We start from the raw sequence: 144,179 nt of genomic DNA on the forward strand, positions 1-144,179 counted from the left end.
CTACTCACGTATTTCTGCACAATGCAGCACGATTGATAAATCTACGGTAAAAATGGATATTGTGCCAGGGCGTTAGCACAACAAAGCTCTGAATCAAACTCAGAAGAAATGGATCTATCAGCTTAATGGGTTTAAATGTAAATTTCAAACTGACCTCATCCCTAAAGTAGTAGTTGTTGTATACAGGCAATGTCCATTCCTGGTGTTATAGATGGTGAGAGTAGGTGAAGGATTCTGTAAGGATCCATAGGCACCGTTCATCAGATATACACTATACATTATTGCATGCTGAACAACTATTGTATTAGAGTCAAACTGTGCACGTAATCCTAGTATCCATCACCATGATCTTATTATCACAATAAATGATGTCGCAGGAGGAAACAGCAATGTTTGAGCAGCAGCTCCAGACATAAAACTTTGCATAATAACCGTACACATAATGTAGAGATAATAACGTTTTGTTGACTTAAGAATCATCTGTTCGGTGTGTTAAAGCTGCATTACCACCTAATTGTTAAATGTTACTCACGAGCTGCTTCCCCGTCCCCTGGCCAGGCCAGTGGCTGTGTGAAGGTACAGATGGAGCAGCTGGAAGCCAAAATCGCCAAGATGGCAGCGTCTGGTTGGTTCTTCAGCTCACCTCCAACCAGGGCCGGATTAACCCGAGGTCTAACTGGGCTATAGCCCAGGGGCCTCGGGCATCCAGGGGGCCCTTCAAACTCCTCAGCAGCATTATTGATCGGTCGGGGGCGGGGGCGCCCCCGGCCCGATCGATGCTGCTGAGTACTGTCAGTGCAGTCCTCCGTCCCGGCGCGCTGTAGTCTGCTTACTGAGGAGATCTCGCGAGAGTTCATGAACTCTCGCGAGATCTCCTCAGTAAGGAGCTTACAGCGCGCCGGGACGGAGGACTGCACTGACAGGTAAGTGCTTGGGGGGGGGTCCTCGCGGGGGGCGGGGGGCGGCGGACGGCTCACATTGGGGGCCTCGCGGGGAATGGAGGGCCCCTTAGCCCAGGGGCCTCCATTCCCTTAATCCGGCCCTGCCTCCAACCCCCTCCCGCTACAGCCATTTTAATGTTGTTTTGGTGGTTCTATATTACAAGAACAGAGGAGCGGCTGGGGCTCTGCGGTGTAACATTTAATGATTAGTTGGTAATGTAGCTATGAGGTAGCTACATGCGTGGCACGGTTGCTTAATGGTTAGCACTTCTGCCTCACAGCGCTGGGCTCATGAGTTCAATTCCCGACCATGGCCTTATCTGTGAGGAGTTTGTACGTTCTCCCCGTGTTTGCGTGGGTTTCCTCCGGGTGCTCCGGTTTCCTCCCACACGCTAAAAACATACTGGTAGGTTAATTGGCTGCTATCAAAATTGACCCTAGTCTGTCTGTCTGTGTGTTGGGGAATTTAAACTGTAAGCTCCAATGGGGCAGGGACTGATGTGAGTGAGTTCAAGCTCTCTCTCGATTTCACATCGAAGGGGCATTTAAACATGAGCCCTTTGATCACATTCACCTGTTGCTGCATAATTAGTTCTTCACCATCCCACCCTCTCTTAAGCTTTGCGGGAGATACTAAATATATCAAGAGCTTGCGCTCTCTAGCTACAAACTTGGGACCTGATTCATTAAGGAACGCAAATGCCGATAAGTGTCGTATTTTGCGCATGCCCAGAAGCTAACAGTTTGCCAGTTGACGCAAGAACATCCAATTCATCTTCGAACGCAAATGACACTTGCGACAGCCTACGATCTCATGAGCAGAACGGGGAGGGGAAGAGTCATTTGCACATAGGCAAGGTACTGTAAGGTAAAGTCCGATTCAAGCTTTGGGCATCTCTCAGGTACGTGACTTTCTGTTGTATCACTCGCACCAGTTACAGAGGTGAGTGCCCAATACTAGTGACGACGTTCACCTGTACATGCTAGAGCATGTGTTTGCAATCAAGAGCAACTGTAAAAATTAGAGCTGCTCACTGACCCCCATAAACTGGTTTTGGTTTTGGATCTGGATTAGCTTTGTGTTTTGGTTTTGGATATTTTAGAAAAGATGCTAGAATTCCATAATTTTGCTCTTTTTTGATCCTACATTATCATTAACCTCACTAACACTAATTTAAAGTCATTTGCAGTCAATTTTGACCACCTCACAGGTCACAATATTATTTTCATACACTTTCGGACAAATACTGCAGCGACCTGGCTGGATGGTAAGCGACAGAGCAATGACACAAACACACGGCAGTTCCTAGCACATCTAGGACACATTGGCACACAGCAGTGGCAGAAAAGAAAAGTGGGGACTGCCCTCCCTCCCACCCCCGCTATGTTGGATCTTAAAAAGGAATCCAAAAATCGCAAGATCCGAGATCCGACGATGTAATGATGATGTTTTGCCTCGTTTTCAAATCTGAAAAGTGCGAAAGTACCGAGCCGAGATCTGCTAAGTTCGGGTATGTTCGGTTCTCGGGGAACCGAGCCTGAGCATCTCTAGTAAAAATGCATTTTATGTACAGTAGACAATAATACCATCCTGATAAATGTATTTCATGGGGGAGAAAAAAAAAGAAACAAAAATCCTTTGGAAAGTCAGAACATGGTCTGACATAACACCCGAGTTCCCTGATCCCTTTTTACTCTCGACACTAGAATTATTAACTATCAGTTGAATCAATGTCCTGTGACCGGTGAGAAGTATCCGCCTTTATTTCAGCCTGTCATCATGGCCGGGATCGAGCTCTGATCAACTCTAGCTGGAAAAAAGGAGAGTTCAGTTGTTACCGTGTGACATGTCTAAGGTGGATATTTGCATATCTGGAAAATGTGATATCAATAGGTCAGAGGAAGTAAAAGTCTGTTTGCCAAAGTCATTAACACACATACCGGTAGAGATAAAATGAGCTTTTAATCTGTTCCGCTTCCTCTTCGTTTGGTACTTCCTGCAATACTGCCTTTGGGATTCTATAAAGTACCTGTTTGTCTGTGCTAAATCTTCTGGGCCTGATTCGTTAACAAAAGCAAAATTAACTTATTTCATACTTACCTACTTTTGAAGGGCAGCTGTCCGTCGAGGGGGCTGTGGCCATGCGTGGTGCGCCGTTAGGCTCCGCCCCTGTCAATCTTAGGCAATTCTAGCCAATCGCAGCAGGGGGCGGGGTCACAATGGCTCATTCAGCCCCACCCCCACCATCTACAACAACAGGGACAGCTGGATCCGGGATTTTTGCCTGCTCTCTCGGGAGTCCGGGAGAACTCCCAAAAATTCGGGAGTCTCCCGGACATTCCGGGAGAGTAGGCAACTATGACTAATTTTAAAAAAACGCACATATAGCGGGTTTACACAGGTCTATATTCAACAAGGGTAGGATCTGAATATACGTCTATTGTTGAACGCAGGTCTAGGTCCGATCTGCTCTAATAAACAATACACTGCAGGATGCATCCAATACATATGTGCAGTATCATGTCACACTAGAAAGCACAGAGAAAATAAATATTTGCAAATTTACAATTATGTTTGGACTGGATGGCTCTGAAGACCAACCATACTCGTGTGATTATACCCATACTTGCCTAGTTTTGGCAAGTTGTATCCGGGAGAGGGGCGTGTCCAGAGGGCGGGTGCGGCCAAACGCATCATTTTGGCCCCGCCCCCGTGACAAATATGCTGTTTTGTCGCGGGGGCGGGGCTAGCTAAAATGTCATTTTAGCCCCGCAATTCCGGTATGCGGGAGACTTGTCAGCTCTCCTGGGAGTCCGTGAGACCTACCCGAATTTCGGGAGTCTACCGGACATGCCGGGAGAGTTGGCAAGTATGATTATTCCACACGATAACAGAGACTTATATAAGGTCAGTAGCCATAAAAATATGTCACTCCCAAACCCTGCATCGCTTATGACCCCAGCAGAAAATACATTTCTACATACACACACGCCACTACATACGGCCACACCATTATAACTATACATATATAAACACCATGACAGTCAGTAATAGAAAATGACACTGAAATGAACATAAAAGCCAGTTCTTTATCACGTACATCCCTTCAAAGAAGCACCACGTATGTTTCTAATGCGAATAACGTGCATCCGGTGTGACTTGGAGGTCAGCGCCCGCAGGAGTGAGAATATTGGCAGGTGTGGAAGTTCCTTTTAAACTTTATACAGAAAATATGTCAATGGCCAAGGGGCGTAGTGTGTGCATAAAAGTTTATTCAAGGCTGACAGGGGTAAACTTAGAAACGTCAGCCTTGCAGATTCAGATCATGTATTCAGTGCTGCTGATCAAGTCGAAATTGTTGAAATTCTGACATTTATTGAAACGAGTCAACAATAGATCACCTGGAATTTATTCCACCTGCCCCAGATTTACAACCACAGTACCACAATATACCTTAAGGCTGGGTACACACTACAGAAACTTTCTCCCAATGCGATATTGCTAAGGACTGAAAGTCCCGATCAGCAGCCAATACCTGTGTACACACTATACACGTTTTACAAGATTTACCTTCAGATCTGTGCTCTTCATCTGTCATAACCATCGGCTGAAAAGATCCTGACTCTGTAAACTCTATGGAGATCCTGATCGTGAGTGAATATAGACTGCAGGATTGGAACGACATCGTTCCAGCGTTGGACGAGATTTTTAGTCCGTTTACAAAATCGAATGAAACGATGCAATGGGCTTTGGAACGATAATCGTTGGAGCGTACACACTAATGCGATATCGGGCCGAACGGTCGTTTTTTCGTGTGATTGATTAAAATCCCAGCAGAGTGCACAGAAATAAAAAAAAAAAATCGCTAATTATTTTCACCTGTTAATAATATAATCATTCATTAAAAGACATTTTTTTTCTTCCATGAAATACATTTATCATGTTACTCTACATAAAATGCATTTTCACTGTATCCACCGATTATGATTCCCCCACCCCTCATCCCTCTTCTGCCTATAAAGCATTTTCACTGATACACCATAGTTGTCTACTCTCCCGGAATGTCCGGGAGACTCACGAATTTCTGGGAGTCCTCCCGAACTCCGGGGAGAGCAGGCAATTGTCCCTGATCCGGGGCGGCTGTGTAAGCTAAACGGAGGGGGCGGGTGATGTAATGGGCACTGCATCGTTGCCCTGCCCCCTGTTTTTATTGGTCCAGAGTAGTGATGTCCGTTTTGGGGGTGGGCTAATGACGCAATTCTTTGACCCCACACACCCACCTGCACCCCAGACCTCCTGGGAATCATCTTGCCCATTTTGGCAAGTATGTGATACACTCCTATACATTGTAGTCTACACTGCTCAGTCTGTACATAGATTCCTGTCTGTCCTTAATAGGTATATTGCAGTTTTTAGGTCACTTAAATTTTTGTTTTAGCGCACCCAGACTTTCAGACATCCTATTTTGTAATTGATACTGCTGTAAGTGTGGATACAGACTGTAATTATAATTTTTGAGCCAGAAAATGTCTCATAAACGTTTATATGTCACTCATAAATACCACAGTAAGTAGGTTTACTGTAGTATATTTTATTTATTTTTTTTATTATATTTTATTTTTACAGCCAGGAATTTTTGCCGTTTGACTTCTTAGCACGTTTTAATCCTTTTGCATTTTGGGGATCATTGCAAAATGTACACTTTCAGGGAGGCAAACATCATTTTTCACACTTTCTCATGAATAAGTTTTAATTTTTTTGTCCACCCAAGTGAATTTTCCAGTCTTTTTTTATTAATGGACAGATTTGTGATTATTTTGACAACATAGTAAATATATTTTCATTTTTTGGGCAATCAAAGGCAAATTGGGTAAAAAAAATATTTTAAAAAAAATACATTTTATCATGATATTTCCATTAGTTATTTTCACAACATTAATTCAACCCAAGAAATGTACCCATTTTGTTATTCTGCGACTTCTAAGAATGACGTCATTGGCAGTGAAAGGGTTGAAACATCTTTTTGACTGTTAAATCTCAATATACATTTTCCTTGTGTTGACAGCAATATAAATGATAGAACTACAGCCCTCTGGTTACATTTCATATAGGCAGTCGAGGGGAACAGAATACAGACAATGACGATGACAGATGTGGATTATTGGCAGGCAAGATCAAAACAATCCTGGGGATTTCTATTTCCTTTTATCCAGATGTAAAAAAGTTCTTTGATCACTCAAATCAATTGTTAGGACACTGTCCTCAATCTGCTTCGGGCCTGCAGTACCTCTGTGTCACCAGAGGTGTCGCTGTTATGACTTCGGACATAGTTCCATCACCTGCAGGAGTTAACCTTATACCTCTGTTGGATCACCTGCGTCATTGTTTGTTGCTGGCCTTATCCTGTGCCTTTCATTCAGTTAAGTAAACATAGCATCGGGTGTGGTTCAAATTCTTTAAATATACTTGGGTTGGAATCAAGACATTAAATTGTCATATAAAACTGTTTGTCATTCTTATTAATACAACAATAGTTGTTGCTCAATTTTGTTTAGTATACTTGATTCTAACTGTGCCAGAAAATTGTCTGTCTTATAAATGCCTCTTGTTCGTGTGCTCACTGCGAGGTCCGAGGGTGAGTGCATGCTAAGAAGAGGAGCAGAACTGGGAGCCCACGAGGTTAGAGTGGCATCGATGGGCCCCTACACAAATTTTGCTCTGGGGCCCGGTGTTGAGCTGTTCCTTCACCTATCAGTGTGTTTGTAACGTTAAATACTTTATACTGACTGCACCAAAAATGTGTTTGTACATTTCTTTTAATACGCAAAAGAATGTGGTTGAAATTTGTTTACTATAATCAATATACCAAATATTAGAAAATTTGACTTGCATAAGTGCAAATTTAAACGGCAAAAGCTGGAAAATGACATTTTATCCAGCGGATTAAGTGATTCGTCAATTTCGTGATCCAATTCAGCAAATTGGCCATGGATAAAATTGTTAAAGCTTTACACATCTCTACTAAGTTCACGCAGACATATAAAAGGGTCAACTTAAAAGGAAATGTAGAACTGTTACATACTACGTAAATGTAATTTATTTACTGCTGTATTTTCAGATATCTGCTTTCTGTGTAGATGTGTGAGACACATCCATGAATTATTAGAAACAAAAGTAAAATGTGGGTGCAAATCATCTGATTATCCAGTGGCGTTTTTGGGGGTCATTATTGGTGCCTGGAATCCACCCCTGTGAGAAATCCCTCCGTCCACTGTCTGCACCATCCCCCGACTTTTTGTTCCTCCTCTCTGGGAAATCCCGACGGGTAGGTGAAGCACAAGTGAGGAAGGGCATGGGGTGCCACGAATTGCGTTATTTTGGCCCTGTGAGGCAATGCTGCGATCGCGCCAATGTACTTTACAAAGCGTTGTACATTGTCCATGCCCGCATACTTACATTGTCTCCTTAACAGCACCGATAACAGCGCCGCGGTCGCCAGTGACGTCATCAAGTCGCGCCGGCTTCTTCATTCATTGCTTCCACTCGGTTGGCACATCAGTCGTCCTGGAACCTGGTCGGGATGGAGCCCTTCGGTGTCAAGGCGTCCGGGTAAGTCTTGTCGGAATAATCATCATCGTTATTCCGTACCCCACCCACATAGACAATGTCACTGCATGGCAAACCAATAATTTTTATCAACATTAGAGCATGTCTCCTAGTTGTTTGTGATAATATCGCTGACTCATCAAGCAATAATTCTTGCGCTTCATGTGTACAGCAGGGGCAAACGCAGGATTTGTAGAGGGGGGTTTCCATACCACGCAACCAGTAGGCGTGACCAGCACTCAGGGAGCGTGGCTATAATTTTAGACAGTGCTTGGCTGCTCTCCAACTCTCCCTATCCCCATAATATACATGGGCAATGCTGCGTGCACTACTGTTAGGTGCACGCAGCTCTCCCTTTTCAAGCAGAGCCGTGTGAAGCGGGGGCAGGGTCCAGCCACCTCTATTAAACAGTGCCCCAGGCTTGGAGGGGGTTTCCAGGCACTAGGAACCCCCCCCCCCCTCGGTTTGCCTATGTAGAGTGTTCTGTACCTGAGACTGAAATACAGACTCAAACACAAAACACTTGTCTAATGAATGATAGTATTCAGTCTGCAAAATAATTTACTTTCTATCCACCATCCACCTATTTACAAAGCCGCTGCCTTACTTACTGGAAAACATTAAGCAAATACGAGCAAATAGGACATTTCCTATTAAAATAAACATTTATGTAAACAAAATGTATTTAATATGATGTTTTATTTAAGGCTTTAGAAGGGGATTGGACATACCACAGATGAGTAAACTTTCACATAATGGCATTATAAGCAGAAAAATCTGACTATTAGACAGTTTTACGTTTATTCCTTTGACTCTAGGGTTAACATTTTCGAAAAAAGTTAATGTAATGTTTAGTTCTAGTTCTCCAATTTCCAGGATTTGTAGAAAGGGTTTTTTTTTTTTAGAACAAAGCAAAAACAAAAGAAAACTGCAACAGATACTGCCATGTAGTCAAACTGTTGTACTGTAAATACTGTAAGTATGACTGAGTCATAAAATGTTGCTTATTCATAGTGTAAGATGTTGTCTAATAACAAGATCAAAACTAACTGTATTGTTATATGTATTTTTTAAACACCTTCTGTGAACTTATAGTGGTTTAACCATTTAGTCAAAACTTTAACTGATCTCACATACAAACAGATTTAAATGAAAAAATCAAGTTTAAATACAAACAGAAAATAAGAACAAATACTGAGAATAAATGTCGGCATATAGAGGTAGAGAAACAGTTCTGTGGAGTTGTCCATCCATAAAAACTAAGAACAGATACTATAAACAACACGGTGGCTCAGTGGTTAGAACTTCTGCCTCATAGCACTGGGGTCATGAGATCTCTGTACAGCGTTGCGGAATTAGTGGCGCTATATAAATAAATGATGATGATACTAAAGAAATGTAATTCCACTTAATCCGAGGTGTAGTTTAGAGCTGGTGAATATTGATTAGAATTCCAATCATGGAACGCTCTCCAGCACTTTAAAATAAAATTATATTGCACAACATGAAAGAATATAGGCATTACCCACATGTGCCATTTGACTCCATGGAAGGGTAGTTATGTAGACAGATAGTGTCTCTGGCTTTCAGAGCTCAATAAGGTGATGCCGAAGGGGTTTAAAGGACATGGTGGTAGCTTAGGGTGGTACTCATGAAAGGGGGTGAGGTAGGAGATGGTGGTAATTAAGAAAGCTGACGTTATGGGTGGAGTAGATGAGAGAGGTGGTGGTCAAGGAGGTGTTAGTGGTGGGAGATCAAGCAGGAGATATTGGTAATGGGAAAGGGTTAGTTCATGGTGGTAGTAATTAAAAAGGGGCATTGGGAGCTGGTGGCAGTGGTAAAGGGGTAGTTCAGGGTGGTGGAAATAAGAGAGAAGTTCTAGGAGGTGTTAGTGGTGGAAGATCAAGGACGAGGTGGTAAAAAATGTTGAAATACCAAGACATAGCGGGGGAAGCGGGAGTTCTGAGTAGTAGTGTGGTGGTTATAAGGAGAGGAAGAGTGTTTCTCACCTATGATAATTTAGGGAGGTAATGGTGGTGGGATTGGGGAGAGTGTACCCTATTATAATTCAAGGAAGTTGGTGGTAGCATTTGCAGATAATTCATGGAGGTAATGGTGTGTCACGGGCACTAGGAGTCTTTACCCAGGGGTCACCAGATGGTAGGCTTACCAGAGCAATGTAGATGGTAATAGGGTACTCTGGTAGCTGGGTGATCACGGAACATGAAATGATGGCCGATGAGATGCTCAGGAAAGTCTATGACTAGCAACACTGGTAATAATGAGGTAATGATACACAAGGAACTGTATGGACAAGGACACGTGAAGGTAGTCAGTGGTCTGCGATAGCAAGTTGTACCACTGCTATAGTGAGGAGGAATGTCCAACAGAAGCAAGGAGGTGATGAGAGTCAGCGGTCTGCGGGTAGCAAGTTGTACCGCTGTCTGAGTGAAAGAATGGAATCCAGGTGGAAGTATCCAGGTAGTCAGTGGTCTGCGGTAGCAAGTTGTACCACTGCTATGTGAGAGGATAATGGAACAGGTGATACCGGAAACAGGGATCAGTGGTCTGACATCAGCAAGTTGTACCACTGAATATATATGTGAGGAGGTGCACGGGGGAAGACTGCAACACAGGATATACACAGGCACCTTATACACGATCCACAGTAATCTGCACAATATAGATATATATATATATAAATGACTGATCAGGTCTGCAATCTAGAAAGTCTCTTGAAGTAGTCCAGCACAATGATAACACAGTCAATGATGGCAATAGACTCAGCGGATAGCAGACTCCAGAGAGAACCAAACACAGTCCAGCAAGATATGCAATACACAGCACAGTCAATGAGAAGTATGCATACCGTGGTTCAGCAGTAGCAGTCAGATGGGAATGCAGCGGTACCTGAGCGGCTGGAGGCCGACTGGATAGGAAGTCCCTAGATAGGTGAAGCAGCGGTCTAGCAGGTGCAGCGCACAGGTGAGTAGACCAACAGGGACACGAATCCAGAGGAGTCAGCAACACGTGGAACTGGACTCATAGGGGGCCCAGGAGAATGGAGATGATCCAGCAGAGGGTAGTAGATGAGATACAAATCCAATGCTGACAGGAGGGTAGAGACCAGTGGAACACGTGAAGGCGTGGAGAGTGGATCAGCAGGAGATGGACGATAGCGTTGACCACCGCGGCAGGACTCAGCGGCACACGGAGGTAACCAGTAGCAACCACAGGAACCAACAGCGATGGGAAACAGGAGTGCAGCGCAGGGCAGGAACTGTGATCACGAAGTGTAGCAGATGGTAATGAAAGCGGCAGTCTCGAGGAAGTCACAGCAACGATGAGATGAGACTATGGTGCACAGAGGCGGCGGATAGTAATCAGCTGGCAGTCACGATGTTGAACACAGGCGAGTTGCAAGCAGGAGACTGTAGTGCACAGAGGCAGCGGATAGTAGTCAGCTGGCAGTCACGATGTTGAACACAGGCGGGTTGCAAGCAGGAGACTGTAGTGCACAGAGGCAGCGGATAGTAGTCAGCTGGCAGTCACGATGTTGAACACAGGCGGGTTGCAAGCAGGAGACTGTAGTGCACAGAGGCAGCGGATAGTAGTCAGCTGGCAGTCACGATGTTGAACACAGGCGAGTTGCAAGCAGGAGACTGTAGAGCACAGAGGCAGCGGATAGTAGTCAGCTGGCAGTCACGATGTTGAACACAGGCGGGTTGCAAGCAGGAGACTGTAGTGCACGGAGGCAGCGGATAGAAATCAGCAAACAGACTTGATGAGAAGCAGGTGAGTGAGGTAGAAGCTGGAGTGCACGGAGGCAGCGGATAGCGATGAGCAAACAGTCATGATGATACAGTTGATGGTAGAAGTGGAATGGAAGCACAGTAGTAGAAGTGGTTTGGTAACACAGTAGTAGAAGTGGTTAGGAAACCACAGGAATCAGCAGCGCTGAATACACGAGTAATACAGGAACACCTTCAGAGACTCATGATGAATGAGACTCCAAGATCAGGCAACGTGGTGGTGACCACAGGTGCTTAATATAGGGAGGTTGCCTGATCTGCCAATTAAGTTAAAGGGATATACACTGAAGTATAGAAAAGGGCTGCGCATGCGCAGACCCTCAGGATGATGGACGGCCACGGTTCCTAAATGTCCGGGAAGAGGCACTCACGGTCCGGTGAGTGACAGTACCCCCCCTTTTAAAGGTGGGCACAGAACGCCTGGAACCGGGCTTGTCCGGATTTTTGGAGTAAAACTTCTTCAAAAGGGCAGGAGCATTAAGATCTTCAGCTTTGATCCAAGAGCGCTCCTCAGGACCAAAGCCCTTCCAATGAACGAGGAAGTGGAGGACTCCTCGCGAAATTTTTGCATCTAGTACCTCGGTAATCTCGAAATCCTCCTCCTGATGAACTTGAACTGGCTGCTGAGCTGAGGGAGGAGTTGAGAAACGGTTGATAATAAGAGGTTTGAGCAAAGATACATGGAAGGCATTAGAAATCCGAAGACTCTTGGGAAGAAGGAGTTTCACACATACTGGATTGATAACTTGAATGATCCTATATGGACCAATAAAACGAGGGGCGAATTTCATGGATGGAACCTTCAAACGAATATTTTTTGTGGATAACCAGACACGATCTCCAATTTTTAGTGGTGGAATAGCCCGCCTCTTCTTATCAGCGAAAGATTTGTATTTGACAGATGTCTTCTTTAAACAGGTTCTGACCTGAGACCAGATATTTTTAAAGGTCTGACAAACAGTTTCCACCGCAGGGACTTGGGTGGGCGGGAGGGCAGGAAATTCCGGAAAAGACGGATGGTGACCGTAGACCACAAAGAATGGAGTTTTGGATGATGACTCATGGTACATGTTGTTATGGGCGAACTCAGCCCAAGGGAGTAACTCTACCCAGTTGTCTTGATTGGCTGATGAAAATATCCTTATAAAAGTCTCAAGATCTTGATTGACACGTTCGGTTTGTCCATTGGATTGTGGATGGTAAGAAGATGAGAGTGCTAATCGTATGCCCAAGGTTTTACAAAGGGCTCGCCAGAATCTGGACACGAATTGTACTCCTCTATCAGACACAATCTCAGATGGACATCCATGGATACGGAAGATCTCTTTAATGAAATGTTCAGCCAGGATAGACGAGGAAGGCAAACCGGACAGAGGGATGAAATGAGCCATCTTCGAAAATCTGTCCACTACCACCCAAATAGTGTTATGGTTCTTACTAGGTGGTAAGTCAGTAACGAAATCCATACTAATATGGGTCCATGGTTTGGACGGAATGGGTAGTGGTCGCAGCAACCCTGCTGGGGTTCTGCGGGAGGATTTGAATTGCGAACATAATTCACAGGAAGCAATGAACTCTTTGACGTCTCTCCTCATTGAAGGCCACCAGTAACTTCGAGAGAGGATCTCAAAAGTCTTGTGTTCACCGGCGTGTCCAGAAAAACGAGAGGCATGGAACCACGAAAGGATTTTCCTCCTTAGAGTAGGAGGCACGAGGGTCTTCCCAAATGGTAGCGTTTTGGTGGATGAAGCAGCCAGTGAGATACATTTGGGATCTAGAATGGTATGGTTGGAAACCTCTTCTATATCAGAGGACGTAACAAAGGCTCTAGATAAGGCATCAGCTTTTTTGTTCTTGGCAGCTGGTTTGAAGGTAATTATTAATTCAAAACGGGAAAAGAAAAGAGACCATCTTGCTTGACGAGGGTTCAAGCATTGGGCAGACTGGAGATATGACAAGTTCTTATGATCCGTGAAGATCGTCACCGGATGGCGAGCTCCCTCCAACAAGTATCTCCATTCCTCTAATGCGGCTTTGATAGCCAGTAATTCCTTGTCTCCGATGGTATAATTCTTCTCTGCGGGTAGGAGACCCCGAGAATAGAAGGCACAAGGGTGGAATTTTTGCTGTTCCGAGCGTTGGGAGAGAATAGCTCCTAAGCCCACATTAGAGGCATCTACTTCTAGGAAAAAAGGGAGTGTCACATCAGGCTGACGAAGGATTGGAGCCGAAGAGAAGGACTCTTTTAATGTTTGAAAGGCTTGAATAGCCTCAGTAGACCATTGCTTAGGATTAGCCCCTTTTCGAGTCAGGGCCACAATAGGAGATGCAATGGAAGAAAAGTCTTGAATGAAGCGTCTATAGTAATTGGCAAAACCTAAAAAACGCTGGATGGCACGAAGAGTAGTTGGCTGGGGCCAATGTAGTACAGCATTTACTTTGTCAGGATCCATCTTCAGACCAACTCCGGAAACAATATACCCCAAGAATGGAATCTGGGGTAATTCAAATGAACATTTTTCTAATTTACAGAACAATGAATTTTTTCGTAGCCTGGAGAGGACTTCTGCCACATGTTGGTGGTGGGAAGGCAGGTCCTGTGAAAAAATCAATATGTCGTCCAGGTAGACGACGACACATACATATAATAAGTCCCGAAAAATCTCATTGATGAAGCCTTGAAAAACAGCGGGGGCATTACATAGCCCGAAAGGCATTACCAGATATTCGTAATGCCCGTCTCTGGTGTTAAACGCTGTCTTCCATTCGTCACCGGAACGGATTCTGATTAAATTGTAGGCACCACGAAGATCCAACTTAGTAAAAATACGGGCTCCCTTGATGCGGTCAAATAGCTCAGTGATCAACGGAATGGGATACCGATTCTTGATAGTAATGGCATTGAGTCCACGAAAATCTATACAAGGGCGTAATGATCCATCCTTCTTTTTGACAAAGAAGAACCCAGCTCCAGCGGGCGAGGTGGAAGGTCGAATGAACCCACGCTGGAGGTTCTCCCGTATATATTCAGATGTAGCTTGAGTTTCAGGTAACGAGAGTGGATAGACCCGGCCCCTGGGAGGAGTCTTGCCAGGAAGAAGATCAATCGGACAATCCCAAGAACGATGAGGAGGAAGACGTTCAGACTGAGCTTTATCAAAAACATCGGTAAATGAAGCATATTGAGGAGGGAGTCCCGGTGAAATAGCTGAGATGGAAGCTTGCTGTACCTTGAGAGGAATGACTTGGGAAAGGCAATGATGGTGACATTCAGGCCCCCAAGACGTGACTTGAGGGGTGCGCCAGTCAATCTGGGGAGAGTGACACTGAAGCCATGGAAGGCCTAGGACAATCGGACTTGTCGTAACAGGAAGAATTAAAAACGATATCTCTTCATGATGCAGAGCACCAATCTGAAGGGTTACTGGAGACGTACTCTGGGTGATGAGACCGTTGATGAGACGTGATCCATCGATAGCCGTCACAGTAATGGGAGTTTTTAAGGTAGTCATTGGTAGAGACCATTGATTAACTAACGATTTGGAAATAAAATTTCCTGCTGCTCCGGAATCAATCAATGCCTGTGACTCAAAGGTTTTGGTAGCAAAGGAAATAGTCACATCAAAAGCGCAGACTTTAGATTTCATAGACGATGGAGAGGACTCCAGGGACCCTAACTTCACCTCTCCAGAACTAGTTAGGGCCTGGCATTTCCCGATCTCTTAGGGCAGGAGCTGAGGACATGAGTGGAATCAGCACAATAGATACAGAGTCTATTCTTGACTCTTCGTTTCCTCTCTTCAGAAGATAACTTGGAACGTCCTATCTCCATGGGAATCACAGCAGGTGACACTGGACGAAATTGAGGGTTAGAGCGAAAAGGTGCTTTAGCAGAAGTCGTTTTCTCAGCCTCTCTTTCACGAAATCTCATATCAACACGATGGCATAGAGAGATCAAATCTTCAAGTGACGAAGGAAGCTCTTGGGTAGTCAGTGCATCTTTAATTTTATCGGAAAGCCCCTGCCAGATGGCGGCAACTAGGGCTTCAGTGTTCCACTGAAGTTCAGAGGCTAAGATCCTAAATTGAATGACGTACTGGCCTACAGTATGAGATCCTTGTCGCAGACGGAGGATGCTGGAAGCAGCGGAGGTCACACGACCTGGTTCATCGAAGACACTTCGGAATGTAGAAATGAATTTGGCACTATCTTGTAATATTGGATCGTTCCTCTCCCACAGAGGGGAGGCCCAAGCCAGGGCTTGTCCTGAAAACAAAGAGATAAGATAGGCCACTCTGGAACGATGGGTAGAAAAATTTTGAGGTTGGAGCTCAAAATGGACTGAACATTGGTTAAGGAAACCCCTACAAGTTTTGGGGTCTCCATCGTACTTTGACGGAGTAGGCAGGTGAAGCGTGGAAGCTATAGACACCTGGGATGGCAATGGGGAAACAGAGGAAAGCACAGGAGCTTCAGTAGTAGCTGTCACAGTCTGTCCAGATGTTCCTTGGGAGGTTAATGACTGATAACACTGAAGTAACAGCTGTTGGCGGGCATCCTGTTGCTCCACACGGCTAACCAGATGTTGCAGCATCTCTTTGGCGGTAGGTTCCACATCTGGGTCTGTCATGGCCTGATCTTACTGTCACGGGCACTAGGAGTCTTTACCCAGGGGTCACCAGATGGTAGGCTTACCAGAGCAATGTAGATGGTAATAGGGTACTCTGGTAGCTGGGTGATCACGGAACATGAAATGATGGCCGATGAGATGCTCAGGAAAGTCTATGACTAGCAACACTGGTAATAATGAGGTAATGATACACAAGGAACTGTATGGACAAGGACACGTGAAGGTAGTCAGTGGTCTGCGATAGCAAGTTGTACCACTGCTATAGTGAGGAGGAATGTCCAACAGAAGCAAGGAGGTGATGAGAGTCAGCGGTCTGCGGGTAGCAAGTTGTACCGCTGTCTGAGTGAAAGAATGGAATCCAGGTGGAAGTATCCAGGTAGTCAGTGGTCTGCGGTAGCAAGTTGTACCACTGCTATGTGAGAGGATAATGGAACAGGTGATACCGGAAACAGGGATCAGTGGTCTGACATCAGCAAGTTGTACCACTGAATATATATGTGAGGAGGTGCACGGGGGAAGACTGCAACACAGGATATACACAGGCACCTTATACACGATCCACAGTAATCTGCACAATATAGATATATATATATATAAATGACTGATCAGGTCTGCAATCTAGAAAGTCTCTTGAAGTAGTCCAGCACAATGATAACACAGTCAATGATGGCAATAGACTCAGCGGATAGCAGACTCCAGAGAGAACCAAACACAGTCCAGCAAGATATGCAATACACAGCACAGTCAATGAGAAGTATGCATACCGTGGTTCAGCAGTAGCAGTCAGATGGGAATGCAGCGGTACCTGAGCGGCTGGAGGCCGACTGGATAGGAAGTCCCTAGATAGGTGAAGCAGCGGTCTAGCAGGTGCAGCGCACAGGTGAGTAGACCAACAGGGACACGAATCCAGAGGAGTCAGCAACACGTGGAACTGGACTCATAGGGGGCCCAGGAGAATGGAGATGATCCAGCAGAGGGTAGTAGATGAGATACAAATCCAATGCTGACAGGAGGGTAGAGACCAGTGGAACACGTGAAGGCGTGGAGAGTGGATCAGCAGGAGATGGACGATAGCGTTGACCACCGCGGCAGGACTCAGCGGCACACGGAGGTAACCAGTAGCAACCACAGGAACCAACAGCGATGGGAAACAGGAGTGCAGCGCAGGGCAGGAACTGTGATCACGAAGTGTAGCAGATGGTAATGAAAGCGGCAGTCTCGAGGAAGTCACAGCAACGATGAGATGAGACTATGGTGCACAGAGGCGGCGGATAGTAATCAGCTGGCAGTCACGATGTTGAACACAGGCGAGTTGCAAGCAGGAGACTGTAGTGCACAGAGGCAGCGGATAGTAGTCAGCTGGCAGTCACGATGTTGAACACAGGCGGGTTGCAAGCAGGAGACTGTAGTGCACAGAGGCAGCGGATAGTAGTCAGCTGGCAGTCACGATGTTGAACACAGGCGGGTTGCAAGCAGGAGACTGTAGTGCACAGAGGCAGCGGATAGTAGTCAGCTGGCAGTCACGATGTTGAACACAGGCGAGTTGCAAGCAGGAGACTGTAGAGCACAGAGGCAGCGGATAGTAGTCAGCTGGCAGTCACGATGTTGAACACAGGCGGGTTGCAAGCAGGAGACTGTAGTGCACGGAGGCAGCGGATAGAAATCAGCAAACAGACTTGATGAGAAGCAGGTGAGTGAGGTAGAAGCTGGAGTGCACGGAGGCAGCGGATAGCGATGAGCAAACAGTCATGATGATACAGTTGATGGTAGAAGTGGAATGGAAGCACAGTAGTAGAAGTGGTTTGGTAACACAGTAGTAGAAGTGGTTAGGAAACCACAGGAATCAGCAGCGCTGAATACACGAGTAATACAGGAACACCTTCAGAGACTCATGATGAATGAGACTCCAAGATCAGGCAACGTGGTGGTGACCACAGGTGCTTAATATAGGGAGGTTGCCTGATCTGCCAATTAAGTTAAAGGGATATACACTGAAGTATAGAAAAGGGCTGCGCATGCGCAGACCCTCAGGATGATGGACGGCCACGGTTCCTAAATGTCCGGGAAGAGGCACTCACGGTCCGGTGAGTGACATGGTGGTGGAAGCAGGAAGAATGATCCCTATCTATGGTAATAAATGGAGGTGATTGTGGTGGAAGCAGGAAGAGTGATCTCTATCTATGGTAATTCGCAGAGGTGATGGTGGTGGAAGCAGGAAGAGTGATCCCTATCTATGGTAATTCGCAGAGGTGATGGTGGTGGAAGCAGGAAGAGTGATCCCTATCTAAGGTAATTCGCAGAGGTGATGGTGGTGGAAGCAGGAAGAGTGATCCCTATCTATGGTAATTCATGGAGGTAATGGTGGTGGAAGCAGGAAGAGTGATCCCTATCTATGGTAATTCATGGAGGTGATGGTGGTGGAAGCAGGAAGAGTGATCCCTATCTATGGTAATAAATGGAGGTGATTGTAGTGGAAGCAGGAAGAGTGATCCCTATCTATGGTAATTCATGAAGGTGATGGTGGTGGAAGCAGGAAGAGTGATCCCTATCTATGGTAATTCATGGAGGTGATGGTGGTGGAAGCAGGAAGAGTGATCCCTATCTATGGTAATTCATGGAGGTTACAGTGGTGGAAGCGCAGAGGTTCTCCATGTTGTGCTTTCTACAGCATTGACTCAATTCAATCATGCGAGCTGATGACTCTCAATACAGTTTCCTGCTTTTACCTGACGTGTGATGCTCACATGACCGAGCTGAGCAAATGACAACGCTGTTAGGGAAGCTAAGACATCTCCTGAGAAAGTGGGCGGGACAGAGAGTGCGGCGATGTCTCTCTATTGGAAGTAGCCACAGTGACAATATACAGACAGGCTAATCAATAGCCTACTACTTGTCTCTCACCAGAGAAAGACTGATTACATTTAATGTTAGTGTTGCAATTTCCTTGTTAATGTTATTGTGCAGTTTTACAGCAGAGAGCTCTTGACAGGAGCAGTGGTAGGTGGCAGAAGAGTATCGGGAGGTACTGGAGAGGAGATGGTACAAGGGAAGAAATCAAAGCCAATTAACAGAAGGGAAGTGGTACTGTGCAGTAACATTTTATCACTTTATTCCTAAAATACTTTTCTATGTCTTCAATTATTCATGAGAGTGAGGGGACATCAGGACTATCATGTAACACTGTTGTGTGTTTGAACCTCTCATTTACATTTGGCAAAGTGACCCTAGAAAAGAGCTGCTCCACTGAAGAGCAAGTAGAAGGTGCAAAACGTGCCCCAATAAAAGAATAGGCTGAGCACAGTGGGCTAGTGGTTAGCACATCTGCCTCATAGCACTGGGGTCATGAGTACGATTCCCGACCATGGCCTTATCTGTGTGGAGTTTGTATGTTCTCCCTGTGTTTGCGTGGGTTTCCTCCGGGTGCTCCGGTTTCCTCCCACACTCCAAAAACATACTGGTAGGTTAATTGGCTGCAATCAAAAATTGACCCTAGTCTCTCCCTGTCTGTGTGTGAGTGTGTGTCTATAGTAGGGAATTTAGACTGTAAGCTCCAATGGGTCAGGGACTGATGTGAATGAGTTCTCTGTACAGCGCTGCGGAATTAGTGGCGCTATATAAATAAATGATGATGATGAAAGCAGTAAATGTATCAAGCTGAGAGTTTCCGGCAGGTTTGGAAAGTGGAGATGTTGCCTATAGCAACCAATCAGATTCCAGCTACCATTTTGTAGAATGTACTAAATAAATGATAACTACAATCTGATTGGTTGCTATAGGCAACATCTCCACTTTTCAACCCCGTGGCAAACTCTCAGCTTGATACATTTACCCCAGATCTTCACCAGCTCAGAGCTGGTGCAAAAATCGAAGTCCTTTTGCACAACATTACAACTGTTCTCACGGTGGGAGTGTGCGTTAGTGTCTATGAAGTGCTAGGCTGCCCCTAACCGGCCTCCCTCCAGCCAGAACACCCATGCAGCGATGAGCGGGACAAAGCTCCCAACATTCCCAGCAGACACTTCCTGACCACCGGGATGTCGGGACTGCTCTGCCTCAACCGAGGCAGTTGGGAAGTATGTTTTATGAAAATGGCTGTGCACTTCTCTGCACAGCCCCTAAAAATACGCCCTCTGCGCCCCTTTATATAATTTCAGCATACGTTCCAATATTGTCCCTTCGGGAGATCGGGACAAACTCAGCGCGCACCCAAAAAAGGGGACGAAGCGATAGGCAACCCCCTGCCCTGAAAATCACTAATGAGTTGCAATGCACACCGCAGCCTTTATCCATATACTTACCAACTTTTTGGAGTTGGTGTCCGGGAGCCTCCCTGGGGCAGGTGAGCGTGCCGGAGGCGGGGCTCTGAAATCGTGTTATTTTAGACCCCGTGACGTAATGACGCAAAATGCGTCATTTTTACAGCAGGGGGCGGGGCCAAATGCCGGGATTTTTAGAGAATTGCGGCATTTTGGCCCTAATTCTGCCCACTTCACTAGGAAGTGAAGAGATTGCCACACTCTTTCGAGAGTCCGTGAGACCCACCCGAAATGCGGGAGTGTTGGCAGGTTTGCCTTTATCCTGGCCACGTGCTGCAGACGACAGGCCTCTCACCTTCTTCTGACCGCAGGACAGCCCCCTCAAATGAGAACTGTATGGAGAATCCATACCTGCTACCTCTCCGGATCGTGGCGAGACGTACCGATTGGAGGGCTGCAACAGGAACCCCCTTCGCTCTGCCCAATTGCCCCCACCGGCCGGCGCAAACTCCCGCGCGATGTCTAATTGCGCAGCGCAAGACAGGGCTGCCCTGAGCGCGGATGAGTCTGACAATGACACTATATAAATAAATGGTGATGATGATGCAGGATAAGGACAGAGAAGAGGCAGCTGTGGGACAGATCAGGGCTGCTGGGTGCTGGGATCTGCACTGTGGATGGGGCGTTCCCATAGCAACCGGAGGAGACGCCATTACCGGGCGCGCGCCCGGGTCACATGGGGGGAGATGCAAGCACACGCGCGCGCGCCCCCGAGGTCAGCCTGACTCGTCACGTGATACTGGGAGAGGGGGGCGCGCTCAGTACATGTGACTGGAAACCCCCCTCCTCCTCCTCTGACCCCGCCCATAGGCGACCACCGATCTGGCTCACGTGACCGGGGCTGCGCTCCCTCCCAGCGGCTCGGGGGGAGGAGGGAGACACGAGAATCCCGGGACCCCCGGAGGCAGGTAGCCCGTAGCGGTGTGTGTGGTGTCCGGGTGCGGGAGGGGGGACGTTATATCCGGCTGCCTGACCCCCCCCCAGACCTGTGTGTACTCTGTACTGTACCCCCCGCCAGACCTGTGTGTACTCTGTACTGTACCCCCCGCCAGACCTGTGTGTACTCTGTACTGTACCCCCCCCCCCAGACCTGTGTGTACTCTGTACTGTACCCCCCCAGACCTGTGTGTTCTCTGTACTGTACCCCCCGCCAGACCTGTGTGTACTCTGTACTGTACCCCCCCCAGACCTGTGTGTACTCTGTACTGTACCCCCCCAGACCTGTGTGTACTCTGTACTGTACCCCCCCAGACCTGTGTGTACTCTGTACTGTACCCCCCCCCCCCCAGACCTGTGTGTACTCTGTACTGTACCCCCCGCCAGACCTGTGTGTACTCTGTACTGTACCCCCCCCAGACCTGTGTGTACTCTGTACTGTACCCCCCCAGACCTGTGTGTACTCTGTACTGTACCCCCCCAGACCTGTGTGTACTCTGTACTGTACCCCCCCAGACCTGTGTGTACTCTGTACTGTACCCCCCCCAGACCTGTGTGTACTCTGTACTGTACCCCCCGCCAGACCTGTGTGTACTCTGTACTGTACCCCCCCCAGACCTGTGTGTACTCTGTACTGTACCCCCCCAGACCTGTGTGTACTCTGTACTGTACCCCCCCAGACCTGTGTGTACTCTGTACTGTACCCCCCAGACCTGTGTGTACTCTGTACTGTACCCCCCGCCAGACCTGTGTGTACTCTGTACTGTACCCCCCCCAGACCTGTGTGTACTCTGTACTGTACCCCCCCCCAGACCTGTGTGTTCTCTGTACTGTACCCCCCGCCAGACCTGTGTGTACTCTGTACTGTACCCCCCCCCAGACCTGTGTGTACTCTGTACTGTACCCCCCCCCAGACCTGTGTGTTCTCTGTACTGTACCCCCCCCAGACCTGTGTGTACTCTGTACTGTACCCCCCCAGACCTGTGTGTACTCTGTACTGTACCCCCCCAGACCTGTGTGTACTCTGTACTGTACCCCCCCCAGACCTGTGTGTACTCTGTACTGAACCCCCCCCCCCCCCAGACCTGTGTGTACTCTGTACTGTACCCCCCCCCAGACCTGTGTGTACTCTGTACTGTACCCCCCCAGACCTGTGTGTACTCTGTACTGTACCCCCCCAGACCTGTTGTACTGTACCCCCCCAGACCTGTGTGTACTCTGTACTGTACCCCCCCAGACCTGTGTGTTCTCTGTACTGTACCCCCCCCAGACCTGTGTGTTCTCTGTACTGTACCCCCCCAGACCTGTGTGTACTCTGTACTGTACCCCCCCCAGACCTGTGTGTACTCTGTACTGTACCCCCCCAGACCTGTGTGTACTCTGTACTGTACCCCCCCCCCCAGACCTGTGTGTACTCTGTACTGTACCCCCCCCAGACCTGTGTGTACTCTGTACTGTACCCCCCCCCAGACCTGTGTGTACTCCGTACTGTACCCCCCCAGACCTGTGTGTACTCCGTACTGTACCCCCCCAGACCTGTGTGTACTCTGTACTGTACCCCCGCCCTAGACCTGTGTGTTCTCTGTACTGTACCCCCCCCAGACCTGTGTGTTCTCTGTACTGTACCCCCCCCAGACCTGTGTGTACTCTGTACTGTACCCCCCCCCCCAGACCTGTGTGTACTCTGTACTGTACCCCCCCCCCAGACCTGTGTGTACTCTGTACTGTACCCCCCCAGACCTGTGTGTACTCTGTACTGTACCCCCCCAGACCTGTGTGTACTCTGTACTGTACCCCCCCAGACCTGTGTGTACTCTGTACTGTACCCCCCCAGACCTGTGTGTACTCTGTACTGTACCCCCCGCCAGACCTGTGTGTACTCTGTACTGTACCCCCCCCAGACCTGTGTGTACTCTGTACTGTACCCCCCCAGACCTGTGTGTACTCTGTACTGTACCCCCCCCAGACCTGTGTGTACTCTGTACTGTACCCCCCCCAGACCTGTGTGTTCTCTGTACTGTACCCCCCCAGACCTGTGTGTACTCTGTACTGTACCCCCCCAGACCTGTGTGTACTCTGTACTGTACCCCCCCAGACCTGTGTGTACTCTGTACTGTACCCCCCCCAGACCTGTGTGTACTCTGTACTGTACCCCCCCCAGACCTGTGTGTACTCTGTACTGTACCCCCCCCCAGACCTGTGTGTACTCTGTACTGTACCCCCCCAGACCTGTGTGTACTCTGTACTGTACCCCCCCAGACCTGTGTGTACTCTGTACTGTACCCCCCCAGACCTGTGTGTACTCTGTACTGTACCCCCCCAGACCTGTGTGTACTCTGTACTGTACCCCCCCAGACCTGTGTGTTCTCTGTACTGTACCCCCCCCAGACCTGTGTGTTCTCTGTACTGTACCCCCCCCAGACCTGTGTGTTCTCTGTACTGTACCCCCCCCAGACCTGTGTGTACTCTGTACTGTACCCCCCCCAGACCTGTGTGTACTCTGTACTGTACCCCCCCCCAGACCTGTGTGTACTCTGTACTGTACCCCCCCCAGACCTGTGTGTACTCTGTACTGTACCCCCCCCAGACCTGTGTGTACTCCGTACTGTACCCCCCCAGACCTGTGTGTACTCCGTACTGTACCCCCCCAGACCTGTGTGTACTCTGTACTGTACCCCCGCCCTAGACCTGTGTGTTCTCTGTACTGTACCCCCCCCAGACCTGTGTGTTCTCTGTACTGTACCCCCCCAGACCTGTGTGTACTCTGTACTGTACCCCCCCCAGACCTGTGTGTACTCTGTACTGTACCCCCCCCAGACCTGTGTGTACTCTGTACTGTACCCCCCCAGACCTGTGTGTACTCTGTACTGTACCCCCCCAGACCTGTGTGTACTCTGTACTGTACCCCCCAGACCTGTGTGTACTCTGTACTGTACCCCCCCAGACCTGTGTGTTCTCTGTACTGTACCCCCCAGACCTGTGTGTTCTCTGTACTGTACCCCCCCAGACCTGTGTGTACTCTGTACTGTACCCCCCCCAGACCTGTGTGTACTCTGTACTGTACCCCCCCAGACCTGTGTGTACTCTGTACTGTACCCCCCCAGACCTGTGTGTACTCTGTACTGTACCCCCCCCCAGACCTGTGTGTACTCTGTACTGTACCCCCCAGACCTGTGTGTTCTCTGTATTGTACCCCCCCAGACCTGTGTGTACTCTGTACTGTACCCCCCCCCCCAGACCTGTGTGTTCTCTGTACTGTACACCCCCCAGACCTGTGTGTTCTCTGTACTGTACCCCCCCAGACCTGTGCGTTCTCTGTACTGTACCCCCCCAGACCTGTGCGTTCTCTGTACTGTACCCCCCCCCCCCTAGACCTGTGTGTACTCTGTACTGTACCCCCCCCTAGACCTGTGTGTACTCTGTACTGTACCCCCCCCTAGACCTGTGTGTACTCTGTACTGTACCCCCCCTAGACCTGTGTGTACTCTGTACTGTACCCCCCCCCAGACCTGTGTGTACTCTGTATTGTACCCCCCCAGACCTGTGTGTTCTCTGTATTGTACCCCCCAGACCTGTGTGTACTCTGTACTGTACCCCCCCAGACCTGTGTGTACTCTGTACTGTACCCCCCCAGACCTGTGTGTTCTCTGTATTGTACCCCCCCAGACCTGTGTGTACTCTGTATTGTACCCCCCCAGACCTGTGTGTTCTCTGTACTGTACCCCCCAGACCTGTGTGTTCTCTGTACTGTACACCCCCCAGACCTGTGTGTTCTCTATACTGTAACCCCCCCCCCCAGACCTGTGTTCTCTGTATTGTACCCCCCCAGACCTGTGTGTACTCTATACTGTACCCCCCCAGACCTGTGTGTTCTCTGTACTGTACCCCCCCAGACCTGTGTGTTCTCTGTACTGTACACCCCCCAGACCTGTGTGTTCTCTGTACTGTAACCCCCCCCCCCCCCCCAGACCTGTGTGTTCTCTGCACTGTATTACCCCCCTGAACCTGTGTGGCCTCGGCACTGTATCCCACCTTGACCCTGTGTGGCCTCGGCACTGTATCCCTCCCTTGACCCTGTGTGGCCTCGGCACTGTATCCCACCTGGAAACTGTCACATTTCTGAAAAATATATATTTTATTTATTAGGGTTGCATTCAAATTGATGATGTTCACAGAGATGTTATAATTAAGTAGAGATGGTCACTGACCCCCGTGTTTTGGTTTTGGATTCGGTTTTGGATCTGGATTACCGTCGTGTTTTGGTTTTGGTTTTGGTTTTGCAAAACCGCCATTGCGTGTTTTGGTTTTGGTTTTGGTTTTGTTTGGTTTTGTTTGCAATTTGTTATAAAAATTACATTATTTGGTGCTAAAATAACATAATTTAGGTATTATTTTGTAGCTACATTATTATTAACCTCAGTAACACTAATTTCCAGTCATTTTTTATTCAATTTTGAACACCTCCTATGTCACAATATGATTTTCATACACTTGAAAAGAAAAATTGCTGCAGTTCTTGCCAGTGATAACAAAAAGGCCATTGTCATGCCTGGGCATAAGACCAAAAAATCCACCTCTTAAGTGTGGAATTATTTTTACACGAATCCTGGCAAGAGTTGTCGATCCATTTGTAACATTTTGAAAGCCACACTCAGTAGAGGTAGGGACCTTAACCATCTGGGATCCTCATCCATGTTTCGTCATTTTTCAGCGAGTTATTGGCAAACTGTTGGGAAAATCAGAAACTTTGGTTAAAAAAAAATTAACAACAAGCATTCCAGCATAATCTACCTCCCTTCTCTCATCTACATCCCAGCACCTGCAATCTCCCCCCAACAATTGGCAAGTAAACAATCCTCTGCAAGAGGAAGCAAGAATGAAACCTGTCACCCAGTCGCAAAGCGGATCACAGACGCCCTGGGTACTATGCTAGCGTTAGATCTGTGTCCAATGTCCACTATGAATACAGTTGGTTTAAGACATTTAATTGAGGTGTTATGTCCCTGTTAGCAAATGTCATCACTATACCATTTTACTAGAAAAGCTTATTCTCTCCTGTACCGGAAAGTTCCTAAAAATGTCATTATTGGGTGACAAAATGGTATTCTACCCACTGTACACTTAACCACAGATATGTGTACAAGCGGAACTGGGCAAACAAAAGATTATATGACTGTGAAAGCCCACTGGGTTGGTCCTTTCGCCTTCCCCAGCATGGACAGCAGCAGCATGTACCCAGGTGCATCACATTTTTGAGAAGTAGGCTACTCTGTGTATCAGCAGCTTCACTAAGAGGCATACAGCTGACAAACTGTTCCAAAAACTAAGGGATGTCATTGAAAGATGGCTAATCCTGCTTGGAGTCTCCTGAGGATATGTCATTTCTGATTACGACCCCAATATTGGTCCAGCATTACAGCGGGGCTGAATTCCATCACATTTCCTGTTTTGCACACACACTATCAACTTGGTGTTACAGAACTTTTGAAAATGACATGCAGGAGATGCTGTTTGTGTCCATAAACATTTAGGGTCAATTTGTGGTTTCTGCAACAGCATGTAGGAGAATACAGCAGCTGCAAGAAGACTAGCATTTGAGGGGAATATACTTTAGTCCAGCGAAGTAGTTACCTGTGAAGAAAGTGCAGACACAGTTAGCTTGAGTCAAGTGATTGCCTTAATAATAGATTTGAAAAGGTGCTACATAAAATTATAGTGTGCAATAAAACAAAGTAAATGTGCTAACTATATTTTAATTGTAGATGAAATACTTAATTTTCTTTGCAAGGATCCCAGACTTATCAACATCTTGTTGGGACGTCTTCTCCTTCAGTTTCTCTGGCAACTGCTTGTAATAAAAGAAATTGCTTTCCCAAGACACCCCAGTGATGATGCAGATGAGTCCGCTAAACATTTTGATATTTGCTGTGCTGTAAAAGAATTGCCCAAAAAACCGTGACAGCTCTGCCCTAAAATCAACTAGTCATTCCCTTTGGAAGGCCATTATCAGCAATTACATCATACTACACAGACTTCTATGATATTGGGATATTGGGATGAATTAGTATTGTTGGAGGAAGATTATCACTAAACCCTGCCACCTCTCCAGTTTCGCAATGAGCTATGGTACAATAAAATGTAACTGCAGATTTAGACCAAGACTGTCAGCCCTATTATTTCTATTTCAGCAATTACAATTAGCAATGGGAGCAATGGAGCTCTTCTCTTTGGGTGTTACCTATATAACGCAGCACAATTTGCCTGCAAATTCTACAGACAAGCCTGCTTGTCTTCCTCTCCATCAATGACTCTTAGCAATTGAGCACTCGTCTTTGGGTGTATATTACACCCAAACATTATTAGTGAAAATTATGAAAAATACAGTTTAATCCCTGATAGGCACCTCCACCATCCTTTGCATGTTAATAGTAGGATTGGTTGGAATTATGGTCAAGGTCACACATTTTTTTGACAAATCCTTCAAGACCAGCCCAGATGTCAAACTGTTGTGGTCTGCCCCCCTGCGTCATCCCTGCTTGTGTTTGGAAAGTGCATATTGGTGCCAGAACCTCACATGCCAGAACCTGCTCCCACTGGTGCCACACTGCTGCAGGACTTACACAATCAACCGCATCCTCATCGTCGGATACCCAAATCTCCCCCACATCCTCTTCTAAAGACAAAGTGTCATCCTCACTTGGTGTATCACCGGCTACACTCGGGCTGTTCAGGCACACATCAGCAGAACTGCTGAAAGGGCCCTTCTTTATGGGTAGACTAACAGAATGGTCACGATTAGACATCCCACTGTTGGATGGACTCTCCACAGGGATTGTTGTCATTTGTGAATCAGAGCAAATATTCTCCTGTAATGCCTCACTGTTATCTTGCAGCTCGGCTTTGACGCGTAACAGTAGTTGTGCACCAATTGTAGGCTGGGTAACTTTTTGGGATCTGCCACTAATAGCCAAAGGTGAAGGCCTCATTCTCTCTTTGCCACTGCGTGTGTAGAATGGCATGCTTGCAATTTTTTTTTTATCGTCACTTAACTTTTGCTCAGTTACACTTCTTTTTCGCTTCAATACAGTAAAAATTTTTTGGGTTTTTGTTTTTTGCACTAATTTGAAAACACTCTGTTGTTTGACATCGCCTTGGCCAGATGACGTACTGGGAACACTAACATCAGGACTGGTGACAGAACCTGGTTGCTCATTTAGATCATATGTGGACTGCTTTGAATCCATTCTGAGCGCAAACCACTGGGGAGTGCTAAAAATTATTGAGTAGATACTGCTGACAGATATGACTTTTGACAGCCAGAAATATTAATGCACAATTAGGGAGGACACCCCAAAAACACTGAGGAGTGCTACAAATTATTGAGTAGATACTGTGCTGACAGATATGACTTTTGACAGCCAGAAATATTAATGCACAATTAGGGAGGACACCCCAAAAACACTGAGGAGTGCTACAAATTATTGAGTAGATACTGCTGACAGATATGACTTTTGACAGCCAGAAATATTAATGCACAATTAGAGAGGACACCCCAAAAACACTGAGGAGTGCTTAAAATTATTGAGTAGATACTGCTGACAGATATGACTTTTGACAGCCAGAAATATTAATGCACAATTAGAGAGGACACCCCAAAAACACTGAGGAGTGCTTAAAATTATTGAGTAGATACTGCTGACAGATATGACTTTTGACAGCCAGAAATATTAATGCACAATTAGAGAGGACACCCCAAAAACACTGAGGAGTGCTAACATTTATTGAGTAGATACTGCTGACAGATATGACTTTTGACAGCCAGAAATATTAATGCACAATTAGGGAGGACACCCCAAAAACACAGAGGAGTGCTAAAATTTATTGAGTAGATACTGCTGACAGATATGACTTTTGACAGCCAGAAATATTAATGCACAATTAGAGAGGACACCCCAAAAACACTGAGGAGTGCTTAAAATTATTGAGTAGATACTGCTGACAGATATGACTTTTGACAGCCAGAAATATTAATGCACAATTAGGGAGGACACCCCAAAAACACAGAGGAGTGCTAAAATTTATTGAGTAGATACTGCTGACAGATATGACTTTTGACAGCCAGAAATATTAATGCACAATTAGAGAGGACACCCCAAAAACACTGAGGAGTGCTTAAAATTATTGAGTAGATACTGCTGACAGATATGACTTTTGACAGCCAGAAATATTAATGCACAATTAGAGAGGACACCCCAAAAACACTGAGGAGTGCTTAAAATTATTGAGTAGATACTGCTGACAGATATGACTTTTGACAGCCAGAAATATTAATGCACAATTAGAGAGGACACCCCAAAAACACTGAGGAGTGCTAACATTTATTGAGTAGATACTGCTGACAGATATGACTTTTGACAGCCAGAAATATTAATGCACAATTATGGGGGACAACCCAAAAGCGCTGGGGAGTGCCAAATATGAAGAAAAAATAATAAACCTCTATCCTCCTCTCTGCACTAGCGATTTTGGTTAGAGCAATTGCAAGAACAATATTGTATTCTTTCTCTGTCCCTGCTCTAATTAGCCTATGACTACACCCTGCTCTCTCCCTCTGTCAAATGGCGATGGATTGCTGTGGAGGCGTGTATTTATAAAGTTGAAGTATCGCGAGAACCGAGTCCCGAGATCCGACGACGTCACAATGACGTTCGGCCTCGATTTGGATTCGGAATTGGCGGGAGAGTACCGAGCTGCTCAGCTCGGTACTCGGATACCCAAAGTTCGGGTGGGTTCGGTTCTCGGAGAACCGGACCCGCCCATCTCTATAATTAAGCGAATAAATCTTTATATGGATTGGTTTTTTCAGAATGTATTCAATAAGCAGGTGGTGAGATCCATTTAAAATTAGTTTTATAATGTGTACTGTGAAGCAATATACTTTTCTAAACCTTTCCAAATTAAATTATTTCAGGGCAAAACACATCTGCATAAGAGAACCACATTAGGGTAACCATTATTATAAGAGAAGGCTCTACAAATTTCTTATGAGAGTTAGAAGCCAGGGCCAAAACCAGTGAAACACCCATTTTTAAGATTAAATATTCTTCTGTGCTATGTGGGATATTGCTTCTAGATGGGCCAGTCGGGACTAGCTTGAAACAGAACAGACTAATCAGCTCTTGTCTGCTGCGGTGCCAAGATAGTCTCATGAGATGTGATTTTAATCTTGAATCTCACAAGACCAAGTGAGATGCATTGTTGTAATGTGAGTGACAGACGGGCAGCGAATCAGATTGTAGCTCATTCATTCTGATTTAGTGAGAGATTCAGCCAGCGCATGCAATAACTTCGGGCGGGACAGAAAAGATAGAAGGGGTGCCCTGTGTAGATGCGTCGCCAGGGTTTAATGTCTAGTCTTGAGCCCTGTTATAAAACTTGTTTTTTTTAGCAGATATCAATAAAAGCTGAGATTCTATGTTTTATAAAAAATAAAAAAAGAAGTCCCTTTTTCCATTGTCTGTTTTTTATTTTTTAAGGAGTCGCCCCCCAGTCAACCCCAGTCATGCCATGTGATATATGGCCAACCCTTGTTGATTGCCCCCAATCTTTTGTAATATAAAATGATTATTGCACATAATTAATGATTGATAGCACCGTTTTTTTTAGAAGGGGTAGTGTCACAAAACCTAATGGCTCCTTTGTACATAGTAAGCAATAGGAATACCTATTTAGACGATGGGAAAAGCCCTACATCAGTATTCATATGATATAGGGGTATAGTTACTATACTGCGGATTTTAAAAGTGGAGATGTTGCCTATAGCAACCAGTCAGATTCTAGCTGTCATTTTGTAGAATGCACTAAATAAATGACAGCTAGAATCTGATTGGTTGCTATAGCCAACATCTCTACTTTTTTGATCTCACAATTTAGTAAATATACCCCATAGTCTCTATAAAGTAACAGAGGCCGAATTAAGTCTGTCTTTTGAACAAACACAAACTCTCTCTTTTTTTTTCTTAGTAGACCATGAAACGTCTACAAATTAAAAAAAAAAAAAAAAAAACCTCCCCATACCTTTACAAAGTCCATGACTGCAAACATCCAACACACTTATTACATATACATTTTTATGGAAAACAAAACATTGCATGTTAAAGTAAACATTTGGGCTATTGAAATATATTCTCTTGTGCATTCACTAAAAAAGAGTTTCACAGCAAATATGTAGCAATACGAGAATTTCTGTAAGAAATGGCATGCTGTAAGAGATTGTATAGATTCATACGCTATTTTAGTTTGAAAATATTAATTGTTGACAGGTACTGTCATATGCACGCTAATTGCTAGTCATGCTTAATTCATAGTATTAGCTTGTGGTGGCTCAGATGAACTGTGTCCAGCCAGGGGTTGAACCTGAGTAGTGGGACTAAATTATTTTGTCCCTTTTGATTTAGTTTGTAAACTCTTCTGCTCTACCCATGAGGTATTTATGGGTAGTGAGTTCCAGGCACCTAGTTACATATGAGTGCCTAATACCATTTTATGGCACAGGTCGTAAAAGCTCTATTTTAATGTTCTATTAATAACATCAGGGATATCAAACAGATACCTCACGTTCTTGGTGATCTCAGGACATCTCAACTGGGTGTCAGACAGCTGGGATAAGTGTGAATGAAGGGAATTAAGGGCGAAGGATAATGTCATGTTTAGTATGCAAATGAAGGGGAACTTATGACCTGCTGTGTTGAGGTAATATAATCTTTGTAGGACATTGGGGTAAGAAGTTAGGCCAGTGTAAATAAACCCTAACTTGAAAGATATTTGAAAAGAGGCCGTAAAAACTAATTTGCATTGACAGACTTTCTAGGTCTGACGTCACATGAAGAGGGTTTTGGGTACCTGCAGCATGTTTAAAATGTCTTGTAAATCTAACAACTTTGTTCACTTTTGGGAGTGAATTTCATATGGTGAAGTGTCCCTTTATTCATGTTCCCCTGGCAAGCAGCAAAGGTATCATTCGTGAGCTTACCATTTCTGTTGTTTGTTCCTTTTTTATTTTACAAGAAAACAATTGTATTATATCTTTGTATGCCATTTTGGTAATTGTTTTCATCTTAAGCATTGTGGATTTATTTTCCATTTTAAATTACACTTAATAAGTTCTTGTCTCTGTGTTCTTAGAAATTCACGTGTCAGACTTGTCTTGGACCGCTACATAGTTGAAACAGCGGAGATCATTTGATTTATGATAACTAAGGTAAAGGGAGAGCCAAAGGCTTCATGATTAAGAGTGTCAACTCTTCACAATAAACCTTTGGTGGCATAATTGGTAAGGCGAGGTTAGAATGTCGGATAGACAGGGAGAGTTTGAATCATTTTTAAACAGACCAGGTGGTTGTTTTTTATTAACCCTTTGTCACATACAAGTTACGCAGGTTTGGTGAGTGCTAGATCATGACAGGGCGTATTATGTGAAAATAAATAATCTTGTGAAACATGCAGTAGTAGGTTAGATTAGTATCTCTATTTTATTGTTAAGGGCACAGTTATGAAGTACTGTGTACATTATGCAAACAATAAAGGTGTAGGCACAGATTTGTACTTATATGATGTGTACATAACTTGAGATTAGGGAGTGGGAGAATTCTTCAGATTTCACACGCTAGTTATGTTTGCCCAAGCAAAATTAAAGTGTTTTTAGCCTTTACATTTAATAGTTTGCACCTGTCATTATTATAGCCAGCTGGTTCAAGTGTTGCAGGTTTAGAGCAACCTCTTTCTTCCCGTTTCATAGCTGTTCCTAAAAATTTCCAATACGCAGAGGAGTTCATTGTTTTATTCCGATAAGTTCCTTACTACTAATGTTATGTCAGTGGATCCCAAACTGTTTCAGTTTCAAGGCACCCTTTGGGTTTCCATAATTTTTTCAAGGCACCCCTAAGCCAAAATAATTACCAAGTAGTCCCCCTGCCTTGCTTACCACTGGCCCTGGCCAAAGCACCCCTGTGAGATTGCCTAGGCACACAGTTTGGGAACCACTGTGTTATGTTTTTGTTTTTATATTATTGGTTTGGTCCCGTACTAAAGCAATTTCTGGGGTTTTGAAATTACCTTGCGCATTTATTTTAAGGTTTCCGGAAGATGAGTTATTGAATGATTATATCTTACCCCCAGTCTTTTTGTGGTTTGTGCATTATATATTATAGTTGTGCATTTTCTGGCCTCATAGGCTGCGGTACCCTCCAATGACTGCAGCACCTATTAATGATCATCTCAAAATCGGCAGGATAGTTACAGACTGTGCATGTTGGCAACTGCTGTTTGTTGGTAGCTGTGGACACTCCCCAGTCTAATGTTTACAGTTGTACATTAGTGCTGTAATAATAGTGCTTTGTCTCATTATCACATGGCTCACATACTGTCCATTCACACCCCCCCCCCCCTTCCATGACTGTGAAATTTGGCTTCTGTTCTTCCCTTGCACAGATGCAATGTGGGAGTGGAACATTCTCACTTATAACATTCTCAGAGATCCTGGTTGCTTTTATACAACTTAAAGGAATGTATGCTTTTCTGCTTCACTGATGGTTAAGTAATGGGTCCAGCAAGCGGGCGCAGAACGTCTCTGCACTGCCACGTAAACAAGTTTAAGACCTGCAATCTGCTGCTGTAGCCGGCTCCGTTATACAGGCTTGGCTGCTTTTACCGACAATGTCCAGATTAGCTGCAAGCTGAACCTTTTAAAGGCCTCTTAATGTGGGTTTTTAGAACTATTGTTCTGTAACGAGTCACAGAGCTACATAGAACAGGGATATACAAGTTCGACAAAATAAATGCTGATGTGAAAACAAAGCGGAAAGGTGGGTCTTGCTCGTGAGAGAGCTTATAATATAGTGGGAAGAGCGGAGAGGGAGATAAGTACTGTGGAAAGGGTTTACCCTGAGTGGGTAGCGGCACGTGAAAAGTCTTGTAATCAGGAGTGCAGAATTGGTGGCGCTATATAAATGAATGATAACAGGAAAGGGAGGAAGGTTCCAGTGATAAGCTATCAAGTAGGAAATGTAAATTAACTACCTGGCTGAGCTATGTGCCCATGCACGGAAAGATCTGGTGACTCGCCCGCATCTGGGTCACACAGAGTGGTGTAGTACATTGGCAGCATATATGTGTATGATATAGATGGTTATCAGGGAGGAGACAGTGTGAGGGAGAGTATTTTGAGTCGTACGAAAGGGAGGAGGTGAGGGTGAGTGATTTGCATTGGTTTCTGGAGGATATGAGGACACAGTGTAGGGATTTGCAGAGTGATGCAGCAGATGTGGAGCAATGAGAGAGGAAGATCAGTCTTGCATCAGCATTTAGGATGGATTGAAGCTGAGATAGATGGTGTGAGAGGTTGCAGCCATGGAGGGAGGGGGGGGGGGGGAATGAGAGAATGTATAAGAGTTACAGTGAAGGCGAAAAGACTTTGTATAGAAGTAAATCAGAGGCCATAGTCAGGGATGACAACAAGACAGCACTAGTGTGGGGGGCAAAAATAAGCTGTCTGTCTGTCATTGTTGTCTGGAAAATGTGACAGTTTGCAATATACCTGTGCACCTGCTGGTTGCTCTGGAAACGGACAGTGAACTCTTCCTGTGCACTTGCTGGGTAACCTGGAACATGTCACTTGTTGGGTGGTCTGGAAACTGCGACAGTTATTGCAGCCCTGCTGGGTAACCTGGAACATGTGACCTGCTAGGTGGTCTGAAAACTGTGCCAGTTATTTGCAGCCACATATATCCGCGTGTCTTGCGGGGACCATGCCCAGCAATGTAACTTCGATGGAAGAACTTATACATATATTGTAGTGTATAAAGAAAGTCTTCAGTTCCTTTAATATAGCGTTGATAAATTATTTAGTCATTATACTCCGTTGTTAAAATTTCTACCTGTAATGTTGTGTATAAAAAAGTTATTGAATTCTGTTGATAAAGTAATTTAGTAATTGCATTTCAGTTTAATTTAAAGCAGTTACTGCTGGTTTTTTCTAGTGTCTTAATAACTGTACATTATAATTATCCATTTACTCAGGCTGTACTACTTCAACAGGTCCACTTTTAATGTTAAACCTGTATTTTTACAGTGTTGTACTCTTGTAACCTCACATTGCTTTCCCCAACATCCTGTAGCATTGTTCCTTGTGGTGAAAGGATCTTGTATTGTGTGTTGGCTTGGCGTCTTATCTCTAGGTAGGATTCCCGAAGACTTGTTACTTGTAATATTTAATTCAGCACTCATTGATTTTTCTATAGAGCGGTGGTTGGCTGCAGAGTCCTCAGGGAAGTCGGCCAGGGTTTCTGTGTAACTGATGAACTTGCAGACACACTTGCACATGATGTAGATAAGCATACACTATTGATCGGTTGTACCAGCGGTGTCACTGGGAAGGATCGGTCAGGATCTTATTCCCCGTTACTGCTCACTACACTCCTTTCTTAACCTAGCAACCAGTGGATTTAAAGAGCCCTCTTCCAATCGGATACTGTTCAAATGTAATTGTATGTTAAAGTCAAATACATACTTTGTCACTTAGTTTATTTAAATTAAATTGCCTTCAGACCGCCATATATAGATCATTGTCCAAATTAACGGGTCCTTAGGACCACTGAACGTAGATATACGTTGTTCCGGTCTACGATTACCGTGAACCCTCTTCATTGTCCTTACACTCTAGTCTCTGGAAAGCTCAGTATATGGTGCCTCTGCTATGAACGGTGTCTTCTCACACTCCAAAAACACATTTGTTGGTTAATTGGCTGCTGACAAAATTAACCCCAGTCTGCCTGTGTATGTGTGTTAGAGAATTAAAATTGTAAGCTCCAATAGTGCAGACACTGATGAGTGACAAACATTCTCTGTACAGTGCTGCAGAATTGGTGGCGCTATATAAATAGATGATAACAGGAAAGGGAGGAAGGTTCATGTTGTGAAAAGCTATCAGGTAGGAAATGTAAATGAACTACCTGACTGAGCTATGTGCCCGTGCATGGAAAGATCTGGTGACTCGCCCGTATCTGGGTCACACAGAGGGCAGTGGGTGTAGTACATTGGCAGCATATATGTATGTGTGTGTGTGTGTGTAATATATTTCTAGAACTTGACCAGATTGGAGAACTGTTTTTCCTAAAATGTACAATATAGGTTGTTTTTTTTTTAGCACTATTTTGTTGAAAGCTCTCCTTTTTTACCTAAAGCTTGTCTACATACACTTAAACGTTCTGCAGACATCGCTTCCTTGCATGACTGTTTTTTTTTTGTTTTGTTTTTTTTTTTTTTTACCAGTACATAATTCATTTTGTTATGTAACTCGCCGCAAAACGGACTCATTTATCTGTGGCCTGTTGCTGCCTTTCCAGAAATTGTTCTGAATCATTGTTCAAAGAGCAGACACTCTGATTAGGAAGACAAAAGTAACATAAATCTCAGCGGGCATGTCTGTTTGTAGCTTGCAGCTCTTAGTCTCGTTTTTATTATTTTCTTTGTTCGAAGAGTTTAAAGATCTTGTTAGACGTTCTTTTAAAGCACCGAGTCCATTAAGACACATGTAACTGTAACGCAGAATCTCTTTTATAACTCAATCCGAGTGCAGCTAGGGTGCAATCAATGACCATTTTACAAGTGCAATAATGCCGTCCGTTTGTGATACCAGCTAGTATGATGACCTGGTTGGCCCTTTGTGATGCATAATTCTATTTGCAAGAGTTTGTAAACTATGTACAGTTTTGGAGTATAATCAAAAGACATACACTGCTGTATTACAATATATTAAACAGCTTCTTTAATGCTCTTTATTACAGGGCTGAATAATATACAGGAAATTGCTGGAGCCTTTGTACCTTGCTTGCATACTACAGGGGAATGAAAGACAACATGATGAACTTAGCAGAGAGTTGCTTCTCTAAGCAGGCAGAGTTTGAGTGACAGATTTGCAGACTTGCTGTTTGGAAATGTAGTGTAAGGATTGGTTGACTTGGAGTAGTGATGTCACAGTACTGCACAATAATCTTTTTGACTTGTATGAGATCCCATTAAGATAAAGTCTTAAACATGCGGGAGACACTTCAGCTGTCTGTGACGGTGTAGAAAGTTAATACATTACTCTTTAACTGAGCAACGGAATGTCTGGCTGACGCTGAACAAATTTATTTTTACTCCATTTTAGATCTGTAGATTTGACATTTTGTACTTTTGTGGTCCTTTAAGGTACAAACCAATAACAATTTTCAGTAGTACTCTAGAATGAATCATTTGCCTTGCATTTTCCCCAAACAGAATAGACAAGATCATTTCTGATTTGAACCTTTTGAAAAAAAAAATAAAAAAAATATCAATATAACTATTCTCCCACACAAAGAGGTCTCTATTTACCTTGATAGAACATACACTGCAGTGAAGAATTGAACAATGGCAGCGCACACTGTAATCTGTTGGCATTAAGGTCTTAATCAACAGCAACGTTTATTTCTAGAGCACCAGCATATTCCGTAGCGCTTTATATTTGGGAGCAAACCCAGTAATAAAACAATACTGGGTAATACATAAGAGAAGTAAATGGGCCAGCTCACTCACCATCTATTGGGATAAAGCACGTCCATACCTCTATTTTCAGTTATATGTAATATGAAAGAACAATGATGACTGCATGTCGCACCCAAAAATCATTTGAACAATGCATAAAATCAACTTGTGCGACTAAATTATAATGTAGGTATCTTAAGTGAGTCTGAGAGGGCAGTGGTGACATTAGAGGGTTCTACTCCCTGGCAGCATTGTTGTGGCAATGCCATTGCAAACGTCTTCCCTCGGGCCTGTTATTACCCAGGACGTGTTCTTTCCTTTAGTTGTGGTTTTGTTTTAGTCATTTTGCCAGTCTCGCTAGCGAACATTTTGTTGTTAATTCCAGGTAAATATTTGTCTTTCTGCTTTTAGGAAACGTCATTTACTCTTCCTGTGTCAGGAATCCTATTGGGTGCTGAGGTGTGTTGCTGCTGTGGTTAGTGACTCAGTCTTGCTGTAACTCACAAATCTGTTTAAAGACGTCAGAAAAGCACGGTGGCTTAGTGGTTAGCACTTCTGCCTCATAGCGCTGGGGTCATGAGTTCGGTTTCTGTGTGAAGTTTGTATGTTCTCCTCGTGTTTGCGTGGGTTTCTTCCGGTGGGTTTCTTTCACCCGGTTTCCTCCCACATTCCAAAAACATACTGGTAGGTTAATTGGCTGCTTTTAATATTTGCCTTAGTCTCGCTCTAATGGGGCAGGGACTGATATGAGCGAGTTCTCTGTACAGCGCTGCGGAATTAGTGGAGCTATATAAATAGCCGATGATAAGCCAACGGAGTCTTGCGTGCAAGTCTGGTTAGTTCCCATTTAAGTGTACCTGTCATTTGCAAAGAGGGAAGTTGGCTGTTTTGTGATTACTTAATAATGCAGGTGGGTCCTGTAACACTATTGTTTCTTCCCAGCCGGTGTTTTACCAACATGCCAGTCAGCCTGGTATAGGAGAGCTACTGACTGATCCTTTCTAGCTATCAGTAGCCGTAGTCACCTCTACCCACCCAAGGTTATGAGTGTTGTTATGAAGAGGGTGCTGGTATTTTTAGCTACAAAAGCTGCAACCCTAGTTGGCGCCCAACTGACCTCGGATTGACCAGTTTGCCGCCTGATGCGATGTTGTTGGTACTGCGGCCAGTACGGAGTATGATTTTGCAGGGTCATTGGTGGACGGGGCTTTTTTTGGGGAATGGGACTGGAAAAAGGTGACTGTCGGTTGAGCAAATTGTAGAGAGATCATCTGGTGCCATCTTACTACACCTATGTCCACCCTCTAGACACATTGTCCTAACACCCGCATGTGTGGGTATGCTCTGGTCACTTATGCCCACACCTAAGAACTAGCCAGGGCACTACCTACCCACACACTGCCCCAATACCACATGCAGTGACGGGGTCACATATGGCTAATAACACTATATAAATTTTATTCTTTGCCATACTTAAAAAAAATAGGCACGTAATAGAGAATTTACTTGTGTCGGAAGATCTGATTTCTTAGGCACTGTAATCTAAGAAGACAACCCCTCCCCTGATGGCATCACCACAGTGTTGTGCCCCCCTCCACATTTGTATTGAGATGTTGGGGGCTAGAACAGGCCTGTTCCTTTACACTCATACATAATTATTGAATGCCAACAACGTCAGTCACATAAGTGTAAATAGAAACCTCCTGAGGAACGGGGTTGTTGTGCGGGATATCCTCGCAATTTTGTCAACAATTGCAAATATGTTCAGTGACAAACCCTTGGTAATTGCATGCGTTGACTCAGTGTTGTCAGATTACCAGGGTTTAAAAAAAAATCGAGTTGTGTGTGTTGGCAGCAGTGAAAGTGTGCATTTATATAAAAAGATATCCAGGATCTGTATGTCTGCTGATTAACCCAGTGTTCTATTTGGATGGTTGTGTCCTATTAGTTTTGGCAGTATATAATTTTAGGCAGGTCTATTAAGTCACCCATCAAGATTGTTCATACTGCCATATAATAAACATATTGGCGCACTCTCTGTGCCAATAGGCTCTACAGGGCTGGTAAGAACATCTTTCACGTGTCGCACACTCCGCTGGGTCGGATGTACGGGCAGTGGCAGAATCTGAGGTTCTAGATGTTCAGCAAAGATCCTGACCCTGTTGGGGATAGCCGGCTGTATATATGTACACAGCGCATCCACAGATGAACCAGAGTCTTGACTCAATACCTTGACAGTACCGGTACAGCATCCAAGCTTTGACGAAGGACCTTAATTAGCTTAATAAGCTGCCTGCAAGCTGACGTAGAAGCAGGAGGCTGGATAGAACTCCACATATTACAGCTCACCTGGGGGTGAGACGTCAGAAGACACTAAGGTGTCTGGTGGAGAGGACGGCTGGAGCCGGAGAGCGTCGCACCGCCAGAAACGCTGTGAGGAAGTTTCAGGTGATCAGACTGTACCATCGATCAGGTTGGAGGACCGATCCTGAGACATGGGCGAAGAAACTGGACAAGACGTTTGTCGCAGCTAACACTGGACGATCGCACACAGGCTGAGATAGACGGGCAATAATACATGTGTGTAACGTACCTTCATAGAACACAAACTATCATCCAACTTTATACTGGTTTGACCGGTTTCCCTATTGAAATGCTATAAAATAGTTATTTAGTACAACAGTACAACCAGAAGTCCCAAAAGCCCCGTAAAAGTTAGAAACTTTTGTTACATCCCTTAACATAGTTTATGATGGTGCCCACAGAGCTCCCCATCAGTAGGGCCATTAATTTGCTTTCCCATAATCCCTTTATTCTTCCAATGTTCCTCCGTCAGTCTCATTGAGATCTGATAATATGCTAAGTATGCAACAACAGGGATCTGGTCTAGTGGCATTGTTGGGTATTGTGTCACTGGGGGTGTGGATATGGTCCACAAAGGACCAAGCACAGCCCTTTGCTCTTAATCTGCATAGAGGCATAGTCTAAATAATACATACAGCCTTTTTGTTTTTAAATTGGTTTCATTACCAACCCCTTATTGTAGCTTCTCTACATATCTACCTTGTCAGGTGATTTCCAGGTGATAGTTGCTTGGGGGAAGACTTGTCTTTACAAGCTGTGTGCAGGTAAGTCTCAGCCCTGTTATATAGCATAGCAATAATCCTGTTGTCTCCCATTGAATTCATGTTTGTATTTAGCGTAGGACTGGGCACATGGGGAGACTTTGGCGTGAGTTGGTGAGATTAGCATGCATTGGGATATGTGGCGCTAACCTTCCCTGTTTTTAATACAGAATACAGCTTGAAGTAGATAGAACAGAAATAAGGATCCAATTTTGTTTTAATCACGTGCCATTCCCATTTAAGAAAAATAATTTTTTTGAGGTTGCAGTCCCTTTAATAGACAAAAGATGTTTCGTTTTATTGTTCCCAAGGGAGGTTACAAGTCATGTTGCCTCCAGTGTCTAGGCGTGAGTCACTTGGGAATAGATAGCGCAATTATTGGCTTCCGGATGTCCCTAAAGACCCGCCTGGATTGGAGACGACTGTACGGCAATATTCTCATTTCCTATAATCGTTCTAATATACTGAAACTTATTTAAACGTGGTTCGGGCACTCGAGGTTAAAGCTTCCCATTAGTCTCGCAGCCCCAGGGCAGGCAGTTGAGATCTCTGGTACACACTGTGCTAATTCTGCTGTGCTTTCCCTTCTGCTCCATGGATTCACACGCGCAGCAGGATTCCTTTTGTAGGGAAATGTTGTTCAACTCGTCCTTAATGGGTCCTAGTTAGACCATGCACAAAAGCTTAATGTTCCAACAATGAGTCAGAAAACAGCTTACATCAACACGGTTTAATTGCTTTTATCATAAAAATAAGGTGGATTTTCTGACTCGCCGGCTAACGCGATTCCAAATGTTTTTCCAGCATTGTGCATTTAAATATTAATTTTAGCTTTTGCTAAATACATTTATTTGACCTTTCTAGTCTGTTTTATCAGCAGTGTTGTCATCGACGTAAAATAGATGGCACCAAAAAGATTTATATATAGACTTAAAAAATTGTATGTAAAATCAGCTGTGAACAAAAGGAACGAATCTCTTGTAACAAGATAAAAAGGATGGAAGAATTCACGTTTCTGAATTAATAAATTGGATATTGTATGTAAAATAAGTATATGTGTGTTTGTATGTATATGTGTGTTTGTATGTATGTGTGTGTGTGTATATATATGTGTATGTGTGTGTGTATGTATGTGTGTGTGTGTGTGTATATATATATATATATATATATATATATATATATATATATATATTTATTATTTTTTTTTCGAGATAGACAGGTGTATGTATAATCAGTTTAATCTGCTTTCATCTCTGTCACTCAGGCTAATTGTTTGTTTTAGTTGCTGTTTTGGATACAATTGTATTAAGGGGAAATTTATATTTTTAAGGGAACTCTCTCCCTTCCCCACAAACCTCCCTCCCAAAACAAAACATGCAAAAACAAACATTTGGCTGTAATAAAGGCCTCCGTGAAAGATAAAGCAATATAAAATCTGCACAAATCCACAAATTAGTCATATATGCAGGTGGAAAGTGAAGTGTTTAAAAATGACAGGTCAAGGTTTTGTATGTTTGAGATTACCAAAACCCTGACACAACATAGTTGCTATGGATCCCAGTGTACGGTGATACTGCAGGGTGTGTGTGTAGATGTTCTCGTATGATCAGCGCAGGCTTCCTGCTGATCTCCCATGTTCTAACACGTTCCCGAGGTTTGTCTGTCTCACCTGGTTTGCAGCTCTGATCATACATGTGCTCAACTTGATTTAAGACCAGTATGCAAACACTTGTAGACAAAAGTAGACACACAACTTTTTCCCCAAAGTGGCCTCGCTTCCTATCCGGTGCTTTGGGGGCACCAATGCTTTACTCCCCCCCCCCCCTCCCCCCCCTCCCCCCACACACACACACACACAATAGGATAATACTCAAAAGCTCAAACGAAGGTGAGTTTGTGTTTAGCGTTGACCATAAAGTGCTCAGCTAATCTTGTGCGTACAGCTTAATGAATAATATAATATAAATTGGTTGTAAATTCAGAATAGAATAATAAAATGATTTAAATTTCCACTAAATGCAAAAATAACTTGCATCAAAGGGATAGGTACCACTGTTATATAGTAAACGTGAATTAAATGCTACAACAAAACTCTCTATACTTCACAACAGTTCAATAACCAGCAAGGCTCATAAAATTACAATACAACTATAAAAGCTTCTCGTAGAGGTTTTTAATGGTTATATCCGTATGCGTAATGAGTATACTCGTTAAAACATTTTCAATTAAACACTCCGCTTAACACCAGTATGCGAGTGCTAAATGCGCCACCTCTCCGTTTATTGCAACGAAAATACGAAGCATAAAAACCACAAATCACGTAGCTGAAATACGACCCCTCCAACACCATTTTTATGTATTAATAGCGTAGTCCCTTAAACATTATATCTAATTAAAGTTGATGCATATATCTCAGAAATGCTTGATTCACATCCTATATGGGGTATCGGAGAAGGTTACAGTTTTAAAGATGGTCAATATTTCTTAAAATATATATATTTAGACTAATATGCTTGATGTTAAACTACAGACACATACTTTAAATGAAGACTCATAAAAGTTGGGAAAACAAATTAGAATTTCAAACTCCATCATGATGTTCAATGGAGAAAATTAACTCGCCCTCGTTTGAGCTTTTGAAACTCTTGATTCCAAACTCTTGATTAAAACTTTTGATTCCATTGGAACTTCGTTTTAATTTCGACTGTTTGCAAGTATGAGGTTAACGTATTGTAAGTTGGATGGTCCTCTGTATGTATGCACATTTATTTAAAAACTCGGCTTCAGAATAATTATGCTTGGTGATATACAATATACAGATATATTATTGAGTTTACACGATAAATCTTAAGTTGCTGTCTTGAGTCCGAAGATCTCTCTGTTAATTATGTTATATATTGTTTGGGGGATTAGATTGATACCAATAATTATATTAACGAGCTGCAGTTGGGGCTGTGATTTTTATGTTTAGCTTTGGCCTGTGGGCTACAAAAATGGAGACACGCTCTGTATATTTTCACGCGATCGATAAGTAGAAATATTTTGCTATTATATATTCCAACGTTAATGTGTGCCTCCATCTGTACGGTTGCTATTCTTATATTGTTGCCCATACGGAAGCAATGTGTGCTATAGAGAACCATATTGTAGCATTTGATCTGTGTGTGTTCATTTGTGTGATGCGATTATTTATCCTCTGTAGAGTTAAGGAAGATTTAATTAGTTAGCACATTGTGTAATAAAATCATCTAAAATCCATTTTGTTGTTGCTACTATTGATGTGCTTTTAAGATCAGATCTGTGTGTTTTTTGATGTATGTGTGTATATGTATATATATATATATATCTAAGTTAACCCGTGCATGATACTCATGCATTCTAGTCAGATCAAGCTACTTATGGTGTTAAAAAGGTTCTTGTCATGCATTTGGTCCATAGCCAAGGCCTCAACCACCAACCACTCCCCACTGTCACCCCCGGCAACCACCAACCACTCCCCACTGTCACCCCCGGCAACCACCAACCACTCCCCACTGTCACCCCCGGCAACCACCAACCACTCCCAACTGTCACTTCTCCTTCAAGAAATATATATATATATATATATATATATATTTATTTTTTTTTCTTAAATCTTTATAAACACTTTTAACAATTAACAAATTAAATTAACAAATTAAAAACATCTTAGTATACCAAATTTCAGCCCTTTCTGAATTTTTTTTTCCACACACACTAAGAATTTAGTAGGTCAGTGTATAACTCCGCCCAGCAGGTGGCGCTGCAGCTTGGTTTTATTTTTTCCACACACAGACAAACTAACACACGCCACTAGACATTTATATTATAGATATATTTTCTGAGTGAAATGCATTATGATTTTATATTGTTATAGTTTTATTAATTGTATATCTAGTAATGGTATCGCTGTGCTCAGATCGCTAGACGCTAAACACAAATTGGCACAAATGTTTGAAGCGCGATATTTAACTAGGAGGGGGGTCTGTTTTTTTTCCCCCTCACTATTTAAGCAAAGAAGAGTGAGACAAGCAACTTTCTTCAACTGAGTTTGATGAAATGCGTCGGGTACTGTTTTGTTCCTAAATGGGATTGAGGAAGGGCAATATTTCACCATATCAGTGGTTCCTAAACTGTGCACTGTGGTTCCCTGCGGCGATCTCACAGGGGTGGCATGGTCAGGGCTGATGGTAAACAAGGCGTTGGGGCTACTTGGTAATCTGGTTTAGGGATGTCTTGAAAAAATTATGGAGATTATTGTCCGTTTTAAAGTGCGTCTACAATTATGGAGGTTTCAGCGCTGTTTACTCCTCTCTTTTTCTAATAGTTTGCGAAGAGGTTTTAGCAATATCCCTTTATACAGCTGCGTTTGTGTTTACCACATCTCAGCGCTGGGTTTCTGTCTCATCTTCAGCGATAACGAGACTGCAGAACGTGATTAGCCTGTCCCCCCCTCCCTCCTCCGCACATTCTTTTAAGATGGGTTAACGAGTAGTTGAAACCCTTTTTTGAAAACTGTTAGGTTAATTGCAGCTTTAATAATGTAGATTGTTCTGTTTTGTTCCATGTGTAGGAAAACGAATTATTCTTCTGGCTAATTACCCCCCATCCCCAGCTCAAACTTGCTATCCTACAACCCCAACGGACACGGGGCAGGGTCTTCCTTGTTTCTTAGGGGACAGAAACGTCAGTCTCTGGAGACACAGGGACCACTAAGGAGTGTAAGTGTCTGTGTAGGTAACATTAATACTGCTGCTATCGCTGTATTCTGCTAATAAGTGATGATTATTAATAATTTATTTTTAAAGAGTGTCTGTGGAATGTGTAAGGCTTTGTATAAATTTATAAACACCGTGATCTGTATATTCGTGGCGATTGTGGGTCATTTAGAACAAGTCTACGTCCACACCGAAGAGTCCACTTTTGTTACAGTATCTTTTGTATGTTTATATGGGGTATTGGCGAGTAGACCACGTAAGAGAAAAGGGGGCACGTAAGCAAGGATGTATCTGGGAGGAGTATAGAATATCTTTAATATGCTCATAGTTTCATGTGATGTTGCAGAAATGATCAGACGTTACAAATAAGCAGTCATTTATTTGTCTGATGTTTGTAGTTTTTGAGCTTTTATTATAAATCTAACATAACATATATTCTCCTTGGCTTCGGTCTTCCATTCTGTCACCTGGGCTGATGACGAATATGCAGGGCTTTGGTGTGGGCACTACCATGTAAAGCGCACCTTGTCCAACGTATTATTGCCGCTGATTTGTAGTACAAAGTCGTCATCATATCAGTGATTATAAACAGTCTCTGACGGGACTTTGGATGAAGCTGGTAATCTGTTCCTGTGCTTTAAAATGTTTCCCATTATTCAGTTATTCTATTGTTTATGGTGTAATTTAGTATGATGGGGTGGCTGTTTCGCAGGATTGGCCGTTATTCAGGATTTATTGCTAATGTTCATCATTGTCTCCTACCCTAGGACACAGAATTTACTTGGTGCCTCGTTTCCAGGGAGTCTTATTAGCGTTATATTAGCTTATTGACCTGTATAATTTGGTTAAGTTGCAGAGCTCTTATTTTTAATGCACTCTGAAGAGCAGACGTGACCATTCTAAATACAAGGCTATAACGTCCAATTTTTGTCATGTTAAATAAAAAAAAAATGCCTTTAGTAAATCTTAAGGCTCGTTCACACGTACACTGGTAAAAAAAAAACACTGGACACAATTATATCTTTTTAGCATCTTGTCCTCTTGATGCACTTTGTTTTAGCCTATTGTACTTCTAGTGCGTGCAAATAACCTGTGCTTAGGTCTAAACTTTTAAAGACTGTCAAAATGTTAGCACACCGATGGGAACAGCACTTTTGACTCTTATTTGTCCTTTTTTAATGCAGTTTATTAGTTTAATTTGGTGTGCTACGGGCGCACCAATCCTTACTTCCGATTTTGTGTTTGTCTAGTGTACATATTGAGAGAAGTGTATGATAGTCATGCCGCAGGAATTTTCCTAGCTTCTGTACATGTGTTACGAAGTCTTCTAAACTGTAGCTGGTCTTGAGATTCATTATTTTTCGTCTTTATCCCAAAACCCTCTTGTCAGTCTTTTTATTTGTTCTAATCCTGTGATTTAGAAAACTGTCTTCCATGTTTATCCATTTCTGCTCAATGGAGCAATATGTCATAAGCTTGAGGCAAATTGTGCATTTTCCCAAATTCAATAAAGCCTCCTTTTAGCAGTTGTTAGAAAGCTGCATACCGTTTAGAAATATATGTGAAATATTTCCAACGTCTTACTAAATAATGACTTTTTATGTACATTTATGGTTGACTGTCCTTATCTAATCTTTTTATGGTTCTACACCAAAACCATACCTGCTTTAACCCTTTGGCCCGTGTGTGTATTCTGAGCTTTGTAGTTTATTAGCCTGTATTATTTTGTATTTCTATTTGTTCATGTTTCATTTGCATCGAAAATGCGGAGAATATTACATGCAGCATTGTCCAGACTGGAAACCGGTGTATTCCAAAGGAAGGTGTTCTTGAGCTTGCTTTAGGTTTCCATTGGAGCTAACGGGGATGTATTTGCAGAGCAGAAGGAGTCTTCAATTATCCTCTAAAACATCATCTATAATTTAATTTCAAGTTGTTTTTTTTTAACTGTCAGTGAGGCCGTTTCAGACCTACGGTGCAGCGTCGGTGAGCTCAAAACTGCCGCCTCCGATGTTGACCAGAATGGATGGTAACTGGTCGAACAAGCTGACCTAGCTGGACTTGTTTCCATGTTAGTGTAATGTGCAGTAAATGCCCTTCACTCTTTACCTGTATCGGTAACTGGCAGGTGTTGAGATGGGGTGTCTGCATGCACAATAGATGGTGTCTTGTCATCGTTCACAATGACCTGTATACAATTGCTCACAGCTCTATTGCTCAACATATTCTACCCAGTAATGGCTAATAATTTGGTCCTAGTCTCTCCAAATTATAACAGCCTTTTTTTTTCTTTGAATTATTCTTATAATTTTTATTCATCATCATTTATTTATATAGCGCCACTGATTCTGCAGCGCTGTACAGAGAACTCATTCACATCAGTCCCTGACCCATTGGGGCTTACAGTCTAAATTCCCTAACACACACACACACACACACACACACACACACACAAAGACACACAAAGACAGACAGAGAGACTAGGGTCAATTTTGATAGCAGCCAATTAATCTACCACTATGTTTTTGGAGTGTGGGAGGGAACCGGAGCACCCGGAGGAAACCCACGCAAACACAAGGAGAACATACAAACTCCACACAGATAAAGCCATGGTCAGGAATTGAACTCATGACCCCAGTGCTGTGAAGCAGAAGTGCTAACCACTGAGCCACTGTGCTGCCCATATTCAATATTAATCTTCCACGGAGTCTCCAGAGCCTTGTCTGCGAACTGTTAAAGCGGGGGTTCTTAGAATATCTTAGAATAATTTGGTTCTTAGAATGTCCATGCGTTGTTTCCTTTTGTAATAAAAATATTATCTTAAGCAGAGTAATGGATGATATAATCCAGAACTTGTCTTTATCCATTTTAAGTGTCGATCAGAAGGTTGCCACGTTTGGAAGCGACCCATGTGTGTGCTCCTAATGAAAGACCCATTACGTTTATGTAATGATAGATTTCATTACAGATAGAAACAGCAGGGGTGTTATACTCTAATATTGCTCTCTTTTTTTACAGTCATCTAAATGTCCAAAATAAACATTCACTGAAAGTCCCTTTTCTCCACCGTATGTACATAGAGTATTATGTGCTGGAGCACTGCCTCAATGCATAGTTAACATAATGTTTGGAATGCACCTGCTGTCCCAGATAGACCCACGCCCAAAGGATTAGCAAACAAACCTGGCGTGCAGCGTGTAATGAGATCGCAGAAGAAACTACTGCATTATTAGTGCATGAATCTCAGTAATTCTCTCTAAGCTTTCTTGTAATTTTATCCTGTTTAACATTTTCTTCCTTACGTCTTTTTGTATTATAGTAGAGTGTGTTTGTGTGTGTATATTTAGATATCTCTAGCATACTTGGTAGCTCTCCAAATATACCTTTTTTATTTTTATTCTGTGACATTTACAGGGCAACCAAGTATGCGTACTTTATTAGAGACTTGCAGTGTTCTCCCCAGAATAGTTTGCCAGCTGGGTGGCATTAAGAAGCTGCTGGGTGGAGGCAGTTGTAATACTTTGCAATAATAATGAAAAATGTTGAAGGTTATTGCCCACACCTGCCAGGACTGGTCAGGCTGATGGTCTAACACACACTGCTGGCTGGTAGTAGTCACACAGTGCTTGTTAGAATAAACCATTGTTTCTCCTATTCTATTATAATAAGACTCTGCTGGGCTCCAAGAGCCGGGTGCCAAGTTAAAACAGCCGGGTGGAGCACCCGGGAAATTGGTGCTGGGGAGAACAATGGGCTTGGTCTATTCTTTGGACCATATACACCAGTGATGGGCAACAGACGGCCTAAGGGCCGCCGGTGTCCCTTTAAGCCTTCACCTGCTCCCCACGTCTCCTCCTTGCTGTATTGTCAGGTTTGTTGTAGCCTGTAACACTTGTGTAAGGTGTCTTTCTTAGGTTAAATGTATTGTTCAAACTAATGGCTGTGATTAAGGGTAATGTGGGGTCCTTTTTAAGGTTGGAGGGCTGCACCTTGTGGCCCCTGATGTGTATCGGGTAGCCCATCGCTGATATAGACCTAGAACTTGCCGTTCTCCCACCTGTACTACTCCCGCTGAAACTCACAGCTACCCCAATCTCCGCTCTGTACCACACTCGCTCCTGTTGTCTGTTATGACCTTTTCCAATTAGTTTGTAAACAGCGATGACATTGAGGTTAAAGATCATTGACATTAATATATATCAAATGCTATGTTTTGCTTTGCTGAATAATGTAAATGAAATATCTGGGGGTAAATGTATCAAGTTGAGAGTTTTTCGGTGGGATTGAAAAGTGGAGATGTTGCCTATAGCAACCAATCGGATTCTAGCTGTCATTTTATAGAATGTACTAAATAGATAATGATTGGAATCTGATTGGTTTTTCAAACCCGCCGGAAAACTCTCCGCTTGATACAGTTACCCCCTGGTGTTTGTTTACTAATCATGTCCATCCAGCCGCCGTCCACACCTGCATTAGGTTACCATGTTACAATAGAGGAGTTTGAGTCCGCAGAGTGAGAGTGACAGTCTTGGTCTGCTCACATTGTGTGTTGGGGGCTTCATGTCCTCACAGCAGCCTAACTGACTGACATTTCAGCTTTTTGACCTGTTAGAAACCATTAGGGTGATGTTAATCGGGGAACTGTGACAGGCTAATGCTGAGTTAAGTATTTTATCTAAATACTTATTATCCCTTTAAAAAAGCAAAATATCTAAACCTAAAATACAAGTTATACTATATGACCTACTAATAACACTGACTGACTGCTTGGTTAAAGCAGTAATCCAGCTCACTGTACATGTTTCCCCATTTATGTCGTAATAAACCACAACAGGGGTGGATATTTCAGCTGAGCATACATTTGACTTGAGCTACAATGGGCTCCCTGTTGCTATCAAGAGGGAGCGAGACAAAAACCAAGAGTTGATCTTTCATGTACAATGTAGGGAGCTGCTGCGGGTATGAAGTGGCCCATAATGACTGTAGCTTATGTTCACTTGCATTGTAATTATTCATGTGAAGTGTGGTGCGCTGTCAAAGTTTACATACTCTGGGGCTGTGGTAACTTTCCCTTTGTAAGGTGAAGAGCGGAAAGCTGAACTTAGAACAGATCCTGAGGATCCCGCCTTGGCCAGGTGGCTGATTTAAGGTACTCATTCCCCCCCCCTCCGCCCAATTAACCATTTATAGGCTGAAATCATAGCCTTTATGTCATCGTTAAGCATTGTTTTGTAAATCAGGAAGGGCAGAATGCCATTAATTCTTTCCCAGGATGCTAGCTTCCAATAAATAACACTGATGAGGACCAGTAATTTTATATGTAAATATCTAGCGCAATAAATATTGGATGCATTGGTATATTTTGGCCAAATACGTATAATCCTTGTTCACCTACGCGAGCACTTTTGTACCAGAAGTGGCGATGACGTCACCAAAGTCCCCCCCACTCTCTGCTGCACAAACTGTTACAGTAATGTCATGTGTTCATCAGATAAACCTATTGATATTGTGATAACTGGTAAATCGGACCATAAGCATAAAACTATTTCTTTGCAAAATCTTCTGTCTGACTTCTGTTTTATCCTCTTATAATCTGTAGCCCTTGAATGGAGAGACTCTCTACAACTCGTGCATTAAAAATGAATCATCTTTCAGTTCCCCTCATTACAGGGAAAACTATCCAGATCAGTGAATACAGCTTGATCTCTCCTAATAAGATTTTTTTAGCAGATGTTAGAAGAGGGATAATGATGCAGTGTATTGGGTTTCATATATTTTCCATTTCAGATTTTCTGAGCGCTACAGTAGATGTCATCAGCTTGTTAACGGGTTCAATGCTTTAAAGTCACCGTGCAACCAACGGAATTCAAGTGAAAAACAAATAGACAATTTAAGTGTGCACACCCTTTCATTACGGTCGCTTGTAGCTGTGTTCAGAGTTCTCAAATTATATTTAAAATCTTGTTCAAAGGCACGTGTAGCACACAGGGACATTGCCAAAATCAGGACATCCCTCTTAACTTGATGACGGGGCAACCAAGAGGCCTAAGGCAACATTAAAGGAGCTGCAGAAATTCCTGTGTTGACCAGGAAATGTGAGCAATGGTAGAGGACAGAAAGTACTAATGACCTGTATAGGTCATTGGTACGGCCTCATCTAGAATACAGTGTTCAGTTCTGGAGGCCATATCTCCAGAAGGATATAAATACATTACAGACTGTACACAGAAGGTCAACTAAAATGGTGCATGGCCTACAGCACAAAACTTACCCGGAAAGACTAAAATATATTAATATGTACGGTTTAGAGTAGAGAAGGGAAAGGGGGGGACATGGTAGAAAATGTAAAATATTATTATTATTTTTTTTTATTTATAGGGCGCCACAAAGTATCCGTAGCGCCGTACAAGGACAAACAATGGCACAGTACAAGGTGAAACAGCACAGTACAAGTAACAGTAAGCACTATAACTCTGGGGGCTCAGGCACAGCAAGAAAGAGAGGGAGGGAGGGGAAGAGTGAGTACAGGCAGGTAACTATGGCCCAAGAGGGTGGGCACGGATGACAGGTTGAGAGTCACTGAGGGGAGCGGAGAGAAGCGAGAGGAGACAGAGGGCAGAGGGACTGAGAGGACGTGAGCTGAGTAGCTGGAGAGCGCAGTTAAAAGTGATGGAAACAGAAGGTAGGAGAGCCCTGCTCAAAGGAGCGAACAATCTAAAGGGAGGGGAAGACAGACAGACACATGGATGAGACGGAGAGACGGGAATATATGAAGGATTTTAACAAGGTGCAGGAGGGAAACATTCTTCAAAGGAAGAGAAGTACAAGGACATGTACTGACACTGGGGGGAAGTAGGTTCAGAGACAGAAAGGGTAGTGGATAAGTGGAGCAGTCTCCGATCAGAGGTGGTAGAGGATAATACAGTACAGCAATTAAACATACTTGGGATAAACATAAGGATATCCTTACAAAGAACTAAGGACCAAATAGGGTTTGAGGTTACTGTAGGTTAAAAAATGGGTAGACTAGATGGGCCAAGTGGTTCTTATCTGCCGTCAAATTCTAAGTGAATGATACCACACACTCTGAAAATGCAGTCTGGTTAGTACAGTGTCCTTCTGCCAGTTAATGTCGGTACAACCAGAAATGACTGTGCATTTCTCACAGTAAAAGCTGGATAATGTACCACAGTTTTAGAGCTCTAAGATGAGTCATGAAAACCCGAAGGCATCTAATTTTCATTTATGTCCTCTCTTTCCAAACTTCAGGAAACGCTCTGAATCTGTTTCCTCTCATCATTTGTATTCTAAAGACCCTGCCGTTTCACAGATAATGGTCAGATCCTAATATAAGAGCAGCAACTAATATTTGTAGAGCAAATGAGAAGCGAGTAAGTTGTCTTTGTAAACTAGTGTATCACAGTATAGTTGTAGTTAAAGAAGCACTTTAGTGTGTGTTTAAGCTAGAGATGGCCACTATTACATACTGACCCCTTCTCAGTGAATTGTTATCAGCGTTGAAATGTTCCGTCTCTGTATGTAGAATATAATGTACAGGGGTAAAAAATGTTTTTTTCTTTTGTACTATAAAGTCGTTGTCTGTTAAGGTGTCATTTTTGCCTGTACTTTCTCTTTTGTTAATAATGGGACTGTCAGTGTGATCTATTCAATGACCGGCAAAGTCCCTTTCATCATGTAACACATACGGTGTGACAAAGTAACAATGGAATTATGTCGTGTGTGTAGCATTTGCTCAGCTGCAACTATTTGGAACGTTTTGTTTTGTGGTCTAATCTTTTCGTTGGCAGCTTAACCAGCAATTACCGTTGAGCTCAGTGGATTAGTGTTAGTCTGGGCAAGACCCTAAACTTTGTTGTTTCGTAAAACTGTCATTTTAGAAACAAAGCTAGCTCTGCGTTTTCTTGAAAAGTTGTCGACATCTAGGGGAAAACAAAACTGAGAAGTAACTTGTAGTTCTCTAATATAATCATGGCAAGTTCACAAGTAACCTTTAATTTGTCAGCTGCCCTTTCTGAATTGTACATATTACATTTTACACACCATAAATAGTGTTTCATGTGATGCCTTCCTTAGCCTGCATCCAGTTACCTCTATCCCAGAATGCCCTTCTGGTGGCTCGTTGGCCATATCAAATATAACGAGCCTCTTTTATTATTATTATTATTATTATTATTATTATTATTATTATTAATTTTTATTTATAGGGCGCCACAAAGTATCCGTAGCGCCGTACAAGGACAAACAATAGCACAGTACAAGGTGAAACAGCACAGTACAAGTAACAGTAAGCACTATAACTCTGGGGGCTCATGCACAGCATGAAAGAGAGGGAGGGAGGGGAAAAGTGAGTACAGGAGGGTAACTATGGCCCAAGAGGGTGGGCACGGATGACAGGTTGAGAGTCACTGAGGGGAGCGGAGAGAAGCGAGAGGAGACAGAGGGCAGAGGGGCCGAGAGGCGGTGAGCAGAGTAGCTGGAGAGCGCAGTTAAAAGTGATGGAAACAGAAGGTAGGAGAGCCCTGCTCAAAGGAGCTAACAATCTAAAGGGAGGGGAAGACAGACAGACACATGGATGAGATGGAGAGACGGGAGGAAGGAGAAGAAGGGATGAGAAAGAGAGGTAGTCGACCGGTGGGAGTTTAGGCATGAGACTGGAAGGCTTTAAGGAAGGCTCCTGTCAGCGGAGCGGTGGACTAGCTATATATGTTTAAACGTAATAAATAAATGTTTTAGATTCCCCTGCGCTATCTCCAATTGAATGTTTCAGTAGCGTACAGGACACTATATTTGTTTTCTTGGTTATGTTTAAACGTGATGTTCTTATCGCTGTCTTTCAACAACATTCAACACCTTTTACGGAACTGCTGATTGTAAGGCGAGCATTTGTCCGGTAAATGTCCTTTCCACGCATTCGCTGGGGTTGTGCCAGAGGCCAGCTAGTCTCTCTGTGGCGGTAATGTGAGTGTCCTGCTTGTAGAAATGCAATCTCCTCTAACCTCGAAGGTTATTTCTGTGAATCGCGGATACAGCGCTTTCACGTCTGTGTCTTGAAGGACGGGAAGTAACGGTTAACGGTTTACTTTTTTTTTTCTCCCCGAAGCTATAGAGCTGTAGTGGTCGTCCTCTTCGTTCTTCACTACTGTGTAAATGAGACGTAGATGTCATTGTGCATTTTACTATGGACAATTTTACCTCCGATAACAAGCACCATGGCAACTTTCCATGATGTTATCGTGTACCTGGCAAAGGAAGCCATTTTTTTGAGACATGCAGTCAATAATTTTTACTCGAAACTGGTGTCTGAGGCATGAGGCGCATTGTGGCTCTGTGATGTAAGAATCATCGCCAGTGAATTGCTGCATTCTCAGGCATACTAATTCAGGCCTCACAATGGCTAATCGTGCGCGCAGTACACAAATGCTCACTCTCGGGTGACTTCCTTCGCATGCTTCCTGTGGCGTGAGCTTAAGTAACCGTAACGCCCATTCCTAGGGATGGATGGGAGCGAACAAGAACTCTGGGAAAATATATATAATATAATAAACGGTGACTTAGTGGTTAGCACTTCTGTCTCACAGCACTGGGTCATGAGTTCAATTCCCGACCATGGCCTTATCTGTGTGGAGTTTGTATGTTCTCCCAGTGTTTGTGTGGGTTTACTCCAGGTGCTCCGCTTTCCTCCCACACTCCAAAAACATACTGGTAGGTTAATTGACTGTTAACATATTGACCCTAGTCTGTCTGTATATGTATGGTAGGGAATTTAGACTGTAAGCGCCAATGGGGCAGGGACTGATGTGAGTGAGTTCTCTGTACAGCGCTGCGGAATTTGTGGCGCTATATAAATAGATGATGATGATGATGATAATAAACCTCAAATTGACGGTTCTCTTTAAGCCTTAATGTCTTCCTGAAAACTTAGTGGAAAATTAAACCCTACTTCCAAAAAAAAAAAAATACTGTTTATCTTCTTTAATTCTTTATTTTGTGCGATTGGAATTGGATAAATACACATTATAACAGGACAAAGTCCAGTAGAGCAATTACAGACTAATATTTTACAGAACCCAACAAAAAACGAGAAAGGGGCGGTAGATAAAGGAGGAAGGGGGGAATAGTTGGGAGGAAATTATATCATTGTCTCGGGTTGGATTGAGGACAGGAAATACTGTTGTACAGGAGGGGGGAGGGGGGTGGGTGTGTATCTGTTATATTTTATCTCTATCTCTCCAGTATCTAGTTAAACCACACTGGGGCACAGCCTTTGATGAATGTAAATGAGTGTTAGAGTGTTGACTTTGTAGAGGTTTCCAGTAGGCCCTGAACAAGCAAAACAAAGTCCTTTAGTTCTTGACCTGACAAGTTACTTTATAACAGGCATCCTGGCTGTCCTGGGCCCTCTCCTCTGAAATGGGTACATGACAGCTCGTTACAGTATGTCATATCAATGACATGTGTGAAAATGATTTATCTTGTCCAATAGGTGGTTTGGGCTTAAATACCTGTCTGTATTCTTCTGTGGAATGCATGGGACACAAAGAAATGCAGACGACATTGTTATTTAGTAAAGTATAAACACTGCATTATTTTGTCTATATGGTTCAGCTTGGCTATATAGTATTGTCAAAATATTGGCTTTGTTTGCCTACATGGCAGTTTTGTTTTGCTGTGCCGATGGCCAAATTATTCTAAAAAATGTTTTCATAGCTGCTCCTGGGAACTACTCAACTTTGGTTCCGGGGCAGGCAGCCAATGTTACATAGTATTCAATATGATCTTACAGTAAAGTTACATTAGTGCCCAAGTACAGTATATTTACTACGGTGCCCCTTCCCCCTAGGCGGCTTCTGCTTGCAGGACCAGCGAATCATCTGTTTTGTTTCCTGTTTGAAATGTCAGTGGAGGGATGTGTAGGAGAGGGGAGTAGACCAATGACGAGCATATATTATATATATTTTTGCCCAGAGCTGCTCAGATTTGCTCCCGCCCTAAGGATTTGGGTTTTGCATTTGTTACCGAAAAATAAAATGTGTACCTTTTATGTCTTAGGGCTGTAACCCTCTCTCTGTGTCACTTTTTGTATCCTCATACTGGGGACTTCAACTATCTGGTAAACTGTGGGGTCAGTTTCTGGGGTTACATGAAATAGCTACAAAGTCTTTTTGTTTGTTTGTTTTTTTTGTTTCGGTTTTCTTGCATCTATTTTCCTTTTGAGTCCTATGGAATATAAATATGTTTATTCCAATATGCTGCCCATTAAATGCATTATCTGTCCCACTTAAACGAAACTAAAATTTGCTGGGGTAGCCTAACAATAGAAACATAGTTTGCAGTGACCCTGCGTCTTTAAAGCATAATTGATCTGGTCATAAAGGCATGAAAACGCTGGTCATTAAGTGATTGAGCGGAACATGTCATGCACATAAACCACCCTGCTGTTATTAACTAGATCACTCGTCCCAGCGTAAACCTTTTGATGGTGTCTTTTAAATAGCTGAATACAGATTTGTACCTACCCCTGACAATAAGCCTCTTGAAATAGAGAGGATCGTTTATCAGGTATGTTGTTCTTGTGGCTCTATCGCTATATAAATCTACCGTTGTCCCCTGTGCTATGACAATGATGCACAATATGTACGTAAAACTTATATAAATTATGAATATCATTCCCAGATGGAGCAGATTTGACCTTGCAAAACATTTTTTGCTCCATTTCCCATCGTTATTCTCTTTAATATACATCCACAGAGGTTTTACACACCAATCATTTTGACACTTACCACCTTAACGTCACCACAAACACCTTTACTTAATACCAGCTAGTAACAGTAAAGCTGTTGGCATTATAGTAGAGCACCACCCAAATCTTGACACCTTGAGCTATTTACAAGGCAAATAATGTACTGAACAACAAAAAGACTATAAACACAGAAAATGTCACTGCACTAGATAGTAGGATAATCTCCTCCAAAAAAATATATAGGTAAATATTATAAACCCGGGATAAATTACCCAGGGGGTGCACCCTACACTAATTGCATAATGAACAAGGAGAAAAAAGCTGTGTGGATGGGGCACTCCAATAAGAGGATAACAATTAATAAATTTTATTGGTATGCATTAAAAAAGAGGTAGAACTTGCAAGCGAAATATAAAATCAAACATATAACATGCAACTCCTGTTTTGCAATATAATAGAGGTCTATAATGCCTCAATAGACATCAATGTCTATTAAGGCATTATAGACCTCTATTATATTGCAAAGCAGGAGTTGCACCTTACTAATTCAATGGGCATTTATCAGTATGTTTACCCATTTAGACAGCCATAGCTGCTTATAGCTCATTGCCGTCTATACAAGTGCTAATAGTTCAGTTTCGGAGTCCTTGCAACATAGATTGCATGTCTCATTGTGTGTTATATGTTTGATTTTATATTTCGCTTGCAAGTTCTACCTCTTTTTTAATGCATACCAATAAAATTTATTAATTTTTATCCTCTTATTGGAGTGCCCCATCCACACAGCTTTTTTCTCCTTGTTCAACAAAAAGACTATATATAGCTTAAGAAAAGCAGAGAGTTACAAAGCATAATAACTGAGTACATTATTGCTGAAAAGGTCAAGGTCTCTATTGACATAAAGGTGAGGTTGGGGGGGGGGGAGGGGCGACTGACCCTTGTGCACATCAGTGCTCCTGGAGGGCAACTGTGACCCTGAGTACGGTGCTGTTGGGCAATGCTGTGCCTCGCAGGGTTTTTTTCGTTCTGTGGAGGGGCTCGGCATAGTCCATTATTTCTTGGAAGGGGCACAGACTGGTAAATTTGTGTTTTTGGTTTTATTGTGCGGAGGCGCAGGCTGGAGATGTTGTGCGGAGGCCGTTGCGGTTGAGCGGAAGCACAGAATTGCATGTAAAATTCCGTGGGGCAGAAATTAGTTATGTATTTGGCAGAGGAAGGTGCAGTGTGTTGTATGATGCCCTTCAGAAACGAGTCCATTGTGTGTGTAAAAAGCCGCTCAGTTGGCTGGTTACCATGTACTTTTTCCAGCAAGGTACATAGCACGCTGCTATTAACTGTCTATTAACCTGACCCTCTCTAGCTGACTGTGGATATTAATGGTTCAATTAGTGATGTTTGTGTGTTTATAATATATATCATTATTAAAAGTTTTATATACTTTTCCCCAAAAATGGAGAAAATGTTGGGTTCTGTAAAATATTAGTCTGTAATAGCTCTACTGTCCTATTATAATGTGTATTTATCAATCTAGATAATATCTTGGCGACATGATTGGTTTGCAGAGGTGAAGCAGAGACTACAGATGGCCACTTACGTCATTGATGTGGCTCCGTGCAAAGCAATACTACTACAGAGATCCACAGACACCCATTTTCTTAGTGCTTGATAAATTAACTTCCTCGTCAAAATAGACTGGCTACAAATAATCTTATATAAACAACTAAATACTCTGGATTTCTTCACCACCTGTGCAGGGTATATCCCATTTCTGTGAAATATCCGTAGCTCTGCCATCTGGCAAGTTTCTGTATTTTACCCATCACAGTGTAGACTGTTGAGCGTTTCCTTCTGTGGCCTATGTGGTGTTTTCATCGTTATAAAGTGGACTATTTCTTCATACACTCTAAGTACATAGAGTAATATTATATGGACGGAAGAGAGATCACACAGCTGCCTTCTTTTATTAAACACATCATATACAGGCTTGTGTTGTGTAAATATCGATGGATTAGTGTTATTACGACCGTTAATGGAATTGTTAAAGAATCGGCATGTGTTGGTAACAATGTATCCAATATGATCTAATAGGACGATCGATCTGGTAATCTGTATCCGTTTTGGTGAAATAGTCTCAATCCAGAATGATTATATTGTGATAGTATGATTGAGGGTACACACTACAGGTTTTTCACCCAATTGTCAGACCAGTCTCACGATAAACGACCACTAGCTCCGATATCTCCGTGTGTACGCTCCCACGATCATGTTGTTCCGAAGCACATCGTGTTATATAATTTGATTTCGTAAACGGACTAAAAATCTCTATAAGCGATGGAACGATGTCGTTCCAATCCTTCAGTGTGTATGTACTCACGACCAGCAGTGTAGGTAGTTCTCCATGGAGTTTAGTGTCATAATCTTTTCGGCCAATGGTTATGACAGATGTAGAGCACCGATATGACTTTAAATCTTGTAAAATGGTTATAGTGTGTACACAGCAATCGACATGCTGATCGGGACTTTGTTGTTGGTAAAAATCATTAACTTTATCACATCGGGAAAAGTTTTCTGTAGTGTGTTCCCAGCCTAAGTCCTTGATTGCTAAGAGTGAGTGTGAACCTTCCTCTTCAAAACCGCAAGAAGGGCGAGCACTGTCATTGGGGAGTTATAAATCTAAGTGAGCAGTGAGTTCTGGGCTTCCTTATACTGCCGATAGTAGCACTACAGCATCCGCAGGCTTACATAACCTCGCAACAAGCCGAAGGACACGACCCCTAGTCTACAAGCCAGAAATAGGGGGACAGCCCCAATCCCTTTACCTGTAGCTCAGAAAACCCTGGGGGGAGGGGGGCAAGTAGTGTACTCTTTCAAATGTATAATTATTGCATGCTGATTGTTTTTAATAAGCAGCCAATAAGTAACATTAATGTAGATAAGAGAAGAGGAGCTAATTTAGTGCCAAAATGCTGCCCCAAAAAATGTTGCTCTTTTTATTTGTTGTCTGATCATTCGTGTTTGCCAATTAAACACAAACGTACGTAGATAAATGTATTGTGGACATATTTGTACTTTCTGCACAAAGTCCTCTTATTCTTCTCTCCAGAGACCAGGTTGTACAATCTCTCTGTTCTAATGGTTTTGTCTACGTTTAGTTTAGAGAATAAATTATGACAATCCCTTTTCAGCATTGTCCAACTTTTCATTTGCTGGAAAAAAAATAAAGTGTGTTTAATATCCGTTGTTCTCAGAAAGTACTGTACATTCTAGTCTGGGCACTTTCTTAACTAGGTATATGCTCCATGTGGGTACTAGAACATTACTTAGCAGTGAAAGGGTTAACGTTTGGCAGTCCTACTTTGTGTAGTGCGGATGTCTCTTTTGCAGATGGAAATCTTGGTGTGTGTGACGCAATGCTTAATGTTTTTTTATCCGATTTTAAAATCGTGGTATTGTAACGTTTGCCTCCCCTGTAAATCGATGTGTAGAAAAGCCTCTATTTGTCTATAGATCTGATTTAAGAGGTAATTGGGCTCCGTGTGGATGTCTGACATGAAATGATTCAGGCATTGTGAGCCAGCAATTCTTTCCCTCTCTGGAAATGTTTGCTGTGCTGGAATGGGATGGATGAGCACATCTTGTCAGGTGACAGAGAGCCTGACGATGGTGACACAGTACACAGGAAAACACTGTAGAGCAAGGGGGGTGTATGTTTTGCTTTCCATTCCCCTTTATTTTGTCATTCCACTTTCTTTCTTCATCAGAATAGCTGTGTAATTGCTGCTCTCCTCCCTCCTATGCTTCACTTCCTCGTGAGCTGAGCTAGCGGGAGGGAACTAGCTCTGTGTATCCTGCCTGCATCAGAGAAAGTCCTCAGCTCCAGGTCTCCCACACCCCATCTGCATGTGTGTGTGTGAAAGGCTGGGATGGGGGCAGCCCCTGGCAGATGAGAACACAACCGCCGTCATGCAGGGGTCTCTAAGACGTGTTTTCTTTTGTCCCTGGCAGGCTCCAACATCTGGCGTGTTAGACTGCTGGTACAGCTGCAAATGATTCCTCTGGCAACCCAGGACCTCCGGGAGACATGTGAAGAACGGAGAGCGTCTCCTGTGCCTTACTCCTCGCCGCCTCTCCTCTGCAAATCCCCGTTTTTCTCAAGATCTTTTTAATCCCTCTCCTTCCTTTTTTTGAAGTTTTTCTTCTGCGAAGAGAAGTGATGACACGTCTTATCTGGCATTATTGGGAAACTTGTCTGAACTTGCTGCTTACTGAACCTTAAACCAGGATAGATAGATATATACACACACATCGTCTCTTCTCCGTTGGATTTTGCCACTATCCTCTCTAAAACTCAACATGGCCATCGCTAAAGGACGTTACCTGCTCATCTTTCTCTGTGTCCAGCTGGTGGTCATGGCCTTGCTGTACCGAGAGGGCTATCGGAAGCGCGTCGCTTACTTCTTTGGTATCTTTTACAAGAACGAGCCCCAATCTGCCGTGCTGCTGAACCCCCAGAACCTCTCCTTGCCCGGTGACGTTTACGCCAATTTAAGTATGATCGCCAAGCCGGCTGTGAAGGAAGAGCTGCTGCCGTATTGCCCGGAGACCTCTCCATTCATCGGTAAGTTGTTTCCTTTCTGCTATTCGAATTTCTCTTTATGCCATTATTTTAAAAAAAAATTATCAGCGTCATCGTAAGAGACTATGGGGCAGATTTAGTTGGCCGCAACGTTCCTCAGATAGTTGCGGCTATGCACTTTTACCGTTACTACGGTGGAAATATCCGATCAGTTTTCCTCGCACCTTTTATGGGGTGAGAGGACAAATGAGGAAATATTTCTGTAAAAATATCCGGAATGGTCGCGAAACACTTTGCAGCTAATTGAATCTGCCCCTAGGTGTCTATATAATATGTGGCATAGGTAACATTTAATTGAATGGTTGGAGGGTATTTAGACAATGTAAGGGCCAGTAACCCTGGGGGCCTATGAAATTGGAGTAAGCTGTTAAATGTCATTCGCAATACAAACTGGACAGTGCTGAGATTCCATGGTTACAAATGTGGTAGTTAGTTGTATCTTTCCTCCCACTTTAAGCTTTTTGTGCTTTTTCTATTGTCTTTCATGGACACGACAATGTTTACCCGCAGAGCGGTCAACATGTCCTGACTGCTTGTTAATACCCTATACCAGCGAGTCCCAAATCTCCGTTTGAGGCACCCTTAGTCTCCAAAATGTTTTCAATGCACCCCTAAGCCAAAATAATTACCAAGTAATCCCCCTGCATTGCGAACAACCGGCCCTGGCACCCCTGTTAGTTTTGGGACCACTGCCCTATATGGTGCAGCTGTCATAGTGATCACAGTTGCGGCTCATTCATACTTACGCAGAGGCAAAGCTCAAATGAGCTACAATCAGGATTGCAGAGCAACCGCTAAGTGATAAACAAGCCCAACTTACAGGAGACAGGGGTGCTGTAGTGAAAACATAAAGATTTCTACAATGTGTCTTTAATGTCACTATAATGATATTTCGCAGCACACATCGGCTTTTAAAGTTTACTATAATTTTCATAAATATTCACGGTAAATTTTTTTTTGTAAGATAAAGATTATTAAAGTAATGTAACTGCTTAATCTGCAAGGTAGTAAACAGAAGCCCAGAAAAAAAAATATATGAAAGAAAAGTTGTTATCATTACTGGTGGAAACAACTTGTACTTTTTGGGTAAGGATTTTGGCCCATGCCAATCAATTGTGTTCTCACTGCTATTAAAATGTATTGAATGAAAGAGTTAATAATTCCAATACTTTTATTCATCTACTTAGAATGGTGACCAGTCAGGAACAAATCCGACATCTATACGCAAATATAATTAGACTAATTCTCTGTTGCAGGCAGAGGACATGCAGTATCAACTTAGGCAATGAATGTGTTAATATGTTAACCCTTAAATGACGTTGCATCATAAATCCTGGACTGGTCCCGGCTGTGCCAGGCTCAGGGATACTAATACTTTTATTCTACATACAGAGCACATAGAAATATAATACACAGTATATATAGAGAATATTCGGTACAAGATACATACTACAGACACATGGACTGACACAACTGACTCCTTTCTCCATTTTGCATCCTCCTGGTTACTGGGGCCCTCAGCTATACCCACCCCGTGCATTCCTGCACGGGATCCCCACTAAAACACACCGGGTGACCCGCATTTCACCCTTCTTGACTCCTCTGGCTTCTCTCACCTCTTCCTGGTTCCCGCGCTCTGTTCAGTCCTGTGGCCGCGGTAACGCATCGGAGGCGGGTTCACCGAGAGTAGTGCGCTTATTGCAAGTGCAGGCAACTATAACCTTGTGCTCACGCCCACTTAAGAAGAGACCAGCAGCTTCCAACACTGAAACGTTCACAACAAGGCAATAAAGTTGTTTTGTTTTTTTTGATAGCGATGAACCTGAACTTGATAGACGTCTTTGCAAAGCCCACAACCCGCCACCAGCGAACAAACCCCGCAACTTTGTTATAAGCGGAATTGTCAGCTATGGCTACAATGCTTCATTCAGCACCAACACCGGGCCTGCACAACCTGTATAAAACCACAAGACCCAGCTTGCTGTGCTAGCTAATAGCTAGTGGTCAGGGTATGCTAGCACTTGTAGTTTCAAAGCACCTGGAGAGCCGCAGGTTGCCCAGACCTGCTCTATACTTAACCATAAGGTGTGAATGTGCAGAAGTGATAGCCACACACACGGCGGGCAGACCCTTCACTCTAAGCATTTAATCAGTACATGTGTAATTCTGGGCTTGCCTAAGAGGAAATGCAGCTTTGCAGAGGACAGTCCGTTAATATTTCTTAAATTTCATTTTTTTATTTTTTTATTTGTTCCCCTTATTATCTGGGCATGGGATGTCCCTAAATTCAAAGACTGACTGCACCCTCTGCTACAACAGCAGTTCTCAGTGTCATGGTCACCCCAATATTGCCCCCCCTCCCCTCCCAGTATCAACACCCCCCTTCCTCCCCGTCCCAGTATCAGGGGCCTTGTTTCCCTGTCAAAGCACCACGTGTATGTATGCATGCAAAAACAGGAAACTGCATTTCAAAGCATTGTGTTGCGTGGCACTCCCCATAATGAGGGGTGCATGTAAGACGGGGGGGTCTGTGCCACAATCTCCTCTAAAACGATGTCACTATAAATCTTTTAATGTAAATTCTTTACATTGCAATTTGATTGTGAGCTTCTCGGACCGATCTGGTTCAGCAGCAACTTACTCTGTTTCAGTTGTGTTTCTCTAAGGATCCACGTGTGTGTGTTTTACCCCACATGTATGTGTGTTTTCTAACTGTACCTGGGTGGCCCACAGGTGTCTAGTTACTTCTACTCATAAATGGAGGTTATCTGTGCACTTCCCTGGCGCTCTGCATGTTTGTCGAGCTTTATAACCAAGGCTGGCAGCTTGTAGATAAGCACCTGTTACTGAACTAGGAGTCTGTAGGAGGTCTGAGCTGGAGCTCCTAGTTATCCAATAGGCGATAAGCCAAGGATTGCCCAAGTCCACTCTTACATGCACACTTTGCAATATTTGTTGTTGCTCAATAACTCCCAGATGGTGAAAACCTCAGCGTTCTGATTTTGTCTTCTGTAATTCGCTTAACTGGGGGGTGATCCTTTTGTGTTTGTAGTTTCAAAGGTCTGGCCCAAATCCCCTCCCTTTAAGGGTCTCTTCAACACGTGTTTCCTTCCGTCTTTGTTGTGTTTTGTCCTCCAACGTAACCTAGCTATGGGGACAGGATCAGCACTGATAATCAGTGCAGTCTCCAGGGCTAGGCACTATGGTGATGTTATAAGTACAGTGTGTTGGTAATGCTGATTAGACAAAATCTTTTACAATCTCTCTGACTCTTGAAATTCCCTGCTGATTTATTTGGGCTTGTACAAGGGAAACGACCTCAGGACATATATACAGTAAAACGGCTATAATTCCATTATCTGCTCATATCTATATGCAGGGCGGGGATATTATAGTATGAAATCTCACAAACTTAGGGGGGGGGGGGATTAAATTCCTAGTGATGTGCGGCCAAACATCTTTACAGTACCTAACATAGCGGATTTCCCTGAACCCCTCTTTCGGAGTACGAGGCAAAATCTGCAATGTTACAGTGCCACAAAATTTATTTCCCCCCTATCAATAGCTATATGTCAACATATACATAAAGAGGAGAATTTTGTGCACAGTGGTATAGAGATATTGGGATAGGCTCCCCATTAAGTTAAGCAACAGTTATACCTCAATATTACAATTAAAAAACATTCCTAAGTCTCCATTTTCAAGTATTCAGCAACCTGTGAGACTCCCCAAAAAACAAAACTAGAATCGGTGAAACCACGGTGCGCTCCTTTAAATCAACAAAATGTGTGCAAGTGAAGACAATCATTTGAGAGGGTGCAGCCATTACAATTAAGCCCACTGTGTATATGGAAACAAACACACAGGGAGCGGTCTGTGACTGCTCCCGGCACAGATAAAATAAAGTCTGCACATTTTTCCCACAACCACCTGATGTAAGAACTAGTTCACCTCGTCATAGGACGTCTCTTCTGGAAACATCAAATGGTTTGTGCCAGGGAACGTATTTATTCTGTGGCTCACCTGTCTATTGTCCTTTTTAGAATAATGGATAATTGGTTATATTGTCAGTGGTTCATAAAAGAGAGGTAAAGCAGACTCTGAGTCATGTCATTTGCATGTCTCCCCGGTTGGCATCCCTGTACATTGAAACGAATAGGGATCGGGAGTGGATTTCTCCACAGTGGTACATGGAAGAATGTGCAATAGGGCAGTGGTTCCCAAACTTCTTCAGTTCGCGGCACCCTTAGTCTCCATAATTTTTTTTAAGCCACCCCTCCAAAATAATTACCGAGCAGTCACATTTTATAAGTATTTGGGTCAGGACAGAAATACTTTTTAAGTTGTATGCAAAAATAATACACATAAATCCAAGGGAAAAGAATATTTTTAAATATCTTTTTTCAATTCTATTTGTCAGAATAATTTACAGCTAACACACACTGTGCCCTCCTTCATCTCCGCACGCTCTGCGCCCTCCTTCATCTCCACACACACTGTGCCCTCCTTCATCTCCACACGCTCTGCGCCCTCCTTCATCTCCACACACACTGTGCCCTCCTTCATCTCCACACACACTGTGCCCTCCTTCATCTCCACACACACTGTGCCCTCCTTCATCTCCGCACACACTGTGCCCTCCTTCATCTCCGCACGCTCTGCGCCCTCCTTCATCTCCGCACGCTCTGCGCCCTCCTTCATCTCCGCACGCTCTGCGCCCTCCTTCATCTCCGCACGCTCTGCGCCCTCCTTCATCTCCGCACGCTCTGCGCCCTCCTTCATCTCCGCACGCTCTGCGCCCTCCTTCATCTCCGCACGCTCTGCGCCCTCCTTCATCTCCGCACGCTCTGCGCCCTCCTTCATCTCCGCACGCTCTGCGCCCTCCTTCATCTCCGCACGCTCTGCGCCCTCCTTCATCTCCGCACGCTCGGCGCCCTCCTTCATCTCCCTCTCTCCGGGCGCCGGGTTGGCAAGTGTTTTTTTTTTTTTTTTTCTCTTCCTGGCCGCGACACCCCTGGCTCTCTCTCCGTCGGTGGCTCTGTTTTGCTCGGCGGCTCTCTCTCCGTCGGTGGCTCTGTTTTTTGCTCGGCGGCTCTCTCTCCGTCGGTGGCTCTGTTTTTTGCTCGGCGGCTCTCTCTCCGTCGGTGGCTCTGTTTTTTGCTCGGCGGCTCTCTCTCCGTCGGTGGCTCTGTTTTTTGCTCGGCGGCTCTCTCTCCGTCGGTGGCTCTGTTTTTTGCTCGGCGGCTCTCTCTCCGTCGGTGGCTCTGTTTTGCTCGGCGGCTCTCTCTCCGTCGGTGGCTCTGTTTTGCTCGGCGGCTCTCTCTCCGTCGGTGGCTCTGTTTTGCTCGGCGGCTCTCTCTCCGTCGGTGGCTCTGTTTTGCTCGGCGGCTCTCTCTCCGTCGGTGGCTCTGTTTTGCTCGGCGGCTCTCTCTCCGTCGGTGGCTCTGTTTTGCTCGGCGGCTCTCTCTCCGTCGGTGGCTCTGTTTTGCTCGGCGGCTGCTCCTCTCTCTCCCTCCAGGGAAGTCTTTGCACAAAGAATGTGGAAGTCCCACAGTTACTGTGCAGACAACGATCTCCACCATAAACCCCCCACAATACATTACTACAAAGTGTTCTCCCTGGAAAATTTTGCCAGCCGGTTGGCAGTAAGAGGTAACTGGGTGGGGGCAGTGTAATACTTTGCAATAACATTGAATAACGTTGGCGGTTATTGCCCGCACCTGCCAGGACTGGTCAGACCGGTAGTCAGTGGTCTAACACACACTGCTAGCTGTAGTGCTCACATAGTGTCTCTTATAAGAGGAGAAACAATGACTTATTCTATTATAAGGACTCTGTTGGGCTCAGACCCGGGTGGCAAGTAAAAAAAAAAAAAAAAAAAAAAAAAGAGCCAGGTGGAGCACCCAGGAAATAGGTGCTGGGGAGAACATGGACAACATGTGTTCCTGTTGTCTACATACAGCGCAGGGGGCCAGTTTGTGGTACAGTGATGTTACTGGATCCTAGTGACATGATAGGGTCACATCCACATGAGTAATGGTCTTTCTACATCATAACATTGCTGCACATAGCAGTCAGTCACCATGCTCAGTGGCTGGAAGGGGCGGGGCTCTCTTGTGGGTGTGGTCTCCAAACTCTGGGTTTTGTGGGTTAATGGGATGGGGACTAGGCAGATTAGGGGGTGATTTTTCCTCCTCTGAAATTGTGATTTCATGAATAAAAAAGTGTTTCCTTTTGCAGCATCCAATTACATTACCAAATGCTGAAGCTCTGAGTACTTGTAAGTCACTTAGACTAGATGAACAACGTCCAGTGTTATATGCAACAAATGTTAATGGAAAAGCCTTAAATATTAGGCCTATTTTAGTGTTGTGGGTTGTCCTCTCCCCTACTGGCTGGCTTCGACCGGCATGCTGTGACTTGTAGTTCTACGACATCTGTAGGGCACGTGATTTCCTAACTCTCACCAGAATATTTCTGCCGCCTTGGACTAATTGTAGAGCTCTGTTTAAATATTGGTGTGAATATAAACCATAGAAGATAAGATTCTCCAGCACTGACCACTTCCCTAGAAGATTAATATAAAATGTTTCGCCCAGATTGTGTATAAAGATATAACTAACTGCCTCAAAAAAAAGAATTGGTTTATTAATATATAAAAATCTGATTTTTTTTTTTTACATTTTATTTCTAGGTGTTTGAGCTCTTTTAAAACGATTGTAAGCTACTCTTGTTACAGAGCAGTCTACAGTATCGTGTACTGTTTTAACCATGTGATGGCCGACGTCTAAGACAATATTGAATTAGCAGGACATTTATAATCAATCTTACTGAGCAGTAGTATTTGGAGAGACGTCCTAATCTTTGATAATTACAGATTCATATCTCCATACTTGGAATTTTGAGAACCGTAACAATATATTGGTGGATTCAATTATACTTTTTTTTATCGATCCACACTGAATATATATGTATAATAAGCAGCAGGGAAGTGGAATCATAGGGGTTATATAACATGGGAATACGTCTCCTTCTGGTTGATCTCCGTAATTGGATGAGGTGCTTCCTATGAGAATTATTTCAGGAAATGCATTAAACCGATTTTAGATTTCATTTTAATGGCTGTGTATTAATAAATAGAGGCTGCATTTGTTGCATTTTATTACATTATGTTGGTTAAGACCTGTTTGTATTCCTGTTTTTGGGACATGGTCTGCGCTGGTGAACCTGGTTATCTATTAGTGCAGCGTGTCCTTACATAGTGATTTGACAGGTGCTCCAAGAAAATTGTATTTTACAGCACGAGTTATTGTGTTGCTGAAGGCAACATTTAAAGTGACACAAAGCAAATACGTGTCTGAAAGCGTTTCTACGGGTTCATTCACCTGTTGCTTTTTGCAGCTGCTGCAGCATTTAGTAGACTTTGCTGATACATATAAATACATGTTAAATGTCTGATTTCCATACTCTTGTGTACGAGGCCTTAACAATACTGGATGATGGGATAAACGCCGTTAACGCTGCTCTGAAGGGGGTAATGTAAGTTTGCGGCTATGTACAATGTCCAACCCTTTCTAAAGTACAGTGTACATGGTCGCATACTTACATTACCCCCTTAAGAGCAGCGTTAACAGCGTCGCCTATCTCACTGACGTCAAGTCCCGCCGGGGTTTTTGTTCATAGTGATTGGCTGAAGTCGCTTTACAGAAGAGTCGTCATGGATCCTCGTCGGTGAAGCAGCCGTCCGCACTGAAGATGTTGGGATAAGTGATGTCGGTGTAGTCAGCATCGATATGCTGACTACCTACCACCGCCTCCATCTATATCTAGTTGTGAAATGTGACAGGGGCAGTGACATGATGTAAGGCGGGCAATGGAGGCAGCAGGAAGCCACAGAGTGAGAGTTATATAGTGGGAGGAGCAGGGTCACCCAGCAGCACAGAGTATATCAGGAGACGAGTGATGTGTTAGTGAGGACAGGGCTGCATGTGACAGGGGCAGTGACATGATGTGAGGAGGGGAATGGAGGCAGCAGGAAGCCACAGACTGAGAGTTATATAGTGGAAGGAGCAGGATCCCCAGCAGCACAGAGTATATCAGGAGATAAGTTATGTATTAGTGAGGACAGGGCTGCATGTGACAGGGGCAGTGACATGATGTGAGGAGGGGAATGGAGGCAGCAGGAAGCCACAGACTGAGAGTTATATAGTGGAAGGAGCAGGGTCCCCAGCAGTACAGAGTAATGATGTCACAATATTGGAAGAAGATATACATCTATGAAATCCGTTCATACATCCACCCTAAGTATAGTAGATAGGTTGAGGTCTCTTACCCTCGTACTTCCCGATTTAAATATTGCATAGCTGTGAAAACGGCATCTGTGTTATGATTGGGTGCTGTGACTATCTAGTTAGGTGCTTTCTCTATAACACAAATGTTTGACACCTGGTCAAGTTCCCGCTTCCTCTTGCGCATCCTGTGTAGGAAGCGATATCTGGGTTGTCCCCAGCGAGGGTCCTTCAAGAGATATCCAGGTACAAGTGCGTCTGTAATGGGTGTGACGTCCATCTGCTGCAGATACAGGGCCTATAATAAGGAACGCGTCACATGAACTTCAACCACTCTAGCAACAAATTAATCCCTACATGATTACGGAAGTAATGATAGGAAGCAGATGTACAGCCTATCATTGTAAATACGCACCTGGCTTACAGGCATTTATTATTTCTGTGTATGCAACAAAAAAAAAAATCATTTTATTTTAATTCCTCCTACAGAAATGACTATCAAAAAAGCTGCACAAACTAAAAAGTGGTTTACGTTTCCTGGTTTCATTTACATTGATGGAAAACTAAAATAAAATTGTATGTTTCAAGTGATTAAACGTAACCTTTTTAACGACGGATCTTTTAAGCAGATAACATGTTGCAGAGTTTATTTTTTTTTCTTTTTGAATACGGTCCCCCCGGTCGGTGACCTGTCCCTGATCACTATGCTGCAAACACGTCAGAAGTCTGAGGACAGGAGTGATCTGAGGACGAGAGATGAAAGTGACAGCTCACTGCTCGTCTAACACTTTCATTCCGAATACGCACTAAATTCTGTTGTAACAATCAGACCGAGCCCTAATATTCAAATTTTTTTTCCCACCTCTTTCATGAAGGTCAGAGATTAGGTTAGATTAACTGTCTGTTAAAAATATGAGAAAGTAGAAAAATAATTGAAAATAAACCTTTTTTGCTTTGAACAGTCCATGCATCCTGTTTCAGATGCAGAATTAACCAAGCCCCGGGCAGGATGTGGGATAGTGATTATGAGATAAGTGATAATTCTGTGTTGAAGAAACGATGGTGTCAAACATTTTGCAGTTAGGTTGAAACTTCTAGAGCGGTCATGGATTCTAGTCTATCTTGTGTTGACTGTATATTATTCTTGCCGCTCCTGGCTCCTGTGATCACTGTAATTTGTGATAACAGTAGTGTTATGAGTGTGCTAATTGACGTAATCAAAGGTCTACAGAGGCTTCGGAGACCTGTAATTACCTGCTTAACCCTTTTGCTGCAAACTGACGTTTGTATAAGCAGCGTCCTTTGCAGCATGACGTTTATGTGAATTCATAGGGCTGCTGCGGAGCTCAGCTCAGAGGCCGGGGACCCAGCTAAAATCCCAATGGTGCGAGTTCAATCCAGAAGGACCAGCAGCTTACACAGACCTGTGTGGTGTTATGGGAGACTTACCACAAAATCTGTGCTGAACAGGATCTACAGGAATTACCGGCTTTTAGAACAAGTTCAGCAAATAGTGGTACTAATGGTGGGGTGGGGTGGGGTGGGGTGGGAGGGGGAAGGTGGATGCCTACCAGAATCTCTCTTATAAGTAGTAAGTGAAAAATACAATTAACAAAACAGCCACATACACACTTGTTTCTGGCCCAGGAACGGACTAGGACGTATTTAATGCCTCTGTAGTTGGTAGTTTAGGGTTATTTTCTGGGATTGTGGTAAGTGTGTACAGCTGGGAACACATTATCATCATCATCACCATTTATTTATATAGCGCCACTAATTCTGCAGCGCTGTACAGAGAACTCATTCACATCAGTCCCTGAACCATTGGAGCTTACAGTCTAAATTCCCTAACACACACACACACAAACACACAGACTAGGGTCAATTTTGTTAGCATTGAAGCATGAAGAGGATAGGAAGAATTGTGTATTGGAAGGCACTCAGCCTCAATAATGCTTCAATAATAGCTATCTGTGTAATAGTGCACCACCCAGTAAATTATTCCAACATTTATAATTATATTTTGATACTGGAATAGCGATACCTAGTGCAGTGGTACCCTCCTTTTAGTATATCAATTTTGTTAGCAGCCAATTAACCTACCAGTATGTATTTTGGAGTGTGGGAGGAAACCGGAGCACCCGGAGGAAACCCACGCAAACACGGGGAGAACATACAAACTCCTCACAGATAAGGCCATGGTCGGGAATTGAACTCATGACCCCAGTGCTGTGAGGCAGAAGTGCTATCCACTATGCCACCATGCTGCCTGTGCAGCACCTATGCAATCTTACTTCCAATGCAGTGTAACGATTTCACAAACTATTGACCGTCCCGATGAGCATGTTGATTCATGCATATACATCTACACGATTTACCTTCAGATCTGTGATCTTCATCTCTCATAACCATCTGCTGAAAAGATGGTGACTCTGTACACTGTACAGATATCTGCCTACACCGCTGGTCGTGAGTGCGTACACACTGCCACATTTGCCCGACATCGTTCCATCGTTTATAGAGATTTTTCCGGAGTTTAGAAAACCAGTTTAACAGCTGTGATGTGTTTTGGTACAATAAACCATGATCGTAAGAGCGTACACACTAATGTGGTATGTGACCAAACGGTCTTGAAATGTGTGATCTGATAGCTGTGAACCCAGCTAAAGGATAGTCATGAGACAAATTAAGGAAAAGTAGAGTTTTGCTATTTTTTACCTTCCACTGCCTTCCCCCCCCCCCTTTATTTGATGTAAAATGCTGTTTTCACTTAGTGATTCAGAAGTACCTCACTGCACACTGCCATATGTCTGCCACAATGCAGAAGATGCCGAGAGAGAGGGGAGAGGGGCTAATTTACCATTTTTACATATGTTACTGATAATAAACCATAAACTTCTGATACAGTATTTCATTACCATAGAATTTTCTTTGTTTTCAGTGTTTATAGTTGTCTACCACCCTCATAGAGACATCATTATAACAGCTTCCTATCACCAGGGCTGTAAAGCATTTATCACTATAGTGCAGTGGTATTGGTAAATCTAGCCCCACTGGTGATAGACGGACTGTAAGCTCTTTGCCCAAGTGGAAAATTACTCTTTTATTTTCCATTTAATTCCTTCTTTCGTGTATCTAACAGAGAATATTATCCGTTGATAATCATTGCTTAGAGAGATCGGTATTTTATGACTTGCACACAGTCATTTTCTGCAGAAGTCAATGTTTAAAGGGTGTAATTCAATTGTCTAAAGAGCAAGAAAACTTAATGTCCGAGAACCCTTCCCCCTTTTATTCTGATGGCGAGGTCTTTCCTGCGGCACGGTAGAGATTCTGGTGGAACTAAGCATCCACAAAGGAGGTCGGGATTTGCAAAAGAGGCCACAACAAAGCCCCCCAGCCTAATTCCATGTCCAAGTTCCAGGGCGTAGCTATTGGCTCTGGGATTTTGACAAGGAACTGCAGCCAGAATCATCTTGCAAGCGGAATGAGTCCTTAGTGTGTGTACAACTAATGGCTTCACTAATTATATAAGCATAGAACAGAAATGTCAGCACTTACTGGTCATAAAGAGAGTATAAATGTAATCACACTTAATGTGTGGGGAATAATGAACCATCCTACAAGCCAAAGATTAACAGTGTACGAACTGTAATATAGACTTTCTATAAATATATATAATGTCTCTGAACAAAACTGGTTGGACGTGTTAGCAGTAACATTATATTACTTTGCTAAAAGGGCAATCCATTTTGGTAATATAATATATATAATAAAAAAAAAAAAAGCCATAGCTAGATTGTGGGGACATCCAGTAGGAAGGAGCCCGATGTGTAGGGCCTAATGTTGTCCAAAAGGTAACTGATTGTGTGTACCTGTCTACTAAACACAACTGGGATCGTGTGTGTGTGTGTGTGTGTGTGTGTGTGTGTGTGTGTGTGTGTGTAGGCAAACATTTATCAATATTCAGGAGTATTAATGAGAGTGAACATCCCAGGTTCTGGCAGGAACATGCTAAAAGTACTCCCTGCAAAATATATCCCGTGACCTCATCAAGCTGTCGGCCTTCATCATGGGTCCCTTTGGCAGTGCGTCAGTGAGACTGCAATAGTGGGTGTAAGCACCTATTGGCTGAGCAGATTTGAAGACACTCTCCTCTTCCATTCATTATAACATCAGTGTTATTAGGGATTACTTCTGCTTCATTGCCGAATGACTCTGTCATACTGTTGTGATCCCTGCCACCCTCCCTCCTTCTGGTGCAAAGCCTGGCTCTCGCCTCGCACTCTCAGCTGTCCATCCAAAGACGTGGATCCGTTGCTGTGGGGTAACGATGACAAATTGAAGCCTTACACAACGGGGGACCATGTGTTTGTGGTGACTGAGCTAAATTATCATCATCATCACCTCCATTTATTTATATAGCGCCACTGATTCCGCAGCGCTGTACAGAGAACTCACTAAATTCAGTCCCTGCCCCATTGGAGCTTACAGTTTAAATTCCTTAACATACACACAGACTAAGGTCAATTTGATAGCAGCCAGTAAACCTACCAGTATGTATTTTGGAGTGTGGGAGGAAACCGGAGCACCTGGAGGAAACCCACACAAACACGGGGAGAACATACAAACTCCACACAGATAAGGCCATGGTCGGGAATTGAACTCATGACCCAGTGCTGTGAGGCAGAAGTGCTGACCACAAAGCCACCATGCTGAATAAAGTGTTTTAACCGTAAATCTCTCCCCTAGAGCATGCGTACTGTATCCTACATGTAAAGGTAGGTCGCTTCTGGGCAGGAAAAGATAAGCAGCTGTAAAGTTGGCCATTATTAAAATAGGTGGGAATGGCTGGATGTTGCTTAAAATCGGCACCCCGACCGTAAGGGTTCTTCAGTATGGACATATGTCGGTTTGATGTCTTTTTACTTTTGGGTTATCTTTTTTTTTTTATTATTTTTTTTTTTTTACACTGATTACCCTGCCACATGATGTGACTTGGCTGCCTTATTCTTTGCTGACACAGCTTGTTCTTCCCGACTACAGGAGGGCCGATCAGAGTGCAGCTGCCAAACATCCTGACGCTGGAAGAAGTGATGCGCAAGAACCCTTACGTGACCAAAGGAGGCCGTTACAGGCCGCCTGACTGCGAGTCCACCCACAAGACGGCCGTCATCATCCCTCATCGCAACAGGGAGCAGCACCTTAAATATCTGTTATATTACTTACATCCGTTCCTGCAGAGGCAACAGCTGAACTATGGGATATACATCATCCATCAGGTAAGCCTGAATCAACCTTGGTCTCCCTAAGCATACTGCAAAGGATTCTGGGACTAACACCTGGGCAGACATATAAATACATGGCTCATCAGTAATACAAGGTGTTTGTCTATACTCTACATATGGCCACTCATTTGTGGCATTGTCTACCATTATACCATCAGTTATTGCCATTGCATATAGCGGAAATTGGGGTACAGCGATTACTTGCATCACATGTTTTGACCTGGATATATTGGTTTCTATATTTGCATTGCGTTCTTCCTATACTGCATTACTTCCCAGCAATTGCACAATCACCTGCTGATTGATTTGTTCTCAATATTATGAAACCCATTTTTCTACAAAGAATACCTTTTTAAAACCCAAAACGTTGCTTTTCAATCACTGCTTTATTTGCAAATCTCTCTTGTCTGATAAAGCGATAGTGGCATCAAAAATGCCTATTTATTTACTTGCAGATATTCTACACCTACATTTACATGCTATTATTTGAAGTAGCAATACCCATTAATTCACAAAATGATTGGATAGTAGCATATGATCTGTTTGTTAAAGAATCGATAAGTATTGGCGACAATAGATCCAGCACAATTAAATGTTCATGGTGAAATCCATCCATAAACCAGTCAGATTAAGCGGAAAACTTTCATCCTAAATGATTTGTTCCCAAAACTGATTGATGCTATATTATAATCACGCGATGATGCTAATTGTCCTACTACTACCTCCCTACAAAGCGTATGCATTTAAAGTATTAAAATTGGAATATGTGAAGAAATATCTCATTTATTCTGATATGATTTAAAACAATCAGATTGGTACATGCGTGCTTCAATTCTAAGGCAGACCCGTGGAGCGAATGAAGTCCCGATTGCTGTGTAGGAACTTTGTAAAGAATCCGCTGCTCTATACAAACAATGATTGCAAGGAACTATTTTTTTTGTTTTTTTAATAGAATCGTAATTACAGGCTCTACAACCCTATAATTAAACGCATGACTTAACTGCTGTTATAAAAAAGATTATCTCAGCCGAAACTCTGATGACCTTTAAAGATTGTTCTCTCCACACAGTAGAGATTTCTACCAAAGAAGTATTTTGCAATTTTATTAGGATCATGCATGTCTGATATATTGCATTTAGATATTGTGCGTACATGTTCTATGTAAATACAGCGGTCAAAATGGGCTGGTATGTGATGGTATGCCACAATGGCACTCCCCCCATCCACTGGTTTCATTGGACAGCACCTTAGTGGGTTTAAGGGTATGGGGGGGGGGGAAGATGTGGGGCAATAACCAGACGCAGGTGGAGGGGTGACGAGATGCAGACAGGAATAGGGGTCATTTAGTTGCATTTTCTATACCCCGACTTCTGCACCGTCACTCCAACCACTGTCTATATAATCTCCGATGTTTAGCAGATGAATCTTGCATGTTAGGGTTTATGGCTCTTTTGTTAAAGGGAACTGATAAAAAATATATAATGACCCTCACATGCTGGCGGACAAAGCCTCTCGTAACCTCAATTCCCCCGTGATAAGCACCTGCTTTCTGCGAGCTCACTTCCATATAAAGCAGTTTATGGTACAACATAAACTTTAGCTTAATCGCATGGCTTCTGTATATATTTCTTTTTAGCCGTTCCCTGTTTGATAGCTATGAACTCTGTTACCTTTATCATGGGATGCCTGCTGTGTCACGGTGGTTTGTGCAGAAATCTCATTGCTGCATCCCCTGTAAGTTTGCTTTGAGGCTGTCTTCCACATTGTGGAACGCTGCATAAGGGGATTATCAGTGATAAGACCATCTCGTTACACTTGTTTCAAGCACTGGATGGATTTCATAGTGTCGGTGTGTTGTGACTAGGTGTGAAGTTACCATAAGTCTTACTAGCCAACTGCCTGAGGGAGCATCAAAATGCGTGGGGTATCTTTTATACTTTTATTTATTTTTTGCCTTCCTACTTGGTGTTTATCAACCACCTATTTTGCTTAGTACTAATTGATGATGGTCTATTTAATAGGGGACCATGAGCATGTGGGCTGCACAATTATTTACTAATAATTCATATGGCAACAATCTCTGAATGTGGCTTTTGTACAGACACTGAGATTCCCGTAGAAATCATTGATCCTCTGGGATTATATCAGTTCAGGCTGCATCCATCAGATGTAGTGGGAGGGACCTGAGCTAGAAAAGTACTTTTTACTTGCTCCTCTTCTCTAAAGAGGCTTTAAGACTAAAGCAATCATTGCGAAATGCGTTGTTCTATAAAGGTGAATGAGACGTTCAAAACCGACTACCGGAAAGAGGGACGTGACCTCCCCCCAGAAAGTGATCATGGTTTAGTCAGGTCAGGGGGTCACCTAAACTGTCCCAGTTTTGAAATAAGTTGTCTTGGCAGATATGAGGTTAATGTGATGTATGGGTAGGTTTATGTAGGTAGTATAGTTACATGCACACAGACATAGTTGCTTTGAAAAAACAAAAACAAAGGCCCACTTGTAGTACACAGGAAAATATTACACAGATCTTCATGTATCGCTGAGCTCAAACGATCAACAGTTTCTGTCTCTTGAATTCTGTTCTATTATTATTATTATTAATATTTATTTATAAGGCGCCACAAGGCATCCGCAGCGCCGTACAGAGACAAACAAAATCACAATACAATGGGAGACAGCACAGTACAGTAAACACAGCAACTCAGTACCTAAGTACTGAGTACTAAGTTCTAAGTACCTCTTTCTGCTTCCTGACCTCCTCGTCTTGAATACATTTGTCTGAAGTGATTTCATATATGTGTGGTAAAAACAGTAGGTGTCATTGCTGTCTATAGCTCTTCTGTAGATACATGTCAGAGGATAGAGGAAGAGAGATCCCCTGCTAAGAACTGACACTTGCGGTCGGCTTAGCTGTTTGGACTCTAGTCCTTTGTTGTTGGGTCTACAGCGGACAAACGCCAAAAAAGAGATCCCGCGCTGGGCTTGCACCTGTCTCAATATACACAGTGCAGCTGTTATACACAGGGGTGCATTGCTAATCCCCACTATGAGAACGCTAAAGAAACAAACGGCAACAGCGCAAGACTGTAGTCGGCGAGAGGATGATTTATAAAAATAATTTCTATCAATAAACCAGGGCACAATATAAACTGCAATCACTCCAAAATTGTATTCAATACATTTTAATAATACATTAAAATACATATCTAAAACCATATATCGCCAGACCAGAGATAAAAAAAATTCTTATTTGGCTCAAAAGTTATATCTTTAGTGTTACTCTCAGATGGATAGAACCATCCAAACACACATGAGAAAAAAGAGAAATCACTGTCAATAGATATAAGGGAGTTTTACTCCCACTTCTCTCTTAAGGATAATTAATTCTTCACACGGATGCAACAGCACTTGTTTAGATAAATGTTATCCGGATTAGCGAGCCCACTGTCTTCCAGATATAATATATGCGGGAGGATGAGACCATATACACTAACAAACACCTTAATATTCCCTTAATAACTTTGAGCCAAATAAGGATTTTTTTTCATCTATGGGCTGGTGATATATGGTTTAGATATGCATTTTATGGATTATTAAAATGTATTGAATACAGTTTTGGAGTGATTGCAGTTTATATTGTGCCCTGGTTTATTGATAGAAATATTTTTTATAAATCATCCTCTCACTGACTACACTCTTGCGCTGTTTCTGTTGGTTTCTACAGCGGACAAAAGACTTTTATGAAAACTTTTATGAAAACTAATTGCAGTGTTCTGTCTTCGTTTACTAAACCATTTTGCAGTGTTTTGTGGATTCTGTGAGCACACCTTGTTCTGTACTTGCAGAAGCTACTGAGAAAGCTACAATTTGTATTTATTTAACAACACCAGCTCCCATACAACATTTTGGTATTTAAAAAATAAAGCCTTGGAGCTTATTATCACTGTAAGATTATATCTCGCCATACTTGTTCATAAATCTGTCACACTATTATTTTATCATCTGCTTAAATTTAACAATATTTCTTATATGTAATAAGCAAAGATAGGTGTCTATTTCATGGAGTTGCATCTTACTTTATATTTAATAAAACCTTTAAGGTAAACACTTAACACAAATATATAAAATCTAGCTTATCACAGCACTATAGGCTGTACAATTCCTTCAAGTTCCTTTATTATACAAACAGGAGCAGCAGACATCCATGCATTCAAAACGTGTCCTACACCAACGCGTTTCGCCATAGGGCTTAATCAGGAGTGGTGTGCGTATATTAAGGACTACTGACCTATATTTAAAAGCAAATTAATAATTGAAACACATTTTTCGTGTAATATAGATGTTTAAAGAAACTCAAATATATATACAAAAAAAAAGTTAGCCAAAAAGATTGCAAGTCTTACCCATTGGTTATTGTACTTCACTATGTCTTTAGGGATGTAGCTTATGTATATCTCTCTTTCCAGGCAGGGAATTTCACTTTCAATCGTGCTAAATTGCTGAACGTAGGCTTCAAAGAAGCCATGAAGGATGAGGACTGGAACTGCATGTTCTTCCACGACGTGGATCTCATCCCCGAAGATGATCGCAACTTATACACCTGCGACAAGTTTCCCAAGCATGCGTCTATCGCCATGGACAAGTTTGGATACAAGTAGGTAGTTTGTCTTTCAGCTCGGGCCTAAAATGTTTGTGTGGTCCTTCAGAGACAATCGATAAGTCCTTTGGTCTTTGTAAGCGGGACAGAATGGTCTTATTGAAAGTGGGCGGGCTTTACAGATTTGTGTGGCGTCTACCTGCGACCACCAGACAATCACCGCGTGAACGTTGCTCCACCAAGTTGTAGGGGAGTTTCCTCTGTCACCACCTGCGGGTTAGCCCTCCTTATACATATGCCACAGGTATACAACGGGTGTAGTGCAGGATCCTAAGGAATAATGAGGTTTATTACTCTGTCGGCCACATACAGACACAACTTCATAGGTATCTAAATAAGTGGCCAGGAGGAATGGTCACCTGCCAGACTACCTTTTATAATTAGACATAATATATTTTACTAGAAGTTTAGAAAAAAAAAAAACATTGCAAAAAGGAAATATCAACACAAATATATAATCTTGTTACTGGGAACCGGAATAACATTGTATTTTGTCCTTGTACTCTCAGATCAGTAATGAAAGTGTTTCAGTGGTTTAACATTTTGCAGAATGGTAACAGGAGATATAGATGGAGGTGACTGCAGCAGAATATCCATTTATAAGCACGGTGGCTCAGTGATTAGCACTTCTGCCTCACACCACTGGGGTCATGTGTTCGATTCCCAGCCATGGCTTTATCTGTGTGGAGTTTGTATGTTCTCTGCGTGTTTGCGTGGGTTTTCCTCCCACACTCCAGAAACATACTGGTAGGTTAATTGGCTGCTATCAAATTGACCCTAGTCTGTGTCTGTCTGTGTGTGTGTGTGTTTGGGAATTTAGACTGTAAGCTCTATTGGGTCAGGGACTGATGTGAGTGAGTCTCTGTACAGCGCTGCAGAATTAGTGGCGCTATATAAATGGATGATGATAAATTACCTGCTTCCTCTTACTGGATGATTAGTATAAATTGCCATGATGCAAAGTGACTGTACTATAATCTTCTCCTGATATCTGCTTTCACTAACATAAGTTAGTTAGTGAGAGTTATATTGTGTTCAATGATTTGCTTTACAGTTGTGTAACTGCTGTTATCTCGCCTCATATCTCGGTGTAATCTTCTGGGATAATCAGCGGGTGTTTTATGGATGGTGGAACCTGTATAACCGGGCGGCAACACCACCATAAAGTATAGAATAGATGTAAACAAGACAAGTTCTTTGTTCATTTGTAACAAAGGACTTTTCCAAAATAACTGGGACCACTAGCGTAAATACCCGAATTCCTGTGGTGTCTCACAAATCCACTACAATTAATAACCTTTAAAGTTTTCTGCTTTTCAGTATTAGGCCAAGTTTAGTCTGTACCTCTCTGTGGGGCTTTTTCTTTCTTTCTTTTTTTTATTATTTTTTTTTGTCGCATATCAAATTTACCAAACTCAAAAATTGGTGGTTTTTTTTTTTTTTTATTTATGAAACTTAACGCAACTAATAATCATCAGTTATTTATATAGCGCCACTAATTCCGCAGCGCTGTACAGAGAACTCATTCACATCATTCCCTGCCCCCATTGGAGCTCACAGTCTAAATCCCCTAGCATAGTGACACACAGAGAGACTAAGGTTAATTTTGATAGCAGCCAATTAACCTACAAGTATGTTTATGGAGTGTGGGAGGAAACCGGAGCACCCGGAGGAAACCCACGCAGACACGGAGAAGTGCTAACCACTAATGTAGTTTACTAAATTACCCTAAATGCAATCAGCTGTCCCAAGTATAGAAATACTAGCATTTGATCATTATTAATGGTGATCTAAGAACGAGGGGGACTCGTAGGGTCTTCCATGCTGTCAAAAATTAATAAGGACAATAAAACCGTCTCGAGAGAGGTACACTTTTAAATATTCAAGTTCTTGTACAGATTTGTTCATAATTTAGTTGTTCTGTCTGGCATCACATATGGGCTTGCTTTATAGAGGCTACTTTGTCTGTTCTTGCGGAGCTAAGCAGCCTGTGGGACTACAAGTCCCAGCATGTTCCCTCGGACAGCCGCAGGTTGCCTGTGCCTGAGCGAATGTGTATCGAGCTGGAAAGCGGATACTTATAAAGCCAATCCAGACTTATTGCTTGACGCTTCCACTTTTTCCCCACTGTTACAGGTTGCCTTACAAGTCCTACTTCGGAGGGGTCTCTGCCCTCACCCCAGAGCAGTACATGAAGATGAACGGCTTTCCCAATAATTACTGGGGATGGGGTGGCGAGGATGATGACATTGCAGTCAGGTGAGGCGAACATGAGTCAGCGTGTGACTGTCCGCATCATACTAGGTTTCACAACGCTACTTCTACTGCTTAAGCAAGACCTGGAATTTGAACTCTGATTTATGTTAAATGTTTGTTTATGTTGGGGTTTAAATGTCAGCTCAACCTTTTTATTATGCTTTTTTTACTAGCATTCTTTGTAGTTTATACAACTCTCTGGCTACGCCCGCCTTTCAAGCTTAATTCCTCCTTAGTCACTCGCCCATTGTCTCCGAAACTGGAAGGTCCACAGTGGAATGTTTGAGGGTGAATTTTGAAAGATGTTTATTTTAGGTTACGAATAAAAAAAAATAGTGTTGAAATTGTAATGCAAATGGAGTTAAACCTTATGATCCGAGCGTTCGGGCTGATCGCCAGATGATCGGTGGCTAATTTGATAGCGTTGCGCAGATTCGGGAAGTAAAAGGATGGTGAGCTGCCCTTTGTGTGTCTATCAGATCCCTGGCCAAAGAGATTGGGATCTGGAAGAAAGATCGTCGTTGGTTATTCAGGAATATTACAGGGCACAATGGGACGCACGGGAAAATGACCAAAGATTTTAGTAAAAACTCTGACACAATGTGTTTCTGTGGACTATTCCGAGTCACCTGGCGGCTAATTGAATCTGCCCCCTATTGACTTGTGGTGATTAAGGAAAAATTGCACATTATTCGTGATCAACTGTTTTCTCTCGCGTTCTCGTTTTACAAGCATGATGTTTCATTTACTTATTGTTGGGTTTATTTAATACTTTCTTTTTCTACTACCCCAAAGAGTTGCGCTCAGTGGCATGTTGATATCTCGACCCGCGGTCCAACATGGGAGGTATAAAATGATAAAGCATGGGCACGACAAAGGCAACGAACAGAACCCAAAACGGTAAGACCGTCAGCTAAGCCAGAACAGTCTTTGTTTTCCTTTTTTTCCTTTTTTTTTGTTTTGCTTTTTATTTGTTTTGCTTTTTTTTTTTGTTTTGCTTTGTTATAGAGCTCATCTTACCCCTGATGATACTACCCACACTAATCCACTCTCACAACTGTCCCAATCTCCACTCTGAGCCACACGTGCTCCTCTTGTTTCAGCTGTGCCCTCTCTGGATCCTATGTCCCTGTTTTATGTATGTCCTGTTTTCCCTACTCTGCGTACTGCGGAGCACTGTGGCACCTTACAAATCTACAATAATAATAATAATGTGGAATTGGGACTTACTTTATTAAACCACATCTTAGGTGCGTAATAAAGAGAGAATTTTTTTTCCTGCCAATTGTCTGACAAACTGGAAAGGACATTGTTCAACTGATGGAAGCAGGAAAGCAGGTTATAACTTTCAAAATTTCTTTCCCCTTTTGTTAAGTTTCTGTGAATGGTTGTGGTTTTGTTTTTTTATTTAACTATTTTATAGTTATTACTCTGTATTTGTAATTAGGCTATTTGTACTTTACTGTTACTGTAGCGATACCCTATAGTACCACTCATGTTGCATTAGTCCGTTCTGTTTAAGTAATACGAACTGCAAAGTTGAAAACATGGAGTAACCCCATTTAGTTTTAGTAAATTGTACTCGGTATAAGTTTCAGGATAGGTCATGCCACCCAGTGAATATCTTGTGCTACGTATGAATGTAATGACCTCTGTGTTTCCGGGTCTAAATGAGTAACTTACAACAGAGAGCAGAGAGAGGATGTTGCTGCTTAGTGAGCAGGCGCTGGTTGGGACCAGTGTAGAAGGGGGTGGAGACCGGTGTAGAAGGGGGTGCAGACATGGGAGAGCATGGTCCGGAGGCAGGAAGCTGGTCACACTTGAATGGTGACGGTGAGGTTAGTTCTGGCCTGACAATTTAGTAAGGGTTTTAGCTGTTAGCAACTGGAAAGGCTCTCTTGTCAGATAAGACAGGAAAATGAGGCTACAGTGAGCACAGGCTCCCCAAAACTGGACAGTTAAAGATTAGAAAAAAGCGTTGCCTGGTCAGACGAATCTGTTTCTGCTGCGACATGCATATGTAGGGTGGTGAAAAATAACATGAATGCATGGATCCATCCTTCCTTGGTGATGGTGTAATGGTGTGGGGAATGTATTCTTGCCGCACTTTAGGCACCTTTAATACCAATTGAGCATTTTTCAAATGCCAGAGCCTACATGAGTATTGTTGCTGACCGTGTGCATCGCTTTCTGGCCACAGTCTACCCATCTTCTAATGGCTCCTTCCAGCAGGATAATGCCATGTCACAAAGCACACGTCATCTCATGCTGGCACAACGAACATGACAATTAGTTCAGTGTACACCAACGACCATATGTGCAATACTTTTGTATATTTTCCAAGTTTGTCAAATGATCTCACTACATCATGGACAGACAAGTACATATTAACCCAAAAAAATATTGATTGATTTCCACATGCGCACGTTCTGTTTCTTGTACAGAATGTCCTTGTGGTGTTGATTACGCAATATTCTTGATTGCACAATACTGTGTGGGTGTCCTGGTCTTTCTTGTAAGATTAGTTTAGTTGTAATAGCTCTTTTAAGAAGTGCCACTAATCGGCTAATGACAGACCACAACCGAGCTAACGTGATAGTTAGATGTTTGATTTGTTTTTCTGTCTTGTATGTTCTTTTTTTTTTTCATTATGTTTTGTTAGAACGATCATAAATCCTTAAAAAGACCGAAATAAAAAAAAATAATGCAAAATAATGCAAGAATACAAAAACAAATAGTGTAGCCTATGCTGCATTTTCTAGACCCCAGCCCCTCTAAAGTGCCCCCAACAGGCCTTGGTTTCTTTAATCAAATAATTCTGACTCTTCTAACATAGTGAAATCCTTAAAATATGACCCGTAGTTGAGATGGTAATTCTATGTAAATCCCCAGCTCAGTCGGTGAATGTCAGGATTTCGGTAGCAGACATATGGTCAATTCAATTCTGGTGGTTGACCAGTGATGTATACTAGTATATCCTGAGAGAACATGGTATTTGTCCAAGTACCGTGTGTTTCGTTTAATGGATTAAACTTGCTGTCTGAAGCATTTTGTCCGACTCCTGCTTGTCGGAACCTTTTAATGTTATAAAACCTCCTTCATGCGCAGAATCGTTCTATCACCATTTGGTGTCAGCGGGTTTTTTGCCACTCTTCCCAAATTATTTCTTTCTACCCGCATCAACCAGATGCCATGGTTTATCATTTGAGAACATTGGGTTCATTATGGATTCATTAAGGAAAGTTGAGCAAAAAATTTAGTAAGTTTTCTTACTCAAGTGTTCTGGACCAAACCATGTTGCAATGCAAGGGGTGCAAATTATTTTTTTTATTTCGCACATAAGAAAATACTGACAGTTTTTTCATGTAGCGCACACAAACTTGATAGCTTATTTGTACACTGAAATTTAAAGTTAATAGGACATGCCCTGCCCTAAATATAAATATGCCATCGCATTTTAAATTCACCTCCCCCTCCAGTACAATATGGTTTTGCCTTACTTACTTTTGCTTAACTTTCCTTAATGAATCGGGCCCATTGCATCCATACCTGTCATGTACACATTGGCTAATTAAGCATAATCTAAGCTTGCACGATTCTTCACTTATAATAACTTGTTAATAACTGTGGATAAAAGATAGATGTTGAGTCCATTAGAGATCCGCTTGGATGGGCCTAGCACAAGGTGATTTGTAGTATTGTGCGTAGCAAAAACTGAGGAACACAAACCATGTGGTAATCATGGAACAATGTAATTTGTTGCTATAGCTCTTATCCTACACAGATGAGCTCTAAAAGGCAAAACAGGCTGTCTGTAGTGCCACAGTGTCATGTATGGAACACAGCATTGTCTTGGCTAGTCGCTATGTCTGTGTCCTTGATTAACCCTGCAGCGTTAGTGCTTAGAGAAGGAATTCCACAATTATTGGCTGGGTAACAAAGCTCATTACATCGCCTGCTCCCCGCAGTGAGCTGCCTCTAGCTCATAACACGTTATGCTGCACTCTCCAGGTAGACCATTGTGTAGATTGATTTATAAATCCATATATGCGGTCAGGTTAGTTTGCATGTACATATATATACACCTTGCCGTGTGCGGGAATAAAACTTGTAGCCTTATTGTAGACAAAACTGTGCCATAAATGTCGTCAATGCTGGGGAGGGAGGAGCGAAAGTTCATGAATAGGAAGTGTGAGTTTAATAGGAGTTGTGCAGCCCCTATTTTAAACTAGGTTATTAGAGGCCACCAAGGAATTTGGTGATCAAATAAAATCAGTCAGGCCATGTACAGATCTGGGAATATATACCGTTTACTCTGGCAGCAGAGGGTATATTATTCCTTTCTATAATGCAGAGTTTGGTTGTGACCCTCATACGTAAGTGTGTCCTCTATACTGGTCATGTAACGTTCTGTCACTGTGAGGTATCTCACGTCTGTTCGTGTCACTTGTGTTTGTTTGCGGAAGTAATATAGATTTACACCTCATACAAGCAACTTTCTTTGTTTCAAATGATAAAAACTATCGGATATCTGGAGTTCCGTCAGATGTAAGTATAGTTATGGAATGTTGGGGAGTAGGTTATTCCTACAGGAGATCAGTTAACAGTAAATAAAGTGCAGACTATTCCCATGATGACTGTAGTTATCTATTTACAAAGAAGTTATCAGCATAAGCAGAATGACATACAGAGTATTTATCGAATAGGTAACTAGAGACTTTACACAGTTGGTCTATCTCCTAGTTGAAGGAGAACTGTGTCCATCGGCAGGTAGTATATGTACATTAATATGTAGGTTGGCATTTATAGGACCGTGCAGCTCTAAAGCGAAACGTTCTTGGGGGAAGGGTCTCTCTCCTCTGCGCGCTGTCAGACGCCATATCCAAGAGTTGAATGCAGTTGTCATTTGGGGGTGCTGGAGAGTGGGGTACAGAGGTCTATATGGGCCAGTGAAGCCTGGTAAATGGCAATAGTAAGCTTTGGGGGAAGATTCAGTACAGCGCAGTGTGTCTGTGGAACAATCCACTGAGACACATCGCCTCGATGTTCTGAATGAAGTCTGTGCTCACCCATAGTGCTGCGCAGAGATTTCTTACCGTAAATGGCGGAAATATGATCATCCGAATATAGAGATGCCTATATAGAGATTAGCCTTCCAGTCTCATGCCTAAACTCCCACCGGTCGGCTACCTCTCTTTCTCATCCCTTCTTCCCTTCTCCCCCTTCCTCCCGTCTCTCCGTCTCATCCATGTGTCTGTCTGTCTTCCCCTCCCTTTAGATTGTTAGCTCCTTTGAGCAGGGCTCTCCTACCTTCTGTTTCCATCACTTTTAACTGCGCTCTCCAGCTACTCAGCTCACCTCCTCTCAGTCCCTCTGCCCTCTGTCTCCTCTCGCTTCTCTCCGCTCCCCTCAGTGACTCTCAACCTGTCATCCGTGCCCACCCTCTTGGGCCATAGTTACCTGCCTGTACTCACTTTTCCCCTCCCTCCCTCTCTTTCATGCTGTGCCTGAGCCCCCAGAGTTTTAGTGCTTACTGTTACTTGTACTGTGCTGTTTCACCTTGTACTGTGCCATTGTTTGTCCTTGTACGGCGCTACGGATACTTTGTGGCGCCCTATAAATAAAAATTAGTATTAATAATAGAGGCGATGTTCAGTGGCACCTCGCATGGCATTGAATCTCCCTGTGGGTTAGTTGCTATATGTTTTGTATCATCTAATTCCATCTTATCCTCTTGTTCTAGGTTCAACCTTCTGGCGAAAACACGGCGGACGTGGAAACAAGATGGCATGAACTCTCTGCGGTATAATCTGTTCTCCCGGGAGCTGATGCCTCTATACACCAATATCACAGTAGACATTGGCTCAGAAAAAGGCTTTAAGCCCCTCACGTGAGACCAGACTTCCACTAACCAGCTGTGCCCTAATTTCCAGACTGTCCCCCCCCTCTGTAACCGGCGATGCAGGGGGGCTCACGTTTGACGGACAATACGTAGATATATATATACATTTTCTCTCTTTCTACCTTGCTCGAGAACTGCAAAACCAAAGATTGCATACAGTGTTGCCGGTTAATCGCATTGTGGAATCCACAGTGGCATTTCCTTGTCTAGTTACCCCCTTCGGAGGTCAATATATACAAGCAACACGTCCCAACCCCCCCATCCACTGCTGCCCATCGGCCAGGGCAGAAGACGCATGCGAATGGCCAAGGACCGTTTCTGCGGTGCTGTCAGTTTCTACAGTGTTTTGTGTTTCTGTTGCCTCACAAAATCTAAGTAGAAACATTTTTTTCTGGAAGTGCAATTTGTGGGATTTTTTTGGGGGGGGGGGGGGGGGGCGATATCTCTCTCTCTAAGGGTCATTGTTATTTTAATGTAGATTTTACAATAGAAGGTAGGGTTTGGGGTGGTTTGTTTTTTTTCCCCACCATTTCTAATTTTCTGTAATTTTTGTAAAGTTTCTTTTCCGTCTTCTGGTCAGTTTTCACGGAGCTGATTGGACGTGCATGGACATGTGACTCTCTCCAGGTGGACTGACATTCAGACTTGGAGTTTCTGAGAATCACCTTATCTCCCCGTCAATCACTCGTTCCCCTCATCTCACATTGGCTTCCTTTTATCTTTTTTTATCTGATCTCTGTAGTTTCCCGATTTATTGTTACTTTATTTTTCTCTCCAAGCTTCCAGCTATGAGAACAATATGGAAAGTAACGAACAGACACTTGAATGCAAAGGAACAATAACCAGTATTAACTTTAAATCCAAAGTGCCTTTTAATGCCAATTTAATGCGTGGGATGTGAATTATTTTTTTTTTATTTAAAAGGAAGAAAAACAATCAAAAAAACAATCAAACAGTGACGGTTATGAAAAGGACTCGCTGAATGAGTTTTCTAGTTTGGAGTCATATTTTTTTTTTTTTTGTCAATGAAATGTGAAAATATTATCAAGCATTTCTGAAATAAATAGATATATACTTACACGGCGTTGAGTGGTTATTAAACCGGACAAGACCCTGCTGCGTGACCTGTAAGGATATATTTACTCACGCTGTATGTGCTGGACTGAATGTGGAATTCAGCTGAATGCTATGGGATTTCCAAGTGGATCCACTCTTGGTTAGTATATCACAATCCGGCTTAAGCAACAGACTGCGAAGGTTCCAGAATGATGGGTATGGGAGTTGTCCACATTTAAACAAGCTAGCACCCCCCCCCCCTCCCCCTCTGCTTACACCATGCACCAATAAAGGGGGATATACCCTCATGCCAGCTTAGTTACGCTCTGTTTAGGCAGCTGCTATGATGTAAGTAAGTAGTACTAAATACACACTCCAATCTTTGCAACAGTTATGGGGAGGGGGGATATCCATCGCTGGGTAGCCTCCCTAGAACGTCTGATAGATGCATGCAGCATATTGCTGAAGTCATTGTTATGGATTTAGTGCATACCTAACTTTTGAGGGCCTGCACTCAGTCTGCAGAACTGGTTTGCGTCCAAGTGCTATCTGCTTAAGTAACCTACACGCTATTGGATGTATCTATCGTATATTTTTTGTTTCTTATTAATGCTGTAGAAACAAACTCATTATCCAGGAATCCCTTTATCCAAGACTGATCAGCTTTGTAAGGTGAACACCAACATAAAGACGTTGCATCCAAGTCCCCAGGAGAGATCAGTACATGTCATCCCTTACACAGACCCAAAAATGATCTCTAGTTCACTGAACAACATGCAGGGTAACACTGACACACTGTGGCCAGTGTGTCACACTGCACCAGCCTGTGTAAAAGATGTACAGATTTACGATCTACGTGCATATCAAATCGCACTGCATTATTTCTGCGTGACTGCATTTAAAGGAGAACTGAATCTAAAGTACAAGTTCAGACTGTACTTCGGTGGCGTTACTGAAATAAAATCTATAGGTATGTGGTTTCAGTAAATGGGTGCTGCTGGGGGGATGGTTGGTTAGATCATGGGTAAGGCTTTTTTTCACCACATTTTAATTTTTTTTTAATGCTGGTAGTTATGTATCTGGGGCTTGATTTAGTTTTATTATTATTTATTTAGATTTTTTTCTCCCAATAACACTCAAAGCAGTTTACATGTACAGATTAAAAAACACATAACACAAAATAAACCTATAAAGAATTAAGACTACAGAAGAGAGCGCTAAGCATTTGGGTTTCTTTTGTTATTTTTTTTTAAGATGGGGGAGTTAATGAAAAGATTGAGTAAGCTGGTCTGTCTTTAATCTGTGTTTGAAGATTTGTAGAGTGGAGAGGCCTGGCTGACTGCGAGGGAGTGGGTACCAAAGCATAGGAACCTCAAAGCTTAAGAAACAAAAAAAATTGTCTCGAACGAAATATGGGAGATTCTAGGAGCTGGTATTGGTACTTCATCTGTGGATCAAAGTGAGTGGGGGTGTAGAGAATCAGAAGCTGCTTCAAGTAGAAAGGATCCTGGTTATGTTGAGCTTTGAATGTCAATAAGCCACTCTTGAAACATTGAGCCGCGGGCAACCAATGAACGTAATCTAGAACCCGGTGTTAGGTGGCAGGAACGGGCTGGATGCTGGATTTTGTACCCGCTATATGGTGCAGCTCTAGGAGACCCAAGTAGAGTGTGTTGCGGTAGTCCAAGCGTGAGTGCATAAACTCACGTATGAGTGTTGGGAGATCTGATGGAATCAAATGCTTGATTCTGGCTATGTCCTTCTGATGAAAGACCGAGCATTTAATGGCTGAAACCCAATGTTTATATGTCAAGCCACAATAAAAAGACAACTCCTTGTGATCAGGGTTTTGCAACTTCAACATCACCAAGCTTTAGCCTAGTCAGTTGGCCCAGCTCCAATCTTGTTCTTTGGCGTTTTACCTTTTATATTTTATTAGGACTCAATCTTGGCTTGCTACCACTAATCCACTCCTGGAGCTCAACTAAAGAGCCATTTCATCTTAGGTATTGGGTTCCTAATACCTGAAGCAAAGGACCGGAACAGTTGATTGTTGTCCTTATAGCAGTGGTAGTACAGGCCGTGACATCGGATTATTATACGGCTCATAGCATAGGAGATAGGATAGAGTCCTGAGGAACACGGCATGATGACTATGTTAGTCAGTGATCAAATGCTGCAGAGGTCTCCAATAGGATCAAGATCAAGTAATCGCCTATGTCTCTTATCAAAAGATGATTAATGTATTTATTTGTGAATGTTGCCATCTATAATACAGCAACACATCATATACACGAAGACATGCTAATCACAATAACAAACAGTTGTGTGTTCTACTCTACTAGTAATATATAACATTTGAATTGAACATCAGATTCTTGGTGTACACAAGGTGGCCTCTTTTCTATAACCAGGTACAGACCTTGCATATGCCTACAGGTTATAGTAGTAGTATAGTACTATAGTATAGTAGTGCTGGTGGGACATAGCTGAGACTGTGTTGATTAGAAACATCTATGAACAATAGGGGCGTGAGGATACTGGGCCTAGGTGAAGGTCTTTTGCCCAGTCAGCACTAGCTGAAGGTATCCGGTACCTCTACAAGTTCGAAATCACTGAGTCAAACAGCTGAGAAAGTGTGTGTATTATATAAAATAAACACACAGGAATAACAAAGGGCATGTAACAGGAGACTGGCTGGGTTCACTGTACAAAGAGCCTACTACTCACCTGACACTTTCCCCTTGAAACTCAGCCCTCCCTGTGGGAAGAGGAATGCAGTTTTGAAGGTGACTCTATACCCCCTCGATCCCAACTGAGGAAAGATGTTCATTGGCATAGGAATTTCTGTAGCCGGTTCTCTTTTAAACACACCCATACCTGAACTACGAATCTGCATGTAAACTGATATACCAGGCACATTGTACCAATGATAGGATTAGCTGTATGTCTGTGAACCCACTTGGTCCTTGGTCACATTTAATAACTCAAACTTCAAAATACATGCAATTGCTGCAGGCGGAAGCATGGTGCCACAGTGGTTCACATTTCTTCAGCAGAGTGCTGGGGTCTTGAGTTCGATTCCGGACCTTTGAGTGAATCTCCACTGGCATATACAGACCATGAGGAGGTTTTGTTAGAACAATAAGTTTTGGATCTGAATTAGAATTTTCTTTAGTACTGTTAAATGAGCAGTTTAGATATAAATAAATGTACATATTGGATGTATCTGAGTATATACACAGGTCTCCTTTTCCTACGATTATCTTCCATCCTCCTATGATAATTAGCACCGAGAGGCCGTTTGAATGCAAGCAAAACCTTCATTAGCAGCAACCAGCTGCCCCATTAACGAGCTACAATTACAGCCAGTAATGCAAACACATTGCAAAATCTCCTCTTCTGTAATTACAGTAATGATTCAATTACATTATTTATCCCTATTTGCTTCCAAATGACGACATTACCCAATAATTTGCATGGCGTCTGTATATTAGTGACCGTGTTGTTCGTTACTGAAAATGTATTTGCTGAAAGGATCTTGGGTAACGGTAGCACACTATGCCGTGGCTTACGGCATAAATAAGACATTACTTTTTTTTTTTGCTATGAAGTCAAATGAACTTCTACAGCAGTCACCTGACCAGGATGTTGGTCCTTTTGTGCGCAACAAACTCACTCTGCCAACTGGTCACAAGACTAGCATAGGTGGGAATTCCTCAACCAGTGGCCCATTGGAAATGGGGAATATGGTATATGTCATTCACAGAACCTGACGCTGGTAGAACGGCTTATTGTGACAGGTACTGAAGAATCATTAACGGGTAACTCATTAAAAACTCACGTTGGCCCTCCCCCAACTTTTACAGCGATTACACCCACGAACGGTAAGATATGTCCGCAAAGGCTCTACCATGCAAGCTTGTGGTACTTGTACTGCCACAATAATCGTTCTGTTATCCTATATCTCAGAATGTCGATAACATAAACAATCATTACAAATAAGGACTTGTTCTTTTTTTAAAAATGAACGAAGTTTCTCATTTATGTTCGTTGAATTGAAAGCCCAGATATTGTCCTGGCAAAAGGGTAAGTTAACTGGCTTCGGGCCAGCAATGCCAATTCTGCTCCGCCGCCCGGCAATATTTTTTTGGTAAATTATAGCGGCAAGTGATTTTTATTTATTTATTTTTTTAATACCTGCAAAAAGAAATCCTACTTATTGTTGAGGTAAGCGATCAATTGATAAATAGAACCCTTATGATTAAGGAATCGGATATACCCCAATCTTTGCCTATCTGTCATCATCATCAGCTATTTATATAGCGCCACTAATTCCGCAGCGCTGAACAGAGAACTCGCTCACATCAGTCCCTGCCCCATTGGAGCTTACAGTCTACATTCCCTAACACACACACACACGTCAATTTGATAGCAGCCAATTAACCTACTACTATGTTTTTGGAGTGTTATAGGAAACCGGAGCACCTGGAGGAAACCCATGCAAACACGGGGAGAACATACAAACTCCACACAGATAAGGCCATGGTCGGGAATTGAACTTGTGACCTCCGTGCTAACCACTGAGCCACCATGCTGCCCCAATAATAATGCTATAAAGACGGAGGGAGAATATATATTTTTTTAAGGGCATTACCCTTCTAATACCGACATCATGCCTGACCAACCTTTGGCTCTCCAGGTTTTTAGAAACTACAAGTCCCAGCATACCTTGCCTGCTATCTACTGGCGAAGCATGCTGGGGCTTGTAGTTTCACAACACCTGGAGATCCCCAGGTTAGCCAGGCCTGACTTACTTGATAAGCCCCAGCCTCACATGGGGTGTGAGGTGCCACTTCTCTGGTAATCCCTGCTCCACTCAGACCTTGCAATATCCTGCCTATAGCAACCTATTAGATTCTAGCTGTCATTTTGTAGAATGTACTAAATACATGACAGCTAGAATCTGATCAAACCCGCAGTTTAGTAAATCTAGCCCTTAAAATGAAGCTTATTTATTTATTTTTAAATGTTTTAAATTGTCTTTTACGGTCATCCGTGGAGCCTTCACAGTTCCCTCATCAGCCTCCCACATTTTTCATTTTCTAGGCATGGCTCCAGGGAAAACGCCAAGACTTTTGTAATCAGTCTGGCTAGGTACAGACTGGGGATCTATGTGTGACATCACCACTAGGGCAAGACGACCAGACAGCTTGGTAAATATATTTAATGAATCGGATTCTGAAAGCAGGGCCCATACCGCTGTCCTCCTAGGCCAGACACGGAAGAATAGAATACAATGCTTTTGTACAGCAGCCTGACCGTGAGACACAACCCTTTATAATGAGCTGCTTGTCCGTCAGGATTTAATATTATCGCTTTGCGAAGAAAATAAATAAATAATTGTAGCCCTACAATCATCCTCTGCTGTTGCCTGATTCCTAGGTCATATGTGTAACAGATGTGTGTCTATACATGTCAAAAAAGCTTATTTGTGGCAATTACGGTATTGTAATGAGGACAGTTGCAAAATAGTTAAAATATGCATACTGACCCTAAACCACAACAAAAAAGAAATATATTTGGGAAAGCGTCACCGAGATGCAGCATGGGAAAAGAGCGCGTCCACACAAGCGGCAGTATCACGTGTGGGTGTCCGCTAAACACTAGCAAATAGGGCACGCGCGATTATCTGGCGGTTTTGCTCTTACACGCGGGTTACAACATTGCAGGCTATCTATATAACAGCTCCTGTCACCGATGACGCTCGGCAATAATTGATAACACGAAGAAGGTTGCTGTGTGAGACTAATGTGCTCATAGGTTTAAAGCGGTGTATTTAGGACTGCTCGCATTTTCTATATGTCAGTTATCATTTCTTATCGCAGTGGTACGAAATAATATAACGTGTGTATTTATGAAAATGCTTCACCTGAGACAGCGGCTCCACTAGCGTGTCCTGGCGAATAATCTAATATTATGATAGCAATTGCGATAGCTTCACTTATAGGTTCTTAACGGCCTTTGCAGGTTTGCGATGGGGAGGAGCACGAAGCCCACCGGGGTGGGATCCATAGATCTCTTTGCTGCAACGTTCTCCTCGTAGGATAGAAGCGTTGGCGCCATCTTCAGATATCGTTAGCTGTCGGGATCAAGTTCGAATTTCGGGGGCTTGATAAATAGGGTATTTCCGCAGTCACCTACGGGGATTGCGTTTGCGATTGAAGAGGCTGGGACCGCAGCAGATACCGGAGATAATAAATAGTTTTGTTACTTTATCACACAGATCCCCTCTCTGTCTCTGCAACGATAGTTGCAGAGAGAGAGCTGTGAGTGACAGGGAGGGATCATGTGATCCCTCCACACATGCGCTGTCCAGCTCTGCTCTTCGGAGCAGAGCTGACAGCATTAGATTTCCTCAATTCGGATGATGTACGCCAGCGTACATTAACATGAATTTCGGGACTTGTTAGATTGCGGCCAGGAGCAGTCACCATTCTGACTGCTCCCAAAAACGAAGAGGAGTGCAAAGCAGCAGATATCCATGATATCTGCTGCGATGCCCCCTTAATAAATTTGCGGAGGACACTGTGGGACCTTAATTACCCGTTAAAAGCACTATCGTGCTTTATTAAATATGCCCCTAAGTCTCTTCTAAAATCACCGCAACTCATTATTTTTGGTTTTTACGTTGAGGAAGTCTACAGACAGCTATTTTTAAGAGAACTGAGCTTCCAACTCTGGACAACGTTTGAGCCTCAATTTGTTTGGTTACAATTTATATCTTGATCTGTACTCCCAGAGGCAGAAGCGATCTGTCATTGTCTTTCAAATCGGCTCTTTCAACATCATTATTAAAAGAATGCGGTTCTTTCTCTGGGCTTGTAACGTGGAGATTTTTCTGAAGACCCTGATGCCTGCGGTATCTGTAACTGCTGACAGCTGTAATATCTCCTTAACAATAAATTAAAAGGGGGGTTGTTGAGACGGACGGCGGTCCTGCTGTTGCTGTTAGAAGTCCGGCCACGCTTACGGTTCTTGTTCTGCGCGAACATGTCTCTTTCTGGCTTTAATCAACGACTTCAAACAGGGTATGTAATAAATATATAGACGTTGCACAGGATGCTGTGGAATACCGAGTTGCTGTTTTTTTGCAGTGTAAGCATTGCAGTTGTGCTTTAACAGGCCCATGTGGCAACCTTGGCTTGTAGTTAGATGCCCAATCACAGAGGAGAGTTAGAGCGCCAGTAATAGAAATATTCTTTAGGGAGAGTTTATGGGGCTTATTTATGAAAACCCCACGAATCTGCAGTGTTTGGGGGGGATTACAGAACTAGGACTGCTGTTATACGCTATTTATCAAGCTCCAAAATTCAGAGCTTGAACCTGACAGCCAGGGCCGGATTAAGGCAATGGAGGCCCCTGGACTAAGGGTACTGTGAGCCCCCCCCATCCCTCCTGATATATATATATATATATCACTTATCTGGTCCTCTTCTCTCGCTGCAGCCTATAGGCTCCTCCTCTTTCTTTCTTGTCCTGCTGTCCGTTTAGGCGGTCTTAGTGAGGAGATCTCGCGTTACTATGAGTCTTGGTCTCACGAGACCTTCTCTAGCGCGATGTGCACCGCGGCCGCACTGACAGCAGGGCAGCTAACAGCGTCAGATTTGCTGTTAGCTGCGCCTGCCTAGAATGAATGGGAGGCCGCCCCCGGCCCGATCGCCGGCAATATTACATAAAAATATTTGTTAAGGACCCCCAGTTGCCCAAGGCCCCTGGGCTATAGCCCACGAAGATCATTCAGTTAATCCGGCTCTGCAGACAGCTAAGCTTTTAACTGCGCCCCCCCAGCCGGCTGCTCCCAGTGAATGAGGCAGAACGGGGGCAGTCGACTTACAAATCGTGTGACCTCTGCAGGTGGAGAGCGTGTACTGCGCTCGCCTTCCTTCCTCCCTCATTTGCGGCCCTTTTGAAGGCTGAAAGGCCGCCATCTAGCTATTTTCAAGTTCCCCATCACTGGACTAGAGGGTAGATTTACTAAAATTTCTAAAAAGGAAAAGTGGAGGTGTTGCCTATAGCAACCAATCAGATTCCGGCTGTCACTTATCTAGTACATTCTAGAACATGATCTCTACAATCTGATTGGTTGCTACTAGCAACACTACTTTCCTTGATGGAAAATTTTAGAAACCTCTACCCCTTAATCTCATCTACTATCCCAGTATCTCCCTGGATATAAGCAGCACTACTTACCATATAGGCATATTAGCTACATGCATATAGCAGTCCAGCATAAAAATAGTTTTATGTTCATTTTATTAGATTATACTTTTATTTGTTTCCTAATTTTGCTGCTTGGCCTTTATCAACCATCTTAATTTTCCACGTGGTAATAACGACATGGATGAGAGGTAGTTGCGTGAGATTGTGGGGTGCAGGATTGCTAACTGTGGGCACATTCACTAACGACATCTAGATAGGGCCTTGGACAAGATCGCTGTTGTCGCTTTGTGTTTGATCCATATCGTTTGCATATAAAAGCAGCGGCTGTGTTTGTTCACGTCTCATCTGTGCATCATTTTCCATCCAAGTATCTACGTGGCCAGGGTTTGTGCGCTGATCAATGGAGGAAGTTATCTTTGAATACGAGTCTGCGGTTTTGTCTCCCGGAAGGATAAATCTCCAACATGTTGACTTTCTCCAAACAAACCCTTGGCCGGCTTCCCAAGCAAAGACATTAGGCACATACAAGACCAGCTTTCAGGATAATGTTTTAGGAAGAAGTCAAAGAGCCGATGCCAACCCGCGAGCGACATGTTCCGTCTCCTTAGGCAGCGCGTTAAGCCTGAGGATACAATTGTTTTAGAAAACATTAACCCTTTGCTGTACTCCAGAGGTCTTCAAAGTCCGTTCTCAACAGCTACCAAACAGTTCACATTTCAGGATTTCTTTAATCATTCACAGATGGGTTAATCTATTTTTCTGGATCCATAATTTACCTACCTCTTTCTGCTGATGTGGAAGCCAATCTGATGCCACGATATTGGCTGTTTATGGTTAATATTGTATCAATTAAGCAATACAATATAAGTATACGTTAGTAAGGTAAATAAGTGTGTCCAATTCTGATCTCAGCCGGAAGGGGGCAAAAGTTGACATGATCTGAACAGATGTGTCCTTAGTGAAAACTGGACAAACTTTGTTCCCTTTAGATTTACGAAAGGTCAAGCAAAATAAGATGAAGTGAGATTTCTGATGCTGTCACAGATGCTTTAAAGAATGTTGACGTGTGTTGATTTTTATCTCAAGGTAGCCGATGGGAATTGCAAACTTTTTTTTATTTTTAACCATATTATTAAACTGTGAATTAGAGTCAAGATCATTACACTGTAACAGTTAAAAGTTATAAAAGCTTATACCTGTCCGCACAAGGACACAAGTCTCTCTGCTTGAGAAGTGTCCATGGATGTAAATGCAATAAAGGCTTCATATTTACTACTTTCAGGGGCGCACGGAGGATTGTCGGGGGATGGGTTCCCCCCCGACCCAAAAAAAACCAACAACCCGAGAGAGAGCTGCTGCACATGCGCCCGTGCATGCGCAGCAGCTCCGTTTCGTCAGCTCTGTCCTATACAGCAGCCGCTGCGCTGTCTAAGAAGCGTCCGCGGCGGTGCTGTATATACTACAGCACCGCCGCGGACGCTTCTTTGACAGCACCGCGGCTGCTGTATAGGACAGTGGCCACTTAGTTAGCGCAGGGGGGGGGGGTTTCTAGAGACCCAGAAACCCCCCCTGCGTGCGCCACTGACTTTGTGCCTTGTTGCTGCAGACAGAAATTATGAAAACATGACCTGGGTTGGGGCTAGAGATGCTCTCTGAACCCCGTGAACTGGTTTTGGTTTTGGATCTGGATTAGCTTTGTGTTTTGGTTTTGGCAAAACCGCCCTCGTGTTTTCTGGTTTTGGATTTTTTTTTTAGAAATAATCCTAAAATTTGCTAAAATCACATAATTTTGCCCTTTTTTTGTTCCTACATTATTACTAACCTCAATAACACTAATTTTAAGTAATTTGCAGTCAATTTAGACCACATCACAGGTCACAATATTATTTTCATACACTTTGGGACAAATACTGCAGAATCTGGCTGGATGGTAAGCGACAGAGCAATGACACAAACACACTGCAGTTCCTAGCACATCTAGGACACATTGGCACACAGCAGTGGCAGAAAAGAAAAATGGGTGTCCGCCCTCCCTCCCACCCCTCACTGTGTTGGATCTTAAAAAGGAATTCAAAACTTGCGAGATCCGACGACGTCACAATGACGTTTTGCCTCGTTTTCAATTCCGAGGGCGCGCGACAGTACCGACCAGGCTCGGTACTCGGATCCCCTAAGTTCGGGTGTGTTTGGTTCTCGAGGCACCGAGCCTGATCATCTCTAGTTGGGCATCTCTGGTATACTCTGAGACAAGACACCAACACAGAAATGTAAGGGCATTGTAAGGGTACAGCAGAAAATGTACTGCTCAAGACCGGATTATAACTAAATGGGCCCTAGATGGGGTAAGTGCTCAGCATGTCTGGATGCTTTGTGTTTTGTATGCAGCGAGGTGCACAGACAGCTGCCTCCAGAGTGTCAAACACAACCCAAACGTCACACAGAGGTTCCTTAAGAGGCCCAGAACACGGCTCCACTCGGGCAACGAGATACCCTCTCTCCTTCCCTAACAGGTAAAGCGGGAAGATGTGCACAGACCCCGGCTGAAGTGCATTCAACGCCTCCAGATATTACATACTTGCCAACTCTCCCGGGATATCCGGGGACTCCTGAAATTCGTGTCGGTCTCCCGGACTCCTGGGAGAGCAGGCAATTCTCCCGATTCCCGGCCGGCTCTGCAAAGTAAATGGAGGGGGCGGGGCTTATTGGTGCCATGTACGCGTCATCGTGGAGCTAACTACGCAATTCTTCAAGCCCCGCCCCTACACACCCACCTGCCCCCCCGGGACACAAGTTGCCAATGTTGGCACCTACCTCCCCCTCACATCCATTGCTTGTCTTGTTGAAGTGATGAATGAATAGTGCAGTACTGGATGTATAGTGTAGGATGTCGTATATTATACCATATGTCTTGTATTGTACTATAAAGTGTGTCTGATTTATTGCCTGTGGTGGGTTAGGTTTCAGCTATGCTGTGTATGTGATTGTAATGTCTTATGTTGTATCTTTATGCAAAATGAAGCATATATTTATCAATCAAAGAACACATTTTACACGTTGACCATGTGTAATTTGTGCCTATGTTACTTTGTGGATGATTTGGCTCTGCCAGTCCGGCATAAAGCAGAAAGTACCGGTAGAGGGCAGCGCCGACAGCACGTGACATCACAGCGTATGACAGGACAACACGGTTGATTATTACAGGTCAGGCTGCACCCGTTCATGTGACATCTATTAATCATATTTTGCTATACACGTATATGCTTGCAGTATACACACAGACAGATATGTTGTGACTTTTATATCTAATTAAGTTTTTATAGTGACCAAATAAAAAATAGTATTTTTTAATAAAACTTACATTAGTTTTTCAACTTTTTTTTTTTTGCAATATTTGTTCTTTAAAATATATCTTACAATATTCTCAGACATATCTAAACCTAAATATCTTTAGTTCTGGCACATAGATAGATAGACATTACATAGATAGAAATAAGATTGATATCAAATATATAGATGCATGAGATAGATATGAGATATAGATATGATATAGATCAGGGGTGTCCAACCTTTTAGCTTCCCTGGGCCACATTGGAAGACGACGAGTTGGTTTGGGCCGCACATAAGATACACTAACAATAACGATAGCTGATCATCCAAAAAACCATAGAAAACATAGTTAACATATATATATGAGAAAAAAAGTGATATATATATATATATATATATATATATATATATATATATATATATATATATATATCACTTTTTTTTCAAATCCCCCTATACTTACCTTTTAATCGCCCTGCTCAAAAAATCCTCTCTAGTTATTATACTATAATCACTTTTTGTATTGTTTCGATGCAATATCAATAAAGTGCATTTAAGCCAGGCATTGTATATCAGGGTGCCCTGACCAGGCCTGCGGTACCTGACATATACATCACTGTGACCCCAAATTGGGACCTGTTTTGCTAATTACACCACTATGTTAGCTAAGGAATAACAACTTATAATGGGCCAAAGAGAATAATATATAATGCCCCATTAGTATTACAAGTAGAAGTATGTAGCAGGGAGATAAGGTCCATGATGCTCCAGGACCAGGTGACTTTTATTCACTGGTCAGCGTCCCTTGAAATAATAAAAAAAATCCCCCTTAACTTTTAATCGGCTTGTTCTCCTGTCCTCTTCTCTTCTTTTCTCCAATTCTGTGCTGCTGATTGTTCTTCTCGCGCGGGTGACTCCTCTGTGCTGGGCTCCGCAATGGATGTTGGGCGTGATGACATCATGCCCGACATTCACTGCGAGCACCGCACGGAGGAGGAGACAAGGGAGGGAGCCGGAGTATCAGCTGACGTGACCGCATGACCGCAAGGTAAGTATTTTCTTTTCTTTTTTTTGCAGGATTTTTTTTTTCCATTAACAGTGCTGCCCCCTTGCCACAACCAAAACGCCTCCGGGCCACATTTACAGGCGTGCCGGGCCGCGGGTTGGACAACCCTGATATAGATAGATGTATAGAAGCAAATATATTGTATAAAATGACTTGCACAAGTTTGCAATAGTAAATGTTGTCAAACTGCGATTTGCAGGTAGGTGGCGCTAATGATCTGTTAGCTGGAATAAATACAAGATTATAGAGTCATTTGTAGATAGTTTACTATCTAGATTACCTAGTAACATTATATGTAATTTGGCTCCATTTCTTTTTCCGATACAACCACTTAATTTGCACTCAATCACTGTAATATCTGCAGACTGATTAGTCCGGCACAATTGAAAAGCTGAGGCTTTGTGTTCCTATATTATTGCTTTGTTTGGTGTATTATAATATTCTAGTCCGCTACAATCATACTGTGGTTATTACAGCCGTGATTACTTTTTATACTCTCATGGGCTCTTTACCTACATATCGGGTTCATTAAAACAGATGCTCAATTTGAGACAAAATTAAATGATGAATTAATATTTTCTTTTGTATGATGGTGGCTCAGTGGTTAGCACTTCTGCCTTCAGCGCTGGGGTCATGAGTTCAATTCCTGACCATTTCCTTATCAGTGTGACGTTTGTATGTTCTCCTTGTGTGGGTTTTCCCCACACTCCAAAAACATATTGGTAGGTTAATTGGCTGCTATCAAAATTGACGTGTGTGTGTGTTTAGACTATAAGCTCCAATGGGGCAGGGACTGATGTGAGTGAATTCTCTGTACAGCGCTGCAGAATTAGTGGCACTATATGAATAGATGATGATGATTACCACCTTTCCATTGAAAACAGGGAAGTTGTTTGGCAGAGGTGTCAGGGTATGCTTGGATTTGTAGTTCCACAATGAATGGCTAGCCCAAGGTTGCCTATCTCTTTAGTTAATACAGAATAGTATCTATCTGAGATTGGGTATGCTAGGACTTGTAGTTCCACAATAAATAACGTGCCATAAGGTGTGCAAAGCTCAAGCGGTACAATCTCTTCATTTTCTTTCCCTTACAAATGCGCTTTCTCTCACATTTGATATTCAGTCTGTAGAAGCAGCGTTTAAGCAGACGCTGCAGCTATTTTGGAAAACACCGCTAGAAGAACAGGATGAGAGATAGAGATAAAAGAGGGCAGGAAAATAACAAAAACTGGGCGAGGGGATCTTGGCACAGACAAAAAGCAGATTTTAGAGGGAAAAAAACGGCAAAAGTAGAACAATCGTTTATCCTTTCAAATGATTTTCTGTTTTGTATTTCTGCACAGTCTGCTAAAAGCAAATTCAGCGGCGATCCAGATCATTTCAAAACTACAGCCCAGAATGCCGGGCAACAATCATCAGACGGAGATACAAAGAGAAATCTATGCCAGACGCTACTTTGCTCCCAGAGTCTAAAAGTTGCTTATAATGTACATTTTGTTTTTCTTTTTTTTTTAGGGGATTTCTTGTTGGAAAGAACATGTTAGAAGACGATTGTGTCCTAATTTCTGGGAAATCATTCAGACTCATTCTCCAGCAATGACACATTAGAAATTCATAGGAACCTGAGTCAAATCACTTCTCTCCGCCTGTGTTATTACAGCACAGCAATAAAATGCTTATTTCTGCCAAGGAACAAGAAATATTGGCTGTAAACCTACATTACGGCTGGGAGGGGATGCCGGGAATAGGATTTACCTAGATTTTAACCTCTTAGAAATATTCGGCTGAGGGCTGATTCCCAGCCACCAGATATACAGTTTAACAGTAGTGACAATGTATTTCCAATGTATACTGCGCACTTCCACGTACAGTGTAGCGTTGTACTGGTTTGTCTGTGCTTGTTGTGTGCGGAACACTCTATACCAGTGATGGGCGACCCCATACACTTCGGGTGGCCACGTGGTGTGGCTTCTAACCTTCGAAAGGGCCACAAATAACCCTTAATCTCAGCAATAAGTTAAAACAATACATTTAATGAGAGAAAGAGACACCTATCTGTAATAACATATCAGCTGGCAACAAGTGTTACAAGCTGTAACAAATATATCTGATAATAAAGCAGGACGGAGCTGGGGGCCACAGAGGAAGGCCCGGAGCCCGTCTGTTGCCCATCACTGGTCTATACGTACATGGTCCAGTGTGCAATATGATGTAGCACATGCCCTTGTGTTTCAAACTCCCATTGTCCCATAGATTGTAAGCTTGCGAGCAGGGTTCTCTTACCTCTCTGTCTGTATGTATTACCCAGTATTGTCTTATTAATGTTTGTTCCCAATTGTACAGCGCTACGGAATTTTCTGGCGCTATATATAAATAAATGATGATGATGATAGAACAGTACATTCTTAAAAATGACATGTCCCCTTAACATAATATTCTGTTGTTTTCTTTTAAATCACTTGAAATAACTCTCACGCCACAAAGCATATAGGATAAGAGTAGAAATGAGATCTGCATTCAGCAGATAAATCTAGGTACAAGGGCAAAACTACAGGACCGGGCCCAGTAGCCAGATTTTAGCTGGGACCTGGTGATGTTGTTCTCATCTCCCGGGCCCCACACGCTGCTCTCAGTAGGGCAGAACGTGGCCCTCTCTTAGCGCCAGCAGGGTCCTCGGAGGGGGTGATGACCCGGCATATCCATGCCCCGCCCCCTCACTTCTGGGCCCTGTAGAGGCCACACCCCCAATGTTTTTCTGCCTAAAACGGTCATCACATCTATCCACAAACATTTGGTAACTATTACTATACTGTCTGCAGACATTGCACATACAGCGAGTGTCGGAGCAAAGGGACCATTCTTTGCGGTGAGTCCTGAGCATTTGCCACTTTGCTTACTTAACTCATGATGCATCATGAGCATCTAAAATACCCCCCCCATGACCCTCCCCCCAACTGTTATGTTGTTCTTATGCTAATAATAATTAAATAATCCCTCTTCTGCATCACTTTGACAGAAGGCTGACATCACTATTCTATGCTGTGCTTCTTCCACTTTATAGCTCTCTGTCTGTGGCCCAATGTTTCCCTCTACTCCTCACTGACATCATGTCACTATCATGTTACATGCAGCCCTGTCCTCACTAACACATCACTCATCTCCTGATATACTCTGTGCCGCTGGGGACCCTGCTCCTTCCAGTAAAAAACTCTCAGTCTGTGGCTTCCTGCTACCTCCATTCCCCTCCTCACATCATGTCACTGCCCCTGTCACATGCAGCCCTGTCCTCACTAGCACATCACTCATCCCCTGATATACTCTGTGCTGCTGGGGGACCCTGCTCCTTCCACTATATGCCCCACAGTCTGTGGCTTCCTGCTGCCTCCATTTCGCTCCTCACATAATGTCACTGCCCCTGTCACATGCAGACCTGTCCTCACTAACACATCACTCATCTCCTGATATACTCTGTGCTGCTGGGGACCCTTCTTCTTCCACTATATAAGTCTCAGTCTGTGGCTTCCTGCTGCCTCCATTCCCCTCCTCACATCCTGTCACTGCCCCTGTCACATGCAGCCTTGTCCTCACTGACTCAATTACTCATCTCCTGATATACTCTGTGCTGCTGGAGGACCCTGCTCCTTCCACTATATAACTCTCTGTCTGTGGCTTCCTGCTGCCTCCATTTCCCTCCTCACATCATGTCACTGTCTCTGTCATATGCAGCCCTGTCCTCACTAACACATCACTCATCTCCTGATATACTCTGTGATGCTGGGGACCCTTCTTCTTCCACTATATAAGTCTCAGTCTGTGGCTTCCTGCTGCCTCCATTCCCCTCCTCACATCCTGTCACTGCCCCTGTCACATGCAGCCTTGTCCTCACTGACTCAATTACTCATCTCCTGATATACTCTGTGCAGCTGGGGGACCCTGCTCCTTCCACTATATAACTCTCTGTCTGTGGCTTCCTGCTGCCTCCATTCCCCTCCTCACATCATGTCACTGCCCCTGTCACATGCAGCCCTGTCCTCACTAGCACATCACTCATCTCCTGATATACTCTGTGCTGCTGGGGGACCCTGCTCCTTCCACTATATAACTCTCAGTCTGTGGCTTCCTGCTGCCTCCATTCCCCTCCTCACATCATGTCACTGCCCCTGTCACATGCAGCCCTGTCCTCACTAGCACATCACTCATCCCCTGATATACTCTGTGCTGCTGGGGGACCCTGCTCCTTCCACTATATAACTCTCAGTCTGTGGCTTCCTGCTGCCTCTATTCCCCTCCTCACATCATGTCACTGCCCCTGTCACATGCAGCCCTGTCCTCACTAGCACATCACTCATCCCCTGATGTACTCTGTGCTGCTGGGGACCCTGCTCCTTCCACTATATGCCCCTCAGTCTGTGGCTTCCTGCTGCCTCCATTCCCCTCCTCACTTAATGTCACTGCCCCTGTCACATGCAGACCTGTCCTCACTAACACATCACTCATCTCCTGATATACTCTGTGCTGCTGGGGACCCTTCTTCTTCCACTATATAAGTCTCAGTCTGTGGCTTCCTGCTGCCTCCATTCCCCTCCTCACATCATGTCACTGTCCCTGTCACATGCAGCCCTGTCCTCACTAGCACATCACTCATCCCCTGATATACTCTGTGCTGCTGGGGGACCCTGCTCCTTCCACTATATAACTCTCAGTCTGTGGCTTCCTGCTGCCTCCATTCCCCCCTCACATCATGTCACTGTCCCTGTCACATGCAGCCCTGTCCTCACTAAGACATCACTCATCCCCTGATATACTCTGTGCTGCTGGAGGACCCTGCTCCTTCCACTATATGCCCCTCAGTCTGTGGCTTCCTGCTGCCTCCATTCCCCTCCTCACAACATGTCACTGCCCCTGTCACATGCAGCCCTGTCCTCACTAACACATCACTCATCTCCTGATATACTATGTGCTGCTGGGGACCCTGCTCCTTCCACTATATAACTCTCAGTCTGTGGCTTCCTGCTGCCTCCATTCCCCTCCTCACATCATGTCACTGTCCCGTCACATGTCCTCACTAACACATCACTCATCTCCCCACCTACTGGGTATACTAGTACATGCAGGAGACAACAAAAGGTGCTCTGATTGGTTGCTATAGGCAACATCTCCACTTTAAACCCGCAGTTTAGTAAATATACCCCTTGGACTTTATCACTTGCCATATTCCCCGGCAATGAAAGGGTTAGTAATTCGTGATTTTCTCTCTTCCTGAAATCGAACTTCTGTGAAACAAACAAGCTGTGTCCCATCTGCAGGCTGAATGCATTATTAATGCTCCCAGTCAGGGCAGAGTAAAAGCTTTTCTACACTTTGAAATGTTATTATCTGCTGCGATCAGCGTAGGGGGCTGAGCGTGTTCTCTGTGATCCGCAGCAGCTGCAGCTTTGCTGGACCCTTTCGGGTTGATGATGGTGGATACAGAGACCCCCCCCCCCCCCCCCTCCAAAATCCAACATCTCAGCTGTATGTATACAGTACTGGGCTTTATCAAATTCTGGTTACCTCAGACGCTGACAGTAGAGTGTCCCATGGAACAGTATAGGACGTCATGACCTGTCAACCAGACAAACCATTTGATCTACAAATAAAATCGTAATTACTTACCTACTTCTCCATCTCCTCATTGAAGGGGCAGGACGTTTCTGCAGAGGGGCGAAAAGTTTTCTTGGTTTAACGCTAAGGGGTAGATTTATCCAACCTTCTTAAAGTGAAGGTGCTGTCCATGTCAGCCAATCAGATTCTAGCAGGGGCAAGCCCAGGATTTGTAGAGGGGGGTTTCCACACCACGCCACTAGAGGGCGTGACCAGCAGACATGGGGGCGTGGCTATAGTTTTAGACAGTGCTTGGCTGCTCTCCAACTCTTCCTATATCCATAATATACATGGGCAATGCTGCGTGCACTACTGTTAGGTGCACGCAGCTCTCCCTATTCAAGCAGAGCTGTGTGAAGTGTAAGCAGGGTCCAGCCACCTCAATTATATAGTGCCCCAGGCTTGGAGGGGGTTTCCGGGCACTAAGAACCCCCCCCCCCCCTCTTGGTTTGCCTATGGCTATCCATCATTTTCTAGAATGAACTCAATAAATGATAGCTAGACTCTGCTTGTATGGGCAACACCCCCATTTTTGCTTTTTAGAAGGTTGGATAAATCTGACCCCAAATATCAGTATTGGTCCTTATTCTCTTTGTATGGAAAACTGCCCACTAATTCCATTCTGTATGCAATGTGTTCCATACATGGGGGTCACCAAGTTGGATATATTTGGTTGCTTTGTGCTTTGGCCAAACAGTCATATTCCAAGGGACCCACATAATGGGATGACACAAACTGGCAGATCTTGGTCAATGGGTTTTCTGTCTGTCCCAATTGACATCTGATCTGACGTCGATTGATATCACTGCTAGTTCTGGGCATACACAGTGAGTTGGAGCCAGCTTGGTCTACAATGAACCAATTGGTTCTCTAATTCGCTGTGTGTCTGGACAGCTTCAGCCTCCCGTTGAAAGTGTACAAAGCAGAGGTGGAAAGAAAACTTTGGTTAAACCTGTTAGCTAATCATGTGCCAACCAAGAAAATTATTACCGGGATTTTTAACAGACCATGGAAATTATATACATATGGTGCATACACATTAAAATATATAAACAGCAATTCACGAATAATATTTAGTTCCTTGATCACACCGTAAATAGCAGTGATTTATAAAACCTTTAGCAATCTCTGGTCAACATACAAAATCCATTATACTGGCTGATCTCACAGGAATGGAAATAGTTTAGAAAGCCAAGCGCTTGGTAGCTGAAAGTGCCCATTGGAAAATTATTCTACGGAGTAGAGCTAAGCTACAATCTCATTGAGTTGCAAATAGACAGTCTGTCTTTGTCCATAAACAAACTCCAAACACAAGACACAGAACCTGCGTAGATGAAAAATTCTGTTTGTGTAATGATATCCGTCTTTCACAAATTTAGACACAAGGAAACCGCCGATGATAAGCTTATATTGTTAGCCCCACAAGCGTGTATTTTATAGAATGAAAATGTGTCCCAATGTGGGAGCTGCTCAAGCAGTTGTGTTTTTGAAAGGAGCACAGAACTTGAGCTTCCATGAGCCTATATTCAAATGAAACGGCTAAAAACACATACTTACTAGAAGCCCAGAACTTGAATCGGCCACATCTGCGTTGGTACGTCCTTACTGTACTTTGCCTGTGTTCATCCGCACTTTCCCCGTTCTGCCCTTCAGGCAGTCGTAAGCGTCATCTGTATTTGGACATGAATTGCATGCAGTTACGTTCATTGGCATAATGTCGTGTTCTGGCACATTCGCAAAGCTATTTCACGCAAGATACGGCACGCAAATGTACTTACGTCCGAACATGGATCAATATCTCTTCGTGAGATATACACGTGTAGCTCCTTGTCCATCTGTAGGGTGGCGAAGGTCAATGGTGGAACTACCATTGGTGCAGCAAGTGGGGTGCACTGGGTCCCATGGAGATAATGGGGCCTACTGCATGGGGAACTAGCGAGCAATGTGCCTCAGTTGCCTCTTTCCCCGCTTCCCCGCTTCCTTGCTCCAGGGCCCACAGCTCGCTAGTTCCACCTCTGGTAAAGGTGCATCCCCTTAATCACCTACCTCTAGAGATGTCCATGCTCACCACCCAGGTCTACTCAGTCCTCCTATTCTCAGGTACAGTGGGTAGATAAACTACCAGCTGCCCCTGCATAAGCTGGTTTGGTACCAAATGGAAGTTGAACACAGACCTGGTCGCACAATGTAATTATATTTGATACAATAAGGGCATCAGATCATCGTCTATCTTCTTGTCTTGGTCTCGCCCCTTCACAAGGTGTCACTCCTGTCGGTTTCCTCTCCCTCTCTCCCTCTTCCTCCTCCTCGCTCCCTTTGACCCCTGTCCCTTTCTCACTTTCCTTCTGTCCTCTGTCTGTCTGCCCTCCCTTAGATTGTAAGCTCCTCTGTGCGGGGTCCTCTCTCCTCCTGTTTCCACCACTTTTCACTACTGCTTATTCCTGGAGTCTCTGATGGGTTACTCATGCAGACATACACTTGTCACACTGTGGGGCTCTTGCACTGAAACAAGAGTTTAAGTCTACCCTTGAAGGTCGGGAAGAAGGTACTCTTGGGGCTAGATTTACTAAGCTGCGGGTTTGAAAAAGTTGGGATGTTGCCTATAGCAACCAATCAGATTCTAGCTTTCATTTATTTAGTGCCTTCTAAAAAATGACAGCTAGAATCTGATTGGCTGCCATAGGCAACATCCCCACTTTTTCAAAATCGCAGCTTAGTAAATCTAGCCCTTGATGTTTTATTCTGTTACCAAGTCTAAATGAAAGTTTTTCCCAGACACTTTTAAGTTCTTCTGTCCTATCAGTATACTCTGTTTCCCTTTACAAGGCAGCGCCGCTTTAAATTTAAACGCCGAAGACGCCGAACTCGCGTGTGTTTAAGAACCCGCAGGTTAATACATTTACCCCCAGATGTGTTCACATTCATGTCACATCACTCGGCACAATCACACAGGTACAACCATCCAATGGGGTGTTACACATGTATGAAAGAGTTCAATTCATATTGTTAACCCCTTCAATAAGAAAAATAATTGCTTCTGCTTTTTGCTACCTTTTATTTAATTATATCTGTAGAGCATACTCAGCAGTCACTAGTACACATGAGAAGCGCAAAGAAGGTGGGATTAATAAATCATAGAAACATACAGGTCCATCTAGTAACCATTTTCTGTTAAATTTTAGTATTGTTTGTTTTTGCTGAATATTTTTGAAGTCCCAACAATAGGAATATGTTTTTCCCATGCATTATGGAATTATTTTACTGAATGAACCTATCCCAGCATCAGGGTTAGGAGTAGCATTAGAACATCGAACTAGTTAAAGTAAACCCATCGACCACACACACTGGAAGAGGCCAGTTTGTGCACCTCCACTGCGGGTAGGTGGCCTTATGTTTCGAATTTTTAGAGCTTTTTATTTGTAAATATAATACTTAGAATTTGTTTACATTCAGGGTGTTATGAACGAGTCTAGTTCTCCATTAAGTTGAACATGAACAGTTTAAAAATAAATTCAATGTTTGCCAAGAAAACATACGGTTCAATCAGTTATTAAATCCAATAAATAGCTTTCACGCTTTAATTTTGCAACATAGAAATAAAATTGCATACAGCAGTCCTGGTGATTACCTATTCCTGATGATATAGAGAACTTGGTAGCAATTATTTAAGTTGTCTTATCTCCGATATAACGTCCATAATTTAATTTAGACCACACAAGCCCACAATTCTTCAGAACTCATTTCACAAATCTCTAAATTATTAAGGAACCGCCTTGGTTAATTTTCAGGCCAGACTCTAAAATGTCTTTCCATAATTAATCTCCTGAACTCAATCTGCCGGAGTTGTATCTCTTCCAAATTATATTATGTTCCGCTCATGTGCCTTTGACCATTCTCTTAACAGCCTGTCTGGTTTGAAGTCTTTTCCAAAGTTGTTTTTTTTTTAACACTCTCTCGAGTTAAAAAAGTGAATGTTTTGACCGTTGCGGTGATCAACATTTTACTTTTAATTAATGGAGAAACAGTGAGATGTTCAGAGCTGACATCTAATTATTTCCTTCTTTGAAGGACAGAAACAAATCACTTTTACTTTTAGTGTTGTAGTTGACATTGACCAATTTCGCACACAGAGAGGCTTCGATTATTTCATAGTAAGGGATTACAGATACCATGACATTATAATGTACTTTATAACCGCAAGATCCACTATGTTAAATTAAGATAAAGCGCACATGTCCATAAACAGGGGAGATGGCCATTTTGTGGTCTGAGCAAATATTCTTGAGGATGCAGCCTATTAATTTATTAGGAACCAGTGACATGACGGAGGTCCTTCATGACCTGGAATTCCTGTCAAGGTTTCCTGGGGTCTCCGCAATGAGGAACAATGAAAGTGTATGGATGCTATTTCTTGCCATCTATATTTGGGTACTCTGTAGTGAACTCTTTGAAGAACCCATCCTAAACTTGCCAGTTGGAGTGATTCAGATACCTTGCTTACAACCAATCTTAGCAGAATACGAAGTTAAGAAACTTGATTAAAGTAGAGATGCTCAGGCTCAGTTTTCTGAAAAACGAAGCCCCCCAAACATCGCCAATCCGAGTACAGAGCCGAGCCGGCTCTGTACTTTCCCGCTTCCTCGGATTTGGATCGAGGCAAAACGTCATTGTTGCATCATCGGATCTCGCAGGTTTTGGATACCATAAGTACCTCCCTCCCCAGCAGATCCAGCGCCATTGGTCACACAGAAACAGGGGTAGCAGTGTCCTGTCACTCTTCATTCTCCAGTGACATTACTCAGTGCCATGGACTGACCATTACAGTTATCAAGAGATCCACCAGTGGCCCCAAGTAATTGCATACATTCAACTTGTCCAACGTATACAGTCTGAAGGGCCACCAAACACAGATACATGGCCAATATAACAGCCCACTCTCATTTACCTTCTTTTAATGTCACTATGTAATTTTATCATGTCACAATACACCCCTATCCTACATCTAAAGCTACCCATCATGCTACCATATAGCCCAATTGTGTCCCACATGGCTCCATCGTGTCTCCATACACTTCATGGCTCTATATAGTTTGATGCCCGAGTAATCATACCTGGTTGTCATATTGCCTGTGTCCTCACATTACTGTAGATTCAAGAATGAACTGATCGGTCACTCACTGTATATAAGATTCACTTAAGCATCTGTAGCAGTGACATAAAAAAAAGTATATGAAGTATGTTTTTTCTCTTCTGGGAATCTAATTGATCATAGCAAGCTACAAATGCTTAACATCCAGGTGTATAAAGGAATATTGCTGTAGAGCACCCAGCCATTTGGACAATTAAGTGAGACAGTGTAAGAAAATCTTGTATTTACATATAATGGCTTCAGTAATCTAACATCCATTTTGTTGGAGATCAAAGTGCATTACACGCCGTATAACTAACTACAACAAAATGGCTATTATAAAGAGGACAAATGTTTGAAGCAACCGTTTTCCTTTTCTTGTAAGAAAAGAACACAACACTGATAGGAGTGTGGGGGGGGTTCTCTGTTTTTTTTTTAAATCATTTATTTTAATTTTTAACACTGCAAATATCATTTGCCCCCAGGGTCGAGTACCCTCAAGAGACACGTTTGGTAGCTTAGCATAGGCCGCATCTCAATGGGGCATGCCACACTTATGTGTGCATGCCATTACAGTAATAATACTTACAACTTACTTAAATCATTCTAAGAGTATATTTGATTTGCATATATTTAAGCCAGTCTTCGGGATTATGGTCGTGAGGAAGCACGTACATTGTTTTAAACGCCTGTTGTAAATTGGGAGTTCCTGCCACTGTACACACTACCTGCACTTAGTTTTGCAAACTATGTTAGTGATGTTTCTAAGTGGAATCATTTTTACGTAATGTTGCAATAAATTGTGAGTTAACAAGTGCATCACAATGGACTATTTGTTCATTTCTGGCTTTGGAATCTTTGGATTAAGAGCGCAGAGAGTAACGATGACTCAGTATTGACATAAACCCAATTGGGGTAACAAAGTTTTGCTTTGAAGGACTCCTGGATGACACTGAACGCTGAGCAGTGAGCCGATACTTCTGTCCTCTGATTCTTCTGTCCTATATGTTGTATACAGACAGCATTGAATTTCTATAAGGTATTTATGGCCCAAGTTACTGGTGATGTGTTAGATTCATTCAGTCTAAACACAATATTTACATTACCAGCTATTACCGTTCATACATACGGATTCGAAACAGAAAAGAATTGACGTGATAAAACGGCAAAGTTGGGATTTTTCTGCAGAATATTATTACAGAGCGATTGTTCTAAAATGAAACAGACAATCAGAGGGGTTTTACTGGTCATACTTAGCTTGGCAAAACATCATTACAGACACCAGTAGGTCAAGCACACATGGAGCCTCAAAAGAGAAATTGTTTCGGCTGAATCCCATAAACCGTAATTACAGAGAGTTTTGAGATGAAATGGACTGGAAACGTTGTATATTAATCAGTCTGTAATAACAGCATTTAGCATCAATCAGCTGAAAAGTATCCTGTGTTTTGGCAAGTGCTTGCTCAGAGAGCGTCAAATAACTTGTCACTGCCGGATGATGGTTCAGTGAGTGTTTAATGGGCGCAAATGATGAAAAGGAATTTGGTCCCTGGGGGGGGACATTTCTGTTTGTACTAATTACTTATGTTGTTTGGCAGTTGGGAAATTGCACATCATGTTGAAGCACCTCTAGAGCACCTCTAAATGTTCAAAAGTTTGGTCTGGTCTTCACAACTGCCTTGTCAGCAAGCGTATCCACAACCTTACCTTACTGGGGCTCATTGAAATCTTTCACCTAATTGTCTGTGCACCGTTGATTGTTAAATAAAAAAGTGGAAGTTGCTCAATCAATTTATAGGCTATAGCAGGTGTTTGAAAAGGTGGGGTTAACCTCACCCTTCCAAGCACCTGCTATAGCCTATAAACCCCCCGGCCCTAATAGCGGCCTGACCGAGCGGCCCGGGGGCCGATGCCCCCCTGCCCCCCGGGCCAGCCCGCCCTTGACTGCACTGGACAGTCAGAATTTCAAAGCATACACAAAATACGGGTTGGGTACGCATTATCTATGCTGATAATTCCGACCTGGTGAATTCCCCCCCCAAAAAATGTGAAAGCATTAAATTCCGACTGTAAAATAAAGAGGCTTACTTTGAATTCGACGCTGTAGATGAGCGATGAAAGCACAATGTTGAAAGCAAAGTATTCCGATTTGAAGAAGTCTTCGGCAGTTCGGGGTGACGCCATCGCGACGTCTGTCAATCCAAATTTAAAGCGGCAATGTGGGGACCCCAAAGGTTAAGTGCTTAAACACTTAACCCCACATTGACGCTTTAAATTTGGATTGACAGACGTCGCGATGACATCACCCCGCACTGCCGAAGACTTCTTCAGTCCGATGTGAGGCAGAGGGTAGAGAGGGCCCCGCTCGTGTGACCGTAGTCTACAGGGAGAGGGCAATACTGCGACAATAGGAACAGGCAAGATTCAGAGAGGACATAGGACATTACCTGCAATGCAGCTCAGCCTATGTGAAAGCAGAGAGCTCTGATACACAGGGAAACACAGCAGAACCTGACATCTAACAACATAATCCTAACACATGCAGGTAGCACACCTACATTGCAGCTCAAATTAATTGAAAGCAAACAGCTCTCACACACAGGGAAACAGGTAACAGAAGCAGAAGCCTTCATGTCAAACAGAGGTAAGACAACAGAATGACAACCAGAAAAGAGATTTGCACATACTAGTAGTAATTGTGACACATATAACAAACATCTAAGTTATAACATTGCCTCTCTCTATGGCATGGAAGACTAGGGGGTAAATGTATCAAGCTGAGGGTTTTCCGGTTGGTTTGAAAAACCAGATTCTAGCTAACATTTCTTTTGTAAATTCTACAAAATGCTAGCTAGAATCTGATTGGTTGCTATAGGCAACATCTTCAATTTTCAAACCCACCGGAAAACTCTCAGCTTGATACATTTACCCCTAGGACACTTATCACTTTTGCTGTAGTAGCATACCATGCAACGATACACAGACCTTTCACTGGTGAGGTCCCCTAATCAGCTAGTGATTCTGGTTATTTCATGTGGTTCAAGCTCATCAGGGCCAGAATCCTCCTCCAACTGGCTACCGTAGCAGATTTGGGTCCCTCTTACACAACATAGGACTATCTTGAGCTCCCGTCCAGCGGAATCCAGCTCTCATGGGACAGTCCCCTTGTACGTCACCAAATGGTCTTCTGTCTCAGTTCCCCTGTTTCCTGCAGAACACACTACAGCTTCTCACGTGTCTACTGAGTTGCAGACAGGTGTAGTCATACCACTGTGGGTCATCCTTGGTGAACATGCCAAACTTCAGGGCATGAGCTGGCCGCATGCATCGTGGCCTGTAACTATCACTATAGATATGAAGATGCATTAGGCAGATAAGTAGGACGAATTAAGCAAATTGAGAAACATTGCAGACCACATTTTTTGTGATGCTCAGATAAACATAATTATGTGGAATTGACATTTAGCTAAATGTGATATGAAAAAAGGATGCTAAGATATGGTTAATTTGAATATGTTAAGATATATCTGCAGCTCACTAACCAGGATGCGGTGTTCACTGACAGAACAGTTACCTTGGGAAACAAATGGGAATGAAAGACATTATTATTCCAAAGGTAAGAGAATCAGCAGTACGCCCGCATCTTCATACGCACAATGAAGCTCAGGAGAGATGATGCTCTACCGAATAATTAGACAAGAGACCCATTGTTTCAAAGACACTCTTCATTGAAGATTGAAGATTGAAGATCTTCAAATGAAGATTGCAGATTGTAATTGGTACTCCCACTCACCCCTCCCCCCGTCCATCGCCAACTAATTTAAGTTAACAACATTAATTTGTCGGTTCTACATCATCTACAGATATATCCCACAGAGCCAACTTCAGCTACGGGGAAAGTCCACCTTAGGAAAATATTTTCTTGGATGGTAGTTGTAACTTTAAATATTAAAAATTTAATAAACGTTAATACAGACTCATGAGTACCAATGGGATCATTTTTCTCTTTTGAGATACGATTGGAGAACAATGAGTGTCCTGTAATATTACATGGCTGATGGCCGAATTCCTATGAACCATGGCCAATGAGGGTTAAGTAAAGGGAGACACAGTTGGAAAAGCAAAAGAACATGATGAAAGGAAGAGAAATATTGTCACCAGACCCCTTTTAGCTGTTCCTCGGCACCATTGCCAAAATCCAGCCCTAAGAATAACTATTAATTTTTTGGAAGTCATGAAAAGAAGTCGGAACGTCTACCATTTCTTATCTAAACTTGTATGAGATAACTAGAACATAACTACGAGACATCACAGCTCGCGAACACCTTCGTATCTCAGTTACTTGCCTTTTACTCTTTGGAAGATTAGTTAGTAGAGATCCAGGACTGCCCTAAGCAGTCTAAAAACAAGGGAAGTATAGTGCCTTTATATCCTTAAATGTGGTTCCCTCATATAGATCCTATTGTGATATTCAACCTTGTTCCTACTAGATGGTCTACTTGTTCCTTGTTGAAAGTGAGAGAGCATCCAGGAAACTACCAACATCTTATATATTGGTTCAAAGCATTTAAAATTATTAAAAATCATTGGTCTGTTTGTTTGTGTCTGTCCGGTTAATAATTTGGACACCCCTGAACCGAATCCAGCGCAAGGTGGTCCAGTTGGATCCTGGCCAGGTTTTATGGGGTTTAGGGTCCCGGTAATTCCTTTCGTTGGTGCACGCTGGGCAGAACTTTGGCCCGGATAGCCTGTTCTGGGCCTTCCACTGGATGGATTTGGATGAAAACTTCACAGAGTGGTGGCAGTTGGTCTGGGATGCTAATGGAGTGATTAGGTTCCTGGTCGGAACTTTCATTGGTGTACACTGGGAAGAACTTTCACCCGGAGAGCCTGTCCTGGGCCTTCCACTGGATGGATTTGGATTACATCTTAGCTGTGAATTATTTTCAAAATGCTGACATCACATCCAACTCATTGATAACTTAATAACTTGAAGATTTAAACCCGGGCAATGCCGGGTACTTCAGCTAGTGTATGTATAGTTAATTACCCAAGAAGTTTCTGAAGGATTTTGCTTTATGAACATACAGTAACTCCATTAGCTAAATGGAGATTACCTCGTACTCTGTAAATAAAGAGACTTTAAAGGAAGTTTCCCACTCTCAACCGAGTCACTCTTTTGGCTTCAGTATATGTTTGATCCCACAGATTTTATGATGAGGAGCTCTGGCAAATTGGTGGAGTTCCACCAAAAAAAGTTTATGGTGAAATGCAGCAGTAGAAAAGCTTTCCATTTTCTTACAAATTGTTTTTAGTGTTCTGTACAATATACTGGCACACACACACACACACACACACACACACACACACACACACACACGTGTGTATATATGTGTGTGTGTGTGTGTGTATATATATATATATATATATATATATATATAATAGAGAGAATGGCTACTCTTAAAAGTGATTGTGGAGCACAATTCCAGGCAATAATAGAGTCAAATATTTTAAAATATGTGTCTCACGAAGTGAATTGAGCAATCAAGGCTGCTGAGAAAATGAGCCCTTGAAATCTACATTTAGAAATGTCAGAGTTGTTAAGAGGATTTGATGACAGAGAAGTGGCTGGGGCGGAGAATGTGATCAGCCAGACCAGCTGAGTCTCCATCAGACTCGAATTTAAATGAAATTAAACAGTTCTCCACTCAACACAACTTTATGGAAGTCAAATACCTTTGTTTAGTAGGAAGAACCTTACCGGGAAGGATCAATGGCACTACCACTGCATCTGAATACGCAGAAACCTATTAGCTGGTTATTTAGGCTGTTACATATAATAGGTGCCAGCGATGTTGGTGGTAGATGTTAAACCACAAGAAGCTTTTAGACATCGCTGATTTGTTGGTATTATTTCAGAACTAGTTGTAACAAATTATATATACATATATACAGAGTTGCTCACAGTTGATACTGACTGCAAAAGATAGGCAGTATGGCAAGCTTATGCAGTTAATGTACTTAACACTATTATACTACATTAATATATGCAGACAATAGTAAGCTTATATTGTGGGCAACGTCAGAGAACAGGTTGTTCATATATATTTTGTGCCTCCGTTCAAGTTTACACAAAAAGGATGCAGCTCCAGTTATATTGTCTTTTACATTTCAACCATCACTAGAAGAACCTGCTGAGAGATGAACTTTCTGTCTGAGCATGCTCAATAGAGTGATGCAGACGGCTGGAGGCTGCCCCCCTTCCTGTCTTCACTAGATAACAGGAGACACCACTACCAAGATGGGAGACGGACCATATTGCTCCATATTAACAGGCCGTCGCTTACCAACAAAAAGTAGAGCAGTGGGGAATCGCTGGATTTAGGGAACACCACACCCCAGGTAAGCCAAACTATGTAGTTTCTTTAAACCTACTGTACTACAACCAAAGCTACATTTTGCATTTTGAGGGGAATTCTTATTTAAACTAAAGTGAACTAGGAAAAAATTAGATGATAGAAGAAAAAAGGTAATTACCTTTTGGTGAATAATATAGATTTTTTTTTCTACTGGAAACAAACACATGTTTAAGATTAAGACTTTCAAGGTACTTTTAAGCCTCTTTTATATTAAACGTGAAAAAAAAAATCAAATTTTAATAACACGTTGCATCACTGACATTAGAAAAGGTCTTTCAGGACTTGTTTTACAGTCATTTTAGCCCTACTCTACTGTCACAAGTTCTAATACATAATAATCTTATCCATTAATGTAGAACTAGGTGAAGAAAGTGGTAACATGCACGATCAATGACCAATATGATTCACGTGGCCAAATTATCAGCGAATGTGTCCAGCGCAAGCCTTTGAGAACAATTATGGTTACCCATTGCGGTAATCAGCTCTGTTATGTCCCTCTTTGCTCAGTGGAAGGTGCCAGGATAATATGTATAATTGTAAAGAGTTACAGAATCTGCTGGCGATATATAAATAAATGTTGATGATGATGACTTGTATACCTAACAAGTTTTGAAGTTGGGGAAATCGGGACAATGTGCTCGCACCACCCCCAGTCACCTTAAAAACACTCTTTCAAAAAGCCATACGCACCAGTGGCAGGATGCCGAAGCACATGTTCACCGCTGCTATGCTGTGCCGAGCAGCAGGACAACACAGGACAAAGCTTTCCATGTGTGGGATGGCAGGACAGAGACCATAAATCGGGACTGTCCCGGCAATATCGGCACAGTTGGGAGGTATGGATTTGTAAACTTTCTTGACCAAGGTGCCTCAGTGCCTTGACATTTTGCAATCTAATTTATTTTTCCTTATAATGTACCATTTTTATATTAATTTTGGTGTTTTTGCCACAGTAATGTATCCATTGCCACACAGTTGCTGCCGTATGTAATTGCCTAATTTGTACTCTATACATGGTGTTCGATTTTTGCCACTTCTCAACCTAACGACATGAACTTTAAATGACTTTCTGTCTTATGTGCGGCGTTAGAGAACAACTTGTACAAATCACAGAGAAAGAAAATGCATAGTGGATGAGGTTGGAGGACTTGCAACCCACGTCTGCACTCTTAAGTATTGTTCTCGTCATGAGATTTCCATGGCAACCCGTTCAATGGGCTGCAGATCAACAACGTTGACGGGTTATGACCCTGACCGAGCGGCTAAGTGCCTTCAAAGCTTGAAAATGATTTTTTCATTTGCACCGCAGGTCTGAGAAGGTCTTCTAGGTGACCTCATGAATATTTACAGCTGCAGGAGAACCACGGATGAATCAAAACTTAACTACCTGGTTCTTTAACTCCATGAAAGCAATCCTAATCACTGTTCTGAAATGTAATTCCAACAGTCCACAGGGCTTAGAGACAACTGATCTCATATTTCAATATTTTTCCTTGTACCAAGCACAGAACGCGGCATGACAATCGGGCAAAATGTGGAAATGGAACAGGTGGACGTGTTAGGTGCATTATCTGAGAAGTTTTGGGACGTTGTATTGTTGTTTGGTTTTATATGACCCCGACTCCATAAATTAGTGATGCAGCGGTGGATCGACTGCTCGCTACCAGTGGCGGAACGGCTAGCGTCGGATGTCGCCATGCACATATTTTAATTCCTACATACAAATTGAAGACTGCTGTAATGTGTTTCCGCCGTTATGCATTTTCGTCTCGCAGAACCTCTGACACCTCTTGAGAGAACTGTCTTAGTCTTTTTGTTTGTAGGTCTCAGGAGGTTTTTCAGAGGTAGCAATCTGTGAGCTCATATTTGAACAGCCTTATGGGAGGGGACAGTCATGTAAAACAGATGGTGTTATTTAAAACGAAAATATACACAGCTCCTTCTATTTCTTTCATCATCTCCTGTATCGCTCTAAATCCACAATGACTTTGACCTTACAGTTTTAGAACAAACTTCGTCAGCCACAACATATCTCTGATATAAACAACATCCAGTGCAAGATGATCCCTGGGCAGGCTTGTTTAATGACAATCAGGTCTCCACCAGTATCAAGTGTTAATTGATCTAATCCACTTTTCTCCCACAGGAAATTAGACTCATCATTAGCCAAAATGTTTCATAAAACAATGAGAGTACCTTGATAATTGTTCTCTATGCTTATGGCAAACAGATGACTAATACACAAACAAATTAAAAATGAACAGAGTTGGAGATTAATCCCTTGGCGCGACAAGTTATTTTAGTTTATGGAGTCTGGTGCCAACTGGATATTCTCATTATCATCAATACACTGTTCTCCAAAATTCAGATAATGTGTACTAAATGGTACGTTTGTTTCTTTGTCAAGTACAACAGGTTTGTTGCATGACTATGTATTTTGTCTTGTTTATCCAGACATCTCAGAAGCATGAATCCTAGAAACATAAGTATTTCAATTTAGATTTTAATTGACAAACATATGGGAGACAATGCATTATTTATCATAATAAATCAGATCAGAAAAGGCCCCAAGGTGGATGGGAGAGTAACTATCACAAACCGTGTCCGCTGTTACTCTGTCTGGGGCACAGAAGGTCAGAGTTATATACGTTATAAAGAAGGTATTATATAATACGTTTGCAAATCGTTATAATTCACAGTAATTTGGTAGACTGGCAACTAAACTGTGTCAAGGAAAGCACAGGTGACGTTGAATACTATGTAGTCAGTGTTACGTGCAGAGCATAACACAGAAGTGTCCTTAATGAGCAGTGACACAATGCAGGTGCTGTGGCACATACCTATAAGATCTGGTTGTTGCAACTATTGTCCAGTACAGCTGTTTCCGTTCCTCTGTGTTTTTGATCTGTCTTCTGTTTGACAACAGCTTGTCTGCTGCCTGCCATACTGGCCCGGCTATCCGTCTGACCACGGCTTGTCTGCTGCCTGCCATACTGGCCCGGCTATCCATCTGACCACGGCTTGTCTGCTGCCTGCCATACTGGCCCGGCTATCCATCTGACCACGGCTTGTCTGCTGCCTGCCATACTGGCCAGGCTATCCATCTGACCACGGCTTGTCTGCTGCCTGCCATACTGGCCTGGCTATCCGTCTGACCACGGCTTGTCTGCTGCCTGCCATACTGGCCCGGCTATCCGTCTGACCACGGCTTGTCTGCTGCCTGCCATACTGGCCCGGCTATCCGTCTGACCACGGCTTGTCTGCTGCCTGCCATACTGGCCCGGCTATCCGTCTGACCACGGCTTGTCTGCTGCCTGCCATACTGGCCCGGCTATCCGTCTGACCACGGCTTGTCTGCTGCCTGCCATACTGGCCCGGCTATCCGTCTCACCACGGCTTGTCTGCTGCCTGCCATACTGGCCCGGCTATCCGTCTGACCACGGCTTATCTGCTGCCTGCCATACTGGCCCGGCTATCCGTCTGACCACGGCTTATTTTGCTGCCTGCCATACTGGCCTGGCTATCCGTCTGACCACGGCTTATCTGCTGCCTGCCATACTGGCCCGGCTATCCGTCTGACCACGGCTTATCTGCTGCCTGCCATACTGGCCCGGCTATCCGTCTGACCACGGCTTGTCTGCTGCCTGCCATACTGGCCCGGCTATCCGTCTGACCACGGCTTGTCTGCTGCCTGCCATACTGGCCCGGCTATCCTTCTGACCACGGCTTGTCTGCTGCCTGCCATACTGGCCCGGCTATCTGACTGACCATAGCTTATCTGCTGCCTGCCATACTGGCCTGGCTATCTGACTGACCACAGCTTATCTGCTGCCTGCCATACTGGCCTGGCTATCTGACTGACCACAGCTTATCTGCTGCCTGCCATACTGGCCCGGCTATCCGTCTGACCACGGCTTGTCTGCTGCCTGCCATACTGGCCTGGCTATCCGTCTTACCACCGCTTATCTGCTGCCTGCCATACTGGCCTGGCTATCCGTCTTACCACCGCTTATCTGCTGCCTGCCATACTGGCCTGGCTATCCGTCTGACCACGGCTTGTCTGCTGCCTGCCATACTGGCCTGGCTAACCGTCTGACCACCGCTTATCTGCTGCCTGCCATACTGGCCTGGCTATCTGACTGACTAAAGCTTATCTGCTGCCTGCCATACTGGCCTGGCTATCTGACTGACCACAGCTTATCTGCTGCCTGCCATACTGGCCTGGCTATCCGTCTGACCACGGCTTGTCTGCTGCCTGCCATACTGGCCTGGCTATCCGTCTGACCATGGCTTGTCTGCTGCCTGCCATACTGGCCTGGCTATCTGACTGACCACAGCTTATCTGCTGCCTGCCATACTGGCCTGGCTATCCGTCTGACCACGGCTTGTCTGCTGAATGCCATACTGGCCCGGCTATCGGTCTGACCACGGCTTGTCTGCTGCCTGCCATACTGGCCCGGCTATCCGTCTGACCACGGCTTGTCTGCTGCCTGCCATACTGGCCTGGCTATCCGTCTGACCACGGCTTGTCTGCTGCCTGCCATACTGGCCCGGCTATCCGTCTGACCACGGCTTGTCTGCTGCCTGCCATACTGGCCCGGCTATCCGTCTGAAAACGGCTTGTCTGCTGCCTGCCATACTGGCCCAGCTATCCGTCTGACCACGGCTTGTCTGCTGCCTGCCATACTGGCCCGGCTATCCGTCTCACCACGGCTTGTCTGCTGCCTGCCATACTGGCCTGGCTATCCGTCTCACCACGGCTTGTCTGCTGCCTGCCATACTGGCCTGGCTATCTGACTGACCATAGCTTATCTGCTGCCTGCCATACTGGCCTGGCTATCCGTCTGACCACGGCTTATCTGCTGCCTGCCATACTGGCCTGGCTATCCGTCTAACAACGGCTTGTCTGCTGCCTGCCATACTGGCCAGGCTATCCGTCTGACCACGGCTTGTCTGCTGCCTGCCATACTGGCCTGGCTATCTGACTGACCACAGCTTATCTGCTGCCTGCCATACTGGCCCGGCTATCCGTCTGACCACGGCTTGTCTGCTGCCTGCCATACTGGCCCGGCTATCGGTCTGACTACCGCTTGTCTGCTGCCTGCCATACTGGCCCGGCTATCCGTCTGACCACGGCTTGTCTGCTGCCTGCCATACTGGCCTGGCTATCCATCTTACCACCGCTTATCTGCTGCCTGCCATACTGGCCTGGCAATCCGTCTGACCACGGCTTGTCTGCTGCCTGCCATACTGGCCTGGCTATCCGTCTGACCACCGCTTATCTGCTGCCTGCCATACTGGCCTGGCTATCCGTCTGACCACCGCTTATATGCCGCCTGCCATACTGGCCTGGCTATCTGACTGACTAAAGCTTATCTGCTGCCTGCCATACTGGCCTGGCTATCTGACTGACCACAGCTTATCTGCTGCCTGCCATACTGGCCTGGCTATCCGTCTGACCACGGCTTGTCTGCTGCCTGCCATACTGGCCTGGCTATCCGTCTGACCACGGCTTGTCTGCTGCCTGCCATACTGGCCTGGCTATCCGTCTGACCACGGCTTGTCTGCTGCCTGCCATACTGGCCCGGCTATCTGACTGACCATAGCTTATCTGCTGCCTGCCATACTGGCCAGGCTATCCGTCTGACCACGGCTTGTCTGCTGCCTGCCATACTGGCCTGGCTATCTGACTGACCACAGCTTATCTGCTGCCTGCCATACTGGCCCGGCTATCCGTCTGACCACGGCTTGTCTGCTGCCTGCCATACTGGGCCGGCTATCGGTCTGACTACCGCTTGTCTGCTGCCTGCCATACTGGCCCGGCTATCCGTCTGACCACGGCTTGTCTGCTGCCTGCCATACTGGCCTGGCTATCCGTCTTACCACCGCTTATCTGCTGCCTGCCATACTGGCCTGGCTATCCGTCTGACCACGGCTTGTCTGCTGCCTGCCATACTGGCCTGGCTATCCGTCTGACCACCGCTTATCTGCTGCCTGCCATACTGGCCTGGCTATCTGACTGACTAAAGCTTATCTGCTGCCTGCCATACTGGCCTGGCTATCTGACTGACCACAGCTTATCTGCTGCCTGCCATACTGGCCTGGCTATCCGTCTGACCACGGCTTGTCTGCTGCCTGCCATACTGGCCTGGCTATCCGTCTGACCATGGCTTGTCTGCTGCCTGCCATACTGGCCTGGCTATCTGACTGACCACAGCTTATCTGCTGCCTGCCATACTGGCCTGGCTATCCGTCTGACCACGGCTTGTCTGCTGAATGCCATACTGGCCCGGCTATCGGTCTGACCACGGCTTGTCTGCTGCCTGCCATACTGGCCCGGCTATCCGTCTGACCACGGCTTGTCTGCTGCCTGCCATACTGGCCCGGCTATCCGTCTGACCACGGCTTGTCTGCTGCCTGCCATACTGGCCCAGCTATCCGTCTGACCACGGCTTGTCTGCTGCCTGCCATACTGGCCCGGCTATCCGTCTGACCACGGCTTGTCTGCTGCCTGCCATACTGGCCCGGCTATCCGTCTCACCACGGCTTGTCTGCTGCCTGCCATACTGGCCTGGCTATCTGACTGACCATAGCTTATCTGCTGCCTGCCATACTGGCCTGGCTATCAGTCTGACCACGGCTTATCTGCTGCCTGCCATACTGGCCTGGCTATCCGTCTAACAACGGCTTGTCTGCTGCCTGCCATACTGGCCAGGCTATCCGTCTGACCACGGCTTGTCTGCTGCCTGCCATACTGGCCTGGCTATCTGACTGACCACAGCTTATCTGCTGCCTGCCATACTGGACCGGCTATCCGTCTGACCACGGCTTGTCTGCTGCCTGCCATACTGGCCCGGCTATCGGTCTGACTACCGCTTGTCTGCTGCCTGCCATACTGGCCCGGCTATCCGTCTGACCACGGCTTGTCTGCTGCCTGCCATACTGGCCTGGCTATCCATCTTACCACCGCTTATCTGCTGCCTGCCATACTGGCCTGGCAATCCGTCTGACCACGGCTTGTCTGCTGCCTGCCATACTGGCCTGGCTATCCGTCTGACCACCGCTTATCTGCTGCCTGCCATACTGGCCTGGCTATCCGTCTGACCACCGCTTATCTGCTGCCTGCCATACTGGCCTGGCTATCTGACTGACTAAAGCTTATCTGCTGCCTGCCATACTGGCCTGGCTATCTGACTGACCACAGCTTATCTGCTGCCTGCCATACTGGCCTGGCTATCCGTCTGACCACGGCTTGTCTGCTGCCTGCCATACTGGCCTGGCTATCCGTCTGACCATGGCTTGTCTGCTGCCTGCCATACTGGCCTGGCTATCTGACTGACCACAGCTTATCTGCTGCCTGCCATACTGGCCCGGCTATCCGTCTGACCACGGCTTCTCTGCTTCCTGCCATACTGGCCCGGCTATCGGTCTGACTACCGCTTGTCTGCTGCCTACCATACTGGCCCGGCTATCCGTCTGACCACGGCTTGTCTGCTGCCTGCCATACTGGCCTGGCTATCCGTCTGAACACGGCTTGTCTGCTGCCTGCCATACTGGCCTGGCTATCCGTCTGACCACCGCTTATCTGCTGCCTGCCATACTGGCCTGGCTATCCGTCTGACCATGGCTTGTCTGCTGCCTGCCATACTGGCCTGGCTATCTGACTGACCACAGCTTATCTGCTGCCTGCCATACTGGCCTGGCTATCCGTCTGACCATGGCTTGTCTGCTGCCTGCCATACTGGCCTGGCTATCCGTCTGACCACGGCTTGTCTGCTGCCTGCCATACTGGCCCGGCTATCCGTCTGACCACGGCTTGTCTGCTGCCTGCCATACTGGCCCGGCTATCTGTCTGACCACCGCTTATCTGCTGCCTGCCATACTGACCTGGCTATCCGTCTGACCATGGCTTGTCTGCTGCCTGCCATACTGGCCTGGCTATCTGACTGACTAAAGCTTATCTGCTGCCTGCCATACTGGCCCGGCTACCCGTCTGACCACGGCTTGTCTGCTGCCTGCCATACTGGCCTGGCTATCTGACTGACCACAGCTTATCTGCTGCCTGCCATACTGGCCTGGCTATCTGACTGACCACAGCTTATCTGCTGGCTGCCATACTGGCCTGGCTATCCGTCTGACCACGGCTTATCTGCTGCCTGCCATACTGGCCTGGCTATCCGTCTTACCACCGCTTGTCTGCTGCCTGCCATACTGGCCTGGCTATCCGTCTTACCACCGCTTGTCTGCTGCCTGCCATACTGGCCTGGCTATCCGTCTTACCACCACTTTTCTGCTGCCTGCAATACTGGCTTGGCTATCTGACTGACCACAGCTTGTCTGCTGCCTGCCATACTGGCCCGGCTATCCATCTGACCACGGCTTGCCTATTCTTTGCTACACTGACCAGGCTTCCAGTTCTGACCATAACCGCTCGTTCATTGTTGGTACTTGCCGTGTACCGGGCTTTGAAACTTATTGTTATTATTACTGGATAGACTGTTGCCACTGACGGTCTGACTGTTGCCACTGACTTCTTGTCTAATACTAAAGCAAATTTTAGCCTTCAATACATCAGCTGTTCACCACCTGCACCGCTGTGGCTCTGGAACTGTTCTTGGCTAGCTGCCTTGCATTATGCCTTCATGCAAGCAAACAAAGGACTTTGATTTTTTGGTCGAGACATGTAAATAAGCAGTTGAGAGCAGGGTCGACGTTACCATTTGGCGAACCTAGATGATTGCCTACCGGCCTACAACACTGAATGAGAGACATGATGAGACTCATCCAGTGATTTTAATGCCCCCACATAGATCAACGGCTACTGACAGGTAGGGGAAGCAGCCAACATCGTCTTGCTTGTGAATATTCCGGCTGCTCCTCCATGTCTGTTATGGGCTGGGGATGTCTTGATTGTCTATGATGTCACCGCCAAGCGCCACACTCCTAGTTAGAGCAGCTGAGGCTGCAGAGGTGAGAAGCGGGGGGAGTGGTGCTTCCGAGGAGTGGGTGCACTGCCTAGTCCACCCCCAAAGTTAGCCATGGCCACGATCAAAAAAAAATTGCCAAAATACTATAAGCACCAAATGATCCCTGGTAATATATAGCCTATAATTACCCATTATATTAACAATACCAACAAAAATTATCCAGCATATTATATAGTCCACAAATGTCCAGTTATATGGTGATATGACAGTGTTATAAATCAGCAAGCACCGAAAATGAAATATACAACGATAGCACAATATCACAATAGGATTATTTGTAACAATCCTCATACAAATAAAGAATCTGATATTACCAGACAAGTTGCTGTGTATCTCAATCACGCCCTATATCTGTGTGTACAGAATGCAGATTAGAGCAAAGCGCTTACTGTAATACAAGAAGGACTTATATTTATTATCAGCACACAATGATACAGCCCTGCTGAATATTTCTTTTGCTTTATAATTAAATGTCGATTCTACACTGTCCTTAAATAGCCTCCCACAAAATGCTGCAAGGAATCTAGAAGCTTTTTAAGGTGGGTGATCATAGGGAAAAATATCTAATTGTAAAACAACGTAGCTTGTGCATAAAAAGCTAGACGTCACTTTTTGTTCACAAATTAAAGAACTAATTAATAGTGTAAAAAAACTTTCCATGTTTCTGCTTCTATAAATGCATAAGCATCAATGGAAGCTATCATATTAATTGCTCTGTTGCTTAAAATAAGTTATATTTCATTTTAACAAATAGAGCAATTAATATGACAGCTTCCATTGCTGCTTATGCATTTATGAAAGCAGAAAAATAGGATCAGAATGAGTTAAATATATATATGTTGTTATTTAAAATGTGCAAAATAATGCAGTGGGAGAAAACCTATATTATTATTTATTAGTTATTTGCCATACCTCTCCTGCATATAAGCAGGTGAAACCCCAAAGAGTCTGCAGGCATAGGCTGTTATATTTCTACTCATGCTCTCATACAGCACACAGACACACAGGGTGTAATTAGTTTGTTATTTCCTATACTGATTAATTAGTACATGGGAGGAGAATAAAAGACTGCTTGCTTGTTGTGGGCGAGGTGACCGTAGCCAGTTAGATGGCCGGCGACTAGAAAGAAGATGTATGTCTAGACAGAGACAGGGTCGCAGGGATTTTGAATGGCTACAGGTGTCACTTAGCATCCTGACAATAAATTTGGACACGAAGTGTGGTGTAAATAACAACCTCATCAAATCATATTTACCTTTTTCAGCTAAGTACCCTGCTGATGAGAATCAATGTCCAAAGTGAGCACTATATGGAGTGATGTCAAGGTCAGTAGAATGTTTTCAGGCAACACTAAACATCAGCTTTAAGACGTGTGCTTATCCTTTCTTGTTTAATTATTTTACAGAATGTTTTAGTATAAATATGATAGGAATAGTTCATTAGCTTTAGTATTGGCCATGGCAAAAAATTTAATTAAACCAATACAATACCATCATGTCTCATTCCAAATCCCCATCATCCGATAGCAGACAAAGTACAAAATGTACAATGAAGCAGTTGGTTTATAAAGAATGAGAGAAGTGATGGTTTCTTGGTATTCACTTGTTAATCAGCGAGAAGCGTTCGCTCAGAAACTTGTCAGTGAATCTTTTATTCTGTTTAATTCAAAGTTCACAGAATGAGTTTTTTAGCCACTCTCCGGACTAATTAACAGAATCTCCCTGTTCCCTAAATGTTCCGTCAGCGGCAGCTGTACATCCGCACGGAGCAAGGAGAGGAAGTTCTGTGTATCTGAGATGGGACTGGATGGAGAATTTATGGTCCCTTATCACCTGGCTGCTCAAATCAGAAGTCAGTTTTGGTAACAGAAATCTGCTGCTGACTGGTATTAAATATGGGTACAGGCAGTGATTTCATTATTAGTACATATCCAGACATGCCTAGCAGGGCCAGGAACAATCTTATCTGCATGATAGATAGATAGATAGATAGATAGATAGATAGATAGATAGATAGATAAATAGGAGATGGATAGATAGATATGAGATAGATAGATAGATAGATAGATAGGAGATGGATAGATAGATAGATATATAGATAGATAGATAGATATGAGATAGATAGATAGATAGATAGATAGATAGATAGATAGATAGATAGATAGATAGATATGAGATAGATAGATAGATAGATAGATAGATATGAGATAGATAGATAGATAGATAGATATGAGATAGATAGATAGATAGATAGATATGAGATAGATAGATAGATAGATAGATAGATAGATAATGTATAGATAGATATGAGATAGATAGATAGATAGATATGAAATAGATAGATATATATGAGATGGATAGATAGATAGATATGAAATAAATAGATAGATAGATAGATAGATATGAGATAGATAGATAGATAGATAGATAGATAGATAGATAGATATATAGATAATGTATAGATAGATATGAGATAGATAGATAGATAGATAGATAGATAGATAGATATGAAATAGATAGATATATATGAGATGGATAGATAGATAGATATGAAATAAATAGATAGATAGATAGATATGAGATAGATATATATTTATATAATTCTGTTTCAAAGGAATTTGCATCAAACTTTCCCCTGAACATCACAGCTATTGTACAATAACCGTGGCTGATACTGCAGTGTGAGCTATAGAGCTGCACATAGTTATAGTTATTTATAAATCTATAATTAGTGTCACTGAAAAGCTTTTTCATTTAGCATTATTTGTAAGTCATTGCACTGAAAACCTTGTACCTGTGCACTATGTTTAGGCACTCCTTAGGTCCTTCCTACCTTCTGCCACTAGAGGGAGCACATGTAGCCGGAACCTACCCCCTACATCTAGCTGCTCAGACAGTTCTCCTGGTGTAATAAAATAAATATTATTCTCCACTGAGCAGAAGCTCTCACATATTCATAACCCCGATAAATTATACAGAGTGACCTTCTAATGCTGGATCAGATGCAAGACCATAGTATCAATAATGTAGTGGGAACCGGAAGAGTGATGTTTAATTGAACAATCCTAGTTATTGTGAGTGCAGTATACTCATAAATCTCATTAATACGTGTCCATAATAAAAAGGACCCATTTATGTTACCTGTTATTGTCGAGCGTGAAATTGCATCTTTGCTGTTTTGTTTCCATGGTTAATGTTGGATAAACTAATGCTGTGGATGGCCGTGGGAGATCCGGCAATAGGAGTGACGGAGAATTCAATGTCTATATGTTCTATTGACAGCTGCTTGTATATTCCACAGTGCAATAACTGTGATATCCCATCCCCCAGTTCATGCTCTGATAGAGGGGCCTCTGTCCTTCTCTATAGCCGTCCTCGCCCTCTCCTCTCTATAACCTTATTAGGCCTCCTATTAGGCAGACGGAGGCGTTTCAGATCATTAAAGATGTCACTGTAGACACAGAAGTGTTTGGGTCTGTGTGCAGGCCACAAGGTCAGGACTAATATGTTGGAGAATCAGATTTGGGGGGGTGCAGTGAGGCTGCGTGCTGTAGCGTGTACCCGTCATCTTTGTGGTACGGGACCCCCGGGACACGTAACCTCTGTGACAGCAATAGTTACCCTACTTAACAGTACTCCAAAAACTGACTGGATCCTTGCTCAGTGGTCAGTATAGAAGGGGACGCTTGGAAGAATTCTAGAGCATCTTGCATCCACATGTTTGGCTGTGTCCTACAACTTCATATATAGAATAATGCACCCCCTACTATTAAATATACAGGTATTTGTCATCTCTGATGTGTTTAAAGGGCACAAAACTCTTTGCGGAGATCTACTTCTAATAGCCTTATACTTCAAAGTAGATGGTACTTGGTACATGACAGGGCCATTTTATAAGTTCATCGGGCCTCTATCCACTGGAGGCCATCAAGGGAAATATCGAGCCCAGGGCCCCGGTACAGAGACTAATTAGGGCCTCTTCCATAGCTACCGAAGAGGGCTCTACACACCCAGGTGCTGGCTCCTCTCTCTACTGTGGAAACCCAGGGACCCCTCGGAGGCCTAGGTCTGGTCCTACCAGCCCCCACCCATTCTCTCGGGGCCCTTGGAGTGGAGACACAACATTGGGATGTCACCCTACTCCAGCACACTCTTATCAATGAATAACAGAGTGGAGGGAGGTGGAGCAGGCAGCATGGGGGATGTGCGGGACCCCCTAGACTCATTGGCTCATATGCACTGCACAGCTTGCACCTACGCATAGGCAAACCGAGGGGGGGGGGGTTCTTAGTGCCTGGGAACCCCCCCAAGCCTGGGGCACTGTATAATTGAGGTGGCTGGACCCTGCCCCTGCTTGACACGGCTCTGCTCGAAAATAGACAGCTGCATGAACCTAACAGTAGTGCACGCAGCATTGCCCGTGTATATTATGGGGATAGGGAGAGTTGGAGAGCAGCCAAGCACTCTCTAAAATTATAACCACGCCCCCATGCATGCTGGTCACGCCCACTGGCGGCGTGGTGCGGAAACCCCCCTCTGCAAATCCTGCGTTTGCCCCTGCTACGATAAATACATCGGTGGTGCACTTCAGTTTATTATTATTATTATAGTATTTATTTAAGTTAATAAGGGAAATTTATGAACTGCAAAAAGTTTTTTTAGGAGTCAATAGCATTCTGTTTTAATAATGCTTTGCTTTGCCTCATTTAAGTCATAAATGAATCCTGGGGCATTGAGGTTGTCTTTATTACATTTGTGACCATGGAGGTGATAGGAAAATCCAGCCTAATAAGGTGAGAGAAGATCTGTGAACCCTCCCACAAAACAAGGAATCCCCCCCCCCCATATCCACTATAAATTAGCCCCCTCCAACCATTTATATGTAATTTAAAAAATCTCATCCTACAAATTTAAGTTTTGTTTTTGCAAGTTGGATTAAAAGTAAGCACACTCACATGCCTTGTTCTTACTCAGCAAGGTCCGCCCCCCAATTTGCATAACCCCATTCCCATTAGCAGATGAAAACTTTTGCACCCCCATAGATGCTATCTGTGTCATTCATTTGCGTTCTATTTCTGTCACAAAAGAGCTTCTGTGGTCGGTAAATGTCCTAGACTTTTACAGAAAAAATGGCAGTGAGCAGCATAGAACTTTTATGACAGTTATGGAACCATAATGAACGATTTTCAGCTTATCGCACATATTGTTTTCAAATTTTGTTCCCCTTTGATGACTTTATTGCTATATGGAAATTGAAGGACTGCTGTAATTTAGCGCATTAAGCAAATTCAGAGCAGAATAGATTGTAACATATTAATGTTACCTTGGAGTAACCCTGCTCATCCACAGTTCTGGTACAAATTGGTGACAGTGATGGCTTTTGGCTTTGCGGGGATAGTTACAGCTCATCATTCATTCATAGGCCGGCGACTTGTCACCAGAAGGGTTTGCAGTAATTGCTGTGTGTATTTTAAAACTCAGCTAGCTGAAGGTTTCGTGAAAGAAGGAAAATCTGGGCACTATATCTAAGACACTCTGGAGTGAGGATTGCTGAATCCTCGCCATCTGTCTCTAGACCATCCCAAGTCTGTGCCAACAGCTGATCTGTGGCATCTCTGCGGAGACTGCAACGGGGAACCTATAGGGACCGGAGTTATATAACAGTCCCCACATCTGCTGCACTTTCTGATGAGTGACAAGGCTCCGTCAAGAACCAAAATTTCGCAGTGGAAGCCTTTCATCAGTATTAAATGTCACTTCCGAGCGGCGGAGAAGTTTGCACAAGTACTGCCCTGGGAATAACCTGCTTAAATATTAAAAAGGTCACATAATCCTCTTTAAACAAAGATAATCAAATGTCTTCGAGAAATCTGGATTTTGTTATAGCAGGTGCATGGTCAACTATTTAGATACGTAAAGGGAAAGTATACATTATTTATATATTGGGTTTTCTTTTCCCTTAATGATCAGTAACAAAAGCCTGACATCTCTTAGTATTTCCTTATTGTTTGCTGCTATGCTGCATGCCTGTCAAAATTAAGAGAGCCTCCGGTAAATCCAATGATACAGTGCTCCTAGTAGATAAATGCTTTTGGTCTCACCAGGCAATACATTTTGAGCTGAGTACAGTCAATCTATTTTATGAAGTGTATTGGGTGCTCAGCTTTGCACCCAAGTGCCTAGATGGATTGCCCTGCATGTCTACTATCTGCTCTCAGGAGATGCCTTTGCAAACTAGGAGTGCGACTAGGTGCACGGAGAGACAGGAAGATCTGAAGAGGCACGTACGCTATGCTTTGCGATAAACAACTTCACTACAGCTAACTGCTCCCACTAGATGATGCAAACTTCTGCAAAACCACCACCCTACGCACCTTGACTTAAATATAGGCGCACTAACGCAAATCGACTGTGCCTCCAAAGAGGGTTTGCATGGTGCCTCAGCCTTCTTATGCTTCGTAAGTGAAGCCCTATGTTTTATTTAGCAAGAAACATTCCCCCCAGCATTCTCCCATACACTTAACTTTGCAACCCACTTTACCTCCAAAATAGGGTCCATTTGCCATGACATCTTCTCCCTTCAGGTTCATCTCTCCCCATCCCTTCTCCAAACCTCTTCCACCTCTCTTGGCTTACCTACCTTTCCCCCTGCTCCACCCGTCTATGTGGACAAGTCTCTGCCCTTCTCTCCATTAGTTCTGGTAAAACCACAGCTCCAAAATGCTTCTCAAAGAAAACTTGCTTGTCAACTTTTTTTTTATAATTTTTTTTGTATATTTTATATTTTGTATGTAATATTGGAAAACACAATAACAATTTGTAACACTCTTTGCGAAAGTGTTCTGTAACTGAGATCTGTTTTTAGTATAACAGTGCCACAAGTAGCCTGTGGTCCTAATATCCACAACCATCTTGGTATCGATATGGACCATCTGTGGTTCAAGAGATATTATCCCTCCCATTTGGTGAAGATACCATATACACACCATATTCAGGCTTCACTTGGATGGTCATTTGGTTGTCTGAACACTCAACAATGCCAAAATGTGCTCAAAAACTACCTTCTGGATGGAACACTTCTCAATATTTCTTATCAGAAAAGGTCTCAGTCTGCCCCAATCCACCTAAATGAAACCAAAATTGGAAGTATCCACCCCCAAAATTGCAAAGAACCCTCCCTCTTTGTGAGACCACAGGACTTGAAAGTCTTTGCAATACACTAAGTCACAGCTTGCCCTCTTTCACATCCACGTCTGGTGGTACAACGGTCAGCATGATGCATTTTTAAGACCACTGCATTTCAGAACATCTCCCTTGACTTATAGAACCGTCATGACTTATAGCAGCTGTGGCCAACCTTTGGTTCTCCAGATGTTGTAAAACTACAAGTTCCAGCGTGTTTTGTCAGCAGATAGCCAGCCAGTAGCCATGGTATGCTGGGACTTGTAGTTTCAAAGGTTGGCCAGGCATGACTTAAAGGGTGGCAATGTTTAATGAATGAGACCCTTCAATGAATTAAAAATATATTGGGTGATTAAAAATGTAATTAGATTGAGATTCAAGGATTTACAGTAGACCTGAATAGCGCTTTTGTGTAGATGTAGACATGCAGCGATATATGGGCAGCAATAGAACAGGCATATCAGTCACTGACAGACGGAAGGCACAGAAAGCAGAAAATGGAAAACACATTACTGGGCTTTCATCCCATTACGGTCCTTTGATTGTTCCGGGAGTTTATTTCGAGCCTGTTTCTTTTGTTTGACGTTAATCTATTTCTCTTCCAGCTTCCAGAAGCTCTGGTCGGCTTTAGGCTCCATCCCACTGTTCTTTATCCCAGTACTAAGTCTGTCTGTTGGCATATACAAATGATTCCCTTTTATTTCTCTCTCTCTCTATCCCTGTTTGTCAGTTTCCTGTTTCCTCATTTCATCTCAGCACGGCTAGCTTGACCGAAAGGAGAAAGGGAGGCCGACTCCTCTCAACTTGACAAAGCCTCAACCACGGCAAAGGCCGTCAGTCAGGATGTCAGGATTTCGAAATTGCATTTCTTTCTGACAGAGGTGCTACATGGCTTCGTGCAAGCCCTTTCAACGGGATAAGTTAATCGCCTCAATTGTTTCTGTTAAATGATGCTCCACGGGGGTCCTGCTTTGAGTTCTGAAGTCGTAGGAAACGGCATGTTCTGTCGGATTTTTATTTCAACTTGCCCGGCTACTTTAATAATAGCTATTCATCTCATCAGCTTTGAAAGAGAAGGAGAAGCAAATGTATGCCCAGCGGTATTCGGAATTATATAGAGAGAAAACGATCCAATGCTGTACGAGTGCTTGCTCAGGCTGTAACATTGCTTTATGATTAAAGCTCTTACGTTTAGTACCTATTACATGTCCTGAAACACATTAAAGGCAGAGGATGTAGTGTGTGTGTGTGGTTATGTGGTGCAGTTAGATGGCCTGGGCAATATAACATTAATTTTATTTGTTATCAAGGAACACAGAATGATAAACACTATCCTCAGGCCAAACTATTGCGGTAGTAAAACATCATGAAGCTGGGATAGCAAAAGTACCAGCAATAATCATACACAGAGCTCTAGGTCGCTGAGAATGAAGTATGAAGCCTAAATCAGCAATTCCAGTTTCATTGACATAATAAAGGAACAGGACCAGATTAACATTGGGCCTGATGGGCCTGCAGCCCCTCGGCCTCTCCACAAAAATAGGCCCAGGCCAGCCATGAATGTATACATTCCCCTTTGGCTATTTGAGGTGTAAGAAGGTATGAATATGACCAAAAGCTGATAATCACGTTCTCACACATTAACTACATAGTTTATTTCTATCAACAAAAATCATATTTTGCCTTCTGTATTGTGTGTCAGTAAAAAGGGTGCTATGTATTGTGTGGCGGTCGCAAGCGTGCTATGTATTGTGTGGTGGTCGCAAGTGTGCTATGTATTGTGTGGTGGTCGCAAGTGTGCTATGTATTGTGTAGCGGTCACAAGCGTGCTATGTATTGTGTGGTGGTCGCAAGCGTGCTATGTATTGTGTGGCGGTTGCAAGCGTGCTATGTATTGTGGGGTGGTCGCAAGTGTGCTATGTATTGTGTAGCGGTCGCAAGCGTGCTATGTATTGTGTGGTGGTCGCAAGCGTGCTATGTATTGTGTGGTGGTCGCAAGTGTGCTATGTATTGTTTAGCGGTCGCAAGCGTGCTATGTATTGTGTGGTGGTCGCAAGCGTGCTATGTATTGTGTGGTGGTTGCACGTGTGCTATGTATTGTGTGGTGGCCGCAAGCGTGCTTTGTATTGTGTGGTGGCCGCAAGTGTGCCATGTATTGTGTGGTGGTCACAAGGGTGCTGTGTGGTGTACTGCTGCTGTAGCACATCCACTTCAAGGTTGGATGTGCTGTGCATTCAGAGATGTTCTTCTGCATAACACCCTTGGTTAATTGGGTTACTATCACCTTCCTATCAGCTTGAACCAGACTGGCCATTCTCTTCAGACGTCTCTCATTAACAAGGTGTTTCCACCCACAGAACTGCCGCTCTGGTTCCGTTCTCTGCAAACTCTACAGACTGTTGTGTGTAAAAATCCCAAGAGATCAGCAGTTTCTGAGGTACTGAAACGACCCGTCCGGCACCAACAATCATTCCACAGTGAATGTCACTTAGATCACATTTCTTCTCCATTCTGGTGTTTAGTCTGAGCCACAATTGAAATTTTTGACCATGTCTGCCAGGGGAGAGCTGGTGAATTTTAGCCCAGGGAGCAAGACTGGACTCTTCAGCTTATAGGAACATTTTAAAGGAAAAAAATGCAGGTGGACCAGTGACCCAGCCCAAGTTAGCCCACTATGGGACCGGCCCGGGGAGCAGATGTCCCCCTGCCCCCCCCCAGCCCAGCCAGCCCCTGATGTCTGCATGGTTTTATGCATTGAGCTTCTGCCACATGATTGGCTGATTAGATATTTGCATTACCTAGCAGGTGTTCAGGTACCTAATACAGTGGACAGTGAATGTTTATATATTAGGATCAATATAGATATATACAATAGACAGTTTGTTTATATATATTATACATAGATTCAAGGTTTATTCTTTTATTTATTTTTCTTAAGTTTTCAGCCCCCTCCACTTTGTTCAATGTTAAATACCTGAAAATTATCATTATTCATGTATGTTTCTGTGAAAGCACTTTAGAAATAAAAAGAATCAACCATTGTTTGTATTTTTGTCTTCAATGGTCAATAAAATAACATACCTTTACCTCCCAGCTGTCCCGATAGTCCTGATTTTAGGGGACTATCCTGATTTTCCAGGAGCTTGTCCCGGCATGAGGGACAGCTGGGACGTATTTCCACTCTTCACGTTACATACATGATGTGTGATCCAGTTAGTGGTGCTCTCTTCATGTAAGGGAGGATGGGAGGGAGATGTAGGTGGTTGGAGAGAAGTGCAAACTATGACCTCCATGGTGCTGGCCACACCCACCCACAGCTGGCCACACGCACACATCATTGGCCACACCTCCGGTGGGACGGCACTTCTCACAATAAGCCCTTTATAGTTTTAGTTATAGTTTTAATTAAGGCCCATGTGGCCCTTATGCTGGCCCTACCTCTGTTGATGAATACGAGTCTAGGTCAGCTCTGTATAACAGACAATACACTGCAGGATACAACCAATATTCTCGCCTTGACCCTCTTCAGTCTATCCTCAATGCTGCTGCCCACCTCATTTTTCTCTCCCGCCGCTCTGTCTCTGCAGTCTCCCTCCAACAGTCACTACATTGGCTCCCCATACCCTACAGAATTAAATTTAAACTCCTCACCCTCACCGTTAAAGCTCTTAGTCAATCTTCCCCTCCCTACATCTCCAATCTCACCTCTACCTACACTCCTACCTGCCCCCTCCGCTCTGCCTGTGACCGCCGCCTCACTACTTCACTGATCACCTCCTCTCACTCTCCTCTTCAGGACTTTGCCAGGGCTGCTCCCCAGCTGTGGATCGATCTTCCACGTTCCATCAGGTTAGCATCTACTCTCAAAGGCTTCAAGCGTGCCCTTAAGACTCATTTCTTTATTCAAGTCTATCAGTCCTCATCCTAACTTCCTTGTCCTGGCTCTCTCCCCCAGTTAGTACCACCCTATTTGTGTCTCCCCCTTTCCTTTAGGATGTAAGCTCTCAGGAGTAGGGCCCTCTTTCCTTGTGTGCTTCTTCTACTGTTCCTTCACCCTCTGTACCTCTTGGCCGGCTTCCCTAGCCCTGTTTTCCCTGTTTCCTTAAGCTTCGGCCTTCTTTTCGCTGATTTCTACCATCCCTTTCACTATCTGTCCCAGAAATAATCTGATTTTCTTTACCCTGTCACCTGTGTTTGTATATATTTTTGTATCATCTTGTGTCTTGGTTCTCTGTTTTCTGTATATCTAATGTACGGCGCTGCGGACCCTTTGTGGCGCCTTATAAGTAAAGAGGATAATAATAATAATAATAATAATAATAATAATAATAATACATATGTTGAATATCAAGTCACGCACAGAAAAAATTTTCAATTAATGTCACATGTTATAGTTAATAATGACAGAAAATATAAAATAAAAATTACATTTCTTTTCTCTCCATAAAATACAATTATTCGGGTTTTATTAATGTCTACTGTACATAAAATGCGTGTTCTACATTTGTTCCTGGTTGCAAACACATGTTCTAGCGTGCATATGCGACCATCATTGCAAGTAATTGGCACTTACACCAGACCTGTAGCTGGTTGCAAGTGATATGACAGAAAATCTTGTAGCTTTGAGATGCCCAAAGCTTGAATCTGATGCTGCTGATTGCGCTCGAGCTTGACACATCCTTACTGTACATAGACTACATGCATACGCCCGTTTCCCTTCTCGATCCGCCCCCTGATACTGTAGTCAGTAGTAGGGTCTATTGCACTCGAAGATAAATTTGACCTTGCTGTACTCACTGGCGTATGGATTGTTTCTGGTGCAGAGCGGCTTTACGCAAAATACGGCACGTATTGGCATTTACGTTCCTTAATGAATCAGGCCCTTTATGTCTACCTTATATAGTAATATCTGAAATTCATCACACAGTAAGGTATTTTCAGGTTTGTATCTAACTTACTTATAAATTCATTATACATAACTTAAATATTTGTGTCTGTCACTAACTGCCCCAAGTGTGAGGAGGCCCCAAAGGTCTCTCTTTAACCATTACCACAAACTGCCCCCAGCCACAAATTGTCTGTTGGAGAGGTGGTCACACCAAAATCATCATCATCACTCCACATATCACTTGTCACCTTCCCCGTCCTATAGATCTTAACATGTACAAACCCCACCACAGAGCAGAATGATTTGACACCATAGTTTCAAAGCTCTAAAGGTACCTATGTAGAAATATAAGATAATCAGATACCAAAGGCTTTTGCAGTCAGAGAAATAGAGGACTCCAGTTGTGGCTGGACTCTCTCCACTGATGGTGAATCAGAAGTTTGCTGGGAATTACAGTTCAAAATCATGGCCCAGTCCTAATATAAAGCTACTGATTGATGACAGTGTGAAAAGTCTCACCTCTTCCTTAAAGAAAGGAATGGCTCAATGGGCTAGTAGAGAGGGTCTTTGCTTACAGTGAAAGAGGAGAGTCTAGTTTGAATCCTTCGTCTGCTTTAATTTTAGTACATTGAATGTTGCAGCAGGCTGATTGAAGACATTAAAAAAGTATAAGTATAAGTTAGCTCAGTTGACTAGTAGTGAGATGTCCATGGACAATCATGGAAGAAATCCTGCTTTGAATTCTGAGTTGCTTCCTTTTTAGCACATTTCATGTTGCAACAGACTAGATGAAGTCCATGAGAAAAGTCTCTCAATATCCTCAATAAGTGTTCTAGATTGGTGGCGCAGTAGATAGAAGATCTGTTTGTAATTGATGTGGGTTCCCTTGTTCGATTCCCCAGACAGGTAACTTTTACAGATCCATTGATTTTGCTCCAGGGCCATTGACGGCATTAAGAAAAAGGTCTTACTGCTGCTCACATCATGTACTGGCTTGGTGGCTCAGTTGACTAGTAGCCAGATTGCTGACTGTGATGTTAGAGGTCCTGGTTTGAATCCCCAGACAGGTTTGATGGTTTCTCTGTCATCATCCTGCTCAGTGGCTTCTCTTCTTGAAGTATTCCCCATGTATTCAATATATTAATATACTTGTCTAGCATTATTTAATTAACCTGGCTGTGGGGTTTCTAAAGAAATTAACAGCCAATTTATCAAAAGTACATTTCTTTCTTAGGTTCCAATCTTTTACAAAGGAACTCTCTGTTGGTTGAGCACTTTACTGCTTGCCACCAGGCTGCTTTTTAACATTGAGAAAAATATCAGTAAACACTGACAGCAAAAGCTAACTTAGTTGTCTAGAAACCCAGTACTCACCTGGCCATGATGAAGATGGTTAGAAGCCAGGTACTCATTTGGCTGTGATTGTGGAGGTTGTTACTTGAATCCCTAGGTGTGTTCTCTCTTACTACCATAAATGTTGCACCAGGCTGTTTTATGAAAGTAAGAAAAGTACATGAGTTGGCCCAGCAAACCAGTGATAGTGGAGTCTCATGTCTGAAACTGCAGACAGGTATCATTTTAGTACTTAGGATATTGCACATGCTTGGTGACATTTAGAGAAGTATTACCTCCTAAACATACTGTGCTGGGTCACTGGACTAGTACCCATGTGTTCTACTAGCAGATATGTTAAAGTCCTGGTTTATGTTCCCCCCAGACAGCATTCTGTTAGTATCTTGGATGTTGCTCCAGGCTGGTTGATGATATTGAGCATAATCTCCCCTCATTCTTAGCAGACAAGCTGGCTCTGAAGATTAGTGTCCAGATTCTCTGTTTACAACTAATGGTGGAGTCTCTGGTTTGAACCCCAGGACAAGCTACTTTTAAATACCGCACATGATGCACCAGGATGAATTATGACACTGAGGATGTTCACTTACATAAACTTAAGCTGGCTCAGAGGACTAGTGACCTGGTTCTCTCCTTGTAGAGATGATTGTGGTCTTAGTTCAAACCACCAAACAGCTGTAGGTTTTTGTACCCTGGATTTTACACCTGACTTGTTGAAGACATTGGGAAAATATCTCAATCCTCACTTACAGCACAGTTTGGCTCAGACAACTAATAGCTATGTGTTCTCCTGTCTGCAGATGGTCCTGGTTCAAATACCCCTTAGGACATTGTTTGGGGCACCTGGCTGGATCATGTCATTGAGAAGAGTCTTCCTATGTACCTGAAGTATGTCTTCATTCAAATTGAGGGCATAAAAAAGTGGGTAAGCAGTAAAGTGCCCAACTGACAGCAGAGTTCTGAAGAATGTTGAGTAAAAATGTACTTAAGTGGTAAGAAAGAACTGTACTTTTGAAAAGTTGGCTGTTAGTTTCTTTCGAAACCCCACACAACCAGGTTTTTAAATAATGCTAGACAACTCTATTAATACATCATCACTTCAAGGAGAGAACCCACTGAGCAGGCATGATGACAGAGAAACCACCAAACCTGTCTGGGGATTCAAACCAGGACCTCCAACATCACAGTCGGCAATCTGGCTACTAGTCAACTGAGCCACCAAGCCAGTACATGATGTGAGCAGCAGTGTGTCTTTATCAATGACATCAAGGGTCCTGGAGCAAAATCAAAGGAATTGTAAATGTTACCAGGCTGGGGATATGAACCTGGGAACCCATATAAACTCTAAACAGATCTCCTGCTGACTGCACCACCAAGCTAGATGATATTGAAAGCCTTTTCTCATGGACTTCATCATGCCTGTTGCAATATGAAATGTGCTGAAAAGGAATGCACTTGGAATCCACAGCAGGACTGACTGTCCATGGGCATCTCACTACTAGTCATCTGAGCTAACTTATCTCAATGTCTTCAATCAGCCTGATGCAACATTCAATTTACTAAAATGAAGCCAGACAGGGGATTCAAACCAGAGACTCCTCTGTCACTGAAAGTAAAGAACCTGGCAACTAACCTGCTGAGCCATTTTTACTCTTTGATGTTTTTTTACGGTTTGCTGGGACTTTCAGTTTAGAAACATGGCCAATGCCTGATACAAAGTTACTCATTGAAGACAGTGAGAGAAGTCTCCAAACTTTTTCAAAGAGCAAAAATGGCTCAGCAGGCTAGTTGCCAGGTTCTTTACTTTCAGTGACAGAGGAGTCTCTGGTTTGAATCCCCTGTCTGGCTTCATTTTAGTAAATTGAATGTTGCATCAGGCTGATTGAAGACATTGAGATAAGTTAGCTCAGATGACTAGTAGTGAGATGCCCATGGACAGTCAGTCCTGCTGTGGATTCCAAGTGCATTCCTTTTCAGCACATTTCATATTGCAACAGGCATGATGAAGTCCATGAGAAAAGGCTTGCAATATCATCTAGCTTGGTGGTGCAGTCAGCAGGAGATCTGTTTAGAGTTTATATGGGTTCCCAGGTTCATATCCCCAGCCTGGTAACATTTACAATTCCTTTGATTTTGCTCCAGGACCCTTGATGTCATTGATAAAGACACACTGCTGCTCACATCATGTACTGGCTTGGTGGCTCAGTTGACTAGTAGCCAGATTGCTGACTGTGATGTTGGAGGTCCTGGTTTGAATCCCCAGACAGGTTTGGTGGTTTCTCTGTCATCATGCCTGCTCAGTGGGTTCTCTCCTTGAAGTGATGATGTATTAATAGAGTTGTCTAGCATTATTTAAAAACCTGGCTGTGTGGGGTTTCGAAAGAAACTAACAGCCAACTTTTCAAAAGTACAGTTCTTTCTTACCACTTAAGTACATTTTTACTCAACATTCTT

General features: G+C 43.5%; 1 protein-coding gene across 5 annotated transcripts; it reads left to right on the forward strand.

The window, feature by feature from the left end:
* The first annotated feature begins 21,096 nt into the window (after positions 1–21,096).
* LOC142107835 (beta-1,4-galactosyltransferase 3-like) lies at positions 21,097–89,535 on the forward strand. Of its 5 annotated transcripts, none has more exons than XM_075191465.1 (7): positions 21,097–21,210; positions 61,433–62,045; positions 75,398–75,633; positions 80,109–80,296; positions 82,436–82,558; positions 83,351–83,455; positions 88,299–89,535. In XM_075191465.1, exons 2-7 carry the CDS (start codon positions 61,781–61,783, stop codon positions 88,447–88,449), a joined length of 1,068 nt encoding a protein of 355 aa, XP_075047566.1. In that variant the 5' UTR covers positions 21,097–21,210; positions 61,433–61,780; the 3' UTR covers positions 88,450–89,535. The 5 variants fall into 5 exon arrangements, with proteins under 5 accessions (XP_075047566.1, XP_075047565.1, XP_075047567.1 ...); XM_075191464.1 differs by having other exon boundaries at positions 21,107–21,214; XM_075191466.1 differs by having other exon boundaries at positions 21,115–21,217.
* Positions 89,536–144,179: the final 54,644 nt, after the last annotated feature.

The sequence above is a fragment of the Mixophyes fleayi genome, chromosome 11 (genome assembly GCF_038048845.1).
Source record: "Mixophyes fleayi isolate aMixFle1 chromosome 11, aMixFle1.hap1, whole genome shotgun sequence".
In the NCBI taxonomy this organism is placed as follows: Eukaryota; Metazoa; Chordata; class Amphibia; order Anura; family Limnodynastidae; genus Mixophyes; species Mixophyes fleayi.

Excerpts from the sequence above, each read along its gene's own strand:
- LOC142107835 (XM_075191465.1), top strand. The coding sequence starts at position 61,781 with ATGGCCATCGCTAAAGGACGTTACCTGCTCATCTTTCTCTGTGTCCAG. Across the intron at positions 62,046-75,397 it reads GGAGACCTCTCCATTCATCG|GAGGGCCGATCAGAGTGCAG; the intron begins GTAAGTTGTTTC and ends TCCCGACTACAG. Across the intron at positions 75,634-80,108 it reads GGATATACATCATCCATCAG|GCAGGGAATTTCACTTTCAA; the intron begins GTAAGCCTGAAT and ends CTCTCTTTCCAG.